The 134,353-nt window shown below is 42.5% G+C and overlaps 1 protein-coding gene across 4 annotated transcripts; it reads left to right on the top strand.

Moving 5' to 3' along the window:
* Nucleotides 1-20,050: 20,050 nt before the first annotated feature.
* UBE4B (ubiquitination factor E4B) lies at nucleotides 20,051-132,170 on the top strand. 4 transcript variants are annotated; one of them, XM_082352867.1, is made up of 29 exons: nucleotides 20,051-20,784; nucleotides 49,996-50,182; nucleotides 58,551-58,686; nucleotides 65,174-65,261; nucleotides 66,327-66,471; nucleotides 68,169-68,397; nucleotides 68,862-69,278; nucleotides 69,996-70,139; nucleotides 76,641-76,782; nucleotides 78,071-78,171; nucleotides 79,159-79,273; nucleotides 82,824-82,907; nucleotides 85,499-85,555; nucleotides 86,125-86,241; nucleotides 86,340-86,438; nucleotides 86,808-86,921; nucleotides 88,760-88,958; nucleotides 92,205-92,343; nucleotides 100,310-100,409; nucleotides 101,667-101,794; nucleotides 105,842-105,940; nucleotides 106,650-106,885; nucleotides 112,842-112,968; nucleotides 114,637-114,781; nucleotides 118,853-118,987; nucleotides 121,415-121,606; nucleotides 129,159-129,333; nucleotides 130,303-130,449; nucleotides 130,786-132,170. In XM_082352867.1, exons 1-29 carry the CDS (start codon nucleotides 20,761-20,763, stop codon nucleotides 130,845-130,847), a joined length of 4,083 nt encoding a protein of 1,360 aa, XP_082208993.1. In that variant the 5' UTR covers nucleotides 20,051-20,760; the 3' UTR covers nucleotides 130,848-132,170. The 4 variants fall into 4 exon arrangements, with proteins under 4 accessions (XP_082208993.1, XP_082208995.1, XP_082208996.1 ...); XM_082352869.1 differs by lacking the exons at nucleotides 68,862-69,278; nucleotides 69,996-70,139 and adding an exon at nucleotides 36,146-36,399 and having other exon boundaries at nucleotides 20,052-20,784; XM_082352868.1 differs by lacking the exons at nucleotides 20,051-20,784; nucleotides 49,996-50,182 and adding an exon at nucleotides 63,257-63,331 and having other exon boundaries at nucleotides 58,567-58,686.
* The last annotated feature ends 2,183 nt before the right edge of the window (nucleotides 132,171-134,353 follow it).

Raw genomic sequence — 134,353 nt, 5'->3', positions numbered from 1 at the left:
GCATAGGTAAGCAGGAAGCATTCTAGGCAAAAGTTGGAGGGATATTTGAAGAACTGAAAAGATTGCTATAGCTGCAACTTAGGGTGTATTGGGTGGGGTGGGGAGGGGAGAGATGGCAGGGGAAAACTGACATGACAGTCAGGGGCCCTACCATGAAGAATCTTGAATGCTAGGGTAAAGAGGTGAGATTTTTGTCCCCAAGGTAATAGGAAGATGGTGATGGGTATTAAGCAGATATGCACAATTAGGTTGGCTCAAAGGAAGTAACTGAATGCAGAGGGAAGAAAGATTGTGGCTGGGGGATGCAAATCAGGAGGCAGTTTGGAAAGCCCGGTGGAAATCACAGTGTGAGGTGACATTATTCGGGATCACCTGGAGCCCAGGTCTCAAATACGGGAAAAGGACTCCTGGGACTGGAGAGAAGTAACCAATTATTAAGGAGGCAGAATCTATAGTCCAAGGTGATGGATGAGATCTAGGGATGCTGGCAGGGGGAAGAATCAAGGGAGGTGCTCTCTTTTGTTTCAGGCTGCTATAGGAAGGGTGAGGCCCATCAGAAAGAAGGTAACACAAGCAGAAGAAGGAAGTGGAGTCAGAACTTCAGATTCTGAGATGCCTGTGCCGGGTGAAATCCAGGCTGCCAGGAGACAATGGATAGATGGGTCTGGAGACACGCACAAGTTGTTGAGCATATAAACTACACATATGGATGAGACTGTCTGGGACATTATGTTTAAAGTGAGAAGAGAGAAACCCGAGGTACAAACCCCACAGCCCCAGGACCAGAGGGGCTGGAAAAACAGGGAGGCATCAGGGAAGCAAAGGAATGAAACATTCAGGCTTGAGGGAGTGTTCAGTGCTCTCTGAGATGCCCAAGTTATCCATAAGGCGAGGTGCAGGATTTTGCCATCTTGGTGAGGATGGTTTAGAAGCACATCTGGTACTGAAGCAGCATGCGAAGCGTTTTGGAACCAGCAGAGGCGAAGGGGTACAGACAGTGAGAAGCAGAAGGGACGTGGTGGTAGTTTCAGGGAGTCTTGGAGGGGAGCAACTTGGCGAGATGGATGGAATTTATGGACCATAGAGTCTATGCCAGATGATAAGGCAAGTCAGGGAAGGACTCATGGCCACTGAGTACTCACCACGTGCTAGGCTGTAAGCTGGGCTTTAGGGATTCCGTGGACAACAGCAGAGGAAAGGTCTGCGCCTGTAGGAGCTTACCATCTGCTGGTGATGACAGAAATCTATAGGAAGTTAAAGTCTGAGTATCAGATATAGCTCTTGTTTTAAGTGTAGATGAAAAATGTGGCCTGCCATATCAGTAAACCAAGGATGTTGCAGCCATCAAGCCACCAGCCACTGCGACAGCTTCCAACTTTGCACCCTGAGGGAACCCAGGATGGAGAAAAATAGGATACTGGCCTTAGATAGCTAAAGTGCATATCAAAGGAATTATTTCAATGGGCCCAGACTCTTGCATCTTCCCATACATAGAAAAGTGCTAAATTCACTAACTTGAGATGTCTGTTTTGTTTTTTAATATTTATTTTATTTATTTTATGTATTTTTATTTATTTTTTGACTGCGTTGGGTCTCAGTTGCAGCACTCGAGCTCTTCTTTGTGGCACGTGGGCTTCTCTCTAGTTGTGGTGCACCGGCTCTGGAGTGTGTGGGCTCTGTAGTTTGAGGCATGCGGGCTGAGTAGTTGCAGCGCACGGGCTTAGTTGCTCCGCAGCATGTGGGATCTTCCCGGACCAGGTCTCAAACCTGCGTCCCCTGCACTGGAAGGCGGATTCTTTACCACTGGACCACCAGGGAAGTGCCTGTTTTTTTCTTTAACAGTAATCTTTTGATGTTCTGACTACCCGGTTTTTGTTGCAAAAACTCCTATATATTCCGGCTCCTGCCTTACCTCTTTGGAGCTATCTGAGACGCTGGCTCCTGGGCTTAAGTCCTCAGTTAAGTCTGCTGAATAAAACATAATTCTCAGCTTTTAGGTTGTGCTTTTTTTTTTTCTGTCGACATAAATAACAGAAGCCAAGTTATTAGTTTGACCTTAGAAGTGGTGACTTCGGAGTCAAATGAAGTCAGAAGACAGTTGTTGATCCAATTACATATCGTGATCCCACCAAAAAGAAAGAACACGAGATTGTTTCAGGATAGAATCAGGCAGTATGTGGATTGGCTGAGGTTGCAGACCCAGTCAGATTTGAGAATTATGTAGTGAGTAACCCAAATTGGAGGCTGTGGGCTGTGAGACCACCGCTTTTTAGAAATCTCCTAACATAACAGCATTGCTTTGGGGCAATTTGAAACAATAGGCTCTGGTGGGAAGGCAAAGTTTTATCAGCATTTATTAATTTATCCAAATATGGGGGGACTTCTCTGGCGGCCCAGTGGGTTAGGACTCGGCACTTTCACTGCCGTGGCCCTGGGTTCAGTCCCTGGTCTGGGAACTAAGATCCCACAAGCGGTGCAGTGAGGCCAAAAAACAAAACAAAACAAAACAGAAGAAAACAAACATGAAGGACCTGCTTTCCCCAGGACCATGCTAATTCCTGGAATTTAGCAGTGAAAAAAGTGAAAAATTGTTCCCTTCATGAACCAAAGGGAGGAGATAGATAATATATATGTTAAACATACAGTGGTAAGTGCTATCAAAAAAAAAAAATTAGGGAAGGGGAATAGAGAAAACAGGATGTTGCTGGTGCCCTTTTAAGCAAGATGGTTAAGAAAATCTCAGGAAAGTGTGATATTTAGTCAGAGTCATAAAACAAGGAAATAAGCTTTGTGGAGAGCTGGAGGGCAAGAGAACCAGTGCAAAGGGCCTGAAGTGAAAGGATGTCTGACGTTCTGGAGGTGCCAGGAGGCAGAGGGAGCAGGACTGAGAGTGGGAGGAGATGAGGTTGGCCTTTCGCAGAGCCAGGGGACTTTGAGCAATCTTATCTGCTAGACCGCCGCTCAGCAGTACCTGGAACTATCCAGTTCAGGGTATAGAGCATTTACTTATTTATGTGTCTATTCAGTCCTTCGAACCCAGTTATGAGACTCTCAGGTCCCAGGAAAAGAGCATCACTTCTAGCGAAGCCGTGAACCCTTCTACCTCCACCTGCAGGCTCACCAGCTCCAGAATGGCTGGCTCTCCTCCATTCCTCCCTTATATGACTTGACTTAAAGCCGCAACAAGTAATAAGCAGTAGTTCTCTGCCTTTTTTTTTTTTTTTTTTTTTAATTTTCTTTGGCTGCGTTGGGTCTTCGTTGCTGCCCGCAGGCCTTTTCTAGTTGCGGTGAGCAGGGGCTACTCTTCCTTGCAGTGCTCGGGCTTCTCATCGCGGTGGCTTCTTTCGTTTCGGAGCACAGGCTCTGGGTGCGTGGGCTTCAGTAGTTGTGGCATGCAGGCTCAGTAGTTGTGGCACGCGGGCTTAGTTGCTCCGCAGCATGTGGGATCTTCCCAGACCAGGGCTCCAACCCGTGTGCCCTGCATTGGCAGGCGGATTCTTAACCACTGCACCACCGGGGAAGACCCTAGTTCTCTGCCTTTCTCCTTGTTTTCTCCTTCTCCTTCCTCTCACCTTATGACTAGGAAGCATTTCTTTTTAAAAAACATTCCCCACTTAGGCAACCTACCAAATCAAGATAGGAGTGGTTTTAGTTTGAACCTTCATCCCATTACCCCTGCAGATGTCTGTTTCTTCAGGCATTTTATTAAAAGTTTTAAGCGTTAGAAATTAAAATTCTTCTCGTTCTCCAAGGAAAAGACTGGTATACAGCTTCCTATGGTGCTGTTTTGGCTCCAGTTATGAAGAGTTCAGAAACTAGCCTCCACGACGGAGTTTTTGTTTCAATCAGGAGACGTCCACCGGGGGAGAGCTATGCGGATTTTTCTGGGCGGCTCTGGGAGCAGCTGTTACGCGTCCCTGGGAAGAAGGGGCGAGTAGCCGAGTCCGCGCGGAGCGCGCTGCGCGCGCTGCAGGAGCCTGATGTGTGGGAGGGTGACGCGCTGAGGCTGTTTGTTCCCCAAAGTTATTGCTGGCCATCCTGTGAGAACAGCAATGAAATAGATGGAACAGAATAAAATAGGGGATTCCTCCGGACGCGAGCTCTGCCAGCCTGGGAAGCAGAGGAAGCCTTCTGGAAAGACAGGAGCTTTCCAGGGAATGGCGCGCGTTTCACGGCTGGCACCGTCTGCGCCACCCAAACACGGGGAAGGGGACGGACAGCCCGGGAAAGAGGGGGAACCCCCCCACCCCGCCTCACCGCCACCACCCCCCCCGCCACGCCCTGCCTCAGATTTGAAGTTAAGGGAAGTTGGGGTGGAGTGACCCCTCTTGGGTAGCCCCGGATGCTGCGAAGGCTGCGGAGGAGCACGGGGACCCGACGCGCCCCCTTCTGGACGAGCCTTGCATCCTCTTCTCGCGGGGCCCTCTGGGGAAGGAGGGAGGGCCCTTGCTCTTTTTCTTTTCTTTTTCTTTTCTTTTCTTTTCCTTTCTTTTTCTTTTCTTTTCTCTCCTTTTCTTTCTTTTTTTAGTTTTTAGTGTTTTAAAAAAATTATGGTAAACTATACATAACATAAAATTTACCATTTTAACCATTTTTAAGAGTGCAGTTCAGTGGCATGAAGTACAGTCACATTGTTGTACAGCCATCACCACCATGCATCTCCAGAATTTTTTCATTTTCCCAAAGTGAAACTCTGTCCGCATGAAACAACACTCCATTCCTCTTCCTCCCAGCCGGTGGCAACCTCCATTCTACCTTCTGTTTCTATGAATTTGACTATTCACCTGTGTGGAATCATATATTTGTCCTTTTGAGTGTGGCAAATTTTACGCAGCATACGTCTTCAAGGTTCATCCATGCTGTAGCCTGTGTTAGAATTTCCTTCCCTTTAAAGGCTAATACTCCATTGTATTGTATGGATGGACCACATTTTGTGTATCCATTCATCTGGCAATGGACATTTGAGTTGCTTCCACCTTTTGGCTATTGTGAATAATGCTGCTGTGGACACAGGTGTACAAATATCCATTCGAGTCTCTGCTTTCAATTCTTTCGAGTATATACACAAGTGGAATTTCTGGGTCACGTGGTAATCCTGTGTTTAACTTTTTGAGGAACTGCCAACCGTGTACCACAGCAACTGTGCCATTTCACCAACAGTGCACAAGTGTTCCAATTTCTCCGCATTCTTACGAACATGTGTTTTCTGGCTTTTCGATAATAGCCATCCTAATGGGTGCATTTTTTTAAATTGTGGTAATTTACACATAACAAAGTTTACCACTTGAGCTATTTTAAAATGTACAATTCAGTGGCAGTAAGTACAGTCACAGTGTTGTATAACTATCACCACTGTCTAATTCTGGAACTTTTTTATTACCTCAGATGGAAACCCCTTACCCATTAGCAGGCAACCCCTTCCCCACAGCCCCTGGAAGCCATTAATCTACTTTCTATCCCTATGCAATGGCCTATTCTGGATTTTTTATATAAATCGAGTTGTACAGTAAGTGGCCTTCTGTGTTCCCATGACAGTTCCCTCAAGTTCAATAACTTGCTGGAATGACTCACAGAGCTTTACTTCCTGTTACTGGTTTATCATAAAGGATACAATTCAGGGACAGCCAAAGGAAGAGATGCATAAGGCAAGGGTGGGGGGACATGGAATTTCCATGTCCTCTCTGGGTCCTCCACCCTCCCAGCATCTCGACGTGTTCACCAATTTGGAAGCTCTCGTGAGCCTCATTGTTCAAGGGTTTTTATAGAGCTCAATCTCCAGTCCCCCTTCTTCTCCCAGAGGCTGGTAGGCCAGACAGAGGGTTCCCTTGGTCTTTCTGGTGACCAGCCCCCATTCTGAGGCTATCTGGAGGGGGGAACACCCTAAGTTGCCTCATTAGGACAAACTCAAGCGTGATCTACAGTCGCCCCTTATGAATGACAAAGACACACTCCTATCACTCAGGAAACTCCAAGAGGTTTTGGACCTCTGTGCCAGGAATCAAAGACAAAGACCAAATATATATTTTTAATTATGCCTCACTGCTTTAATTTCAGTTTGGAAAGACATTTTGGCATGGTTCTGTAAAAACAAGTGAGAAAACATAATACGCGAAGGATCCCTCTGTCATTTTAAAATGCAAGAGGCCATCTTCATGGTGATTTACTATAGTTAACTATTAGACGCATTTTATCACAATTGCTTGGATTGAATTCAATTCAGCAGACATTTGGAGAGGTTCACCAAGTAGTACTAGGTCCTGAAAATATGAAACAAAAGTCATAAAAAGTCAATGATAAATTCCATATAAATGATTCTAACATTAAGCAGTGAATTGTAACAAAAAAAAAAATTTTTTTTTTAAGTTCATACCCAAAGCAGTAGTTCATTATAAGGATAAATTTTGCATAAGTGTAGTGAATAGTTTCTTGAATTGTTTGATAACCCAATTAAGAAAGGGAGGGACTTCCCTGGTGTCTCAGTGGTTAAGAACCCACCTGCCAATGCAGGGGACGTGGGTTCGAGCCCTGGTCTGGGAAGATCCCACATGCCGCGGAGCAACTAAGCCCATGCACCACAACTACTGAGCCTGCGCTCTAGAGCCCACGAGGCACAACTAGTGAGCCCACACACCACAACTACTTAAGCCCACGCACCTAGAGTCTGTGCTCCGCAAAAAGAGAAGCCACTGCAATGAGAAGCCCGTGCTCCGCAACGAAGAGTAGCCCGCGCTCGCCACAACTGGAGAAAGCCCGCTTGCTTGCAGCAACAAAGCCATAATTAATTAATTAATTAATTAATTAATTAATTTTAAAAAAAGAAAGGAAGTGAGTCCAGACATAGAAAGGACTTGTGGTTGCCCTGAGGGAAGGGGGTGGAGGAGGGATGGATTGGGAGTTTGGGATTAGCAGATTACAAACTATTATATATAGAACGGATAAGCAACAAGGTTCTACTATATAGCATGGGGAACTATATGCAATATCCTGTGATAAACCATAATGAAAAAAATATGAAAAAGAATGTATGTATTTATAACTGAATCACTTTGCTGTACAGCAGAAATTAACACAACATTGTAAATCAACTATACTTGAATAAAATAAATGTTAAAAAAAGAAAGGGAATGAGTCAAAAGATTTAAATTTCTGACTAGTTTACATAAAATACTGACACTGATGGAGTTAATATGAAACATAACACACCATGATGAAGGCAAAACCAAACTGGTGATTGTGAGTCCTCAATTCAGAGTGTTACTGTTAATCACAGCATAAGAAAATTTATGATGCTCTGAAATCTCCCAGTTCATCTCTGAAACTTCATAGAAATAGCCCCAAGGGACTTCCCTGGCAGTCCAGTGGTTAAGACTCTGGGCTTCCACTGCCGGGGGCGTGGGTTTGATCCCTGATCAGGGAAATAAGATCCCGCAGGCCAAAGAAAACGAAATAGCCCCAAGTTTAAAAACAGTCCTAAAATTTACATATCCTTACCAATAGTGTAATATCCTTACTATAATGAGTTGTGAAGCTAAAAGAAACTTTCCTAAGCTATCAGTAATAAAAAGTAGATTTAGGTCAACCACGATAGAGGAAAGATTAGTTTACTTTTTAAAATCTCTCTAAAAAATTATATTATGAAATTATCATATGAAGAGACAATGAGTACGTTGCAGATAAAATTTATTTAGGGGCAATTAATCAAACTGTTATTTTTCTGATTTTTAAAATTCACATTTGAGACTAATTTTGTATTCTTTTTCTTTAAGAAGACCTCCCAAATTGCTATGTTTTAGGTACTACAAAACCTAGATCCATCCCTGGTACTGGTATTATCTAAAATAGCAACTTAGGACTATTTATTTAGTCACTTATTTCTCAGGAGAAGCTGCTATTTATCTCTCTTTTTTTTTAAAGTAAGCGGTACCTTATTTTATTTTATTTTATTTATTTATTTATTTATTTTTGGCTGTGTTGGGTCTTCGTTTCTGTGCGAGGGCTTTCTCAAGTTGTGGCAAGCAGAGGCCACTCTTCATCGCGGTGCGCGGGCCTCTCACTATCGCGGCCCCTCTTGTTGCGGAGCACAGGCTCCAGACGCACAGGCTCATTAGTTGTGGCTCATGGGCCTAGTTGTTCCACGGCATATGGGATCCTCCCAGACCAGGGCTCGAACCCGTGTCCCCTGCATTGGCAGGCAGATTCTCAACCACTGCGCCACCAGGGAAGCCCTTTTCTTTTTTTTTTTTGGCCATGCCACACAACATGTGGGATCTTAGTTCCCCGACCAGGGATCGATCCCACGGCCCTGCATTGAAAGAGCCGATTGTTAACCAGTGGACTGCTGGGGAAGTCTCTGTCATTTAGCTTTCTAACTAGAGGGGTGGATAATGGGATTTTTATTTTGCTCAGGGGCATTCAATTTGGTTCTGCTGAAGTTAACAACACCCCAGCTCTAGAAGTGAAACATGACCCAGACTAAATCAATTAGTGCTTTGGTTACATGTTGTCCAAGTGGTCTAATGTGAGAGGGTTTCAGGATTCTAGCTGGGAAGGATGGGAAAAGACAATTTCTTCCTTACAAGGCTTGGATGAGGAAGTATAACCCATCCTGGGGGCCACCAGCACACCGTGAAGGAAGCCCTCCAGAGGAGCATGCAGCTACTGCAGAAAACAGAGAGAGAATCAAGAACCTTGGGTTCACTGTCAAGTCTCTGGAACAAGCCTGACCTGAAAATCTGCTTCTGGACTTTGCAGTTACGTAAATCAATAAATTCCATTTATGGGTGGAGCCAAATTCTGGACTCTTTGCTTCAGTTTATTTATTTATTTATTTAGGCCACCCTGTGCGGCTTGTAGAATCTTAGTTCCCAGACCAGGGATTGAACCCCGGCCACTGCAGTGAAAGCGCCGAGTCCTAACCACTGGACTCCCAGGGAATTCCCATTTTCCTCAGTTTATATTACTTACCCAGATACTGATAATGATAAAAATACACATATATTCTCAATACAGAAACATGGTGAGGAACACAAATATGACCAAATAAATAAATGAAATCCATCAATCCAGGACTTCCACTCTGTATGTCATGTTTATTTTTATTTATTTTTAAATTTTTAACATTTTTTTTGTTTTTTAAAATTTATTTATTTTATTTATTTATTATTATTTTTGGCTGTGTTGGGTCTTTGTTGCTGCGCGCGGGCTTTCTCTAGTTGCGGCGAGTGGGGGCTACTCTTCGTTGCGGTGCGCAGGCTTCTCGTTGCAGTGGCTTCTCTTGCTGAGGAGCACGGGCTCTAGGCACCCAGGCTTCAGTAGTTGTGGCGCACGGGCTTAGTTGCTCCGCGGCATGTGGGATCTTCCCGGACCAGGGATCGGGGATCGAACCCATGTGCCCTGCATTGGCAGGCAGATTCTTAACCACTGCACCACAGGGAAGTCTCCCAACTCCCTTTTTTAAACAAAAATTTAAAAAATCTTTTTCTGAACCCCTTGAATCTGGTGTGACTGACTTACTCCCGTGTGAGGTGGTTTCTTCCATCATGTTCCTTTCTTATGCTCACTGACACATTTATCAATTCTTTTCTAAGAGTAGAGAGAGAGGAGGACAGTAGGAGACTTATGATGAAAATATAGCCAAGAGGTAGGTAGTTTTCTCCAGATAATACTTTTCACTTAATGAGGAAATATAGAAAATGAGTTCGTGAGTAGTTCGTCTGATTAAAAACATAATAAATCTTATTTTTATTCAAATGCAACTGTTCATTAGGTTTTAAAAATTAAAGGAAGCTCTTCTAATATTACATTTTAAGTACATATAACATTAATAGAATTTTTTTAACAAAAAGAGATGGAGTCAGTTCATTTGGCTATAAAATGAAAGTGGGGTCAAGATGTTCCTGCTTTTCAGGGGATTATAAAAATGAATTATCATGTTTTAAAATGTGGGGAAATACTGACATTAGTTGAGATCATTGGAAGGAAGGCTGTTGGGTAGATTTCCTTCAGAATACCTGCCTGCTTCAGTGAGTCAGAGCAATGTCCTCCAAACAAGTAATAATCTCTTTATCCTTTGGGCTCCTCTGTGCTTTCCTGGAATTTCTTTTTTTTTTTTTTTGGCTGTGCTGCATGGCTTGCAGGATCTTAGTTCCCCAACCAGGGATAAAACACAGGCCCTCTGCACTGAAACTGCAGAGTCCTAACCACTGGACCGCGAGGGAATTCCCCCTTGGAATTTCTTTTATGGCACTTTACACTTTCTACAATGTATTACAGTTGTATACGTGTTTGGGGGTTTGTTTTTTGTTTTTAATTTTTAATTTTTTTTATTTTATTGAAGTAGAGTTGATTTATAATGTTGTGTTAGTTTCAGGTGTACAGCACAGTGATTCAGCTATACATATATATATATTCTTCTTCATATTCTTCTCCCTTATAGGTTATTACAAAATATTGAGTATAGTTCCCTGTGCTATAAATAGGTCCTTGTTGGTTATCTATTTCATATATGGTAGTGTGTATGTGTTAATCCCAACCTCCTAATTTATCTCTCCTGCCTTTCCCCTTTGGTAACCATAAATTTGTTTTCTATGTCTGTGGGTCTACTTCTGTTTTGTAAATAAGTTCATTTGTACAATAACTTTTTTTTTTTAGATTCCACATATAAGCAATATCATGATATTTTTCTTTCTCTGTCTGACTTACTTCACTTAGTATGATAATCTCTAGGTCCATCCATGTTGCTGCAAATGGCATTATTTCATTCTTTTCTTATGGCTGAGTAATATTCCATTGTATATATATATATACCACATCTTCTTTAGCCATTCATCTATTGATGGACATTTAGGTTGCTTCCATGGCTTGGCTATTGTAAATAGTGCTGCAATGAACATTGGGCTACATGTATCTTTTCGAATTAGAGTTTTCTCTGGATATACGCCCAGGAAAGTTGTGTGTCTGTTTTCTCTCTCTCCTTGACTGTAAGGTATCTTATGGGTAGGAGAATACTTAGCATGTCTTATTCACCAGTTTGTCTTGGTAGCTTGTATAGTGCTTTGCCCATGATGGGCTTTTTTCTTTCTTTCTTTTTTCTACTTTTTTTTTTTGTGCTTGTGGGATCTCAGTTCCCTCACCAGAGATTGAACCTGGGCCACAGCATTGAAAGCCCGTAATCCTAACCATTAGGCCACCAGGGAACTCCCCCATCATGGGCTTTCAATAAGTGGTTACCAAATGCATGAATAGATGACAGACTGAGTCAGCAGTACTGGTTTTCTTTCCTGGATTTGGTGACCACATCTGCTGAGTGTATCAAACAACCCCAGACATTAGGCATAACAATGTAATCCTATAAAAATCAAATTCTACTCCAAGCAAGCAGAATTCTGAATCCTAAGCCCAAGTAAGAGTCAGAATACATAAATTTCAGATAGTTAACTTTTAGAGACATTAAATCAGTCACAGGCATTACCTGTGATTCTAGCCAGAAACAACATCTAATGATTAACATGGCCTCATAAAGCAGTAGGCATTCTTTGGCAGGCATGCTGTATCATTTTAGGCAAGAAGAAGGTTAAAAATCTAGAAAATTGCTAACATCAAATCAACAGAAATAGCAAACAAGATTTATGTAAGAAAAAATTTTGCTATTATTTTCCTTTCAAGAGGAAATACACTTTTCCAATTTATAAGATAAGAATATGCTTCTTAGAAGGTAAAGGATTTAAAGAAGACATCAATAGTATACAGAATCTACTTTTCCCTAAATATTCAAAAATTTCCCTCTCAACTGATAATTCCCATTAACATACAAGATATACTACTATTTCTCCCAATATGAAAAACAAAACAGTTTTACCCACTTCTCCCTCCAACTACTGTCCCATTTCTTTGCTCTCTTTTGCCATAAAACTTCTTGAGAGTGTTGCCTATTTTTGCATTCTTTCTTATACATACCTAGATCAGTTTCCTGCCCCATCAATCCACCAAAACTGCTCTGAAGGTCACCGAAGAGCTGCTTGTTGCTAAATTCAATGGACAATCTCCATCTTCATCTTAAGTCATCTGTTGACAGCATTTGAAACAGTTGATCATTTCCTCTTTCTTTCAACACTTTGTTCACTTGACTTTGGTCACAGACACCACCGTCTCCTGGTTTTCCTCCAACTGCAGGCCAGTCATTGTCAGTCTCCGTTGCTGATTCCTTTCCTCCTCCTTGCTTCTTCTAATCACTCATCCCATCTCATGACTTTAAATTTCATCCATGCACCAAAGATGCTCAACTGATGTCTCTAGTCTGGACCTCTCTCCTAAACTCCAGAGCTATATGTGCAGCCATCTACTTGACATCTTTACTTCAAAGTCTAGTAGATATCTTAGACTTACTATGCATGAAACTGAACTCCTTATCTTCCCCTCAAAGTCTGCTCCACCCATAGTCCTCCCCATCTCAATGGATCGCAACTTCTCCCTCTACCAACACTTGGAGTCATCCTTGACTTCTCTCATTTTTTTCATTCTCACCCTCCACTCCCAAATTCTGTTTGCTATTTCTTCAGAATATAACCAGAAGCCCACCACTTCTCCCTACCTTGCTTGCTGCCATCTTGTCGAGCCCTCAGCACCTCTCACCTGGATCACTGAGCCAAGAGGTCAGAACCCGACTGGTCTCTGTGCTTCTACTCTTATTCCCCACTGTCTGTCTTCAACGCAGCATCGAGAGAGTGATCCTTTTAAAAACATCGGAGAGATTCGCTCACTCCTCTGTTCAGAACGCTCCAACAGCTCCCATCTTAGAGTACAAAGCCACAGACATCACCTTCTACTTTCCCCAACACTCATCCTGCTTCAGCCACACTGGCCACCTGCCAGGCCTATTCCGGACTCAGGACCTTCTATACCCTCTGCTCCGCATGCTCGCCCACGGATATCCACTTGGCTCACTTCCTCTGTCCCTTCAGGTCTTACTTCAAATGCTACTTGCTGAGTTAGGTCTTCTCTGACCACTCTATCTATCTATCTATCTATCTATCTATCTATCTATCTATCTATTTATTTATTTGGCTGTACCAGGTCTTAGTTGCAGCACACGGGATCTTCAGTTGTGGCACACGAACTCTTAGTTGAGGCGTGTGGGATTTAGTTCTCTGACCAGGGATCGAACCTGGGACCCCTGCATTGGGAGCGCAGAGTCTTAACCACTGGACCACCAGGGAAGTCCCTTTATTTATTTATATATTTTAATTTATTTATCTATTTATAATAATTAATTTATTTATTTATTATTTATAATAATTAATTAATTAATTTTTATTTTAATTAATTTATTTATTTTTGGTGGCACTGGGTCTTTGTTGCTGCATGGGGCTTCCTCTAGTTGGGGCGAGTGGGGGCTACTCTTCGTTGCGGTACACAGGCATCTCATTGTGGTGGCTTCTCTTGCTGCGGAGCACCGGCTCTAGGCACCCGGGCTTCAGTATTTGCAGCACGTGGGCTCAGTAGTTTGGCGCGCGGGCTTAGTTGCTCTGCGGCATGTGGGATCTTCCCAGACCAGGGCTCGAACCCGTGTCCCCTGCATTGGCAGGCGGATTCTTTTTTTTTTTTTTTTTTTTTTTTTGGCAGGCGGATTCTTAACCACTGTGCCACCAGGGAAGTCCCCTTTACTTATTTTTTTAATTAATTTTTTAATTGGAGTATAGTTGATTTCCAGTGTTGTGTTAGTTTCTGCTGTACAGCAAAGTGAATCAGCCATATGTATACATATAACCACTCTCTTCTAGACTCCATTCCCATATAGGTCATTACAGAGCACTGAATAAATTTCCCTGTGCTATACAGTAGGTTCTTATTAGTTATTTTTTATATATAGTAGTGTGTATATGTCAATCCCAATCTCCCAGTTTATCCCCCCCACTCCTTTCCTCCTTGGTAACCATAAGTTTGTTTTCTACACCTGTGACTGAATTTCTGTTTTGTATATAGATTCATTTGTATGACCACCCTCTTTAAAACGGAAACACTGATCTCCAGCATTATTCTCCTTCTTGGACTTACTTTAATCTACTGCACTTATCATGTTGGCAGAGAGAAGAAGACTCAGCACTGAGCCTGCAGCTCTACAATATTTAAAACTTGGGTGAAGGAGGCAGCAAATGAACCTGAGGAAGAGTTTCCAGTGAGGCAAGAGGAAACCCAAGGGAGTGTGGCCTCAGTGAAAGGCAATATAGGGGAAAGTGTTTCAAAAGTGCTCAACTGTACTGAATGCTGCTGAGAAGGCTGATAAATACTGGATACAAAAAATGGAACTGGTCTTGGCTAGATGGAGATCATTGGTGATCTCAACAAGAGAATTTTCTCAGAATGGCACAGACAGAGGATAGACTGGACTGAGGAATAAGGGAAAGAGTGGAAATAATATGCAAAATGTCTTTTGAGATGTTTTGCTGTCAAGGGAAGCAAATAAAGGAGGCATAGCCCAAAGGAGATGTAGGGTCAAGGTAGGGGTTTTTTTGTTTTGTTTTGTTTTTGTGCTTTTTTTTTTAAATTAATTTATTTATTTTTGGCTGTGTTGGGTCTTCGTTTCTGTGCGAGGGCTTTCTCTAGTTGCGGCAAGCGGGGGCCACTCTTCATCGCGATGCGCGGGCCTCTCACTATCGCGGCCTCTCTTGTTGCGGAGCACAGGCTCCAGACGCGCAGGCTCAGTAGTTGTGGCTCACGGGCCTAGTTGCTCCGCGGCATGTGGGATCTTCCCAGACCAGGGCTCGAACCCGTGTCCCCTGCATTGGCAGGCAGATTCTCAACCACTGCGCCACCAGGGAAGCCCAAGGTAGGGGTTTTTAAAGTTAGTGTTCCTAGAGCAGAAATGTGTCCAGTGGGGAGGAAGAAAATGATGGTGCAAAAGAAAAAGGATAAATCCTGGACCAAAGTCCTTAAGAAGGTGGGAGGGGAAGGAATCCAGAATCCAGGTGCAGGGGTTGACCTCTGATGGCAGTAGAGAAAACAGAATATATTGTACTTACAGATGTAGGTAGCTTTGTAGATCCAAAGGAAGATCATCAAGAAGCTTGGTAGATCTAGCTTTGTAGATCATCAGGAAGACAAATTTTGGTCCAGTGAGCTCTCTATATCCTGGCACTTGCATACAAAGCTATCCTAAAAGATTATAAGTTCTAGAATTTACCATCACAAATGCCTTTTAATTGACTAGGAGGCTATTTTTTACTTTTTCTAAAGAATATTTTATTTATTTATTTTTAGCTGCGTTGGGTCTTCATTGCTGCTCGTGGGCTTTCTCTAGTTGCTGAGAGCGGGGGCTACTCTTCATTGTGGTGCGTGGGCTTCTCATTGCGGTGGCTTCTCCTGTTGTGGAGCACGGGCTCTAGGCATGCGGGCTTCAGTAGCTGTGGTACACGGGCTCAGCAGTTGTGGATCGTGGGCTCTAGAGCGCAGGCTCAGTAGTTGTGGCGCACGGGCTTAGTTGTTCTGTGGCATTTGGGATCTTCCCGGACCAGGGCTCGAACCCATGTCCCCTGCATTGGCAGGCAGATTCTTAACCACTGTGCCAACAGGGAAGTCCCTATTTTTACTTTCTTTCTTTTTTTTTTTTTAAATTAATTAATTATTTATTTATTTTTGGCTGTGTTGGGTCTTCGTTTCTGTGCAAGGGCTTTCTCTAGTTGTGGCAAGCGGGGGCCACTCTTCATCGCGGTGCGCGGGCCTCTCACTGTCATGGCCTCTCCCGTTGCGGAGCACAAGCTCCAGACGCGCAGGCTCAGTAGTTGTGGCTCACGGGCCCAGCTGCTCCACGGCATGTGGGATCTTCCTGAACCGGGGCACGAACCCGTGTCCCCTGCATTGGCAGGCAGATTCCTAACCACTGCGCCACCAGGGAAGCCCCCTATTTTTACTTTCAAGTGAAAAAACCCCACAAAAACCCCTTTCCCCTTATAAAATAACAAAATCTGCCCAAAGTATACTTTTATTTTCAGTCACATGTTTCAGTTTGTTCTCCTCCTTTATCTGTTACTAGCATTAAAAGGTACTTTTGCTAACTTCTAGGTAATTCTGAGAACTAATTTGTCTTGGGCCTTGATGCTTGGTAGTTCCCAAATGAGGCAGACAGATTATTTTGCATGATCTAAAGGGGGTAATATAATGCCCCCTTTAGAAGATGGAAGATGGAAGAAACTGAGCAAAACAGTGAGATAACTATCATGAACACCTCTGAGATAGATACTCCTATTTACGATTTTGTGGGAAAGCTTCCCCTAAGGGAAGTGGTAGGAACTCCAGCACTTGAGCAGTTTAAAACACAACTGTAAAAGGCACTAAAAAACATATTAGAGGGATTCATCCTGTAAGAGACCCTGGGAAATACAGTACATGGCTAAAGGGAGTTCACTTCTAATTTTTGTGATTTTACAAAATTCATTATATTTGCAGAAAGAGTACTTTGGAGTTGAAGAAAAAGAAAGGGAGTGGAGTTGTCACACAAATGGTAAAAAATCCCTGTATTTCTTAGTCTTAAAATAGTGAGACAGCTTTAAAAGTGAATTCTATGTCAGAAAATCCAAATGTCATAAATCATAAAAGGTTAAAGCTAGATTGGACATGGAATCTATGGTGAATAAAATACTGTGGCATTTTCACAATATCACTACTCAGCAAACAAGCATACAATCAGTACTTTATCTTACATTTTTCGAATACTCATTTTGTTCTAGATATTGTGTTCTTGTGATATATAGACAGAGATATTTCTGTGATAGGGAAAGAATTCAGGGAAGCAAGACTTCTAATCATTTTCCCATTTGACTTGGGGCAGGCCATTTAATATTCACCGTTTCACTTTCTCCAGCCACAAAATGGGAAGGATATTTCCTATAATATTTGAATATTGTTACGGATGGAATGTTTGTGTCCCCCGCAAATTCATGTGTTGACACCCTCCCCCATGTGATGGTATTACTTTGCAGAGATAATTAGGAATAGATGAGGTCATAAGGGTGAGGCACTCATGGATGAGATCAGTGCCCTTATGAGAGTTTCTAGAGAGCTTGCTTGCTCTCTGTTCACAGTCATGTGAGGATACCAGGAGAAGCTAGTACAAGCCACCTGGAAGAGGGAGTTCACCAGATTTGACCATGCTGGCACCCTGACCTCAGACTTTGAGCCTCCAGAACTAAGAAATAAATTTCTGTTGCTTATAAGCCACTCAGTCTATGGTATTCTGTTATAGCAGCACAAACTGACTAAGAGAAATAATAAATGATTCAATATGCCTTGTAAAAGTGAATGTATTACATCAAAAGCACAAATGACAAAAGAAAAAAATAAACTGGACTACATCAAAATAAAAAAATTTGTGCTGCAAATGATACTATCAAGAAAGTGAAATAACCCACAGAATGGGAAAGATATTTATAAATTACATGTTTGTTAAGGGACTAATATCCAGAGTATATACAGAACTCTTACAACTCAACAATAAAAAGACAAATAACCAATTAAAAAATGAACAAAGGATTTGGACAGATATTTGTCCAAAGATATACAAATAACTAATAAATACATGAAAAGATGCTCAACATTGTTAGCCCTCAGAGGAATGAAAACACAAAACTGCAGTGAGATACCACTTCACGTCTACTAGTGTGACTATTCTAAAAAAGAGATACTAACAAATGTTGGTGAGGATTGGAGAAAATGGAACCCTCATACGTTGCTGGTGGAATGTACAATGGTGCAGCGCTTTGGAAAACAGTTTTTCAGTTGCTTGAAAAGTTAAACACACAACCCAGAAATTCTCCTCCTAGGTATATATCCAAGAGAAATTAAAACAAATGTCCACACAAAAACTTACACATAAATATTGATAGCAGCATTATTCATAATAACCAAATGGTGGAAACAACCCAAATGTCCATTAACTGATGAATGAATAAACAAAATGTGGTCTATCCATACAATGGAATATTATTCGGCATTAAAGAAATGAAGTACTGATATATACTGCAACATGGATAAACCTTGAAAACATATGCTAAATAAAAGCAGCTGGACACAAAAAGCCCCATAGAGTAGGATTCCATTGGTAGAGACAGAAAGTAGATTAGTGGTTGCCCAGAGGGAGAGGAGGGGAGAATGGGGAGTGACTGTTAATAGGTACAGGGTTTCTTTCTGGGGTGATGAAATGTTCTGGAATTAGTGATGATGGTTGATAACTGTGAATATTCTACAACCATCGTACACTTTAAATGGATGAATTGTATGGAATACGAATTATATGGCAATGACCACGTTTAAAAAAGTAAATGGGGGCTTCCCTGGTGGCGCAGTGGTTGAGGGTCTGCCTGCCAACGCAGGGGACACGGGTTCGAGCCCTGGCTTGGGAAGATCCCACATGCCGCGGAGCAACTAAGCCCGTGAGCCACAACTACTGAGCCTGCGCGTCTGGAGCCTGTGCTCCGCAACGGGAGAGGCCGCGACAATGAGAGGCCCGCGCACCGCGATGAAGAGTGGCCCCCGCTCTCCGCAACTGGAGAAAGCCCTTGCACAGAAACGAAGACCCAACACAGCCAAAAATAAATAAATAAATTTATTAAAAAAAAAAATTAATGTACTGATATCAATGTCACCAGGCATCTAAATTCTGGCTTACACAGAATTCCTTTCCTGGAGAGCAGATAATATGTAAAGCCAGCAGTGGTCTAATTTTACTTACAAATTCCTTACATATCTGGTTGTCAGGTTACTATTTTAAGTAAGTAGCAGGAAAAAAAATTGTGACTTTTAATTCTGGAATGCAGTCTGTAATATTATGGTTAAGTAAACCATCCCATACATTACATTCTTCGTAGGTGGCAAAATCTGGAATTTCATGACACTGTTAAACGTTGACCACTGTTTAGACTTGTATATTATAAAATATTTGCATTCTTCAGAGAACAGATTGGTGGTTGCCAGAGGGGGATGGTGCGTGGGCAAAATGGTGAAGGTGGTCAAAAGGTACAGACTCAGTTGTAAGAAGTCTTGTGGGTGTAATGTACAGCATTGGGACTACAATCAACAATACTGTATCATATATTTGAAAGTTGCTAAGCGAATAACTCTTTAAAGTGCTCATTCCAAAAAAAAAAAAAAAACAAGTATGTGTGGTGATGGGTGTTAACATATTGTGGTAATCATTTCCCAATATATACGTATGTCAAATCATTATACTGTACACGTTAAAACTAATATGTTTTGATTACACACATTTCAATTAAAAATTTTTTTGTGTTCTTGTCCAGGTGAGGACGATGGTTTCTTTTCCTTGGCTCCACAAGTGTTCCTTGTGTTTGTGTATGCACTTCAAAGTTTTCTGGGTCTCAAACCCATTTATACTTTCAAATTTGGAACACACTTAAAAAAAAAAATCAGAAATGATCTCTCTAAAAGAACAAAGTGAAATGAAATGAAGTTCTACTTGTGTTAAAGTTTTCTTCCAAATGGGCTTTCCTTGCGGAGGAGGAAGAGTCTACGTAAAAAGGTTTTGCAGAATGTGAGCGGTCAGGCTGGTAGAGAACGCTCATCCCAGAAAGGAGACGTTTTCCGTTTCTTTTAGTTCGTTTGGGCGGCATCGTGGAGAGTCGAGAGGCGTTTGTGAGCCGCTAAAGAGAAAAGCCTGGGAACAACGGAGGCGCTGTGGGCCCGGGTCGCTGGGCGGGAGTCCCCTTCTGGCCAATCTTCCCGTTGTCTGCAGGCGCCGTGCCCCGCGGCCTCCGCCATCGCCCGCCCGCGTGGCCCTCCCGGGAACCTACCTGGGCCGGGCCCGCGCACCGCCCCCCCCCGCGCCGTCACCATGGCACCTCTCCGCCCCGCCCCCCGCGCTCGGCCGGCCCGCCCGCGGCCCCGCTCGCCCCTCCCCCCGCCCCGCGCGGCTGCCGGGGAGAGGGTGGGGCGGAGGCGGGAGGAGACACAGGAGAGAGGAAATCGGCGGCGCGACGCCCGCGGCCCATTGGCTGCCTCGTCCTGGGGCCAGAAGCCCCGCCTGTCTGACGGGGTCACGTGATCCCTTTCAAAGATGGCCGCCCTGTTGTTTTGATGAATAATACTTGGTGGGGCGAGGGGGTAAGAGTAGGGGTGGAGGGGTAGGAGGATTTACTCTTCCAGCCAGAGCATCGCGAGTCCGGTCCTCCCCCTCCCCCTTGCCCAGGCTCCGGCGTGGAGGCGGGGCGTGGCCGGCCTGCTTTGGGAGGGGAGGAGCTTCCCTCCTCAGTGCTGGGCTCTGCCTGGGCGGCTCTGGGGTCGCCTTGCCTCGGGGCACCCACTCTGCAGTTGAACACTTCCCGCCAGGGGGAAAGGGCTGGAAGGAGAGCACGATCTGCTGGAGGAAGCGCAGCTGCCGCGCCACCACGAAGACACAGTAGGCTCCGGGCACGAGGAGAGCTGGAGACCGAGCTCCCTAGTCTGGGTAACCTGGGAAGCAGAGGGTAAAAAGTGGCGCCTTACGATAACCCTGTAGCAGCAGCAGTGGCGGTCAAAGGAGGCTGCTCGTGGCGTAAGCAGCTGTAGGAGTCTCTGGGGCAATTGGAGTGACCGACGCCAAGGCATTTCACTGCCCCTCGTGTTCTTATTTTTTAACCTCTGACTATGCAGTTCTGAAACCTCCCCCATTCGGGGGACCAGACAGCCCGATAGACACCTTCCACTCTCCTCCCGCCCTGGTCTCAAAGAACAGAAGATCTCTCCTTAACGCCTTTCACCATTAAGAGGAAAGCGATGGAGGAGCTGAGCGCTGACGAGGTGAGGAGGTTGGGGGACACCTTGGGAGATTAGTTGGCAACTCTTTGGCGCTTTGGATAGGGTTGATACTGCGCCAGTGGTGCCTGGGCTTTGGGCAGGAATGGAGATGACATTTTCTAAGAATTAAATGAGTCCCTGAGAGGGTCTCCGGTTGTATTCTCTTGTATTCCTTTGCCTTCTTTTTCCATCCTGAACTCCATTTGTCTCTTTTCGAGTCTTCTTTTAGGGTCTAAAGAAGATGAGAGCATACTGAGGCTTTCATTCTTTTCTTCAGGGTATTTAAGCAAGAAGGGCTAGATTTACATCAAGTTTGTGTGTGTGTGTGTGTGTGTGTGTGTGTGTGTGTGTGTCTACGCGCGCGCTCGCGCTCGTGCTCGCGCATGTGCGTGTGCGCGCGCGCGCCTTACTGCAGAGATCTGAAGAATAATTTTGGGAGGAATCAGAATGTATAGGTGTATGTTTTTAAAGGATTTGAAATCCCAAGTATGTGTGGCATTTCATTGTATAAGTTAATTAAACATTACATATGTGTTTGGGGGTGGTCTACAGACAGATTCTTTGATATTTAACAAAATATGTATCTTCTCCATAGCTTCGTGAATTACAGTTAAATTCTAGCAACTTAACAGACCACTAATGGCTTCTGGCATACTTCTCTTTCATTATGCCTTTTTTCTAGTTTTTGGCCCTTTCAAACTTGTGTTTTGCTGTAACAGACACTGAACAGGAAGCAAATGACTTTGAAAATTCCCCCTATCATTTCTGAAAGGAGTCTTACAGATCCCCTTCTTGATGTTTTCAAGATTATTTAATAATAGTAATAAAAAGTGGCATGTAGGGTACAAGGATTTTCCTGTGACTCTGTTGACTTTGCCCTTCTTTTTTTTTTTACAAATTGGGAGCTTCCCTTTCAGGACCCCTGCTGGCCTCACTCTCTTCCACCTACCATTTCTTCCACAGTTCATGTAAAACTTCCCTACAGTATTATGAAAGTAGTCATCCATCAGGTTGGTTGTACTGTAAAACTTCCATGCTTCAGTTTTAGCTGCAGAGTAGTCAATATATTTACCTAGGGACTAAAATTCTCCAGAGAAGAGGCAGGCAGGTGGTGGGTTAAGGGTCACATAGGAAAGGAAGCAAATAATTTTGTTGGTTTTGATACCTGGCTTTTTGGAAAGTCAGGATTGCCCATTCTTTGTTACTGACTTTGTTTTCTAAATACATCAGTAGTGTAATCTTAAATTAGAAGAATATTGAACAATTTCTTTCATTCAGGTAGGAACTATCAAGAGATCCTTGTAGAGGCACTTTGTTTTGTGTAGTTTTTTTAAAGTGCACCCCCTTTTTTCTTTAACATTAATGCTAGTGGATCAATTTCTCTTAAGGCAAAGAGTTTTTTAGTAAGTCTTTTACCTCCAGAAATTACTTTTTTTCTTGACATTCTCTAAATTGTTCCTGGTTTAGAAGTTTTTACATACTTGAGTTTTCACTAAGAAAACCATTAAAGCATACAGACCAGTTAAGGAACTGTATAATCCGAACTGTAGCTCTTCACTTTATCCAGTCCTTGAGGAAGGTACTAACTTTTTTTTTTTTTTTTTTTTTACCATATATGGAACAAGTGTAATCATTGTGGAGGAGATAGACATTTTTCAAGGTCAACAAAATATTAAAATAAATGTGAAAAATTAAATTCACTAATATAAGATCAATATAAGATTATGTTCAACAAATTAGTTGGCCTGAACACAAAGGGACAGTTCAATAACTGGTAATTTTACTCTCAGCATAATCTAAAACAAATATTTTATGGGGAAAAAGCTTAAGTTTTTTTTAATCCATTTCCTTTAATTCTGGGATTAGGTGAACAGTTCTCAACAGAGACATTTCCAAAAGTTTTGCCTTATTGTTACTCTGTTGGTGGAAACTTGTGTCACAGATACGGTAGTTGACATTTATTTGGTTAGAAAATAATACATTTATATTTATAACTCAAACATGCATCTCAGGGTGTAAACAGTCAAGACATTGATCTTTCAATCTAAATTAGGAAATTAGGTAAGACAGAGTTTCATATTTTAGCAAAATGAAAATATATGAGAGTGCAGTCCATGAAAAATAGAGGCTGCTATAACCAGGGTAGTAGCTTTAGAAGATTTTACATTATGGGTACTTTTTGGTCCCTCTTATAGATCACCCTGAATTCTTGTACTTTTCTTCTCTTGTGCTTTCTAAGTAGAGTATTTCTTTAACTTCATTGCTGTTTATATAGCACATTACAATGAGTCCTTTGCGGTATAGAGCAGATCCATGACTAAGTTTATTCTCTTCAGGAACCTGCATTTCAAGGCGTCATTATTTACATTACATTCATTCTGTACCCTGCTCATGTGTTGTTTTTTTTATACCAAAATGATGCTCTGAGTAGGGCAGGTATTTTAAACTGGTTTTCAACTGTGGTGATGATGTGTTTTCATTGAAATGATTTTCTTTTTTTTTTGCAAAATCTGTATGACCTAGTTCATCTTTAAGAGGGCTGGCTGGGATTCAGGGTGTGGTCAAGGTTTTAGAAATTGTCTTTCCCAAATGCAGAATATGTGAGTTGTCTTCCTTCCCAAATGCAGAATATATGACCTTGGACATTTTAGCAGTGTTTTTTCAGTGGAAAGGGACCGACATTTATTAACAGTCTTAGAACCCTGCTCTGTGCCAGGCATTTTACAACCATTGTCTCATTTGATAAAACAGCGCAGTCCAGCAGTTCCTTAAATTTTCCTTGTTTTATAGGTGAAGCAACTGAGAATTAGGTTAAGTCCATAGTGCCCTGGCTTAGAAGTGGCAGAATTGGAATTCAAACCCAGGGTTCCTGATCTAAAAGCTCTTTTTACCGTATTTTACTGCCCAACAACTGGCAATAAATTCACCACAGCTTCTATATAAATATCCTACTAACATGCTTGATCTGCATAGTTTTTCTGTAAAAGTGTTGTTTTTTATGAATTCATTCATGATGTGATCAAGTTTATAGTCTTTTTGGTGCTGACTCTCATCACACCCCTCCAAAATCATTCACTCAGCAAACATTTTTTAAAAAGATGCTGGTACTTTGTGACCACCTAGAGGGGTGGGATAGGGAGGGTGGGAGGGAGACGCAAGAGGGAGGAGATATGGGGATATATGTATATGTATAGCTGATTCACTTTGTTATACAGCAGAAACTAACACACCATTGTAAAGCAATTAAACTCCAATAAAGATGTTAAAAAAAAAAAAAAGATGCTGTGCATCTCCAGCAATGTGTTAGGTAGGTTAGGAGAAACACAGTCTTTTTCTTAAAGAAATTATTTAACTGGGGTTAGGGGATGTGTAGAGATAGAGATAGCTAGGAGTCCAGCAATTACAATACAGGGTGCTAAGAGCTGTTGTGGACCTACACACAAGACAGTAAGAAAAACAAGCAGGGAGCCTCGGTGGCTTAGCGTCTTAGGGAAAACTTTCAAGAAAAAACGATGCTTATGCTGAGCAGTAGTTGTCAGGCGAAGGGCTCTTGAAACCGGCTGTGAAACTGGGGAGCCCAGGAAACCACAAGAAGTAGTGGGACTGGAGACAGGATTTGTCTGGGGGAGTGGCCGCAGGCAGACAGGCACCAGGTCTCAGACGGTTTTCAGAAATGCTTAGGAGTTTGAACTTTCTCAGTAAGACTATCAGAAGCCTTTGAGGGATTTTAAGGGATTAGAAAGATAACTGGCAAGGGTGTCGAAGGTGGATAGGAAGAAGGTGGCTGCTGTTGCTATGGGGAACAAGGCAGTGGAGTCTGAAGCCAGGCCTTGGCAATGGGAACGGAGGAGAGCAGACATCAGAAATATTGAGGATCTAAGTTAACCCACTTCTGATGATAAGTTTGATGTGAAGGATGTGGAGGTAGGGGAGGAAAGAAAAAGACGACTCCTTGGTTTCTAGTTTGGGAGGAGGATGGATTGGAGGAGAGAGAAGGAATTCCAGACAAGGAGCAGATTTTGGGGAAAGCAGATTAGTTCCTTTGGACCACTGAAAGATGAGCTGACATAGAGATGCCAGCCCTGGCCTTTCTGCTCTTAACATCTCCATCTCTGACCTTTTCTTTCTTTGTAACAGGCCTCAGGACCTAAGCTCACTTTTTTCAAGTAGATCATTGCTAACACTCACTTGATACCCAGGATTCTCCTTCCTCAAGCCTGGAAGGAGAGTGGGATGTTGCCTCCCAGGTTCCTTCTCTACTCCTTTTTGTTCATTTTAGCCAAGAAACAGAGAATGATAATGATAATAGCTGATATTTATGAAGCTCTTAATATGTGCTAAGCACTTAACTTGCTCAGCAAGGTTGGTATTAATAGCCCCGTTTTACAGATTAAAAAGTTGAGGCTGGGGCTTCCCTGGTGGCGCAGTGGTTGAGAATCTGCCTGCCAATGCAGGGGACATGGGTTCGAGCCCTGGTCTGGGAAGATCCCACATGCTGCGGAGCAACTAGGCCCGTGAGCCACAACTACTGAGCCTGCACATCTGGAGCCTGTGCTCTGCAACAAGAGAGGCCGCGACAGTGAGAGGCCCGTGCACCGTGATGAAGAGTGGCCCCCGCTTGCCACAACTAGAGAAAGCCCTCGCACAGAAACGAAGACCCAACGCAGCCAAAAAATAATAATAAATAAATAAATAAATAAATAAATAAATAAAATTAAAAAAAAAAAAAGTTGAGGCTGATAGAAATTAACTTGCCAAAAGGTGCACAACGAGGAAGTGGTAGAACCTGGATTCTAATCCACAGTCTGATCCCAGAGTTCTTAATCCCTTTGCTAAACTACCTCCAAAATAGGAATAATGTGAGCCAGATGTAATGGTTACGGCATTTTTATTGTCCCTTTTGAGGTGGGAAGCGGAAGCCCTCGTTATTGCTAAGAGTGGAGCTCATCAAATAGCCCTCTACTCTTTTAGGGGAAAAAGAAAGACTTTTGACAAGGGGTCCTTGGGCCTTCAGGCCTGTGCTTGGCACAGAATGCATTTTCTCAGAAGGTACTTGTGGTGTGTCCAGGTGGAGAGAGCTTCCTGTAGCAGCTCATTCAGTGGTACTTGCTGTTTACTTGCTGCATGTCAGACACCGCACGAGCCTTGCTTGCATGGAGCTCCATTCTAGTGGGAGGAGACGTGATAAACAAATACATACACATAAGATGTCATTTGGTGACAGTACCACGGAGAAAAATAAAATAGGCTATAAAGGGATGGAGAGCAATGCGAGGAGTGTGTGCAGTTTTAGGAGGACTTCTGGAAGGAAATTTAAAGGATGACAGGGAGCCATCTGGGGGGAAGAGTGTTTTCAGTAACAGGGAACACCAGGAACCAGGGGCGTATCCCCCATCTGCGCTAGGAGCAGCAAGGAGGCCCAGTGTGTTTGGAGCCGGCTAAGCAAGGGTACAGTGGCCAGAGATGAAGTCTTTCATTCACTCAGCAAACATTTACTGAGTTCTTGTAACTGGGTTTCAGTCAATTCTGAGGTGCCCCACCCTTTTTTTTTTATACTTCACATTTTCACATCTTTGAAATTGGGATGCTTCTTGGTGTAATCACGGTTGGCCACGTGGCAGTTGTGAAAGTTGTCATTTCCTGTTTATGTGTAAACCTGGTTATACCTGTTCATGTTGTTGCACCTTCAATTAAATGCTGTGCATGATAAATATAGTTGCCATTTTAAATGCCTCCCCCCAAATTACACTTTGCTTAGCAGTGAAAGCATATGTTACTTTGTATGCAGAGAGAAATGGAAACAGCAGTGGGGTCTCAATTTGATATTAGTAAAGAAAACAAAGAAAATGTTGGTGAAAGAATGACCACAATTTCATATTTTATTGCAAAGCAGCAACCAAGTGCATTAGGGAGCCGTAGAAAGGCAGAAATCCACAAGTCTCTGAAGCTGTGTCACATTTTGAAATTGAACATACAGTTAGAAGGACTGCCTTTTACACCCAGGCAATGCAGTGGAAGGTCAGAGACACTCCACCTTCTCAGAAAGAAATTTCAAAGCAATGAGAGGCTGGTGTAACTGATTACTACTCTGGCCTGGTCTGTTGTTAAGGTATTTTGTTGTGGTTTAATGGACAGTAGTTTTTTTTCTTGATGGTGCAAAAAACAACGGTGCAGTTTACAGTCAGTGACATTTTGTATTTGATGACATACGGTATATGCCCAGCTTTGTTTTAGATCATGAGGATATATGAATGAACAATACAGGCAGAAATCCTTGCCTTCATGGGGCTTACATTCTGATTTATGTGTTTTTTTTTAAAATTTATTAATTAATTAGTTTTTTTGGCTGTGCCGGGTCTTAGTTGTGGCATGTGGGATCTACTTCCCTGACCAGGCATCGAACCCGGGCCCCCTGCATTCGGAGCGTGGAGTCTTAACCACTGGACCACCAGGGAAGTCCCTGATTTATGTTTTAAAAGAATCACTGTGGCTGCTGTGAAGAGAATAGATAAAGGGGGAAAGAGTGAAAATGGAGAGAAAGGTTAGGAGGCCAGTGCAGGAGTCCCAGGACCAGGGTTTGTGGTGGCGAAGGTGAGAAAAGGTCAGATAGAGGATGGTCAGATATTTTGTGGGTAGAGCCAATAGGATTGGGTGATGGGATGAATGTGGAGTCAAGAATGGCCATCTGAGCTGGGATGTCATCGAGTAGACCGTTGTAACAGTTGAAATAGCGTGACACGAAATAGCTGCTTAAACCAGATAGATGTTTATTTCTCTCTAAATAGAAGTCTGGGTAGGAGGCTGGGGCTGCTGTGGCAGCTCTGTGCTCATTAGGGGCCCAGGCGCCTTCTGTCCTGTTGTACCAACTCTCCTAACATATGGCATCCATCTTTTGGTCCACGTCTGTTTGCACTGTAGCCAGAGGAACGAGAGGAGAGGGGAAGGAGGAGTCACGCTCCTCTTTAATGGCACAGCTTGGAAGTTGCACAGATCACTCACTTCTGCTCACCTCCCATTGGCCAGAACCTAAGTCACGTGGCCACGGCTCCTTGCTGGGAAGCTGAGGACTGCAGTTCTTACTGGGTAGCCGTATGCTCAGCTAAAAGTTTTCTCACGTTAGAAGGGGAGTACAGTCAAGGCCATTCTGTTCAAACCCTTCTTCTGAAACCTAAAACACACGCTCTGCTTTCCTAAAGAGGCAACATTCAGTTGAGTCCAGAATCTCTGGGTGATATACCATCCATGAACCTTTAGATTAAAATGCAAGTTATCAGCTGCTTTCCCCTCCCCACGCCCCCGCTCCACCATGTGCTCTGGTGGAGTAGGATAGAATCATGGAAATAACTACCATTTCGAAAAGGGAAGAATGGGGAGTACAGATCCCGCATTGGTCCACAGCCATTGTCAGCTCCTGCCAGGCTGTGGTAGGGGGTCTCCCTGCCTTGGCAGTGGTGGGAGTTCCTGACACAGTCCTTTGGGGCCAGGTCACTGGAGAATATCCCCTTCCTGGGGCCGAACAGTGTCTTCAGCTTGTTTCTTTCAGGAGACTGAAGGAGTTGGCTTTTTCAACCCTACTTGATCCCCAAATTACCAGACTCTGAGCAAACTTAGACTACACTGTGGACGTGCCTTAGGCAGACCTGTTTTCCCTTTTATCTCTGCAGGCAAATTGGCAAACTGCAGCTTGAGTCTGTCTCATTCTTGCGGAACTTCTTGCTTAAAGTGGCAAGAAGCCAATAGGCACCCAAATTCCGAATTGTTCAACCAGTTCCCCTAGAATTGTAGGCCGTGTAGGCATGCAGGCTATTTTCTGAGGTGTCACAGGTTTTACCAAACGTTTTATTGTGGCGTAACAAGGGTTACCAGCCTTCCATCCTGCAATATCTGTGCCCGTACTGAGCCCTAAGCCACTGCCACGTATTTATAGTCTGTTTAGGTTGATTACTTCCAGGTTCCAAATTCTATATATTAGTTAAGATATTGGTTTGATTGCTGCAGCAGAGAGATCCAAAATAAAAATGGTTTAAATACGATAGAAGCTTATTTTTCTTTTAAGTAAAAATCTGGGTAGGTGGTTGAGAGCCGGTTTAATAACTCCATGATGACTAGGGAGCCAGTTCTGTTTAGTGCTCTGTTACCCTCTGTATGAGGCATCTACCTTGTAGTCCAAGATGGCTGCTCCAGTGCCTACACGCACATCTGCATTCCAGTCCTCAGGGACCAAAGGGGAGGACATGTTCCTGTCCGTCAAGGGCATGATCAGAGGTGTCACACATCATTGCTTACATCTCCTTGGTCAGAACTTAGTCACGTGGCCATAACCAAATGCAAGGCTGGCTGAATGTATAGGAGGAGGAGACAACTAGCTGCCTCTACCACAGTGATGCCAAGAGTTTTAGCCTACACAGCTTGAAAAATGGAGTTGTCCTGTACTGAGGTGGGGAACACTGAAAGAGGAGATTAGAGGGAGAAATTAAGCTATCTGTTTTGATCATATTCTTGTTATATTGCTTATTATTTGTCCACTTGGAGATGTTAAGTAGGTTGTTGGATATATGTTGGGCTTGCAGTTCAGGAAGAAGGCTGGGGTTGGGGATACCAATCAGGACGTTGTCAGTATATTTAAAATCACGAGAATGGACAGATGACCTAGGGAGTGAGCCTAGAGAGAAGAGTGGAGGTCAGAGGACTGAGCCTTGAGCCTCTCCAGCATTTAGAGACAGGGAGGTAAAGAAGACCCAGAGGGCTTCCCTGGTGGCGCAGTGGTTAAGAATCCGCCTGCCAATGCAGGGGACACGGGTTCGAGCCCTGGTCCGGGAAGATCCCACATGCCGCGGAGCAACTAAGCCCGTGCGCCACAGCTACTAAGCCTGCGCTCTAGAGCCCGCGAGCCACAACTGCTGAGCCTGTGTGCCACAACTACTGAAGCCCATGTGCCTAGAGCCTGTGCTCCACAATAAGAGAAGCCACCCCAATGAGAAGCCCCTGCTCGCCATAACTAGAGAAAGCCCGGGCGCAGCAACAAAGACCCAACACAGCCAAAAATAAAATAAATAAAAATAAAATAAATTAATAATAAAAAAAAAAAGAGGACCCAGAAAAGAACTGACAAGGGATAGCCACTGAGATAGAAGGAAAGACAAGAGAGCCTGGAGTTCTGGTGTCCAGGAGAAGAAAGTGTTTCATGACGGAGGGGCATGTTCAGCTCTGTTGAATGCCAGTAAAGTAAATTAAAGGAAGACCAAGACTCAACGATGGGATTTGGCAACGTGGAGGTCATTAGTGACCTTGACAAGACCAATTTCATTGCTGAATAGGTTCAAGACAGAATAAGATAGAACGGGATGGGAGAGTACATAGCTCAGGAGTGAGGTATCAACTCCAGGGGTATACTGGGGAGCCATCCGTAGACTGTGAAGCCATGGGTTTAAAAAGTGGGAAGAAGATACTTGGCGAACATATCTATCTATCTATCTGTCTATCTATCTATCTATTTATTTATGTATGGCTGCGTTGGGTCTTTGTTGCTGCGTGCAGGCTTTCTCTAGTTGCGGCGAGCGGGGGCTACTCTTCGTTTCAGTGCGTGGGCTTCTCATTGCAGTGGCTTCTCTTGTCGCGGAGCACGGGCTCTAGGCGTGTGGGCTCAGTAGTTGTGGCTCACGGGCTCTAGAGCGCAGGCTCAGTAGTTGTGGCGCCCGGACTTAGTTGCTCCGCGGCATGTGGGATCTTCCCGGACCAGGGCTCGAACCTGTGTCCCCCACATTGGCAGGCGGATTCTTAACCACTGTGCCACCAGGGAAGTCCCAGAACATATCCTTTTAAATTTTATCTTTTACCATTTCCTATTATGATCACTAATTCCTTTATTCATTCAGTAAATATTTATTCAGTCTTTACTCTGTTCCTTTCTTTCCCGAGGTAGGAAGTAAAGGTGTGGAGGTAGATTTGTATATTATTCCTAGCAGGGTGTTTGGGGCCTGAAGAGTTCCAAGTGTAAATTTTGAACCATAATCTGGGCACACTGAATCATACTACAGTTAATCTTTAAAACATTTAAGAAAGAGTGGCAAATAGGTATACGATAAAATATTAATTTTGTTTGTGTAGTTTCAGCAAATATATGTGGGATGTTTACTCTCTGCTGGGTATTGAGGGGTACATGTGTGAGATACCATCTCAAATATGAGTAAGAGCTGGTCTTCACCTTCAGCGAGCTCGTACTGCAATGGGGAGACAGGAACACAGCCAAATCCAACTAGAGTTGAAGGGCTGAAATAGATATTTAAGTAAAGGAGTACAGTTGATGGAGCAGTGAATTCTGACTGGGAAAATCTGGGAAGGGCTCTGGGAAGATTTGAGTTAGTCTGTAAAGATGATTAGAATTCTTGACATTTAGAAAAATCTGTGGTGAGGATAAATGTTTCAATTATTTCTTACTCTGGGCAAACTCTGTTACATTCACTCTTTTGAAATTGATTGTAAAATCTTTAGAAGCACTGAAGAAAAATTGGAGATGGTGAAAAAATCTCTGATATTGGTGGGTGTTTGTGGCTCTGAAAGGTTTTGCCATGTGATTATCAAGCACAGCCAACTGTGTAACCCCAGACGCTGCTAAACCAGTAAGAATCAGCAGAAGCTGAAGGAGGAGTTGAGGAGAAATAGGAAGAACAGAAAAGGTGTTTCATTAAAATCGCTCCTCCTATCCTGATATTAATCACACTGGTTGGAATTGTCTGTTCGTTTGGTGTATCTCCTACTGCAGCATAAGCCCTGATTATTCTTGTTTTCACTGTTTTTTATCTATCTCTTAGCACGGGGCTTGACACAGGGTGCCCCGCGGTAAATATTTGCTGAGTTCACGAAGTGACTACAAGGCGTCTTTCCGTGACTCCCAGTTCTTGTGCTGCAATAGTGTTTTGTTTTTGCTGTTGCTACATAAAATTACATCAGTTAGGTTAAGGTAGGCACTGGAAAGAAACCTTATTGTCAGAGCTGTAATTCAGAGTCAGATGTACCTGGGTTTTAGGTGGACCAACCAATCGGATGACCCAGGGCAGAGTACTTCCTGAGCCTCGGTTTCCTCACTTGTAAAATGAGGGTCTGCATACCTATCTGTGGCATTGTTCTTCATATTAATTGCAGTGGTACATAAAGTGCTGAGTGCAGTGCCCTGGCAGAGTATGTAGGGACATATTAGCTCTCGTATGTCCCTTCCTGGTACATATTAGCTCTCTTTTCCAGAGGAAGATTAAGTTTTACATGGTTAGAATTTTAGTTGGTGCTCATATAGCACCTAACGCGCCCTTTGCACATAACAATGCTGAGAGCATAAAAGGAGGTCTCTCACTTGTTAAGGTAGCAAATAGGCTGAGGCTTGTGTGTTATCACTTGTCACACCTCCTCCTCCTTTTTCCTAAAATCTGGAGTGATCAGGTGGCCTGCATGTACTAAGGGGGTGAAGGAGGAGCGAGGAAGTTTGAAAGGAAGGGAACTGTGCAGACAGGAGACCTGAGGAGTCCCAGGAGAAACATGCTGCATATCAGGACCAAAAACCAAAACACGGGGTGATTCAGTCTGCTCAAGTCAGATGACGGACGTGTTTTGTCTTCTGAAGGGACTGTCCCCTCCTGCAGGGTTGGGGAAGGGGAATCTCTGAATGGGATGACACCGTGTGAACTGCTTACCAGCTGCCGTATCTTTAGCATCATTTGAAAACAGTAGTCAGGCTGGGCAAAGAGGTCTCTTTTGGGTCCTAGTATTGAGAATGTCTGGCCTTGACTTAATTAACTTTCTAATTAAACATTGTGAAATGTATTCAGTGCACATTGTTTCTTTGTTCCCTGTCAGTGTTTGGTATAGATTCTAGATGTGTAATAGTGTCATGGTAATTAGTTAAATTTTCTGCCTAGATGAGGTGGCCCTTTTCTTTTATGGGTCTTTTTGGGAGCTGAACTCCTTAGGTTTCCAAACAAATCATCATGCACATCTGTCATCCGCCAGGCACTCTTCTAGGGTCATATTAGGTCAGGGTCTTTGGTCAGACCTCTGTCGATACTTGTCACCAGGGCTGGCTTCGCGGACATGTGACCTGCAGTCAGAAGTGCCCCACACTTGGTCGAATGCTCTACTGTTGCTGTCTTGAAATTTTTAATACATTTGAGCAAGAGGCCCTGCATTTTTATTAGGCACCAGGCCCCACAGATTCTGTAGCTGGTCCTGCTTTGTCACTGACTTTCTCTGTACAGGTGGATATATGTCTGGAGAGTGTTTGGTTAGAACCAAGGTTTTAGAAAATGGTATGAAAGCTCATCAAAGACTGATGTTCAGGTTTTAATGGAAAAAATATTGATATATGTCTGACTCTAATGCCCTGTCATTAATAGAATTTCTTGAAATTTTTAACAAGTTTCTACTTATACACAATATTGAATTTTTGGATAACTCATTTAACTTCATCAGATAGATTCACTTTTTTTTTTTAAATCAATATTTTTACATAGAGGCATTTACTTCCATATTATCTTTTTCATGTTGCATATCTTATTTTTCCAATTTCAATAAAACCTCTTTTGTATTTTATCAAATACATTGATCATATTGTTATAGTATAAACACTTGTTTTCATGAATTATGAATTGTTGCATTTAAAACTATAACTCGTGTTTTAAAATTAAAAATTTTTTAAATTAAAAAGTGTTATCCAACAGCTAGTTTTCTATATTATTAGTGCTTATCTGTAAATACTTCTTTGTGCTGGCCAATCAGGTATTATGATTGACCCAAAATAATCATATACAGATTTCTCATTTTCAAAAATAATAAAGTATATTTAATGTTAGAGATGGAAAAATTTTGTATATATGAATGTCCTGGTGGGAAAAACTTATTTCTGAGAGGGAAATGAAAATTGGTGGAAAATTAAAAAATATCTAGCAACCTTTATAATCTACTGAGTAGAACTTTTTATGTGTGATTTAATTTACCCATAAAATTATCCTGTTTAGGCTATCGAGGGATATGAATATTTAGAAAAAAGCAGGTAGTAAAGTTTTTTTTTTTTTGGCCACGCCGTGTGCATGCGGGATTTTAGTTCCCCAACCAGGGATCGAACCCGTGTCCCCTGCAGTGCAAGTGCGGAGTCTTAACCACTGGACCGCCAGGGAAGTCCCTTTTATTTTTTTTTAATTAATTAGTTAATTAAAAAAAATTTCTGAGGCATGATGAAGGAAAAATTTTAAATGCTAAAAAGCAATAGCAAAACCCTTTTACCTTACTGTATATAGATATGCCAGAGGAGTTTACACTTTGGTTTCAGCAATAATTATTTTGTGGGCCAGTTAAAAAATGTTAACATTCAATCTACACAGAGAAAGAAATGTATAGCCCCTTTGAGCTTTGAACATCAGTTATGTAGAGTAGATGTTTAGAGTGTCATTTACGACATTTTTGTTTTAGGATGCTACCGTATGACAGCATATATATGTTTATGTTTGGTGAACATTAATTAATTAATTAGCTTTCCACTTTTATGTTAGTTAACCTTTTAGTTATGATAAATACAGACCAGGCATCATTTCCGTGGAGTTTCATCACAGGAGTGCCCAATTTTTTTTTCCTTCAAGGCCAACTTGGGGCAGATGGGTTGGTCATCTGCAAGGGCTTTTGTGTGTTTGTTCTTTTTTACTTTGTATAAATGTCCTCACACTCAAATAGTTTGGTGGTTTCTTGTCTAGGGAAATGCGGATAAAGCAGTCTTTTGCCTTGAGGTGTTATGATTAGAATGGCTTGTGAGTGGGAGAATTTTAGTGAATGCCAAGTGGAAAATATGCTTGTGAAAGTGTCCCATTAGACACCTCTTAGTCTTTTTTTTTTTTTTTTAATAGAATTTTATTTTCAAGTTGTTTTTCTCGTTTATATTCAATTTCCACTCAGTCCTTTTTTTTTAAAAATTATTTATTTATTTATTTATTTATTTATTTATGGCTGAGTTGGGTCTTCGTTTCTGCGCAAGGGCTCTCTCTAGTTGTGGCGAGCGGGGGCCACTCTTCATCGCGGTGCGCGGGCCTCTCACTGTCGCGGCCTCTCTTGTTGCGGAGCACAGGCTCCAGACGCGCAGGCTCAGCAACTGTGGCTCACGGGCCTAGTCGCTCCGTGGCATGTGGGATCTTCCCAGACCAGGGCTCGAACCCGTGTCCCCTGCATTAGCAGGCAGATTCTCAACCACTGCGCCACCAGGGAAGCCCCTTTTTTTTTTTAATGGTAAGTTTTTTTAAAGTAAATTTGTTTATTTATTTATTTATTTTTGGCTGCATTGGGTCTTCGTTGCTGTGTGTGGGCTTTCTCTAGTTGTGGCAAGCGGGGGCCACTCTTTGTTGCGGTGCGCGGGCTTCTCATTGTGGTGGCTTCTCTTGTTGCGGAGCGCGGGCTCTAGGCACGTGGGCTTCGGTAGTTGCGGCACGCAGGCTCAGTAGCTGTGGCTCTAGAGCGGGCTCTAGAGCGCAGGCTCAGTAGTTGTGGTGCAGGGGCTTAGTTGTTCCATGGCATGTGGGATCTTCCTGGACCAGGGCTCGAACCCGCGTCCCCTGCGTTGGCAGGCGGATTCTCAACCGCTGCGCCACCAGGGAAGTCCCTCTTTGTCTTTCTTGATGTTAATGTGGACAGGTAACAAAGCACATTGACCCGTACTGGAACGAGATGGTTATATGAAAGTATTGCCATTTCTGTTTTTAAAAAGGGCTGAGTGGCATCTGGGATGATGCTTAACCTGTAGGAGGAACTTAAACATTAATGATCCATGTTAGGAAGGAAACCTTTATTCATATCAAGAATATGATGGTCAGGAAATGGCCAGAAGTCAGTGTTTTCTCCCTCTGAAAGAGCCCGCTTTCCCCAGCCCTGCTATATAGATGTGCTAGAATATTGGCTTTGTAGTGTTCAGAGTTGGTGTGAATGTAGAACTTTGGTAGAGATTAGAGAAAACGCACGAACCCTGCCCCAGAAGAATTTACACTTTTGTTTCAGCAATAATTATTTTGTGAGTCAATTTAAAAAACTCTTTCCACATAGCTGGGCTTCAGGAAATTCTTTAAAATGTTTAATATTGCCTGTTTCACTCGATCATTCTTAAGTGACCAGGAACCATTCTGTGAGAGAGCGTCAGAAGTAGCTGCTATTTGGTCTATAGGCTCATCTCGTCTATCTAAGGGCCACCAGGGAAGCCCTGTAAGAATCATTTTTAAAAAATCAGATCTAGTTAAAATGATCCTACCCTCAGGATGTTTCTCTGCCGTATAATGTTAGGCTCTTGATTCTAGTGGTTTCTCCTAGTTTCACAGTCAGCTAATAGATCCGATGTTTTTCACAGATCTGATGTAGCTGTGCTGTTTATTCATACCGTTTGGGTGAAACAGAGCCCTGAGCCAAAGGAAAACAGCATCTGAGCCTAAAAGGGAGGTGGACAGAACAAAAGGATGGCAGAAACTTGGAGGCTGAAGCTACAAAAAAACAATGACTGTTTACTGTGTGTCAGGTGGGCGCTTGGTTTGTTCAGAAGATATCTACCGAGTGCTCTCTGCTGTAGGCGTTGCTGTCATTGCTTGGGCTGTGGCGGTGAGCACGGTAGGCCAGGTCCCTGCTCTCCTTGTGCGGCGCTGCGGGGAGGTAGGCCATACGCCCATAAAGAGAGACCAGCCCAGGTAATGTGTTGCGTTACCTTTATCTCTGATGACTGTCTTGCAAGATGAGTGATATTTATATCATCACCTGCTTCCAAATGGGGAAACCAAGACCCAGAGAGGTAACACGGCTGGAAATGGGTACAGCTGGGATTTTGACCCAGAGCTGGCCCCAGGAGAGCTCGTCCCGTTGAAGGCTGTGAAGACGGGGCCTGGAGCAGCAATCGCTCACCCACTGCGCTCAGTCTCTTGTTTTACTTTCTCATTTTTTTCCCCCTTGTTTTACTTTCAAGCGGAATGCTTTTTAAAAAAAATTGCTCTAATATCAAATGTTGATGAAGAGTCTAGAATAAGTATTGTTATAAGCCATTAATTATTTTAATTTGAAGTAATACTATTAATTAATATTTTCAGTATTACAGGGTGACTCAAGAAAGTACGTTGGATAATCAGGCAGGTTATGCCTTTGGTTCTTAGCCCTCGGCCTCTGGCGGAACGTGCTGAGGCACATATCTAACACATACCCAGGGTTCTCCATACTATTGATCAGATGCAGAAAATATTGACGTCAGTCATTTTTGTTGGACTTTATAAAACTCCATGTAATGAAAAACCATGTAATCACTGCCTGGCATTGGAGAATATTAAGGGTCAAACCTTTTTTCTCCCTGAGACAAAACAGTTTATAGTCTCTTTTCTAATGACAATAAAATCATTTCTTTGTCATGAGCCAGACTGTGGGGTTAGGCTAGTTACGTAGGTGTGAGTGTCCTATGGTAAAGCAGCCAGGGTAGTAGAGTTCAAAAGACAGTTTGAAAATTGTGTATTTTGCCAGTGACTGCTGGAACTTGGCCTCTGTAAGAATTTTGTGCTTTATTTTTGAGAGATTTACTCAACTAGAAAAGTACTCATGGAGGAAGTCAGATAACTTACCTTGTCTGCATTCCTTTCGCAGGGAAGGGAAGGGGAGCCTGGCAGGCAGCTGAGTGGATGTGGGCAAAGACAGGCGCTGGAATAGAGGGGGCACCGGCCCCGGGGCGCCGAACGCAGGGCAGCCAGACGGATAGCGAGTGACCACGAAATGGTCGTGTCCAAACCAGGACTCTTCCGAGAGTGAAAGGGGCTCCGTTAAAATTAGACAGGAGCACCTGGAGTGCCCTGCTGGGATCCATGGTCCCCCTGCTGTATGCGACACGTTTGGGCTGGGGAGGAGTGTTTGGGAAAAGCACTGATGCTTTAAGGTTTTGATTTGGGAGTCAGTCGTGAACATGGTCATCTTATCCTTTGGAGAGGAAATGCAGCAGAGAAAGCAGGCTTCTTGTAGCTTTGAGTAAACATTTATTGAGTTGGCTGGGTAATCTGGAAAGTGAAGCAGAAGATGATTGGAAAACAGATTGCAGAGGTGACATTGCTGGTCTACTGTCGTCTCTCTCTACTGTGCTTTGTGTGTCCTGTGGCAGGTTTCAGCTGATTGGAGGGCTTGGTCCTTTATTTGGAGTAGGGGATCTGGGCTTGTTGAACTGTTAAATTCATGTGTTACAACTTACGGTGCACAGTCACAGGAATGCGACCAGCTGTCTGTTCCTTTCTTCTGATACCTCCCTTTTATGACTTGCTATTAAAGGAAGAGTAGAGAACTGCAAATTCTACAATTAAATGTACCTTAGGTTCATTGTATTATGAGGCAAAAATAAAAATAGGAAACAGAAGGTAGAAGCAAAATCTTTGTTCAGAATCTCACCATCCAGGGATACCTGTAGTTTACATTTTGGTGTATATACTTTCTTCCACTATTTTTTTCTAGGTTAGGTATTTTCCCCCCACAACTAAATCTTCTAACATATGATTTTTTTTTTGTCCGTCTAGAGTCATAGATTTTTGGAAATTGATTATAGAAAATTTTCTAACCTACTCTCTTCGTTTAAAATTATTTTTTTCTAATTATAAATTCAGTAGTATAGATTCACTGAATTCTGCATGATTCATTGTCGAAGACTTCCATAATCAGGAATAAAGGGAAAAGCAAGAATTACCTGTAAACCTGTTATCCAGAGAGAACCATTGTTAATTTGGCGGGGGGGGGGGGAGAATTACCTTCCCGGATTTTCTCAGTGTGTATATACTTCGCATACTCTGCTGTTTCCTACCTTTGTACCTCTGCTCTATCTGGCGTCCTCCCTCTTGAACATTACAAGTTTTGATTAAAAAAATGTCCAGTTCACTCTGGTTCGAAAAACAAGATGCCACCTCTAGTCCTGCATTCCCCTCTTGCTGTCACTTGATCCCTTGGCTCTACTTTCACAGACTAGGCTCTTACAAGGGTAGATCTCTTATCCCCACTCATTTTTCAGTCCCCCCTCCTTCCCTGTGCTTTTTGGGGAGGCTTTTTCCTTCATCTTTCCACTTAGATTGCTCTTGCTAAGACCACCTGATTGACAAATCCCTTGGCACTTTTCAGAATGTGTTATTTAACCTCTCTTTGGATTTTGACCATGGTGACCACTTCTTTTTTTCAAAGTCTCTTCCTTTGGATATCATGGGGATACAGCTTTTCTTGATTTCTTTCTTTTCTGTCTCCATCACAGACTGCTCTTTCCTGTATACCTTAAATGATGATGTTTCTCAGGATTCTACTCTCGAATCCCTTCATTCCCTACCTTCAAGGTATATCTGTTGAATGAATGAATGCCTGCACGAATGAATACCCTTTTACTGGGCCTTCACTTATTTATTCTCCAGGTACTTATTTAGTGCTCCTGTGGTCCATGCTCGATTCTGCAGTCCTCAGGAGATGGATGTGAACTAGATAGCAAATTTCTGCTCTGGTACCTAGAGTTATCTACCATGTAAATAGTGGTACTGATGACTTGCAAGTTCATATCTCCTGCCTGCGATCTGGACCCAAATCTCCAGCTGCCCCAGCCTGGCGGACAGTGAGGGTGCGTGTCTTCTCAGCAGCTACACTTCTACACATGGCTCTGCTTTGGGGTATCACTGGAGGGCCACTAAAACTTGCTTCAGCTCAGTGCTCACCAGGAGTTCTGTTGAGGGCACATGTTTATGGGGGATCGAGTGAAGGATACGCAGCCCATTCATTCCCTGAGAGAGTGATTTTTAATCTGTTTTGAGTCAGGGACCTCTTTACAAATCTTATGAAAACTGGAGATCCTCGTGACCCTCAGGTTTTGAATCCCTGCCCTTAGTACTCTAAAGTCGATCCGAAAATCAAGCCACGCCACAAAGGTGAGGCAAGGCCCTCCTTCCTCATTTGGGCCACTCTAAAATTGATTGCTTCCTCTGAATCATATTTTGGCATTAGCGTCTGCCGATACTGAATATGTGATGTGTTGTCACTCACATACTGTGTTGGTAAACTACATGCGTAATGTGTACTAATCTCCCTTCTGGCTTTATCTGATTCTTTCTGTCATCATCTTATTTCTGTCCTAGTTTCCTTATCTATCAATATTTGATTTTAACTTAATTTGGTTAAGTTAAATTAAAAATGTATTTTATGTGTTTTTTTGTTAATCATTTTTCAATCCTTGTTAGAACAAGGAAATGATAACCATAAATAAAACAAATGTCAGCTGCCTATAGGGCATTTCTGTTTGGATATTCTTACAGGCATCTCATACCCAGTAGTCTAATCATAACTCATCTTCTCTTCTTAAAAACTCCTCCCTCTGTATTCTCAGTTTTAGGAATTTTACCATCCACTTAGGTATCCTGGCCCGAAATCTAGACTCTCCACCCTTCCTCACATCTCACTTCCAAAATAATGACCGAGTTCTGTTGATTATACACATTAAATATCCCTGGAACTGTCCCTTGCAGCGTCCCCCTTGCCCAGGCTCGCTTTGTCCTGCCTGAGTCCATTCTCTGCATGGTAACTAGAGTGATGTGTTTTAAAAGATAAATCTGACCCAGTCACTCCTTCAAAATCTCTTCCTTGCCGTCATGAAAAAGTTCAGTCTTCGGATGGTATTCAGAGCTCACCATGGGCTTGCCCCAGCCTGTCTTTCCTGCCTTGTGTCTTGCTTTGGCCATTCACACGCATCCTTAACAAGCAACCCAGAATTCCCTAAACACTGTGTGTTCTCACAGAACCTCCCCACCTTTGCCAGTGCTCCTCTGTGTCCCTTTGCTTGCTGAGTCCTGCCTGTCCTGAGGAAGAAACTCTAGTCAGGTAACGTGCACAGCGTGTTTGTTATGTTGTAGAATTTGTATGTTGCTTGATTTTCAAAATTACTCTTTGGGCTGATTCAGAAATGACTTACTATAGTTAGCGAAAGTGATTTTGAGTCCTGAAAACCTAATAGTGAAAAAAGCCAGGTGTTATTCTGTGCACGAACTATTGATCATGTCTTTGGGGAATTGAGTATTTATAAACATGTACACAGTAAGTAATACAGCAGCTTATCCAGCTTAAGCAAAAAATGGGATTTATTTTAAGGATAACAGGGGTCCTCCTTCTGAACCCAGGGACAGAAAGATAGCTGGGTCACGGGAAGGAACTGGAACCTGGAATCCGAACGCTGCCAGGGCTTCCTTTGTCTTGGGTTCGTGCTTCATTGTAATCGCCCCTTGTACACACTGTGCATTGCCTTCCCTCTGTCTCACTGTCTCATACTCATGGGCAACCCTGGCTGCTCCAACTTCATGCCTACTGTGTGCAGCTGAACACAGCTAGAGAAAGGCCAAGCCGGGTGGGCTGGTAGGTGTAATTTTTTCTCTCAAGTTTTTATTCTGAAAATGTTCAAATCTGCAGAAAGATCGATCGAGTCACCTGGATGGAATCATCATGTGTTAGCGCTGCCTTTTTCCGTATTCACTTAGTATGTAAGTGTGTGTGTGTGTGTGTGTGTGTGTGTGTGTGTGTGTGTGTGTGCATGTAAACATACATACGTAAACCTACATGTTGGTTTTGACTGAACTGTTTGAAAGTACAGAGAACCATAAAGCAGAGATGGGGGACAGGAGGTGGCCAGGGAAGGCCTCACTGAGAAGGTAGCATTTGAGCGAAGACCTGAGGAGGGGATACTGGGCAGTTGTCTTAGAGAGGAATGTGCTAGGGAGAAAGAGGCAGCAGTACAGGAAGTGACCCCCAACGCCTGGACAGTGTGTTGCTGAAGAAAAAAGAGCCTCTGCTGCACTAGACTGTTTTACTGTCAAGATATCCCCTGCCCCTTCCTGGCCGAAGGTTATGCTTCTCAGCCCCACTGGCTGTAGGCGTGGCCATGTGACTTGTTTGGGCCAATGAGATGTGAGCAGAAATGAATAGGTCCCTTCTGGGCCTGTACCCAGTGTGCACGCCCCTCTCCCTTTGCCTTGACAAGTGGGAGTGTTCCCTGTAGAGGCTACTTTGTCATCCTGGGTCCTTGGAGTGAGGACAATTTGGAGCAGAGCAGCACTTGCATCTGAATGTTTTCAGATTTTATAGACATAGTAGGAAATAATAATAGTTTCATTCTCTTCGTCAGAAATTGTGTGAAAGGAGAAGGAAGATGGGCAAAAATAGAAATTTATTATGAATCATTGCCATTTTCATTTGCACTAATACCTATTGTAATGTAAGTATACCCAAATGGAATCACAGTGTGTGCCCTTTTGCAACCTGCTTTTTCAATTCAATTAAAAAAAATACTGTGGTAAAATACATATAACATAAAAATATACCTTTTAAGAGCAGGAGATATCGAAGTGAATAGGAAACACATTGTTTTCTTTAAAAGATACGGCATGACTAAGCTCCGTATGTATGTATGTATTATATATGTATGTGTGTATGTGTAACCTCCCTATGAAGTGATAATGGATGCCCCAAACATCCATTATCAAAGGAGAAGAGGGGACTTCCCAGGTGGCGCAGGGGTTAAGAATCCGCCTGCCGGGCTTCTCTGGTGGCGCAGTGGTTGAGAATCTGCCTGCCAATGCAGGGGACACGGGTTCGAGCCCTGGTCTGGGAAGATCCCACATGCCGCGGAGCGACTAGGCCCGTGAGCCACAGTTACTGAGCCTGCGCGTCTGAAGCCTGTGCTCCGCAACAAGAGAGGCCGCGATAGTGAGAGGCCCGCACACCGCGGTGAAGAGTGGCCCCCGCTCGCCGCAACTAGAGAAAGCCCTCGCACAGAAACGAAGACCCAACACAGCCATAAATAATAAATAAATAAATAAATTTATTAAAAAAAAAAAAAAAAGAATCCGCCTGCCAATGCAGGGGACACGGGTTCAAGCCCTGGTCCGGGAAGATCCCACATGCCGTGGAGCAACTAAGCCCGTGTGCCACAACTACTGAGCCTGCGCTCTAGAGCCCACAAGCCACAACTACTGAGCCCACGTGCCACAACTACTGAAGCCCGCGTGCCTAGAGCCCGTGCTTCGCAATAAGAGAAGCCCCCGCAGTGAGAAGCCCGTGCACCGCAACAAAGAGTAGCCCCCGCTCGCTGCAACTAGAGAAAGCCCGCGCACAGCAAAGAAGACCCAAGGCAGCCAAAAATAAATACATAAAATAAATTTATTAAAAAAAAAAAAGGAGAAGAGTTGCACTCTTCTCCTTTGTGTCTTTTCTACTCTCATTATATCTTGTGCAGACCTTATTTTGCTGTATCATAATTGTTGATTTTCTTCTATGTCTTTCTCCAGTGGTTCTGGAAATCCTTAAGGATAGAGCTTATGACCCCAGTGTTGTCTTACTTTTAGTGCCTGCTACCGTGGCTGGTGCAAAGTAGACAAAAAAACCACCAAAGGACTGAATTTGGGGGGCAAGATTATGTTCATAAAGTGTCATTTTTTTCCTGTTTAATTTATCGATACTCTATATATTTTAAACCAGAAAATGGAAATATTCTTTGTTTCAGAATACACAGTCATCAAAGAGGGAGTTTACTAATATTCTAATGTTGTTAGAATATAAATACAGTATCTGAAATACCAACATTCTATGCATACATTCCTTTATTCGTAACTGATAATGGACAAGCACCGTGTCATCAGGGAGGTAAGGCTGCCTCCATCTGCAAGACGCTGCAGCTTCAGAGGGGGTTTTCTTCTGTAAAAGATCAGTGGGGTTTGGGTAAGATTGTACCCTCTGGAGTTAGACTGGCTACTCTTTGGCTTTCTAGCTGTGTGACCTTGAGCTGTGTGACCTTGAGCAAGTCGCTTAGCCTCTCTGAGTTCAGCTTTCTCATCTGTAAAATGGGAAAATAAATGTACCGTCTCTTTGGATTATGAACTAAGTTTATATACGTGAAGCCCTTAGAGCCAGCATGTGACACATGATAAGGGTTTGGTTCGTGTTAATGATGTTAATGTTAATTATTCTTTTGTCTTAGAGTTTGCAGCAGCCTCCCAAAGTATCAATCATTGTCAGTGACTAACCTAGAAAACTTTATTATCTGAGTGCCATATTCACTTCCTCTTTGCAGGAGAGGAGATGATAGGATTGTATTGAGAAGTAAGGAGACATTTACTTGTGTTCAGTTGAAATCTTTGACTTAAATTCTTAAGTCACTTCTTGCTATAATGTTAGGATTTAAAGAAAAAGCACTTTTTCATATTTTTGGCCTCATGTATATAGGGTGACAGTGGTAGACTGAGTTTAATATATTCTTTTTAAATGGGGGGGATTTAAGTGACAAGACTTTTGGAGCTTTAAGTGAAAATTAATTTAAAATTGTGAATTTTAAAAAGGAAACTTGTGAATTTTAGATCACAGAGCTGTGGTGTTCAGATTTGAATGTATTTACTTTGAGATATATTGTTGGGCTTAGATATAGGCATATTGTGAAATTGTCATAGTATTTTATAACTTTTAGGTGTGACCAGCTATTAAAAAAGAAAATAAAACCTACAATAATAATCAAAACAGGAGATATCTCTAGAAGGACACCATCCCAAAGAGTAAATATTTGAAAGTGTTTTTCTTTATGTTGGAATTTAATATTTTAGAATTTAATAATTTGGAAAAGTAAAATGCTTTTGTAGAATGACTGTTTACTAAATTTAAAACAAGGTCTTTTGGATTTATTTTTCCCCACACAAACGCTAAAAATAGGAGGAGCAATTTGGCCCATCCTGTCTTAGCTTCTGCCTCATGTCACCACAATGGCCCTAGCTGTTTTGAACAGAGGCTGTTTTGAATTTATTTTTAGTTAGTCAGAAACGTGAGGGTAGGAAATGCTGCATCAAGATAAAACAGTTCCAGGGAAACCTCTGTTTTATTTATTTTTTATCCTTTTAAAATTCTATTATTATTTTTTCGGCTGCGCCGCGTGGCTTGCAGGATCTTAGTTCCCCGACCAAGGATTGAACCCGTGCCCCCTGCAGTGGAACCCAGGCCCCCACAGCAGTGAAAGCGCTGAGTCCTAACCACTGGACCGTCAGGGAATTCCCGGGAAACCCCTATTTTAATGTCGTTTGTGAAATAAGAACTGAAACAGTCAAGACAAGAAAAACTCTAGGAATGAGATTTCATGATCAGTATGTTTGGGTTTGAGTTGTGGTTAGGACGTAAGTTGAGGAATTGGAAGTTCCTTTTTTATGCTCTTGGTTTTTTTCTCTCTGTGACATCTAGGAAGACAGTTCTTTTAAAAAGGACTTCCGCTTAACTTAAAAGACATTCTACCAGTCTTACCTGCTTATGTATAGAGTAGGCAAAGAGAAAAACGTTTAATAATATTTTGGTGTGTCGGGACTATTTTTAGTTTGTGTCTCATACGTTCTGCTTGTGATGAAAGTGAGGTCACGTCTCTTAGTCAAATTAATTAGGTAGGCCTTCATACCTGCGATTGCTCAAAGCCATTCTCTTGGGATTCTCCAGTCCAGAAATTCCCAGGGTCCTCAGGCTGCTAAGCTGGTTCAAAGCCACCACCATGGTGGAAAGTGGTCAGTCCACTGAAGGGCACTGTCTTCTACTGAGAGCATTGCAGCGGGGCCGCCCAGAGCACTGCCCCATCCATGGCTGTTTCTTCCCTTCCCAGCAGGTTTTTAAGATGGGGGGGTCAGGACAGGTTCTGCCAGTCTCCTCCTACCAGCTCATGTTATGCGTGGACCTGTCTCTTTTCCTTACTCCACTCCTCCATCTCTCTTCCTGGTCCACAGTATATTTCACAAGGTCTTGATTCTTCTTCTTTTTTTTTAAACCTGTGTTTGTGGAGTGGTGGTGGGGAGGGATTGGGGAGTACCAGCACGGTGGAAATCTTTCTTCTTGGAAAATTTCCTTCAAGCCCGTATTGCAGTGAGTCAGGACATTTATTCTATGTTTATATCACTGAGGAGGACATCTGAATGTAACATCTCAGGCTTAACTTGGCACCCAGATTTGAAGTGGCTTCATATTTTTTTCAAAAGCAATGTGTGTGCTTTTTCAAAGGTAATATTATCATTCCCTAAACAGTAAATTTTATGTGCAATGCATTTTCTGATAGTTTTCATTTATTCTTTAATTCATTCAGCAAATATTTAAAGAGCACCTACTATGTGCCAGGCACTCTTCTAGGCACGGATGAGCCATCAGAGAAAAAACTGAGAAAAGCCCGGGCCTGAAGAAACTTAGAGTAGGGGGATGGTGAACACGCAACACACAAAGAAACATCACAGGGCTTCCCTGGTGGCGCACTGGTTAAGAATCCACCTGCCAATGCAGGGGGCACGGGTTCGAGCCCTGGTCCAGGAAGATCCCACGTGCTGCGGAGCAACTAAGCCCCTGTGCCACGACTACTGAGCCTGCGCTCTAGAGCCCGTGAGCCACAACTACTGAGCCCTGAGCCACAACTACTGAGCCCGCATGTCACAACTACTGAAGCCCATGTGCCTAGAGCCCGTGCTCCACAAAAAGAGAAGTCACTGCAATGAGAAGCCCGCGCGCCTCAACGAAGAGTAGCCCCCGCTCACCGCAACTAGAGAAAGCCCAGCAACGCACAGCAACGAAGACCCAATGCAGCTAAAAAATAAATAAATTAATTAATTAAAAAAAAAAAAGAATCATCACATATGTAGTAGGTCAGGTAAGAGCTGTGAACATAAAATGAATTAGAGAACAGGGCAAAGTGGTAGCTTTCTCACAATTCTCTGAGGAAGGCACTGTTTATGCCCATTGTACAGATTTGGAACTGGAAGCCCAGAGAGATTAGGCGACTTGTTGTGAGCCTACCTAGGTACTGAGTTAGTAGTAAAGGTTGCATTTGAATTTCAAGTCAAGCACGGGTAAGTTTAGCTGCCTCTAAAGTAATGAAACTTAACTTCTAGCATATCCCCAAATGCTGGTTTCCTTGAAAATTTAAAGTCTCTTCTGTTGTACTGGTGTGTATATACAAACACATTTAAAAATGAAAATACTGCCTTAATTTCAGTATCAGGTGGTAAGCACAGTGTCTGTGTAAGGTATTTTAATTTACACTAAATTTTTAAAAATGGAGAATCCTCATAAAGACTGTAGCATTTCCAGTGGGCCTTGAGGGATAAGTAGGATTTATTTTTAAAAATTATATCCTGTTTGAAACATGTAAAAGACTATATTTAACGTATAAGTTATGAAGAGTAATATGATGAACACCCATGAACTCACTACCCATAGTTGTAAGTGTACAACCCAATGAATTGTCACAGAGTGGACACACCTGTGAAATGAGCATCTCATTAAAAAAGACAAAAGACCATTACTGGTGCCGGAGACGCCCGCTCACGCCTCCCCCAGCCATTCTCCCTGTACCCCCACACCCCCTGCCAAAGGTAACCACTATCCTGACTAATGTTACAGTTTAGTTTTTCTTGTTTTTGAAATTTATCAAAATGGAATCATGCAGTCTTTGCTTCTTCATGTCTGGCTTTTTTTTTTTTTTTTTTTTTTTTGGCTGTGTTGGGTCTTCGTTGCTGCACGCGGGCTTTCTCTAGTTGCGGTGAGCGGGGTCTACTCTTCCTTGCAGTGCACGGGCTTCTCATTGCAGTGGCTTCTTTTGTTGTGGAGCACAGGTTGTAGGCGCGCAGGCTTCAGCAGTTGTGGCACATGGGCTCGGTAGTTGTGGCTCGTGGGCTCTAGAGCGCAGGCTCAGTAGTTGTGGCGCATGGGCTTAGTTGCTCCGTGGCATGTGGGATCTTCCCGGGCCAGGGCTCGAACGCGTGTTGCCTGCATTGCCAGGCGGATTCTTCACCACTGCGCCACCAGGGAAGCCTCGTGATTTGTGTTTTTAAAGAATTACTGTGATTGCTGTGTGGAGAATGGGTTGCAGAGGAATCTAGGTGATACATGCTTTCTTACTATTTAAGATTTTATTCTATACTTAGATTAAAAAAAACATCTCCGTAGCTCTTGGCAACCAGCATTCTACTTTCTGCCTCTATGGATTTGACTAGTCTAGGTGCCTCGTGTAAGTGGAATCATACAGTATTTGTCTTTTTGTGACTACCTTATTTCACTTAGCATAAAGTGCTCGGGGCTCATCGTGTTGCAGTCAGAATTTCCTTTTTAAGGTTGAATAATACTCCATTTATGTTTAGAGCACATTTTATTTATCCATTTATCTATTGATAGACATCTGGCTTGCTTCCACCTTTTGGCTTTTGGAAATAATTTTACTAGAACATGGGTAAACAAATACATGTTCGAGTCCCTGCTTTCAGGTCTTTTGGGTATATACCTATGAATGGAATTACTGGATCAAATGGTAATTCTATGTTTAATTTCTTAAGGAACTGCCATACTGTTTTCCATAGTGGCTGCACCATTTTACATTCCCACCAACAGTGTACAAGGGTTCCAGTTTCTCTACACCCTTGCTAATAGTTGTTATTTTATGGGTTTTTGTTTGTTTTTTTGATAGTAGCCATCCTAATGGGTGTGAGGTATTAGCTCATTGTGGTTTTGATTTGCATTTCAGAAGTCTAAAGCTTTGAAAGTGTTTAAAGAAAGGCGGATGGGGCCTCACCAGGCCAGAGTGGACCCAGGCATATCCATTAGGAAGCTTTTGCAGAGGTCCTGGTGAGAGAGGGTGGTGGCCTGGCGAGGGTGGTGGCAGAGGGGCTGAGCGGGGAGGGTGGACTCCAGTGGAAGAAACAGGACTTGGTGGTAAGTTGTCTGCGTTTGAGGAGGTGAAGGGCAGCAGAGAAGCTGGGAACACAGACCCTGGGTCTCTGGCTTGGTAATTGCGCTGGGAAGAGGTTGGGGGTGGTGTTTCTGGTCCCCCTCTCCCCCCACCGCCCCAGTGAAGTGTTCCTGAGAGAATGACTTTGTTAGCTTCTTTCAGTGAGGTGTTTTTTTTTTTTTTAAAGACACATATTCTTTTATTTCTGTTAAACTGAATATACAATTATTGTTCCCTAGGCAGCCAACTTTTACTTATAACTACAATTTAATTTCACGTTAACAAAACACAGACAGTGAAAAGACAACTTTGTGTAGATCTAATCACAACAGTAAATAATGTATACAAGTTTTTTTTTTGTGACCAAACAACTTAAGGATTTTGTATAAATTCATCGATAGATGTATTTACAGCAGGGGGACAGGGAGGGGCTTCTGAACTTTGGGGTCAAGAATCAGGATGTTCTTGTTGTCTGAACAATAGAAGGAGCAGATTTCCAACAATGTTAGAATGACAGATAGATTCTTAGTTCAGACGAGGTCCGTCCCAGTTAGCATTTGTCGTAATTTAACTTTTTCATTTAACTTATTCGTATTGGAAAGAGTGTGAGCCGCCTAGTTGGTTTGCTTCTTTGATGCCTACTTAGGGCCAGAAGCCTTATCGTAATTGTTACGTATGCCCACTGCCTGGGAGGGCAGGTGCTCAGAGTTTATTGCCTGGTTATGAATTAATGGCTGTCAAAATGTGGGGAAAACATTTCTGTGATCCACTGGGATTTTGTGGTACATATCTGTAATCAGTTGATAACTCTGAGATGTCATTATAAGGAAGAAGTTGTTGATTATATTTTTATTGAGATTAAGTAAGAAAAATCTAATCATTTTGTTCTTGAAAGTGAGAGTAAAATTTGTCCTAGTATAACTTTTGTTACTTTCACTGTTTTAGTGACTTAAATTTATTTTGTATCCTACCTACTTAATATGACCAGATTTATATAGTTTTATTACAATAACAACAAGCTTTAGTGTGTTCAAAAGTGTTGTATGCTTATTATAAATTCACAGTGTCACTCAAGAAGATTCAATAAACAGAGGTGGTAAGGTGATTAAGATGCAGGTTTTAGGGACTTCCCTGGTGGTCCAGTGATTAGGACTCCGAGCTCTCACTGCCGAGGGCCTGGGTTCAGTCCCTGATCAGGGAACTAAGATCCCACAAGCTGTGTGGTGTGGCCAAAAAAAAAAAAAAAAAAAAGATTCAGTTTCTAAAATGTGAGGTGGTAGCTTATGAAAATACTGGTACACAGAGTTATCACTTGTCTCGAATGAGTACTTTTTTCTCAAGGCATATTTAGTTGTTCAGCTCTGGTATGCTTATTGATAGATAACATTAATGTTGTTATTCTTTGGCAGAATTGTGTTTCTGCTGTTTAGTTATCAAATGCCCTTTTGCTCTCATTGTAGATCCGACGGAGGCGCCTTGCACGACTTGCTGGTGGACAGACCTCCCAGCCAACCACCCCGCTCACCTCTCCCCAGAGGGAGAACCCTCCGGGGCCTCCTATAGCGGCATCAGCCCCAGGCCCGTCCCAGAGTCTTGGTCTCAATGTCCACAACATGACCCCAGCTACCTCCCCCATAGGTGCATCAGGTAAGCCTTACCTTCACACCTGGACACATTTATAGTTCCCACAACTGTAAGCTTGCTATTACCCTTACAGTTGTGACGTTTCCACAACAACATACAATGAATTGAACAACAGGGTAAAATGAACTGAACAATTGCTGACTTGAACAGCAACTTTTAAAAATCCTGCAAGCAGTAAAGATTAAGATCATTAGAGTGTGTTTTGCTAATGTCTGTTCATTTTGATAGTGATCTGTTGAAGCTACTTGTTTTCCTTTCTATAACTTTCATCTTTTTTTTCAAACAGGGTCAGGTCTTTATCTCTGATGGCAAGGAGATTAAGACTAAATTTGGTTCTGCTGACTTCATGAGTTTGGTTGATGCTTTTTTTTTAAGATAAAATAATCTGAAAATGCAAGATTGAACTAATGGTCAAAATGACAAGCCTCTGATTATGGATTTCCTTGTCTTCATTCTGCATTGCCATAGAACTCTCTAAAATTTCAGGGTATAAAAGTTCACCTGATGTGATGTTTTCTATCTGTCTCATTGACAATTGTTTAACTATCGTAAAGGTTTATTTCTTTATAATTAATGAGCTCATAGTTGATATCCAGGACTATCTTTGGTGGGAAATGCTGATATTGACTCATACTGTATGTTTGAAAATCTGTCTTTTCACTAAGTGAACTTTTCTATCAAACATAATCATTATTACCATTATAATTATTTTAATAATTAAGATTTTAATTAGGGAAATGCAGATGCGAAGAGACCTGCGTTGATCATCATATCACCTAATAATGAAATATATGATTGTCAGCTCTGCAGTCATTTCATGCACTCTCCCTTTGTCACCTTGGAATAATCTGTCTTCATGGTCTAGGATAACTTGTCAGTTTAAAGTATCTGCAGAGTTTGTTACTGTAACTCTTGTTAGGCATCATTGTAGGCTTCTCCCCATGCAAATATAAATGCGTCTACATAAATCTGTTAATTATACATATGTTCCCATATCTCTTCCCTCTTGCATCTCCCTCCCTCCCACATATGTATAACTGATTCACTTTGTTATAAAGCAGAAATCAACACACCACTGTAAAACAATTATACTCCAATAAAGATGTTAAAAAAAAAAAATCTGTTAATTATAAAAGTGAGAGAGGTTCAGGCCAAAACACCCGTTAGTAGTAAACTACGCCTGTGCCTGAAACGTTTCCTGTGTACACTGCTTGGAGAAGGCGTGATGGTCTTCTAACAGGAGGTGGGTTCAGGATTCCAACTGGGTTTTCTTCTTTTCCTTGGAAGCTGTGCTACCAGCAGGGCTGCTTGTCTCACCATGATCAGACCCCACCCGGAATGCTGGAAGTTGTCCAGGGAAGAGCTAGTGGCATGGGGAGGGGCTTAAAATTTCACTACATCAGCAAAGGTCAGGCAGGAGACCCAGAACTCTGCCTGCTCCTGGCAAGCTCCTCCACCCTCCCAGCCACAGCACGGCGTCTCTTTGGGACCACCAGGAATAATCTCGGCATGCCCCTTATCCCCGCTCATGTCAGCCACCTGGTCTCCCACGTCCTCATCCCTCATCTCACAGGCTCTAATCATTACCTGGTGTGTTACATGCACCTTTCCCACCCCACCTCGCCACCTCCTCAAATTCTGAAATCCTCCTGCTCTGTCACCAGCAGAATTCTGCTCTGTGAACATCCCTTCCCCTTGGGGCTCTCGCTGGATTTGTGCTCCTCCTCTGTCGCGTTCTCATTTCTTCTTCTAGACCATTCTTCCTCCACCCTAAAAACACATCGGTTTCAATCTTGTGTCACCAAATGGTATTCCCCACTCCTCTAGCTTGTTGTGGCTTATCCTCTGACCCGCCACCCACAGTTCTGTCCACTGTCTGTCTCTCCAATACCATTTCTGTCTTAATTCATGATGATGTCAGTAGCCACATGGATGACGCTTCCAGCACTCCGACCTCTCCGTTTCTTGAGCTCCTCTCCTTCAGCGACCTTTTCTTCCACCTGACTCCACCCACTCACTGCCATGGTCAGGCTCTAGATCTTTCAATCTCAGTGATTTTCTGATCACCACCTTCAGCTTTCTAGCTCAGCCCTCTGTGCCCAAGTCCTGAGGGTTCCCTCAGGGCTACAGTCCATTGACCCATCACTTTCTTTGCTTTTTCCTCCCCTCGTATTCTCACTTCCCTCCTCACCCTGTGGAAATTCCATCGTCAGTCACTACTGTCACTCCCTCTCTGGCCTCTCTCTCTCGCTTTGTCTTACTCGCTTGGTTAAACCATGATCCTCGTTTTAAATCCCATTCCCCTCCTATTCTTGGTCTCTTGCCGTGGAATAAGGCTAGAGAAAAACCATACTAGCTGTCTCATCTCAGACTCATGATCACAAACTCAAGTGGACCCTTAATACGAGCAGGTAGTTATACCGTATTTCCTGGTTCACTCTCCCACAGTCTATTTCATAACCTTCTCTTCCACTCTGTGACACCTCATTCTCCATGTACACTCTCAGCTGGTGGCCTGCCTGCCTATTTCGTGGAGAAAACAGATGCAGGCAGAAGGGAACTTACCTCCTTAAGCTTCGATCATGCCTCCACCCACCTACTCGAATGTGTGGCCAGTTCTTGTTAGGCTTGAACTGTCCCTGCCCTAACTGCAGGCTGCACCGCGGGTCCCACCTCCTCTCACCTACCCAGAGCCGTTGCTCCAGCAGTGCCTGTCTCTCTCCTGCTTCATCTGGTTTTCCATCTCAAGTGGAAACCTTTTATTTTTTCTTTTAACAGCCATTGTACATGCTGTTCCTTCTCCCCTCTTGGGAGTAAATAGAAAGGAACTCTCTCGATCTCATATACCCTGCTGGCTTCCACCCCACATCTCTGCACCCCTTCACAACAGAACTCCTAGAAAGAGTTGCCTGTCCTCAGTCTCCTCCTTCTGTCCTTGTACCTCTGCTGAGTCCAATCCCGTCAGGTGAGGCCTCCCGTGGTCTGCTCTGAGTCACTGTCTGATCTGACTTGTCAGCCCCACGCAACGTGGCTTTGGCCTTATTCTCCTTGAAGTGCTTTCTCCGTTCGGCCCCAGAGCATCACGCTCCTGGGGTTCATCCTGTGTCCATCTGTTCCTTCTTAGCTCTTTGTGTGAGTCTTTTTCGTTTCCCTGGCTTCGAAGTGTCAGGGTTCCAGGACTCAGTTAACCTCTTGTCCTCTCCATCTATACCTATTCTCTTACTGATTTTATCCAGCTTCCTGGGTTTAATTAATATTTCTAATCTGATGATGCCTAAGTTTATGTCTCCAGCTCAGGCCTGTTCTTTGAACCTCAGACTCATACATCATCTAATACACATCTCACAGGTAACACGTCCAAAATCGAGTTCCTGATATTTCCTTACATCTTATCTTTTCCTAGGACCCCTTCTCAATAAATGACAACTTTTTTTTTTTTCTAGCTACTTAAGCCTAAAACATTCTCTCTTCTTTTTACCTCATATTCTAGATCGGGGGTCAGCACACTCTTTCTCTAAAGGGCCAGATAGTAAATATTTTTGGCTCTGCAGGCTGTGCCGTCTCTGTCACAAATATTCTTCTCCGCCCCATAGCACAGAAGCAGCCATAGGCAATACGTAAACTAATGATCATTGCTGTGTTCCAATAAAACTCTGTTTACAAAAATAGGTAAGTGTGGCCTGTGGACTGAAGCTTGCCGACCCCAGCTCGAGGTCTGTCGGCAAAATTTAGAACCAGACCCCATTCTCACCATCGCTTCTCATCTCACCACCTCTCCAGGTTCAAGGCACTAGCATATCTTGCCTGGATTCCTGGAGTGGGCTCCAGACTGGTCCCTCCACGCCTACCCTCGCTTCACCTCAGTCTGTTCTCGGTGTAGAGCCATACTGCATCCCACTAAAGCATAAGTACAGCATATTGTGTGAGAGCAGCGTTATTTTTTACAGCAAGCAGGATAGTTACCGTCACAAACCAACAGACTCGGGCGGCCCTGGATGGTTAGCTCTTGGCAGCGCCCCTCTATGCTGTTCAGTCCCGATTATGTTTCTCATGTAATCATCATTATTCATCATCATAAATAGGTAGATGTTATTAGCCATGCTCTTGGCAGGTTGGATAAACAGATTTTCAGGGATCTATTAAATAAACAAGTTTAAACAAAACAAAATAGAAAACGAATCCCTCGTAAGACAGGTCACATCATTTTCTGTTGGCTCCTGGCCTCGCTCAGAATGAAAGAGTCCTCACCTGGACGCGGGGCCACGTGTGACCTGGCCCTGCCCTGGCCCTGCCCTCCTCCCTCACTGCCCTCCTCGCTCCCTCTGCTCCAGCCATACTGGCTTCCCCTCTGTTCCTGGAACATGCCAGGCATGGTACCTAGTGGGGGCCTTTGTATTTGCTATTTCTTCGCCCAGAATGCTCCTACCCTAAAATCCACATGGCTTTTTCGTTCAGCTCTTCAGTTGTTTATCCAAGTGTCACTTTCTCAAAAAGGCTTTCTCTGGCCGCCTTGTCTAAAAGTGCAACCTCTATCTGACATAGACACTTTTTCTTCGAGCTCCTGTCACCAGCTGACATAGCATGTATATTACTTGTATATCCTGGTTTCTCTGCTTCCTCTGCTAGAGTATAAGCTCCGCGGGGCAGGGACTTGTGTCCGTTTTATTCACTGCTGCGTGCCCAGTGCCTTAACAGTGCATGCCACGTGGTGGGCACCGAATAATGATCTGTTGAATCAGTAAGTGGATTGCAAGAGCAAATGACCAAAACAACGTAGGCACGTGTAGTTCAAACAAAAGAAATCTCAGGAGGTTGTGATAGCTTTCCATGAAAACAATGTGAAACGTCATGAGGAGGAGGACGGCTTATGCTTGCCTCCTTTGGTCCTAGATGGTAAAAATAGGGCCAGTGGGTAGCTTCATTATCCGCTGAGCATGAAGGGACGACTTCTGTTCCAGAATGACGTGCTTTCTAACAGAGACAAATACTGGGTGGGCTGCCACCCATGGGAAGGAGGTCCTCATCCGGGAGTGACTTGGCAGTCACCTGGCAGCCTTCTTAATTGAGATGCTTTCAGTTACAAGTAACTAAAGCAAGGGTTGGGAAGCTGTAGTGAGTCCTACAAGTTGTTTCTCCCATCTAGTCCCAGCTTCTTTTTTTTTTTTTTTTAATTTAATTTGTTTATTTATTGGCTGCGTTGGGTCTTCGTTGCTGTGTGCGGGCTTTCTCTAGTTGCGGTGAGCGGCTACGCTTCGTTGTGGTGCGAGGGCTTCTCATTGCGGTGGCTTCTCTTGTTGGGGAGCATGGGCTCCAGGAGCGCGGGCTTCAGTAGTTGTGGCACACGGGCTCTAGAGCGCAGGCTCAGTAGTTGTGGCACATGGGCTTAGTTGCTCCGCAGCATGTGGGATCTTTCCGGACCAGGGCTCGAACCCGTGTCCTCTGCATTGGCAGGTGGATTCTTAACCACTTTGCCACCAAGGGAGTCCCCAAAGTGATATTTTGTACTGTTGTTTTGATTTGATTTTAGTTACAGTATTTAATTTATATCGATTCTAGATAAAGTCAAAGAGACCCTCCGTTTTAAGTTTAAGAAAGAAGTGGGGGGCTCCCCTGGGGACACAGTGGCTGGAGTCTGCCTGCCAACGCAGAGGACATGGGTTCGAGCCCTGGTCTGGGAAGATCCCACATGCCGTGGAGCAACTAAGCCCGTGCGCCACAACTGCTGAGCCTGCGTGCCACAACTGCTGAGGCCCGCACGCCTAGAGCCCGCGCTCCGCAACGGGAGAAGCCGCTGCAATGAGAGGCCCGCGCACCGCAACGAAAGAGTAGCCCTCGCTTGTTGCACCTAGAGAAAGCCCATGTGCATCAATGAAGACCCAACACAGCCAAATAAATAAATAAAAAGAAAGAAGTGGGGTCCCTCCTAGATTCTAGATGGTTTGTAGAGATTGGGGAACACTGGTAGACATAATAAATTCTGGGGAGAATTGCCCCACTTGAGCCTTGTGAAGATCATATGGAGGGTTGAGGAAAAAAAGAATTCAGATGATATTCTTGCTGTCTTATAAAAATATTGCAAATACAGTATATTATACTATATGATATACTCTGGCACTCTATTACTATAGGGTTATTGTATACATAGTATAGCATAGCACCCTATGTTACAAGTATAGTTACTTAAACAACTTATTGTAATTATCAATTTAATTTTAGAACTGGTTTTTATAAGGTGGAGATTTAAAAGCTGCTAAATTGATATCCCATAAAAATTGTTGAACTTTATTATTTTATTAAAATTTGTCAGTCCTTTCAGTGTGGTAGGTAAAATTATATTCTCTTCAGGACATTGTTGATGCTCTGTTATTTAGTCCTTCAACAAATATTTATTGAGGACTTATTTTGGGTTACACTGGAATTAATGATTTAAAGTTTTACTGTCTTCTCTAAGCTTGTTTCAAAATTCTCACTACTACATCAAAATTCTCAGATGCTTTTGGTATTTTACTTGAATCTACTTATGAATAGTAAAAATTTAGTTTCTCTTTCCCTCCTGAGTCCTGCAAAAGTTTTAATAAACAGGTCTGGGACTTCCCTGGTGGTGCAGTGGTTAAGAATCCGCCTACCAATGCTAGGGTCACAGGTTCGATCCCTGGTCCGGGAAGATCCCACATGCCGCAGAGCAACTAAGCCCGTGCGCCACAACTACTGAGCCTGCTCTCTAGAGCCAGTGAGCCACAACTACAGATCCTGCACCACAACTACTGAAGCCCGTGTGCCCTAGAACCCGCGCACCGCAACTACTAAGCCTGCGTGCTGCAACTACTGAAGCCCACACACTCTAGGGCCCGTGCTCTGCAACAAGAGAAGCCACAGCAATGAGGAGCCCACGCACCGCAACGAAGAGTAGCCCCCGCTCGCAGCAACTAGAGAAAGCCCACGCGCAGCAATGAAGACCCAACACAGCCAAAAAAAATTAAAAATTAAAAAAACAAACAAACAAACAAAAAAACAGGTCCATGTTAAAACCTGCTGTCAGGGCTTTCCTGGTGGCACAGTGGTTGAGGGTCTGCCTGCCAATGCAGGGGACACAGGTTCGAGCCCTGGTCTGGGAAGATCCCACATGCCACGGAGCAACTAGGCCCATGAGCCACAATTACTGAGTCTGCGCGTCTGGAGCCTGTGCTCCGCAACAAGAGAGGCCGTGATAGTGAGAGGCCCACGCACCGCAATGAAGAGCGGCCCCACAACTAGAGAAAGCCCTAGCACAGGAACAAAGACCTAACACAGCCAAAAATAAATAAATAAATAAATAAACAAAGTAAATAATGGGTTTAAAAAAAAAAAAAAAGAAAGATTTTAAATTAAAAAAAAAAAAAAACCTGTCAGGCATGGATAAAGTCTTTAACGAAGAGGGAATTGAAAGGGTGGCAAGTGGACTTTCTTGGGATGCTGGGAGGGTTAAAGTTTCATCCACTTGATAGTTGTTTCAGCTACAAGTGATAACTCAAGTTGTTTTGTTTTGCTTTTAAAATATATGAGCCATTTTCCTTTCAGCAACATAGGTATATATTTTTTAAGTACTTGAAAATGCCTGGGTAAACTTTTTTTTTTTTTTGTAGAAAGATATTCATAGAGTTAAAGTAATTTTTAAAATTCTGTGAAAAAGATGGTTTTGAAGACATTACTAGAAACACTGTGTTCCTGTGTGCCTGGCGGTGGTTCACTACACTGTGGGCTCTGTGAGGGCAAGGATGATGTCAGGATTTTTGTTTTCCCCAAACTATCACAAGATAAGATCTTCAGTTAATAAATGGATTGATCTGTATTTAAGGTCATGGCTTAGATGGATCTATTCGACATCTTATTATGAAAATTTTAAGCATACAGCGAAGTAGAAAGAATTTTGCAGTGAATGCTTATATACCCATCACCTAGATTTTACCATTAACATTTTACTGTATTTGTTTTATCACACATCTCTCCATCTATCTGTCTCTCTATCCATTCACTAAGGTATCTTATTTTTGGTATATTTCAAGGATATTTCTGGACTGTCTTGGAAGCTGATTTGTACTCAGGGACCATAGTTTGAATTAGTGAAAGAGAAGGTGATGAGTTAGTTTTAGATATCAGATGTAGCTCTGTAACTGACCTCAAGTGATATCTGTTGATAAATTATGATTTCTTGCTAACATTCCTATGATTTTAATGTTCCTTCAACCTTCAGTGTAATATTCTGATAGAAATTCCTCGGTTGCCAACTGTCATGATTGTGTGAATGCCGATTCTGTGTGTTTACTGTTGCCGTTACAAATAGCTTTGACCTTATCTCACATGAGACTTCACCTTGCATGTCTCTTCTGGTTAGGAGTAGCCCATCGAAGCCAGAGCAGTGAAGGAGTCAGTTCTCTCAGCAGCTCGCCCTCCAATAGCCTTGAAACACAATCTCAGTCTCTCTCACGTTCCCAGAGCATGGATATCGATGGAGTCTCTTGTGAAAAAAGGTAATGTAAGCCAGTTTTCCAGTAAGCTGCTTTGTTGATGGAAAGGGAAAGATCCATTCACTTTAATCTCTAGTCCAGTGGTCTCAAATGCCAGCCCAGAGATCCATGCCAGTCCTTAGCAAATCAGAGCTAAATATAGTAAATTGAAAGGTCTTTGTTTTATTCTGAAATGTTCTGTATACCTTTTTTTGTTTTTGGTGTTGGAATGTCTTTTATGAAATAATGGTATAGGTGGTTAAAAAAAAATTTTTTTTAATGTCTTTAGTTTGTAAATGCAAAGTTGGCAAGCATAGGTCGGCCCCTAAAAATCTCTGCAAAGATTTGCTGCTTGGTGAAATTTTAAAAGTTTGGAAGGGTATAGGCACGTAAGCCCCATATTCTCGGAGCTCCGTGAGGATCAGGGTGTCTTGGAGCAGAGCCTTCCGGTGTTGAAGGTGTACTGTGACTGGATAACAGAGTCGCTGAAGGGTTGATTACTCCTTGGGCAGCCAGACCTCCAGGGCCTGGCTCCTTTGCCCTCAAGCAGCCCCCTCTGTTTATGTCAGTGGGCCAGACAGATACCATTGTCTGTGTGTGTTAGGATACTGGGGTGTCGTGCACTTGGTGGGTTGGGGTGAGGGGCCAGGTCAGAGATTACCCCGCATTAGGCAAGAATTCAGAAAGGACTACGCTCCCAGGAAGAAGATCAAGTAGAAAAAACCAACCCCATAGCGTAAAAACAATTGTGTTCTTATTACCTTTGCTCTGAGTGGATGAATTTTTAAAAATCAAGTCAACTCTGCAATTTCTTGGCCAGTGGGTAACTTTCACATGGGTTTAGAACCTAAATTTACACTACTGTGGTAGTCTGAAAAACCTCAGGCTAAGACTGTCATATGCAATGGACTCTTTAGTGTCTTTAGGCATCTAGCAGATATAAACATAAGTCATCCAAGTCTTTAGAGAATGTCCTTAGAAAAATTTCCAGGAAATATGAACTCATGGTCAAAAATTAAAGCACGCTAGAAAAAAGCCACCATGAGTAAGAGTCTATAGAATCAATAAAAACAGAATTATTCACCTAGAGGTTTTTGGGTTTTGGAATTATCAAATACAGAATGTAAAATGTATATGTTTAAATAAATTTAAAAGGGTATTGAAAACATGAATAAGGTGTAAATAACTATAAAAACAACCAAGCACATTTGAAAAAGAACCAAACAGAATTTCTAGAAATGAAAAGATAATAATAAACAGTGGATTAAAATAACTAAAGAGAAATTAACAAATGGAATGATAGAGCTGAAGAACTTACCCAGAGTGCACCACAAAGAGAAAAAGAACTGAAAAATATGAAGGGTATTTAGAAACACAGAGGACACAGGTCCAATATATATCTAATAGAAATGTCAAAAGGAGAGAATAGGCAGACTGGGAGATTCCCCACCCCTCTCCTTATTCCATGTTTTTTCCTCTGCTGGTTTGGAAGCCATTATCAAAAAGATAAATGGCGGAGGATTTTTCTGGAGTTGATAAATGTTATGAATCCTCAGATTCAGGAAGCCCAACAACTCACGAGCAGATTAAACAAAGAGAAATTCATATCTAGACATTTTATAGTAAAATTGCAGAACACCAAAGACAAAGACGTTTAAAGCAGCCAGAGAGAAATGAGAGATTATCTACAAAAGAACAATAGTTAGATAGATGTCTCAGTGATGGAGGCCAGAGGATGGTGGAAATAGCGTTAAGTGCTGAGAGAAAGTAACTGTCAGCTGGGAATTATGTGCCCTTGTGGAACTATCTTTTAAGAGCAAGGGTGAAATAAAGACATTTATAGATTTAAAAAACAAACTAGAACAACCTGATAGTCTGTCACCAGAAGACCCCAACTTTTAACAGATGCACTTTAAGATGAAGGAAAATGATCTCAGGACTATAATGTCTGAGATGCAAGAAGGAAAGATGAGTCAAGAAAATATTAAATATTTGGTAACCCTAAACACTGATGGTGTAACACAGTAATAACAGTTTATGAACTAGTATAGGGGGAGAGAAGTAAATTATCAGGTAGATCTAACATACTGAACAGCAATAGCAGGTAAGCCAGAAGGGGAGTGATTGTATACTTGGGAGAGGGGTAAAGATAGTGGCCAACTTTTAGATTTTGATTTAAAAATACTTGATAAAGTTTCAAGGGTAACCACTGAAAGAATAGAAAGAGTTTATTTTCAAACCAGCAAAGGGAAAATATGGAATTGGGGTGGGTAGGGAGGGAATTTAAGTCAATTCAAAGAAAGGGAAGAAAGAAACGCAGATTTTAAAAAAGAGGCAAACAGCACAAAATAAGATGGTAAAAAGAAATGAAAATATGTCAGTAATCACAGTAAATCACAGTGAAACGTCAGGTTGGATTAAAAACAAAATAGAACACAGCTTTATTCTTGTTTACTGAAGGCATACCTGAAACATTAGGTTAGAGAAAGTTTGAAAATAAAAGAAAGGGAAAAAATATACCGGGCAAATACTAAGCAAAAGAAAATAGAGGAAAGTATATTAATAAATTAGACTTTGTCACAAAGTATTACTAGAAATAAGCACTGTACAGTGATAAGTGTTTAGTTTACCAGTAGGATATAACAGTTTCCAAAGTATATGCACTTAGTAATATAATAGCAACACGAAATAAGGCAAATCTTGATAGAACTAGAGGAAATTGACACAGACATAATCATAATGGGAGGTTTTTAACATGTCTTCTTCAGCCATCAATAGAGCAAAGAGAATAAACATCAGTAAGCATATGGACAAATTAAACAACACAGCTAACAAGTTTGATCTAATTGAAAGATACAGAACTTTGCACTCTGCAGTTGGAGAATACACATTCTTTTCTAATAATACCCATTGACCCAAAGGTTTCAGGAGTCAGAATCATACAGATCATGTTTTCTGACATTAGCTTAGATAATTATATAAGGTAAAAAAATCTTTTAAAAACCCATCATGAATTTGGAAATTTTAAAAACAGATCATGCTTCTAAATACAAGTCAAAGAAGAAATCATAATGGAAATTTGGAAGTATCTACAACTGAACAATAACAAATATTACATATCATCATTTGTGTGTTGCAGCTAATGTGCTTCTTAAAGAGAATATAAAGCTATATATAATATATTAAAAATGAAAAATGGAAAGAGAATATAAATAAATATTGGGAATAAAACCCCTTTACTTGGAATACTTTTCCTCTGGATATGTGCATGGCTAACCACCTTCATATTTTTGCCCAGATAGCATTTCAGTGAGGTCACCCCGTTTAAAAGGGGGAAAGCCCTGCCCTCTCAATTGCCTTTTCCCTGCTCTTTTTTCTTTAATTTTTCCATAGCATTTATCATATACTATATGCTTTGTTTATTGTTTATTATCTTTCTCCCTTTAACTAGAATGGAAGCTCCATGATGCAGGGATTTTTTTGTCTCTTTGTTTGTTGGCATGTCAGACACCTGGAGCAATGCCTGCATAGAATGGGCACTCAGTAGTACTTGTTACTGAAAAAGAGAATTCTGTGAAAAATGTAAATATGCAGGATGCACATAAATTTGAAAATTTGGATGAAAATCAAATTCCTAGAAAAACACATTCTCCCAAAATTGACTCAAGAAAAAAGAGAGAACCTGAATAATCAAAAAAACGTGAAATAAATTGAATCAGTATTTTAAAATTTTCCAAAGAAAGCACATTTCTCATATGATTTTATAGGTAATTCCAGCATTCCAACTTTACACACATTTTTCAGGTAATTGTTAAACTTACCAAATCAGTTTACGAGGCTAATATGACCTTAATGTACAAAACCAGACAAGAATAATGTAAAAGAAGAAAATTAATTACATGGTAATCATACTTATGAACATATTTGCAAAAGTCTGAAGATACTGGCAAATCAAATACTGCAACACATAAAAAGAAAACAAAACCTCTATCGGGCTAGATGCCAGGATAGCAGTTACTGTGGGCTAGCGTAGTAGTGATTGAAAGGGTCATGAGGGGGGACTTTTGGGGTGCTGGTAATGTTCTGTTGCTTGATCTGGGTGCCGGTTACACTAGTATGTTTCCTTTGTGAAACTGTTCAGCCAAACACATCATGTATGCACATTTCTGTATATTTCAACTAAAAGATTAGTTAAAAAAAATAATATAACATGACCAACTCGGGTTTATCTTAAGAATGCAAAGGTGCTTTAACATTAGAAAATCTATAAATATTATTCACCACATTATATATTAAATAGAAAAGCCATATAATCTTGGAAGTTGCAAAGGTCTGATACAATTCAACATTGATTCATGGTAAAAATCTTAGCAAACAGGAGACAGAAAGTTGCATCCTTAAATTGTAGGGCAGAGACAGAGTTCACCAAATATTCCACAGGGTTCCCTGCATTTCCAGTCTCCTTTGCCATTAGATTGGGGCCAATTAACTAGTTCTGTCCAGTAGACTTGTGAATGGAAGTGACATGTATCACTTTTAGGTGAAGGCAGTTGAGCCGATGTTCCTCCTCCATCCCTCTCTTCTCTTGCTCCAGTGACCTTGGAGGCTGTATATTGCAGACGGCGTAGATTAAAGATGGAGTAAGGTTGCTTCACTCATCAAACTTTGCGTAAGCAAGAAACAAACCCTTATAGTGGGAAGCCTCTAAGATTGTAGAGTGTATGTGTTACCACAGCATAGCCTCTTATTCTCACTAATATAAAGGACATCTACCAAAAAACCACAGCAGCTCTCATACTCAGTGGTAAGAAATTAGAAGCATTCTCTTTAAAATCAGGAATAAAAACAAGAATGAGTGCTGTTTCTGCTTCTGTTCAACATGGGATCCTACCCACTGCAGTAAAGCAAGTTAGGATTGGAGTGAAAGAAACAAAACAGTTATTATTTGGAGATAAAATGATTGCCTTATAAGCCCAGTGTATAAGTAAACAAGTAGCTTATAAGAGGTCTGTGTCTAATGTCAGTTACATTACTATGTACTCGCAGCAAATTAGAAAACTTAATTTTTAAAAAGGCCCATTCACAATTTTATTTAAAAATATTTGGTGCCGGGCTTCCCTGGCGGTGCAGTGGTTAAGAATCCGCCTCCCAATGCAAGGGACATGGGTTCGAGCCCTGGTCTGGGAAGATCCCACATGCTGCGGAACAACTAAGCCCGTGCGCCACAACTACTGAGCCTGGGCTCTAGAGCCCGTGAGCCACAACTACTGAAGCAAGCCCGTGTGCCTAGAGCCCATGCTCCACAACAAGAGAAGCCACCGCAATGAGAAGGCCGCGCACCACAACGAAGAGTAGCCCCCCCTTGTCACAACTAGAGAAAGCCCGCACGCAGCAGCAAAGACCCAACACAGCCAAAAAAAAAAAAAAAATATATATATATATATATATAGTGCCTAAGGATAAATTTAGCAAAAGAAGTGAAAGACTTAGGGAGAAAATTATCAAAGTTTATTGAAAGAAGACCTTAAATACTTGGAGAGAGGTACCTTGTCCATGGATAGATCAGTAACATAATGTCGTCTTTTCTTCCCAATTTGATCTATAGCGTCAGTGAAATTCTAGTCAAAATCCCAACAGGATTTTTAAGGAACCTGTCAAGCTGATTCTTAAGTATGTGTGGAAGAGCAAAGGGCCAAGAATGGCCAAGACTCTCTTGAAGTAGAAGAACAAGGTAGAGGCATTGACCTAGCAGATAGCAAGGTTTATTGTTAAGTCGTAGTAAGTACAATACAGTGGTATTGGCTCAGGGACAGACAGATTGTCTAATAGCACAGCAGTGAGTATCCAGGAGACCCGCACGCATATGACAGTTGGACATATGACGTAGGTGATTTCATATTGGTGTTGAAAAGGATGGTCTTTTCAATAAATGGTGCTGGGACAGTTATTTAATGTGGGGGAAATAATATATGTACTTCACCAGATTTTGTAATCAGGCTCTGATTGATTGTATATCATTTAGAAATAGTATGTATAGAAAATCTGCTCTTCATTTTTGTTTTTGAATGTGAGCCTAAGAAAATGACAACTTGAGGAAAATATTTCCGACAATATTATTATTATTTTTGAAAGTGAGCCTAAGGAAATGACAACTTGGGAAAAATATTTTCAACAAGAATGATAGAATGTTTATATCCTAATATATGAAGAGCTCTTAAAAATTAATGGGAAAAAAGATGAACCTTTATTATTTTGCTTTCCTGACTGATCTTGATTGATATTTTAAAACTTTTCCCCAGGGAATTCCCTGGCGATCCCATGGTTAGGACTTGGTGCTTTCAGTGCTGAGGGCCTGGGTTCAATCCCTGGTTGGGGAACTAAGGTCCGTTAAGCCATGCGGCACGGCCAAAAAAAAAACCCCCCAAAAAACAAAAACTTTTCCTCAACCAGCAGCTATGACATTGGGTGGATTTATCAAAGGTAAAAGACTGATTGTCTTTTATACTTAAAGCATGTCCCAGGTGGATGTGGATTCGGGTATTGAAAATATGGAAGTTGATGAAAATGACCGAAGAGAAAAAAGGAGCCTCAGCGATAAGGTTGGTAAGAGATGAAGCCCTTGCTTCTGTTTTTAGTTACAGGTAATATAAATAAGCACTGCTTCATGTCTTGTATCTGTAAAGTCTATGAGAGAATGCCACCCCAAACCAGCAGATCCTATTTAAGGTGATTGGGTTTTTTTCTTTTTTTCTTTTTCTTTTTTCAGGAAAAGTGGGTCACCTTGATCACCCTTATTAATGGAAGTATAACTCAGTCCTTTTATGTGATAAAAATCCTTCAGTTATCTTTGTTTCAGGTCCATGTTTTTATCAGTAAATGTTAGCAATTAATTTAGAGCTAATTTGAATTTTTTCTGTCGGTCTTTAATTGCTTAAGCAAGTAGGTCATCACATCTTTGGTTGTATTCTGAGGGAAATGACTGGGAATTGAAGCAAGAATGTGAGGAAACAGGAGGCTTTTATATTTTGTTATCATCTGAGATTTAGTTCCCTATATTTAGAAAAAAGGATTTTTTGGGTTTTTGGTGTGTGTCATGGTGTAGAACTGGTAGAAATAATTGCATCAGTTTCTGTTCAGTAAATTATTGGTGTTCGGCAACATTATTAGAAGTTGGACTGTAGCCTCCTAGTGGTGCAGTGCTTTATTTTGTATAGGTTTTGAATGTTTACAAAGTTCTTTCATATATGATACTTTCTGTAATGGAAAGTAGTGAAAAACATTGAATTCTGGAAAAATTTCTAGAGAAAAATTGGTTGTGTACCTAGAATGTCAACCTGGTCTTTTAGCATTCAGAAAAGTAAATAAATGGGATATATGTACATCCTTTATCACTGTCTTCCTTGGCAATTCCTGGTAACAATCCTGCTGTTTTATACTCCCCCCCCCCATAGACTTGTGTTGTAAGCTCATGAGACCTACATGTTGTAACCTTGAAGTCATAGTAGCAAGTTTATTTTTCCCTAAATCAGTGGGTAAATAGTTTTATGCATTTCTAAAATATCCTCATTTGTAAATAAATTAAATCAGAATTAGGTATTTCTATTAAAGTCTAACTCACACCTCCTACTACTTGAAATTAACCCTCAAATCTTCTTCCTCACAAGGAGCCTTCATCAGGTTCTGAAGTGTCTGAAGAACAGGCCTTACAGCTGGTCTGTAAGATCTTCCGTGTCTCCTGGAAGGACCGGGACAGAGATGTCATCTTTCTTTCTTCTCTTTCTGCACAATTTAAGCAGAACCCAAAAGAAGGTAGGAATCAAGCTCAGCTGTCTTATTTCAGAGCCCTTAATAGAAAACCAGAATGAAAAATCTTTTGTCTTTCCCTCCTATCCACGTTCATTGTCTTGCTTTGCAGTTGTATGTTTGATTACAGGGATACTTCTTGATGAGGACACTGCTCTTTGGCTACTTTCCACTTATCTTATTGATAAATTGTTTTTTTTACTTTTATGATTTCTCTAAAAGAAAACTGTATAAATAAGTTAATGGTCTCTACTGTCCCAGGGTTGAAGTTTTTTCCTTTGCAATAAGAAGGTGCTTAGAGAGAGCATTAGCGCCTCTTATACTCTGGGCGGGAGTATACTGGGTAGTCTCCGGGGATCCTGAGAGAGGCGCTCTGGATGACCTATACCTGCTGTAAGTGCCCCCCGTGTCATATGGAGACAGTGGAGTAAATCTGCTTGATTAAACTGCTTAGCAAGATAGCACATGTTGATATTTTGCAGTGTTTACAGGGTTCTATTTTAAGAGGCTACACTAAACCACACTTACAGCAAAGTAATAAAATATCTTAGCAAGATACCAGCATTACAGGGCACACTCACTTTTCTCTACAGCAGTCATTTCGAGAACAGAAGAGGGAGGGGAAGTGCGCCGGAGTGTTCTTCTACGTATCACTAGTATATAACCTCCCTGCTGGCAGGAATTTTTGTCTCTTTTGCTCACTGATGTATTCCCAGTGCCTGCACTTAATAATCCCTCAGTAGATATATTTTAAATGAGTGAATGAACATCAAGGAGATTGCATTTCCTTTTCTCTGCTGCCTGTCTTCCATGACAAACACACACACACACACACACACACACGAGTCCTCTGTGTTCCTGGTGGATGGATAGTTTACTTCTGACTTCACTGAGATCTTCTTAACTCTGGTTATAGAGATGAGCTTAGCAACCATGAGTTTCAGAACCCTGCCACTTGTAATTATTGTAACTGTTAAGATTCTCAAATCTGTCCAGTACATATATAAGTGGTAATTTTTAATAACAAATCAGATAAGATTTACATGGGTTAGACATTTTATTTATTTAGTAATATTTAAAATATATCTAAAGGCCTACAGTAAAGCAGATGGGAGCTGCAAAGAATAAGAAGGAAGCTAGAAGACAGAGTGTGCTCCAGAAAGGCAGGTGGTGACTAAATATCAGACCCTTCCTAAAATACTTTGTACTTAATAGTTTAACTGTATATAAACATATATAGGTGAAGAAATATTAACCCAGTTGCATTTGTAGCGTAATAAACTAACCTCTGTAGTTGGGAGTAGCTTCTTTTTATAGTTAATATATATCAGCAGTGACTCTCATCAACTGGGCTCCAGTTCTTTTTTGCTTTTTTTCTAATAAGCTTTCTGTTTTGGAATAATTTTAGATTTACAGAAAGTTCTAGAGATAGTGCAGGGAGTTCCTATATACACTTCACTCAGTTTTCCCTAATGTTAACATCTTACATAACCATAGTATATTTGTCAGAACTAAGATATTACTGTTAACTAAACTCCAGACCTTACTTGGATTTCACCAGATTTTCTACTGACGTCCTTCTACTGTTCCAGAATCCAACCCAAGATACCACATCGAACTTCTCTGGTTCACTTTGGCTTATTCAAGGACCGTGTGTATGAAGAACCATGTGTAACCTCTTCTTTATTCTGCCTTTCCAACAGTGTTCTCTGATTTTAAGGACTTGATTGGCCAGATTTTAATGGAAGTGCTAATGATGTCCACTCAGACTAGAGATGAAAACCCATTTGCCAGTCTGACAGCCACATCCCAGCCAATTGCAGCAGCAGCTCGGTCACCAGACAGAAATCTCATGCTAAATACCGGCTCCAATCCAGGAACAAGCCCCATGTTCTGCAGCGTGGGTTCCTTCGGTGCCAGCTCTTTATCTAGGTCGGTGTGGTTCTTTTTGCACATCTCATTGGTGGTAAAATAGCCAGGAAGTATGTAAGAGAAGGGAATGTTCATCTGGGGGCCTGTCATGCAGGTTATGACATGTATTGTGTTTGGGGGATGGATTGACTCATTGAGGAGATACTGTCTCTTCCAGATGGGTCTCTTTGGCTTTCCATGGTTAGGCTATTGGTAAATTAAATTTTAGGAACAAATGGCTGTGTATAGTGTGTTATTCTTTGGAAAGAAGGCTTTCTCATATTATAAGTATAGCCTCTAAATCAGTACGGCAGTCTGATTACAGTTATATAGATGAGTCTCTAAAAGATCTGTATACTTGAACACTTAGAGATATGAAGTGAAATTATACTATTCTTTAAAAACATGATATTTTCCATTTTAGTTATTTATCTCAAGCTTTTCTTCAATTTTCTCTCCTTTCCTCCCTTTCTCAACTCGTTTAGCCTCTATGAGACTAGCCCAGCTCCCAGCACGCGTGTCTGGAGCGCTGTGCCAATGATGAGTCTGCCTCTGGCGCCCCCCTCCCGGGCAGCCAGCCAGGCGTCCGCTCCTCCCGCTTCCCTCAGTCCTCACGGCGCAGCTGCGGGGACACCTGCGGGAAGCCAGCCCTCGTCTCCGCGGTACCGGCCCTACACTGTCACCCACCCCTGGGGGTCGTCATCTTCTCCTGCCCCGCGGTCCTCGGGCAGCTCCGTCCTGTCCAGCTCCCCAGGCCTGCCCATGCCAGCTAGTAGCCCTCAAGCCGTGCCCGCCAGCTCCTCCCGACAGAGACCCACCGGCGCGGGGCCACCTTTACTGTCCGCCTCACCCGGTGCGGGTGCCGTGAGCAGACGGCCCTCCTCCCTAAGGAGCTCTCCTAGGTATCTATGCAGCAGGAGAGTCGGGTGCGTGTTTGCAGTGCAGGGAGAGGAGATTAACACGGTTTGGAAGAACTGTCGTGTGGCACTGACCTCAGTTACCTGTGTTTCTCTGTTTGGGGTCATTAACCCGCGTGTCTCACTGGTTCGGTAGGCTCGTGCCCCGAGTCCACGCCCAGCCAGGCTTCAGTCACATCAGAAAGTATAGGTTGCTTGATGGTGAGACCCTTTCTTCCCTTCTTCTCCCTCACTCTTCCTCCTTCCTGTACAAAATAAAAAGAAGTCACTTCGTTTTTGAAATCGAGTGCACATGTCACGCCTCATGACAAATGAATTTCAGAGACTGTGGGCAGCTTGTATTTGAGAGTTGGGGCTCACAGGACCACTTTTCCACTTTTCGTACTGTTGCTAATCATAGTTGAAATACAGTCAGACCAAGGGGTTGAGGGAGCAGATCCCTTACCTCTGGCAAGTGGTTATGCCTTGACACTTTGTCTTCAGCCCCTTAGAAAGAAGTAGTATCATGACTCCATTAATCCGCGCCCTCCACCCCTCAAGTGTTCCTATGCCTTTATATAATTTAGGTGAATTATTTTTCTGCATGTCAGTAGACAAAACTTGTAGCGTAAGATTTCATTAAAAGGCCAGCAGCTGTAAAAGCTTTCCTCCTCTCTGTTTTCCTTTGTTCCCTGATGACTTTTTTTGCTTTTGTTACGGTAGTATGTACGACAGTCCTTTCTCCTTCCTCTTCCTCGCACTTTCTGGGGACAGTAGTGATGAAGATGGAGAAGAAGATGATGATGATGGTGATGATGAAGGTGGTGGTGGTGGTGATGAGTTTTCTTGTGTCCAGTTTGGGTCCAGGTATCAGAGGAATGGAGTCTTACCCCTGCATGTGCCTAGGTGCTTAGGAACTAACTTTTATAAGTCCTAATTAGAGGTGTGCTTTGAATCCAAACAGGATAGGGTCACATGACTCCAGGTGGCCTGGAGAGTCAAGATGTGAGAAACTTTGCATGTACTAAAGCATTAGGACCTTCTCATGGGGTGAAGTGGTACACAGAAAAAATTTCATAGTTGTTGCCTGGCAAGTTTGGAGAAAAACTTACATGTAATCATTTGTCAAGAACATGAACAGGATCAGTCATCATTAAGATTAAAGATTAAAGATCAGTCATCATTAAGTTCGCCCACCCTAGGATCTAAAATGAGAGGCCCTCCATTTATCTGTTGGAAGAGTATTCTTATGAGCTGCCAGGTGTGAACAGCATCTCCTCTGGGAGGCATGTTTTCCTATGTACAGTTGCATGGATTGCTGCTATTTAGGAATGGCAGAGAGGCTGGAACTTGTGTCTGTGTGTGTGTGTGTGTGTGTGTGTGTGTGTGTGTGTGTCCCTCTCCAGCTCACTCCGGGCAATCCGTTGAAGAGCATATGGGGTCATACTGTCTGGTATAACTGTGATGCTGCTTTCACTTCTTCTTTTTTTTTTTTCTTTTAATAAATTTTTAAAATTTTATTTATTTATTTATTGTTGGCTGTGTTGGGTCTTCATTGCTGCGTGCGGGCTTTCTCTAGTTGCGGCGAGCGGGAGCTACTCTTCATTGCCACTCACGGACTTCTCATTGTGGTAGCTTCTCTTGTTGCGGAGCATGGGCTCTAGGCGTGCAGGCTTCAGTAGTTGTGGCACGCAGGCTCAGTAGTTGTGGCTCACGGGCTCTAGGGCACAGGCTCAGTAGTTGTGGCACACGAGCTTAGTTGCTCTGCAGCATGGGGGATCTTCCCGGACCAGGGCTCGAACCCGTGTCTCCTGCATTGGCAGGCGGATTCTTAACCACTGCACCACCAGGGAAGTCCCGCTGCTTTCACTTCTAATCTTAAATTTTGCTAATCATTCACCTCCTTGGCCTTGGTAAAGCCAGACCGTATTTGTTTAGATGGCCCGTGGAATGGCAGCAGAGGCTAAAAGCATAGCTCATGATGTTGCTGAATGTTCACCCCTGAAACCCGAGTGAAAAAGACCGCTTGGGTCTTCTAGGTGACTTTGAGCAAGAAAATATAATAGCATCTTCTTTCTAACCCTCCCACTCATTGTCTTACAATTTTGCTCTTAAATTGAAGTTTCCTCTGGACTGAGTTGATACTTGTGCCCAGCAGTGTTCAAAAATAGCTCCAGGCTATAAATAGAGACAGCCGTAGGAGCGAGGTACACTGCATTCAATTCGTCGGTGTTCAGAAGAATCATTAGAGGGTATATAAAGAGAGAGAGGAGTGTTGGTGCAATGTTGAATATTGATTCAGGAAGGTCGATATTTGTATCAGGTTGAACGTTGTATCACTGTTTCTCAAGTAAATTTCCCAAAGATAGAAGTGTCTTTTTCATGTAGATAAAGTCCTAATCCATGACTATAGTAATGCAGCAGACATCCTTGTCAGGAATCAATTTCTATACGTGATAAAAGTGCTTCATTATCTGTTTTACTCTGAGCTATCTGTGGGAGAAACGCTGTCTCTCCCTGGCCTGTTTAATTCCAGCTTCCTCTAACAGAGATACCAGAATTGTATGCTGCTTTCACTGACTCCGCTCTAGACTTCTAACATCCCGACCTTGTCTCAGATCTAGACTCGATAAGGAGAAATAAATCTTAGCGATTATGTACTCATAGCTGCGAATCGTTATGAGCATCACCTGCCAGGTACTGTGTCAGCACTCAGCCTACGTTTATCTAATCTTCACAGCAGCGCCCCTAGTTACTGCGAGGAAACGTGGGTACAGGGAGGTTCGTCACACAACTAGGACAGGCAGAGCCTGAGTCCAGAACTCACATGCCTCCCACCATACCCAGCTGCCTCTGGCTTCTCCATCTTTGCCCAGTGGGACTTGTGTTGTTCTCATTCCTTACCATTTGTTTCGCTGCCCGGAGTTTACACATCTACTCAGTTCCTTGGCAAGAAAGTGCCAACATTTTACTCCTTAATTACAAAATTCCACTCCAGTCGGTTGGCAGGTCCTTTGCTGGCTGTTAAAATGAAATCTGATCTGTCCAGGTTTTAGAAATTATAGATTCTGAATAGATATCAAAAAGAATATAGAAGGACAGGGCGTATTCATATATAACTGATTGAACAAATAGAGAGGAACTTGAGAATGCACGTAGTGTCAGAACCAAGAAGAAGTAGCGGAAAAATCTTATTAATTTGAACAGTCAGTGAAGAGTTTTTTCTTTCCCCTTTTCTAATTGATCTTCTCAGAATTTTATTTACTTTGAAGTAAGCACTTTTAACACCCACTTCTCGCCTGGTAAGATCAATGCTGTAGAAGCAGCAGTCAAGGGGGCTTGTTTCTGTCTCCCTTTTTGCTTGCCCAGTGGAATCGATGGGTTGTACATCTTTTGTGAAGTAGTTAGGACATACATTCCTATGTTAATTATTTATAGTGGTGATAATAAGGGTTAATTTAAGAAAGGCAAAAACATTCCTTCTAGAATGTTTCGTAGTGCTCTGTGAAAAAAGCTATAAGAATTATAAGGAACTACTTCCTGCAGGAATGGAAATGAGTGAAGTGAGGGTTATCTTTGTAATAAAGATAACAAAGGAATTATTCTGAGGAAACGTTTTCTGATTGTTTCCTAGGAAGTTGATGACTAGAAAGAAATTTTTCTTTCGTTTATTGGGTTCTTCTTTTCACTGCTTAGATATTTTAGTGAAGGAGATCAAATCTTGAAAGTCATGAGCCTATGTGGATAGAGAAAGAGAAAACTAGCAAATAGTGGAAAACATTGACATTTCGCCTCTTATTTCTGCTGATCATCACTATTTGGAGATGAAGCAACGGAGGTGGTCGAAAGGAAATCTTTCTACCATGTCTGTCCCCCAAACCCTCCAGTGATTTCCCTTCTCCCACAGAGTAAGACCCAAAGCCTCTCACCCTGGCCTGCAAGACCGTGCATCCCACATGTACACACACACACACACACACACACACATACACACTCACACACACACACACACACACACACACACACTCTTCCTGCCCCTCTCTGTCACCCATACTCTGCCTTTCTTTTCCTTCATAGCACTTACAGCACTTCTATACTATTATTTTTTTTTTAATTGTCTCCTCTCTGTAATGTAGTTGCCATATAACAAGGTCTTGATCTGTTTGATTCAGTGTATGACCCCCAGAACCTTCAACAGTGCAGACATTTGTTCAGGGAATTTACATGGCTTGACCCTGCCCAGCTCTGCCTTTGCCTTGCATCGAGAAAATATACCATTCCAAAGTCTGCATCTAAAAAAGTAATAAAATAGGGTGATTATTCCCACGATAGAAGAAAAGAAACTGCGATGGAATCCTTTTAAGAAACAAGTTTTCTTGGTACATTTAAAATGGGACTCAATTTGCACAGATGTGATGCATGTATAAATCCCCAGAAATATTTTCATTGTGTTTTCAGAAGGATTCAGCTGTATTTCCAATATGTGAAGTAATTACATTATTCAGTTGGATTGTTGATGTAGTTATCAGAAAATGGTTCACATATTCTCCCAAGGGAGGTATAATTTTATAGATACTCTTAGGACTTAAACATGATATATTTCCAATGTCATATTCCATATGTTACAGTTGTAAAAGCATCATGAATTTCGTAACAACTTCTTTAGGAAAAAAATGAAATACTATTTTAAAACATTTTAAAATGTCCATTGATAGCATAAATTTAATGCATATAAACTATACACCCCTTGCTCCTTCAGTATCACATTCAAAATTTGAGTTCAGCTCTTTGAGTTCAAACCTAGAAATCCTTATAAACCAGTTTTGACCACTGACAATCATGCACAGCCCTGGTGACACTGGCCGCTTTGCATGCCTGTGCTCATGATCTACTTCGGCACCCTTAGGACTGATCTTATAATTTGGAAGCATATTGACAAACACTAGGGTTTATTCTATGTTTTCTGTTTAGTTAAACTTATGTTTCTTTTTTTCTTTCTTTCTCTTCTCTTGAAAGTCACTTGGAAGTGTTGTTTGGTGCCTGACAGATGATCACAACATACATCAACGTCTTTTATCTTTGAAACTTCTCTTATACATTCTGAGTGTCTCTCATTGCCTTGCCTGGCAGTCTCGTACACACCCTGTCACTTTTCATGCCTTTGCGAAATGTTCGTGAGGGCATTTCGGTTGACTTTGAGGTGTTCAGATCTGAGTTAAAATGAAAGGGGGCGTCTTGGCTGAGAATGGAGCCCAGTGTCAGTGCATCAGCAGCCACCAGCTAGGCGCGTTGACTTCCCACAGTCGTTCACAGGCACAGCATCAGACTGACTCCTTGCAACTGGCAAGGACCTATTGGCATCAAATATCAGATGCTTTCCATTTCAGAGGTGTAACAATGTGAGAAAGAGGGGCTTATTATCAAGGAAATGTATAGTTTAAATGCTTCATCTTAAACATGAGGACGATCTATTTTCATTGTCATCTGTGAGAGCTTCTCAAAGGGAATTTAACCTTAACCGTGTATAGTTATAAGCCTGTGTTAGCAAATTTCATCTTTGGGAAGTGCAGTGAATATAGTCCCTGAGTCACTAAACTCAGATGGAAGAGGGAGGGATAGCAGATAGCTTGAGAGCGAGATCGTGGCAGGTAAAGCCAAATATCTTTTTCCCCTTTCTCCTTCTGGGGATTCACCACACTTCTTATATTTATGGGTGGGTTTTTCTGTTTTGTTCTTACGTTGTTTTTTTTTTTCCTTTGCTTTATTACAGTCCTCATCTTTCTGTTGTCAGGCCAATTAACAGATAACAGATCTTACCATACCATGAAATGTAGCCCAAAATTTAAGTGGTGTGAAGACACAAGGATTGTTTTTGGTTTTTTGAGGTTTCCCACCCTGGGCTGCCCATCTTTGTCTCTGGTGAGGCACTTTGTGGGTGGCTCCGTTACCTGCCCAGTCAGGAGGGCGTTGGCTGTCTTGTGCTTTTGACTGCTTCTCGGCCTCCCCTCCTCCCCTCCCTTCTCTCAGACCTAGGTAGTAAGTAAGTTGTAAGAATTCAGATTTACGAGACTCTGGCCTGAGAGCCTTGGATTTAAATCCTTGGCATTGTTTTCATCTTTTTAAATTGAAATACTCTAATATCATACTTTGATTCCAAGGTCAATTATATATATTCTTCTAAAATTCTAAGGTCAGTTATGTATATATTCCAAAATTACTTATGTGTATCTATGCATCTATCTGCATAACATATCATTAATATCTTAATTCTTCTTTTAGTTTCTAGCTCCTATCTGCCCCAGGCTGAAGTAGGGATGGGTATCTCAAGTTCCTGATATTCTTCCCCACCTTTATCATCTTTCACATGTAAATTTTTTTTTTTTTGCTAAGTTTATATTTTTTCATTTGTCTTCATTTCAAAATTCCTGACCTCTTCCTATGCCATGATTAATCTTTTTGTATCTTTTATGTCTATCAAATTTGTGAGTTAAACATCAGATTTGGTATTTGACCTATTGATGGTTGTTAATCTAAACTTTGATTTCCTAACACCTAACCCTTGTGATAATGGTCTCAGGGAATAGTTGTTACTAATAATAACAGTGCCTCATGTTGTATCCTGCTTATATTTTACAAAGCACCTCCACATGATTTTATTGAACCCTCACTGCAGATGAGATGAAGTTCTGGGTTCAGGTAACAAGTAAGCAGTAGGGATGGGAATAGAATGCAAGTTTGGATACTCCTAGTGCAAGGTTTTTGTTTTGTTTTCACTATACTACTTTGTCCCTTTTGCCAAACATTTTGGAAAATTTGTGTTTGTAACATATTTTTCATGTCTTCTTCTAACTGGACGGTTTTCCTAAGCCCTCGTCCTGTTGCCTAATGCTGGATGAAGGCTTTTAAGATCTGTGCTAGAAGTTAGGAAGAGGGGTATTTTGTTAGTCCCTTGTAACTTCACTCCTAAAGACTTCGATTATGTAATAGCATAGGCCGGCTTTAACCTCCAAGCCTGCTTAATTGCAGCTGGCCAGTTGGATTTACATACGTGTGGTATCCCTTCAAGTGCCCAGCGCTCAGTAGCAATTCTTAGTCCTCCTGGTTTTGTAAGGTGCTGTTCCCAAGAAGATAAGATGTTGAGTTTCTGGACAGACTTTCTTCTTAGGTCAATAAAACGTTTACTAAAAATTGCTATTGTTGGACTTGGAGCAGGTGAAACAAGCAGTCCGCTCCAGCCTCGGCTGCATGGGTGTCTGTGCTTTGTTCTGGGCGCGGGGACCCTAACGGGCTTTCTGCAGAAGTGCGAACTCTATCAAACGTGATTTATTGAGAACAGATAAAAATCATCCATTCTTCTTTTCTCCAAAGCTTGGGAGCCTCTGGTGGGGCAAGTACTTGGGATTCCTACAGCGACCATTTCACCATTGAGACGTGCAAAGAGACAGATATGCTGAACTACCTCATCGAGTGTTTTGACCGAGTTGGAATAGAGGAAAAAAAAGCACCGAAGGTAACATGAAATGGACTCATTTTAAAACCCCCACAAAAACCTGGTTATGTGGTGGATAAATAATTGGTTTTTGACCCCCTAATGAGCATTCATTCACTTATTCAATCAGTAAAGTGGTTATTGAGCATCTACTATGGGTCAGGTGCTGTGTTAGAAGCTGGGGGTGGATCAGTGAACCGGACAGACGAGGATCCCAGTCCTCATGGAACTCACATCCTAGTGGAGGGAAGAAGTGACAGGGCCAAGTGCCACTGCCACCAGCGACTTACACGGCCCTGAGGATTTCTCTCCTAGTCTGTCGTAATCATAATAACCAACGTTTATGGAGCGCCTAGACTGCCAGACACTTGGCTAGGTCTCCTTCTCACAGTTGTTCATTAGTCCAGTGTAGTCCTGTGTGGTATAAGTATTATTTTTTTCCATTGTGTTAATAAGCAAATGAACCTCAGAGAGATCAAGTACATACTAACCTTGGTCTTTCCTAAAAGCCAAGTGGCGTGAAGTGAACTTTCAAAAAGCGGGGGATACCTGTAATTGTCCAGCATCACATAAATAATAAATTGCAAAACTGGATTTGAACTCAGCAAGCTACACTTTTTCTTCTATTTCATGCTGAGTTACTTTACTTTATTATTATCTCATTTCATTCCTATTTCATTTTCTTTTTTTTTTTTTTTAATTTTTATTGGAGTATAGTTGATTTACAATGTTGTGTTAGTTTCAGGTACACAGCAAAGTGAATCAGTTATACATATACAAATACCCACTCTTTTTTTTTAAGATTCTTTTCCCATATAGGCCGTTGCAGAGTACTAAGTAGAGTTCCCTGTGCTATACAGTAGGTCCTTATTAGTTATCTATTTTATATATAGTAGTGTGTATATGTCAATCCCCATCTCCCAATTTATCCCCCCCCACCCTAATTTCATTTTCTAGTTCTGGTTTTCCATTGGAAACTAATCCAGTTGTCAACCTGTTAGTTTCATATTTGTGAAGGGCCTCTTGGGGTTTGCTGCATTTAACCTTAGCAAAAGCAAAGAGAGTGGGCATATCTCTGAAATCCCCACGTGGTCACCTGAAGCTTCAGCTTCTCTCTTCTCTAATTGTAGATTTTAACGGAGGCAGTATACTTGGATGATACAGTTACTCTAGTTTGTTCATCATCAGTAAAGGAAGAGAAAAGGATGCCATTTCCTGCAGATTGATCTCTTCTGACTCGTGTCAGTTTTCAACTGTATGGGATTATTTTGTTTGTCTTTGTAGACCTAACCTCTACCTTTCTTTGCAGATGTGCAGCCAGCCAGCAGTCAGCCAGCTTCTGAGCAACATCCGCTCACAGTGCATATCCCATACTGCGTTAGTACTACAAGGGTCCCTCACACAACCAAGGTATGAAAAACCAATGTGTGCTTGCTGTTAGCAGGGAGAGGGCCCTCTCCATCAGGCTGCCCAGCCATTCTGCATCGCGTTGGATAACTCACTTCCTCACCCATGAAATGAGTGGTTGACTAGATGGTTTCTGAGGTCCCTTTCTTTCTCTAAAATACTATGAAAATAAAACACTGTGTGCTTTATTGAGATAGACTGTGGTTGAAATATGTTGACATCAGGGCAGGAAATTAGTAATGCAGTTTAAAAGCAGCTGCTTGAAAGCAGTATAGATACTTGAAAAAAATGTGCAGATCATCACTTTCCATGTATCATATAATCAATTTCTGTTATTCAATAATAAAGAATAGTGGTGGAATAGGTAATATGGGAATCACCCAAAGTGTACTACATTATTAATTTTTGTTCAGAGGGTCCCATAAAGGTTTCAAGTTTAATAAAAGAGTATTTCTGTATTTCATTTCTCTTATGAAAAAAAATCTAAAGGAAAAATGACAAAGTTCAAGATTTATTCATTCTGGATGATCTTACCATAACCATTTTTAAATCTGTCAGGAAAAAAAAAAAGGAAAATGATGCACATGTACTAAAACTTAAACACTGTTCCATGGTTAAAATTAATAAGAGCTTAAAAAAGTCTTCAGCCACTGCTTATCTTTTTTTCCCCCATTGGATGAGGCATAAATAAATAAGTAAAAGAGACATATAATACTTTGGTTTTTCTAATGCTTTATTTTTCAAGGGCTGTATGGAGGAAAAGATGGATTCTTTAAAACTTTCTATAGTTTCTCAATGAAAAGCCCCAAAAGTGATTATCTTAACAATGAGAAGGGTGATCTTTTGCCTAAAATGATTGACTATTGTGTGGATTATTTGGGAAATTTGAAGCTTGACCTGTGATTGTCAGCCTCATGACATTCTGTATGTTCTGTTGTTACACGGTGACAAGTTGATTCATCAGAGCCCTTGACTTTCATGGGTCTGCAGGTCCCTGCAGCAGCCATCCTTCCTGGTGCCGTACATGCTGTGTAGGAATCTTCCATACGGCTTCATTCAAGAACTGGTGAGAACCACTCACCAGGATGAAGAAGTGTTCAAGCAGGTAAGGTTTTGTGCGTTTGCTACTGAAACTTCTGGATTAGGAGCTTCTCTGCCGAGGTAGATTTCTAAAGACACGATATTATTGAAAACTTTGGTTCCTGAATTTGAACATGCACATGTAATTTGCTCAGAGAGAGCTACCCGAGGTTCCTTTCTTGAGGAAATCAGATTGACAGCTGCATTGTTCAAATCATGTGTACGTTTCAACTAATCAGTCAAGCATCAGGTATTTTAAACATGGTCTGTGCTAAGTGCTTTGGGAGAGTAGAAGAAATATAAGGCCCTGTCTTTGATTTTAAGAAGCTTTTAACACACTACCAAGAGATAGCATAAGACGTGATATACATTTGCCGGATAAGTAGTGTTGAAAATTAGTTCTCTGAGTTTACAAAAAGGAGATTAATAAATCAAAGACCAAATTAGCTCAGCGGCAGCTTGCACGTCACATAAAACCATTGTCTTCTCGCCACTAGACCGGGAATGAAGTCTCAAATCTTACTGATTACTTCATTCATTAAGTATCCATACATTTTTGATATCCCATTGTGTAAAGGCAAGTGAAAATGCAGATATGTAATATTTAATAATAAAGTTTAATAATAATAATAACAACTAAAAAAGTTAGTCTTGAAGATTTCTTCCAAGGTAAAACCTTGGCATGAATTTTGATTACTGTTCTGTGGCCTGTGTTGTAAAGTAAGCACTTTGCCACAGCAACTTTAACACAGCTGTTTCCCATGATGAAAGGATGCTTATGACATTTTCTTACAATTTGTTGAATGATAATCTCTTTTTTTGTTTCTAGAAAGAATAATAGAGGCACTAGCTACAAATGATGATTCCTTTTAATCTGTTTTTTTAAAAACTCTTTGTTTGTTTGTTTATTTATGGCTGCTTTGTGTCTTTGTTGCTACGCACGGACTTTCTCTAGTTTTGGTGAACAGGGGCTACTCTTCATTGCGGTGCGCAGGCTTCTCATTGCAGTGGCTTCTCTTGTTGCGGAGCACAGGCACCAGGCACGCGGGCTTCAGTAGTTGCAGCACACGGGCTTCAATAGTTGCAGCACGCAGGCTCAGTAGTTGTGGCTCACGGGCTCTAGAGCGCAGGCTCAGTAGTTGTGGCGCATGGGCTTAGTTGCTCCGCGGCATGTGGGATCTTCCTGGACCAGGGCTCGAACCCGAGTCCCCTGCATTGGCAGGCGGATTCTTAACCACTGCGCCACCAGGGAAATCCCTAATCTGTTTTTATACCTAATATTATTTTTAACTATTCATATTGAGGCCTTTGAATTCTCAGGAAGTGTATTTTCGGCAGTTTTCAAAATATTAGTAAAAGAAGCATCCAGGAGTGAAAATCCCAGTCAGTGCTATGTATTCTGTATTTGGAATTTATCAACTGCTCATCTTAGATGATGGTCTTACTGACTTATAGGAATATTTTAGGCATTATAGTGAGCTTTTCTTCTCCAGAAAATTAAGTAAACTCTGATGAAAATACATAACTGTCTTGGAAGGTTTAAGTGATATACTATATTATATGTGTAGTATACATAAAGTAGAATACTTATACTCAAAAAGACATCACTTGAGGAACCAGAGTAGCTTTACCTGTATAAAAGCCTGGTGATCAGCTAAAGAAGTATGTTATGCCTATTTTATTCATAAAGAAACTTACATAGAGGCTATGAAATGACCTCTATGTGTTTTTAAAATTGAGATGAAATTAACATAATATAAAATTAACCATTTTATAATTCAGTGGCATTAGTACATTCACAGTGTTGTGCAACCACAACAGATCTGTTTATTTTTTTTTTATTTTTTTATTTTTATTTTTTTTGATCTGTTTATTTTTAATCACAGAATTCTGATCCCTTGTCTTTTCTTATGTGTCACCATGTTTCCTCAAGAGAAATGATGAGTACAGTGGAGTTGCTGAACTGAAAAACAGCATTTTACCTTTTGTCTTAAGAATGTGGCAGATTTGAATTATTAAATCTTTTGACTGAAATTTCAGTCTTCCTTTAATTAAAGTTTGAGATGTTCATAGATAAATAAACAGCAATAAATAGTAGCTAGAATTTAGAATTGGAGATGAACACTTGGAGCAATTTTATCAGTGCTGGGAGGTATTTGAAAATAAAATTATTTTAAAAACGTAAGTCACACAAACAGTATAATGTTTGATATTTGAAAAGTATTATGTTTAGTAATATTTTGTCTGCTTATTATAATTTAAACCCTACTTGCAAAAGAGGATAACTCTAAAGAAGTTTTACTTTATAGCGTTCCTGAAAAAAATGCCTAAGAGATTTTTCTAGATGATCAATTGTGAAATTTATTTTTTGGTGATTCTGGAACTACTGTTTTTCCCTCAATTGCAGTTTGGGCATTTCCCACCCCTACACCTAAGCATTTCCTCTCCATTTTTAGCTAGCTTACGAAAGCACGTTACTTCTACCCTGATTGCTTGAGTCGCGAGAACTAGAAGGATCTCTTCAAGAGCTGTGTTGATATCTCAAGACACTCCAATACACTTTGTCATGCAGGGCACCTTTTTAATACTGTGCTCCTTACATGACAAAGGTGCTCCCTACAATGGGATGAAATTAGTAGGAAAGAGAATTTTTCAGGTTTTCTAGTAGCTTTTTAGAACACTCCCTTTTGCAACTTGTTGGCGTTCAGACTGTCAGCTGTTGTTTACAACATTTTCAGCTTAATGTTATTAGTCTTGAATCCCAACCCACTCCCTAAATGTGCTGCTCGGTGAGTGCACTGTGAAATTTAAACATGAGCTGTGCTGAGCAGATTCTGCAGTGTTCCTGTGCCCTGATATTAATGGTGAGCTTGTAAACGTAAATTTGAGTGCCCTTAGGCTCTGACATCAGGTTGTTGTATTAATCACACCTTATATGGAGGTAAGGCACCCTGATGAAGTTTTCTTTTTCAATTTCAACATTTACCAGCCATCTCTTTGTGCTACATCATTAAGATGATAATAATATCCATTATTGGTCTATTTTTTTTTGTTCTCTTCAAAGTAAACAAGGAAAGGTGGAAAGAATTAAATGTAGGTGTAGGGGTGGCAACAAAAAATTTCTTAAAATGTTGATAGAATTGAGCAGATATTGGAACATTTAGTCTAGTTTCTTTACAGATTATAGGTGCTTGGTAATCAGAAACATATTCGTTGCTGTGATGTGCAGGTTAGATTAATTTATTTGATTAGAGCAAGGAGCCCTGGACAGTCCTACAGCAGGCTCCACATTTGTGAGTTTCTGTTGAATCACGGGGAGTCTTGTCAGAGTTTTAGGGTTCACCAAAACCTATTACTTCTGGAGAATTCAGCTGCCTTACTTTACGGTCAGCCTTGTGAAAGGACAAAGCAACACCCTGTGGCTGGATTCTAGGCTCCCGTGTGTGCAAAACAGCTTTTCCTTGGGCAAGCAGTGCAAATGCCTGGACTTGCAGATTCGGCACTTTATTTGACATGCTTCCTGTTTTTAAATTTTCTTTAACTTATATTTCTGATTTTTTTTTTTTTTCTTGTAGATCTTTATCCCCATTTTACAAGGCCTGGCTCTTGCTGCCAAAGAGTGCTCCCTCGATAGTGACTACTTTAAATACCCCCTCATGGTAAAACTTTGTTCTTTTCCTTGTAACACATTCAGTAGATGTTTTTCTTCCAGATGATTTTAACATACACTTTTCTTTCAGGTCCATGATCGACCTTGTTTTCAAACTTAAAACATGAAATCATTGTGTTGGCCATGCAGAGTGTTTGGTGTGCAGTGAGATGCATCAGTGAAGACAGTTAGCAGCGCGGTACATATTTCACCATCCGAGCCCTAGACAGGAGTCAGTGATGCAGTCATTAAAATGTACTTTGCCTTACTCTATAGCTTATGAAAACAATAATCATTGGTGGTCTACTTCTTGATTGTCCTAGCAATGAGCATACCATATTTGGGGTGAAATTTTGTTAATTAAAAAAAACAAAAAAACAAAAAAAAGAACTGTGACAAATGCAAATAAAGAAGGCAGAGTTAGATTAAGAAAAGGAATACAATCTTGTCTTTATGTAGTGACTTTGCACAGAAAATTGCACAGTGCTTCTCTTGTTCATCTTCCCCATTTCCTGAGGCTGTAAACTTCACTTCAGGCTTTACTTGGAAAACACAAATTTGCTCAGCTCCTCCAGGCACTTAGAGGAAGCATAAATTGTGGACAGAACTTTTGGCTAGATTCTCACCAAGGGTCTTCAGAGCTGTGAAAATATTGGAACCAGAAAGAAAATAAGAGGCTGTTTTCTTCTCTGACCTTGCTTCTTTAAAATTTTGGGAGAAAAATACTTTGAAGTATTACTGAATATTTTTCATTCTGAAAGTATGAAGGAAAAATATCAAAACATGAAATTAGTTGACTGTGTATAAATACAACCTTGTGTAAATTGAAGCCTTGGTTAAATTGATATGTTTTGCTGCCCATGTTCCTTTTACTCATTCTGCTAACTTGATTCCATCTTACCATTAATTCATTGCTTCCTGAGCGCCTCGAGTGTGACATACACAGAGGACCCAGGAGCTCATGAGATAAAGTGCCTCTCCTCAAGGCAAAAATCAAGACCACAATGATACAGTCAGATAATTACAATCAGTGCAAACACAGAGGTGTATTTATCTGTTTCAGAAAATCAAAACTGAGCTAAAAGGCTAAATATTAAACATTAAAACACTAATTAATGTTTTAAACATTAAAACATTAAAGCCAGGTAAATAGAAGGTGAAGCAGGAAGGCTTAGTTTTAAAAATAATTTTGAATGAATTTATGTCAGGGTTCTTGCTAGTGCACATGTTATTCCGGTTCCTAATGAAATTCTATTAATCCTTATGCATTGTTCTGTCTTTGGCACATAAAAGGAAGTGGAAAAATCTGATTATTTGAGTTCAGTGATGAAATCTCTTAGTGTACCTTAATTATCACTGTATTATATAAATATTCCCTCCTGGAATTGTTGGCTTTTCTCTTGTGGTTTGAATTAGCTTGATGATTCAGTAAGGAGCTTTTAGTGTCAGATATCAACAAAGTGTTCTTCTGGGTCAAAAGACAAAGGCCTCCATTATGATAGACAATAGTTTTATTTTGTACCATTATTGATGCTTGTGCAGCAAAGGGAGTGCAGTGAGAGAAAGGGCAATAATTTAAGGCAGGAAGAGGAAGACCGTTGGAGCTAAAATCAGAAAGAAGCATGATTATCCTCTAGGTCAGTGGATCCCAACTTTGCCATACCTTGGAATCACCTGGGGATCTTTAGAAAGTACCTCTGCCTGGCTCTCCAACGCTGTGACTTAATTCGTTGAGGGTGTGGTGAGGGCGTGGCCTGGCATTGGGCTTTCAGAGGCTGCCCAGGTGATCGTAAGGTGCAGCTGAGTTTGGGAGCCCTGGTGCTGAGCAGGGAGAATATTTCCTTCTCAGTGGCTCTCTGAGCCTCAGCGGCTTCTCAGATGTGTCAGTGCCTAAATGCATGGACTCAAAAGCTTCCAGCAGCTGTTTTAGCAACTCCCATAGCAACATCCAAATCACAGAGGAAATTAAATTCACTGTTAAAGTAGTGTTTGACTGTATTACCATGGCCATGGTAAACTCTGTTTATGTGCCTAAGAACTATATTTCCTGATTGTCTTAACTTGAGAACGATTGGAGCTCCAAAGGAAAACATTGAGGTTCTCAAAAAACCAGGGATCTTGAAACCAAGGGATACTTTAAAATATATTTTGAATTTGGTCGCTTATTAAATTTTAATTATTTATAGTCCTGTTTAATACTGGCAAGACTAGCCATCTAAAGTTTATGAACCATATCTTTTTGGTATAGAAAGATGTTAAATGAAAAAATCATTTATTGTAAGAATACACTCATTTACCTCTGTTGTGTATATGTACAAAAATATGTCTAGAAAGCTCTTAGCCAAAATATCAATAGAGGTTATCTCTGAGGGGAAAGTTTATGAGTGACTTTTAGTTTCATTTTATATTTCTGTTTTATCTGAAGTTTTTTTACAATGCACATGTACTAGTTTATTCATCAGAAAAGCAGTGAAGCTATTAGTGCTTTGTTGGGAATGCATACGTATTTATAGCAGCATTAAAGCTATGTCTTGATGTTACACATGGTGGTCAGTTTAGGATGAAATACATTTAAATGACCCTTTCTGATCTCGTTTCTAGGCTTTAGGTGAGCTCTGTGAAACCAAGTTTGGAAAGACACACCCTGTGTGCAATTTGGTAAGTGCCACCCTAATGGACTTGTACATTTTCAGTGAACATGTAACACAGAAGATATTCCTTAAGTAACAGTATCTGAAAAATGTCTCTTGGAGGACGTTGAGATGCAGATGTGAGTAATACATGTTGGGTGGCTCTCAACTGTTACATTGTCGTCACCTACATTATTTCCGGGATGACATTAATTCACTTTCTTTTGTGATTTTCGGGGGATAAGTATTGTACAGCTAGCATAACAGGTCCTGTTGGAAACGTTTCCTTGAGTCCTTTGGTAGTATAGGAATAGTTCATTTGCATGATATCAAATACTATCATGAAACATAGAAATTAAAAGTATATCTTGTAAAAATGTAGAGGAGCTGGAGGGCTTTCCTCCATCTGAAATGAGAAAAAGCGGACAGGGATCCTAGCGTATTTGTGACCTTGTGCTTTTGGATGTTAAGTGTCAGCCACTTTGCTGCTGGTTAAGAGCCAGCTGCACAGGTCGGCTGCTGAGAATTCTTCTTGTCTCGTTTTTACCTCCCTTGCTGATTTAGCAGCTTGACTCGCCTCTTCTGTTTTTTGCCTAGGTTGCTTCTTTGCCTTTGTGGTTGCCTAAATCCTTAAGCCCTGGCTCCGGGCGGGAGCTGCAGAGACTCTCGTATTTGGGGGCTTTCTTTAGCTTCTCAGTCTTTGCAGAAGATGATGTAAGTACAGCGGCCCTTTGCACTTTGCCGCTCTTATGTTCAGATTCTTCCCCAAATGTACATTATACGTTGATTGAATTTTTGCTTTCTCTTTCCAGGCAAAAGTGGTTGAAAAATATTTCTCAGGGCCTGCCATTACCCTGGAAAACACTCGTGTGGTGAGCCAATCACTGCAGCATTACTTGGAGCTGGGAAGGGTAGGTGTTGAGAAAATGAATCCAGAGGATGAATGTGTTTTCAGTTCTGAAAGTTAAAAGCAGCACAATTAGAGGCTCATTGTAGTGTGATTAAGGTAATTTGGCCCCTATCCTGGAAAGGAAATAGCAAAGGCTATTTTATTAAAACTATAACTACTCCCCTCTTCCACTCCACATTCTGCTTTCATGCTGATCATCTTGATACAGTTGAATACGGACTTTTCTTCTATCCTTGTAGTCAGGTTCTTCTAAAATGAGTGGACGTGGGAGAGGAGAAAAAGTGGGAAGGAGTTTAGCTTTTTGTAAAGTCAAAAAGGAATAATTTTTTAAAGCTTTAATTTTTTTCTTCCCTTATAAAATAAATTTCAGCAAGAGCTTTTCAAGATTCTGCATAGTATTTTGTTAAACGGAGAAACCCGTGAGGCTGCTCTCGGTTACATGGCAGCTGTCGTCAATGCCAATATGAAGAAAGCACAGATGCAGGTAGGATTCCTGAAGACTGCTTTTACTTATTCATTAAATTCATTCATCTAACTCATATTTATTAAGAACCTACCAGACATTGTGCTAGGAAATGGAGATACAGTGTTGAACAAAATAGACAAGCTTCCTGCCTTTGTGGAGCTTATGTTCCATAGGGTAGATGAGTAGACATGTAAATGTATAATTCTAGAATCGATGAAGCCAGTGAAGCAAGGTAGAGGACTTGAAAGTAACCGTGGAGGCACCAGAAGGAAGGCATGGGAGTGTCCAAGGAGGAGACATTTGATCAGAGACCTGACTGATAATAAGAAAGAGCCAGCCATCACAAGGCTGAGAAAAGAGCTTTCTAGATACGTGTGAAGCACGAAGGTGGGAATGAACCAGCTTTGGTACGAGCCCCACGTGCAGGCTTTCGTGGCTGGAGGATAGTGAACAGGGAGGAAACCGACGGGTCATGGGCTGGAGAGGTGGGCAGAGGCTCCTTCAGGTTGAGCTGATGTTGTAAGAAGTGTCATGAGGAGCCACGGGAGGGTTTTCGGGAAGGAAATCACCAAGTCTGCTGTGTGGAGGATGGGCTAATGGGAGGAGGGCGTACAGGGGCCAACCCGAGGAGACCAGGTACAAGGTGCAGTGTTCCTGATGAGGGAGGCTGGTGGCTGGGACCACTTTACCGGCATGGAGAAGTTAAAAGGGCATCCTTGCTGTATTATTATTATTATTAATAAATTTATTTATTTATTTTTGGCTGCGTTGGGTCTTCATCGCTGTGCGCGGGCTTTTCTCTAGTTGCAGCGAGCGGGGGCTGCTCTTCGTTGCGGTTCGTGGGCTTCTCATTGCAGTGGCTTCTCTTGTTGCGGAGCACGGGCTCCAGAGCGCAGGCTCAGTAGTCGTGGTGCACGGGCTTAGTTGCTCCGTGACATGTGGGATCTTCCTGGACCAGGACTCAAACCCGTGTCCCCTGCATTGGCAGGCGGATTCTCAACCACTGCGCCACCAGGGAAGCTCCCTTGCTATATTATTAATGAGCGATGTGACATTTCTACTCAGAAGAAAAAGCAGAGAGAAGAGCATGGACCTGGTATTAGACTGCCTGGATTTCCAACTGGGGTTCCACTGTTTGCCAGCAGTGGGACCTAGACAGTTGCTTCTCTATGCCTCCATTTCCTCGTTGCCAAGTGGGGATAATAATAGTACCTGACTCGTGGACTTAGTGTTTGTAAAGCTGTGAGAATTATGCCCAGTACGTGGTGAGCACCCCACCGATGTTAACTATCTTTATTAGAATTGTGGTCTTTTTTTTTTTTTTTTGGCTGTGCCACACGGCTTACAGGATCCCCAACCAGGGATCGAACCCAGGCCCTGGGCAGTGAAAGCACGGCGTCCCAACCACTGGACCTCCAGGGAGTTCTTAAAGCAGGATTATGCTATCGCTGTCGTCCAGAGAAGCTGTTAGTCAAGTGGTAACAGTGAAACGAGTTGTTCTGATGCTTTTGTGGGGAAATAAAGAAGAGAAAGGAAATAGTATTTATTGCATTTCTGCTTACTGATTTTGAGGATCTTAGGCAAATCACTTAAATTCTCTGAGCCTTAGTTTCCTCCTCTGAAAAATGTGAATAACAGTATCATTCAATTCTAAGGGCTATTGTGGAGATGCAGTGAGAGAAAACCCTTCACGTACGGTTAACACTCAACAAATCGCACCTGCCAGTAGAGTGACGATGGTGATGCTCTAGGTATCCCCTCGCTGACTTCAGGATGAAAGTTTGCTCTCCTTTCTTGTACACTTGTGCCAAAATTTCTGTTCAGATCATGATTTTAAATACTTTTCTCTTTCACAGACGGATGATAGATTGGTATCTACAGACGGATTGATGCTGAATTTCCTTTGGGTGCTGCAGCAGCTAAGCACAAAAATCAAGTTAGAGACGGTCGACCCCACGTACATATTCCACCCGAGGTGTCGGATTACTCTTCCCAGCGATGAGACGAGAGTGAATGCCACGATGGAGGACGTGAATGACTGGCTGACTGAACTTTGTGAGTGACATGTTCATTGTTAGGTCGTTAAAAGCTGCCCTTCTTTTATTATTTTTTTTTGGCTGCGCCGCGTGGCACCTGGGATCTTAGTTCCCAGACCAGGGATCGAACCCACGCCCCCTGCATTGGAAGCGTGGAGTTGTAACCACTGGACCACCGGGGAAGCGGTTCTTCTATTTTCTTTTAATTACAAGAAGTAGAATAGATACGCATTCTAACAGAAGGATCCATCTGGACTCAGCATCATCCCACAGTTTGAATCTGACACCAGCTACCGCGTCCCTGTCTGTCACCTCCCAGCGTCCCACCCCCATCCCTGGGGCTCCCTCTTGCCCTTGTTCCTGTTCTCCATCATCAGTGCCAGTTTTCATTGGCTCCTCTCCCCCTAAAGCTGCTACATCAGACTGTTATGGGATTATCAGGAAGAGAACTTTAATAAACATCTTAATAGCAACTCTACTGTCTTACTCGTTAAATATAAGGAGACTGAGGCTCCAGAAGGTGCCCAGCTCACCTAGCCTGTCAATCAGCAAGTTGCAGCTGCTGCTCAGGCGTGCTGAGCCGAGCCCAGGGCTCTCTCTGCTCCACCACACTCCCTGATCTGGGTCCATCCTTCCAGGTGTTTAGTTCGGTTCCACTTTTTCTTACTTGTCAGTAGTGAGGGAAGCAATCTAATTCTTTAGGGAATTTCTGTTTCTCTCAGGTGACCTGATTTCTGATAAGCCAGGCAAACTCCAGAATTAGGATCTGGGCTCCTGGGGTCGGCCAGCCAGGGTTGGGGGTAGTTAGAGGGTTTGTGGAGAAGGTCAAGGGGGTCCCCTAAAGAACAGGCTGCCCAGAGGACGGCTGGAGCTAGGGAAGATGCTTTCTGAAGAAGGCCCCTTCCAGAGGGAGGGCCTGTAGGAGAGAGGAAGAAGAGAGCCTGCCCTGCTTGACCACAGCTGCTTTCCTGGCTAAACACGGTCGTGACAGAGAGGTCCTGAGGGGCAGAGGGAGAGAATGCAAAGGAGTATAGATGGAGAAGACAGAAGAGAAGGAAAGACACAGGCAAAGGGAAGCTTGTGACGAATAAAATGTATCTGAGAGACCGGTGATCAGGAAAACAGAAAAGTAGAAATGCAAGAGAAATGGGTACATATTTTGTGTTGCAAAATACTGGGTTTGAAAGTGATTCCTGAGTGAAGAAAAAAAATGACTTTCTGCTTTTCCATTTCTTTGTTTTGGTACAATCCCTAAGAATCTGTCAATACTGGGAACGCTATTCATTCACCGCACTGAGCCACATCCAGCTTATGTGGAGGGGTGGCTCTCAGCTGCCCCAGGTGAGAAGTTAGAGTTTACAGAGTCTAGGAAAAAAAAAAAATTTATTTTGTTTGGATGCTAATGACTCCTCACAAATTGTTACTACCTCTCTAGAAAGCACATTTATGAGCTAGAGATATGCAATAAAAATTAATACAGTAAAAAAGTTCTTTTTTGGATTAGCCAACATCAAATAGATATGTAGAACAAATGGGAGGAAATGTACTGTTCTGGGTTTAAATATATATGTGTATACAATAGAAATGATAGCAATGACTTAGTTATTATGTAAATTTTATATATGCCGATTAAAATTCTCATGAAATCTCTCATAGATCTTGATAAATTGATGGGATAAAAATACGAATATTTTGAAGGTGTTAAGATTATGGATCTTTTTCTCTATATTATAAAGCATGTTATTAAAGCAACTATACTTCAATTTAAAAAATTTTAAAAAACATGTTACTTAATGACAAACATAAAAACTGTATGACATTTAGTTTTAAACATTATAAAATTATTCATGGAGTAATGTAGAGATTCCATCCTTCCCTGGCACGAAAAAGCCGAACAGAGGATTTGACCCAGCCATAAAAGAGAGAGAAATTTTTAATGATTTAAGAAATGTAGAGTATCATCAGAGACAATATATATATATCTTAATATATAAACATACTTTTTATAGAGGGAGACAAAATGAATATGTAAAATAAAAGAATGGTAGAAAATATGTGTCACATAATTGATAAAATCATATTCAAAATGCAGAACTGTTATAAATGTGTAAGACCAAAACTAAATTCTACCAAGAAACAGTTATCTTTTGTTTGGGGGAAAAAAATATAAGCAGTATATGTCAAATAAAATATACTTGTAGGGAAAAATATACATATTTGTAGGAATTAGATACAAATTGAAAGAAATTCAAGTTAACATTCTGTAACTATAAATTATTCAAAAACAGAGTGATAAGATAGAATATAAGTTTGTAAATAAATAGATGGCATTTTATCAATTAATTTAGTCTATCTAAAGTGAATTCTGGTGATTCATAACAAAAAACTGTAATACTGTCTTTCTCAATAATTCCACTTCCCAGAATATGCTCCCAAAGCTGGCAAGGGAGAGGGGGTGAGGGAGTAACTTGTTGTACATAGATCCTCCCAGCACTGTTTTCTAATAGAGAAAAATTAGAAACAAAAAATATGTCCAACAGTAGGGAAATGGCTATGGAATCCGTAGCTTATTTACATAATCTAATACCATTTTGAGGTTTAACGATGATGTTTGAATAATAGAAATGATTCTATAAAATACACCAGGAAGACACATCACCGAAGATTGTTGGTGTACATCTGTATAAACATTTAATTAGATGGGGCAGAGTACCTGATCATAAATGGAGCTCAGAGGAATTCTGTTTTTCTTATAACATTACCTAAGCCTAATTTTTTTAATAAGTTTGTTTATTTATTTATTTATTTTGGCTGCGTTGGGTCTTCACTGCTGTGCATGGGCTTTCTCTAGTTGCGACGAGTGAGGGCTACTCTTCATTGCAGTGCGCGGGCTTCTCACTGCAGTGGCTTCTCTTGTTGCGGAGCACGGGCTCTAGGCGCGCAGGCTTCAGTAGTTGCGGCACGTGGGCTCAGTAGTTGTGGCTCACGGTCTCTAGAGCACAGGCTCAGTAGTTGTGGCACACGAGCTTAGTTGCTCCACGGCATGTGGGATCTTCCTGGACCAGGGATCGAACACGTGTCCCCTGCCTTGGCAGGCGGATTCTTAACCACTGCACCACCAGGGAAGTCCCATTAAGTCTAATTTTTTAAAAGTGTCCTTAAACTTCTTGAAAATTCAATTGTAATTTTGTCTTCTTAATTGTGCTTTTCCTCTGATATAGTCATGTGATAGATTTTATTTCAGGGACTTTGTTCTTTTTCCTAGATGGAGATCAATCTCCGTTTTCTGAGCCGAAATTCCCTACAGAATGCTTCTTTCTTACCCTGCACGCTCACCATCTCTCAATTCTGCCGGGTTGCCGACGCTACATCCGCAGGCTCCGGGCCATCCGGGAGCTCAACAGGTATGTGCGTGATGCCATGTCCTGAGGTTGCCTGAGTCACCACTTGTTCTCACAAGCAGGCAGTTCCCTCGTGACCAGTAGATTTGAATGTGAGGGGTACATATGGTACAGTATACCATCTGCCTCTGCTACTACATCCATGTTCCTTGATTGGCCAGAGTTCTTTGCATGGTGAAGTGACCCAAACTTTGTTTTCTAGAGTTCTCAACCCTTGGTATGTGGTTGAGACTTCCATTAACTTTTTCCACTGGGCACCATATTATCAGGAGGCACTTTAAAGGATTTCTTGGGTTCCAGACATACCCCTCTTTCCCTGGACTGTGAAACAGTAACTGTGGTTTCCCTTAATAAACAAGATCATTTACTCCCACCAACATGTAATTCACTTTTTTTGCACATTTTCCTGTGGCATAAGAAGTCTAAAAGGGCCAGATAGTAGCCTCAGTTTCCTATTCATTAGCACCATTGTTGTTTTTCTTAATCTAAGCATTTCTCCCCATGTACCAGCACCTGCAAACAAAGGTCACAGGAATAGGAGGCAAACATTTTTTTGAACAGGTCATCTGGAATAATAATGGAGTAGCCACTTACACCATTTGGTCCAGGAGTGGTGTAGTCTGGGTATGATAGAAAGTGTGTCATATCTCTATCTGCCTTGAATTAAAATAGAATAAATCACTTAATAATTCTAATAATTGCCTGGTAGATTTCTTAATATTGTTTTTTCTACATGTAATCATATTGTCTGTAAATGATGACAGTTTTCTTTCTTTCTCATAATTTTCTTTTTCATGCCTTACTGCCCTGGCTACAATTTCTACTGCAGTCTTGAGTAGAAGTATTGATAACTTTATTAAAATTTCTTTCTTATTCCAGTTAATGGGGGGAAGTTTTTTAGACATCCTCTATTATCAGATTAAGTAAATTCCCTTTTAGATGATTATTTTCTACAAGTTTTTTGTTCTCAACAGGAGTTGAATTTTATTAAAATCTTTTTCCATCTCTGTTGAGGAGATCAGATTTTTTTTCCCCTTTATTCTATTAATATGGTTGAATTACATCAATTGGCTTTCTGATATCAAACCAATCTTACATTCTTTTTTTTTAATATTATTATTGTATTTATTTTATTCTTGGCTGCACTGAGTCTTAGTTGCGGCACGTGGGATCTTTGTTGAGGCATGCAGGATATTTTGTTGCAGTTCCTGGGCTTCCCTCTAGTTGTGGCGTGCAGGTTTTCTCTCTGTAGTTGTGGCGCGTAGGCTCCAGAGTGTGTGGGCTCTCTAGTTCAGGCGTGCAGGCTCAGTAGTTGTGGCACACAGGCTTAGTTGCCCCGTGGCATGTGGGATCTTAGTTCCCTGACCAGGTATCGAACCCGCGTCCCCTACATTGGAAGGTGGATTCTTTACCACTGGACCACCAGGGAAGTTCCCTTATATTCTTGAAATAAACTCAACTCTATATTATTGCTTTTAAATCTCACTGGATATTCAATTTGCTAATATTCTGTTTAGGAGTTTTGAGTCTATATTCAAAAGAAAGATTGACCTATGATTTTCATTTCTTGTTAAGTCCTTCTCAGATTTTGTTATCAACATTATTCTTGCCACATACAATGAGTTGTGGAGTGTTCCCTCTTTTTATATTTTTTGAGGAGTTTATTGTGTAAGAATTATTTTATTTCTTCCTTAAATGTTTGGAAACATTGATGAAGTTGTCTGGGCTTAGAGTTTTCTATGTGGGAAGTTTTTAAAATTATGTATTTTATTGTTAACAGATATAGGCCTGTTTAGATTTTCATTTCATCTTGTGCCAGTTTTCCCATGGTACGTAAAGTTTCAAAACTTTTCGGTGTAAAGTTGTTCATAGTATCCTCTTTTTATCACTTTTGTGTCTGTAAGGCCTTTATTATTTCCTTTTAGTTTAATTTGCTTTTTGTTGATGTTTCTATTGCTTTTTGAGGTTGATATTTAAATCATTCATTTTCAGCCCTTTCTTATATATTCATTTAAGGCTGTTTAGTTTCCCTCTAAGTATGGCTTTAGCTGCATCCCTCATTTTTAGTATGTCATCTTTTTTACTGAGGTATAATAGACATATAACATTATGTTGGTTTCAGGTGTACAACATAATGATTTGGTGTTTGCATATATTGCAAAATGATCACCACAGTAAGTCTAATTAACATCTGTCACCATACATAGTAACATTTTTTTCTTGTGATGAGAACTTTTAAGATCTCTCTCAGCAACTTTCAAATACACAGTACAGTATTATTAACTATAGTCACCATGTTGTATATTACATCCCCATGACTTATTTATTTTATAACTGGTAGTTTGTGTACCTTTTGACTCCCTTGACCTATTTTGTCCACCCCACTCCCCCACCTCTGACAGCCACCAGTCTTGTTCTCTGTGTCTTTGAACTTGGTATTTTGGGTTTTTGTTTGGTTTTTTAGGATTCCATACATAAGTGAGATTATATGGTATTTTTCTCTGTCCGACTTATTTCACTTAGCATAATGCCCTCAAGGTCCATCCATGTTGTTACCAGTGGCAAAATTTCGTTCTTTTTTATGGCCGAATAATACTCCTCTGTGTGTGTGTGTGACATTTCTTTTTCCATTCATCTGTTGGTGGACACTTAGATTGTTTCTCTATCTTGGTTATTGTAAATAATGTTGCAGTGAACATGGGAGTGCATATATCTTTTCATTTTTGTTTTCGTGGGCTAAATACCCAGAAGTGGAATTGCTGGATTATATGGTAGTTCTAATTTTAATTTTTTGAGGAACATCCATGCTGTTTTCCATAGTGGTTGTACCAGTTTACATTCCTACCAACAGTACACAGGGGTTCCCTTTTCTCTACATTCTTACCAACACTTATTTCTTATCTTTTTGATAGTGGCCATTCTAACAGGTATGAGGTGATATCTCATTGTGGTTTTGATTTGCATTTCCTTGATAGTGATCTTGAGCACCTTTTGGTATGTCATATTTATTGTTCAGTTCAAAATATATTCCAATTTTTATTATTTCTTACTTGACGTGTGGATTATATAAAGAGGGGGTGCTTAAATTCCAGATTCTTGGGAGGATTTGTTCATTTATCTTTTGTTACTGATTTCTAGCTAAATTCCGTTGTCAGAAGACATATTCTGATTAATGTTCTTTGAACTTTATTGTGATTTGCTTTGTGGCCAACATTTAAATTAATAAATGTTCCATAGTGGAAATGAACGCACAGGAGTTCCCCGGCGGTCCGGCGTTCAGGACTCTGCACTCTCACTGCCGAGGACCTCAGTTCAACCCCTAGTCAGGGAACTAAAATCCCACGAGCCATGCAGCCAAAAAAAAAAAAAAGAAGAAGAAAAGAAAAGAATCTGCTTTCTTTGTTGCTTATTGCAGTATTTCACATATATCGATTAAGTTTGTTTATCTTTTGTTCAAATTTTCCTTATGTCTGCTGATTTTATCAGCTTATAATATCAGTTATTGAGAGGCTTATAAAAATTTCCGACTCTGATTTGTCTGTTCCTTCATCCTGGAATGGATGCCATCCTGTGGTCCCATCATTTCCACTGACTTCAGAGGGTACATTTCAATGGCACCATCTGCCATCTTCACTCCCAGCCTGCAGTGAGGGTTGGTGCCTTTCAGAGATGTTGGTGTTCCCCCCTCACCCGTGTATTTTTCAGTGCTGTGATACAAGAAATATCTTCCAGGGCTTCCCTGGTGGCGCAGTGGTTAAGAATCTGCCCGCCAATGCAGGGGACCCGGGTTCAAGCCCTGGTCCAGGAAGATCCCACATGCTGCGGAGCAACTAAGCCCGTAGTCCGTGGTAACTAAGCCCGTGTGCCACAACTACCGAGCCTGCACTCTACAGCCTGCGAGCCACAACTACTGAGCCCGGGCGCCTAGAGCCCGTGCTCCACAACAAGAGAAGCCACTGCAATGAGAAGCCCGCGCACCGCAACAAAGAGTAGCCCCCGCTCGCCGCAACTAGAGAAAGCCCGCGTGCAGCAATGAAGACCCAACTCAGCCAAAAATAAATAAATAAAATAAATAAAATTTAAAAATAAAAAAACTAATTAAATAAAAGTACATCTGGCTGAAGTCAGATTTAAAAAAAAAAAAAGTATCTTCCAGGACACAGTTGGGGTATGTGTGTGTTTTGAGAGGGTGGTTTTCTGAGCTAGTCATATATGGTAAATCTATATTAATATTCCCAGCGTCTTATATTTTGGATTCCTTCCTCTGAATTTATATCAAGGAATTCCTAACAACTCAACTTCAATTCTAGGTTTTAGTCAACCAGGTGGGCACACAGTTAGAGCCCCTCCCAGATACTCAGCATAAGGTTGAATCCAGAGGCTCTGGCCGTTGTATTCATGTCAGTGCATTTATCCCCACTTAGGAGTATGTTAGCATGTTCCTCTCTTGGTGATCAAGCATCTTCAGAGTCTGTTCCACACATACTGCCACATTTCTTCACTACAGATGTAGTAGGTAGAACAGTGGTGCGGCAAAGATGTTCATGTCCTAGTCCCCAGAGCTTGTGAATGTGTTACCTTACATGGTAAAAGAGACTTCGCAGATGTGATTAATTGTAGGACCTTGAGATGGAGAGGTTTTCCTAGATTATCTGGGTGGACCCAATGTATCACAAGGGTCCTTTTAAGAGGGAGGCAAGGGCTTCCCTGGTGGCGCAGTGGTTGAGAATCTGCCTGCTAATGCAGGGGACACGGGTTCGAGCCCTGGTCTGGGAAGATCCCACATGCCGCGGAGCAACTAAGCCCATGAGTCACAATTACTGAGCCTGCGCGTCTGGAGCCCGTGCTCCGCAACAAGAGAGGCTGCGATGGTGAGAGGCCCGCGCACCGTGATAAAGAGTGGCTCCCGCTTGCCACAACTAGAGAAAGCCCTCGCACAGAAATGAAGACCCAACACAGCCATAAATAAATAAAGAAACAAATTAATTAAAAAAAAAAAAAAGAGGGAGGCAAGAAGGTCAGAGTGAGAAAGGAAATGTGATGACAGAAGCAGACATCAGAGTGATGTGGGTCCACAAGCCAAGGAATGCGGGCTCCCTCTAGAAGCTGGAAAGGGCAAGGAAACACTCTCCCTAGAGCCTCCAGAAGGAATGCACCCCCTGCTGACCCATTTTAGATTTCTGACCTCCGGAACTCTAAGACTATAATTGTGTTGCTGCAAGCCAGTAAGTTTGTGATGATTTGTTACAGCAGCAGTAGGAAGCTAATATAACATATTAGCAAATCTTGGTCTTTCTTTTTTCTTCAAATGTGTGCTTTTCCTGCATGAGGCTTTGTAATTGGCCCATAAGGGTGATTGATCTCACTCCAGTTACGGTTCTGGAAGCAATGACGTATGATGGGTTGGGACCTAAGGGAAATTGGCGTCATCCTGCAATCTGACCACCTCAGCTACAATCACTGCAGGAGCTGCTTCTACTGTCAGACGAGGCTCAGGGCATTTAGGGATTTGGGTACTTAGGTTCTCCCGAACTCCTCCATTTGAATTCTTGGAGTCCCAGTCTTTGCTCTGACATTCAGATAAGAGATCCAGTGAGGTTATGGATTCAGTCTATGTTATAATTTGGTGCTTTATAGGACCAGACTCTGCTTCTTTATGGTCGTCTTAGAAACTTCCTGACTCATTGGCTTGTTCTTGAAGCGAGATTTTAAAATCTGGAGCCTGTCATTTTCTTCTGTGAGCTCTCCAGCATAGTTACAAGTAGCCACACCATCTCTTCACTCCAGGAGGTCACTGGTGATCGTTTATGCAGCTGTTTTTCCACTGAGAACCTGGGCTACCAGTTTTATGCCCTCACATGCTAACTGAATCTTCACTGCTTTCTTTTTTTTTGTAAATATTTTATTTATTTATTTATTTATTTATTTATTTATTTATTTATTTATTTAGGCTGCACCGGGTCTTAGTTGCGGCACACGGGATCTTAGTTGCGGCATGCGGGATCTAGTTCCCCAACCAGGGATCAAACCCAGACCCCATGCACTGGGAGCGTGGAGTCTTACCCACTGGACCACTGGAAGTCCCCTTCACCACTTCCAAACCAGCCCAGTTGAAGAACTAATCCCAAAGGCCCATTTTTCTGGAGGGCCTGTTACCTGTAACCTCTTCTTGCCAATAAGCATATAGTCATTATGTTAGTTTCCTTTTGCTGCTGCAACAGATTACCACGACCTTGGTGAGTTAAAATAGCAAAAATTATTACCTTAGGGTTCTGGTGGTCAGAAGTCCTAAAATCAAGGCTGCATGCCTTCTGAGGCTCTAGGGAAGAATCTCTTTCTTTGCCTGTTCCAGCTGCTGGAGACCCCCTGCATTCCTTGGTTCACGGCCCCCTTCCTCTCTTCAAAATCAGCAGCATCTCATCTTCAGCTCTCCCTCTCTCTGACCTCTGCTTCACTTGTCACAACTCTTTCTCTTACTCTGACTCCCTCTTTCTCTTAGAAGGACCCTGAGATGACACTGGGCCCACCCAGACATATGGGCCCGTCTTGGGCTCCATGCTCTTAATCACATCTGCAAGTTTCCTTTTGCCATGTAAGGTAACATATTCACAGGTTCTGGGGATTAAGATGTGACATCTTCCTGTATGCGGGTGGGGCGGAGCATTATTCTGTCTACCATTATTCACGTTCCAATTGTAGACAGAGGAATCCACTTTATCTGAGGTAAGCAGAAAGAGGATAATTAAAGGCTACTATTTGGTTTATTGAATCATTGGCACGCCTGGAAAAGAGGACTCCCAGAGCTCTCCTTCGAACCTGGCCTGGCAGGAAGGAGCTGCTTCAGGGTTCAGCCTCTGCTAGTGCCTCAAGCAAAACCCCTCCACGCTGTGCTTCCAGAAGAACCATGTGGCTGTCACTTCACTATATTCACTTCTGCCTTCAGTGAGGGCTCACCTCTTGGTGGAAGCTAGGTCATGTGCAGAAATGCTGGCAGCAAGGGAATCTAGGAAATGTAGTTTTTGTTTTTGTTTAATTAATTTATTTAATTCATTTATCTTTGGCTGTGTTGGGTCTTCGTTGCTGCGCACAGGCGTTCTCTAGTTGCGGCGAGCGGGGGCTACTCTTCGTTGTGGTGCGCGGGCTTCTCACTGCGGTGGCTTCTCTTGTTGCAGAGCACGGGCTCTAGGTGCGTGGGCTTCAGTAGCTGTGGCACGCAGGCTCAGTAGTTGTGGCTCGCGGGCTCTAGAGAGCAGGCTCGGTAGTTGTGGCACACGGGATTAGTTGCTCTGCGGCATGTGGGATCTTCCTGGACCAGGGCTCGAACCCATGTCCCCTGCATTGGTAGGCGGATTCTTAACCGCTGCACCACCAGGGAAGTCGCTAGGAAGTGTACTTTTAAAGAATTTATTGCCCCCTAGTTTCCTACACAATGTTTTGATAGATAGAAAGGGTTGACATAGTGTTAAGTGAGCCAGTCTTTAAAATATGCAGCATATTACATGATCAGGGAAGGCTTTACCTCTCTGACAGGTGATATTTGAGGAGATACCTGAAGGGAGTGAAGGAGCAAGTCGCAAAGGTAACCTCAGAGAAGAGCATTCCAAGCAGAAGGAAAAGTGCCCTTAGTAAAGTAGCCTTTTGTTTTGGGTAATTGAGTAGGCATAGTAACCTTGCATTTTCTCCCTCCCAGAAAAACAGGGAACAATGTATTTCCTTCCAAAAGTAATGATTACTGTATTTCATCAAATCTAAAATGCCATCCACTTTAAGACATCGTTATGTTGGGAACCAGTAAGAAAGAAAAATGCTGCCAATTTAGCCATAACTTGCCACTGAGTTTGGTGATGCTGACATGGGGGGAGAGAGGGGACATGTGTCTGAGAGTCAGTGACATGGGGAAAATGAATAGATAAGGTGGGTGATGGATCTGTGTGTCTTCTTTCATTTGACTGTTAGTCTTTACTTTCAGAACTGTGGAAGATTTGAAAAACAATGAAAGCCAATGGAAAGACTCCCCACTGGCAGCTAGACACCGTGAAATGCTGAAGCGCTGCAAAACTCAGCTTAAGGTTTGTATCATTAATTGGGATAATTATAGACCAGCCTCATAATAGTAATTTTCCCACCAGAATATGCGCCTTGAATGAGCAGTTTAATGTCCTCAGTTTTTCTCATTATTCTCTTCCCCCCAAGATAAAAATGGTACATTTAAAAACTTGTGGATAGTTTCTGTGTGTATTTAAATATCAGGACAGAAAATGCCTACGCCTATGCCAATGACAATATGAATTCTTAATGGATTTTATCATCCTCAGTTGAACATCACCTCCCTTTCCTTGCCTTGTGCAAGATCCTCCCCATCTGCTGACCCTCACCCCCACACCTCAAAACACACACAACTCCAGTTTGTCCAGCCACGCATTTTCATGATGTTTGACAAAGTGGATTTGTGGTAGTGGAAAGATCTCTTTCCTTTGCCTCTCATTCTTCGTTTAATTGAAAATGATCCATCATATAGAACCTAACTGCAGACGGGAAGATTTCTGCTTATGAGACATAGCTGAAAACAAGTGCTAGCTAAGGTTGTGCAAGGGAAGCACAGACAGCAAATTTATGCATTTTTCATTTATGCATTTTTATGTTCAAATTACAAAGCTGAATGTTAGCTGGTCGTGTTTTTTGTTGATTAGTAGGATGATGTGTAGACGTTTTACCTGACTTAGATTTCTGGTACAAGTTAAGATTTCAGTTTTATTTACCTATACAGTAGACCTCTTTGAGATGCAGAAAAAGCTGGGGGCTCTTTTCTGGGGTCTATAGACCCCCTAAGCACTCCAGAGATAGGTTTCAAGAAGCCTATAAACTGTGTATATGCAATGTGTGCTCACGTGTGTGTTTAAACTCACAGCGATACTCTGAGGGGGGTATTATATCCTTGGTGGGCAAGCATTTTGCCCAAGAGCAGCTTTTCAGTGCTGACCTGGAACTGAGATGCGGATTTGTCTGGCTCTTCTCAGTAACCATCCCTGACTTCCAAAGGGCCTCCCCCATCAGGTTATTTGAATATGACAGTGACCACCTAACCTTTCTCAGCACTAACTGTGTGCTAGGTTCTGTGCCCAGTGATTCGCATGGCATGCCTTTTCTTTCTCTTAGAACAGGGAAAGCTCTTGAGACATGACCAGCATCTTACAGGCAGTTAGCAATGAAGCTCTTGAAGCCCTAGAGCCTAGGTTTCCCACCTCCTTGCCGATTCCCTGCCCAATCACACTGCAGGTACTTAGCCGCCAACTAATCTGTGGGCGGGGACATACCTGCTTCCGCAGAAACTGGTACGATGCAAGGCCTGTGCTGACGCCGGTCTGCTTGACGAGGGCTTCCTGAGGAGATGTCTGCATTTCTACGGCCTTCTCATTCAGCTGCTGCTCCGCATCCTGGACCCCGCGTACCCCGCGTGAGTGTGCTCCGCCCTCTGCACCCCGGCTCCACGCACCAGGCTGTGCTGTCTTTATTGTTCCTCAAAGCCGATACCTGAAACCAAGACCCTTACGTTATTAAGAATTCATTTCCACGTTGTACTTATATAGAAAGTAGTAATTTTTTGTTTTTTTTTTTGGAATGGTCAGAATGGCAGATTTCATTATTATTATTTTTTATTATTATTTATTTATTTATTTTTGCTGTGTTGGGTCTTCGTTTCCGCGTGAGGGCTTTCTCTAGTTGCGGCGAGCGGGGGCCACTCTTCATCGCGGTGCACGGGCCTCTCACTGTTGCGGCCTCTCTTGTTGCGGAGCGCAGGCTCCAGACGCGCAGGCTCAGTAGCTATGGCTCACGGGCCCAGTTGCTCCGCGGCATGTGGGATCTTCCCAGACCAGGGCTCGAACCCGTGTCCCCTGCATTGGCAGGCAGACTCTCAACCACTGCGCCACCAGGGAAGCCCCGAAAGTAGTAATATTAATAAATATTTTCGGGAACTCGCCTAGCAGTCCAGTGGTTAAGGCTCCACACTCCCAATGCAGGGAGCGTGGGTTCGACCCCTGGTTGGGAAACTAAGATCCCCACATGCCGCATGGCGCAGCCTGGGGAAAAAAGTAAATAAGTAAGTAAGTATTTTCCTTAGAATTAGTTACAGTAATAAGGGACTGTCAACACCTATTAAATTAATTTTGACATAGTGCTTTTTAAAAACTGGCTATAAAATCTTCGGGGGTGGGGCTTCCCTGGTGGCGCAGTGGTTGAGAATCTGCCTGCCAATGCAGGGGACACGGGTTCGAGCCCTGGTCTGGGAAGATCCCACGTGCCGTGGAGCAACTAGGCCCGTGAGCCACGACTACTGAGCCTGCACGTCCGGAGCCTGTGCTCCTCAACAAGAGAGGCCACGACAGTGAGAGGCCCGCGCACCGCGATGAAGAGTGGCCCCCACTTGCCGCAACTAGACAAAGCCCTCGCACAGAAATGAAGACCCAACACAGCCAAAAATAAATGAATAAATAAATAAATAAACAAACAAACTCCAATCTCTTTAAAAAAAAAATCTTCGGGGTTTTTTTTTGTTCTGCGGTTTTTTTGTTTTTGCTTTTATTTATTTATTTATTTTTATTTACTTATTTATTTATTTATGGCTGCATTGGGTCTGCGTTGCTGTACCCGGGCTTTCTCTAGTTGCGGCGAGCAGGGGCTACTCTTTGTTGCAGTGCGCAGGCTTCTCACTGTGGTGGCTTCTCTTGTTGCGGAGCACAGGCTCTAGGCGCGCGGGCTTCAGTAGTTGTGGCTCACGGGCTTAATTGCTCCGCGGCATGTGGGATCGTCCTGGACCAGAGCTTGAACCCGTGTCCCCTGCATTGGCAGGCGAATTCTTATCCACTGCACCACCAGGGAAGCCTCGCTTTTATTTATTTTTTTAAATTGAAGTAGAGTTGATTTACAGTGTTGTGCCAGTCTCTGCTGTACAGCAAAGTGACTCAGTTACTCATATATAGACATTCTTTTTTTTTATAATATTCTTTTCCATTATGGTTTATCACAGGATAGTGAATATAGTTCCCTGTGTTTATACAGTAGGACCTTGTTGTTTATCCATCCTATATATAATAGTTTACATCTGCTAATCCCACACTCCCAATCCTTCCTTCCCCCACCCCCCTCCCCCTTGGCAACCACTAGTCTGTTGTCTATGCCTGTGAGTCTGTTTCTGTTTTGTAGATAGATTCATTTGTGCCATATTTTAGATTCCACATATGAGTGATACCATATGGTATTTGTCTTTCTCTTTCTGACTTCCTTCACTTAGCATGATAATCTCTAGTTGCATCCATGTTGCTGCAAATGGCATTATTTCGTTCTTTTTTATGGCTAAGTAGTATTCCATTGTGTATATATGTACCACATCTTCTTTATCCATTCATCTGTCAATGAACATTTAGGTTGTTTCCATGACTTGACTATTGTGAATAGTGCTGCTGTGAACATAGGGGTGCATGTATCTTTTTGAGTTATAGTTTTGTCCAGGTATATGCCCAGGAGTGGGATTGCTGGATCATATGGTGATTCTATTTTTAGTTTTTTGAGGAATCTTCATACTGTTCTCCACAGTGGCTGCACCAACTTACATTCCCACCAACAGCATAGGAGAGTTCCCTTTTTTTTACACCCTCTCCAGCATTTGTTATTTGTAGACTTTTTAATGATGGCCATTCTGACCTGTGTGAGGTGATAACTCATTGTAGTTTTGATTTGCGTTTCTCTAATAATTAGCAGTGATGAACATCTTTTCATGTGCCTACTGGCCATCTGTATGTCTTCTTTGGAGAAGTGTCTATTAAGGTCTTCTGCCCATTTGTCAATTGTGTTGTTTGATTTTTTTTGTTGTTGAGTTGTATGAGTTTGTATATTTTGGAGATTAAGCCCTTGTCTGTCACATCATTTGCAGATACTTTTCTCCCATTCCATAGGTTGTCTTTTCATTTGTCTTTTTTTATGGTTTCCTTTGCTATGCAAAAGCTTGTAAATTTGATTAGGTCCCATTTGTTTATTTTTGTTTTTATTTCTATTGCCTTGGGAGACTGACCTAAGAAAACATTGGTATGATTTATATCAGAGAATGCTTTGCCTATGCTCTCTTCTAGGATTTTATGGTGTCATGTCTTATGTTTAGGTCTTTAAGACATTTTGTGTTTATTTTTGTGCATGGAGTGAGGGTGTGTTCTAATTTCATTGATTTACATGCAGCTCTCCAACTTTCCCAGTACCACTTGCTGAAGAGACTGTTTCCCATTTTATATTCTTGGAACATTGGCTATAAAATCTTTGATTGAAAGAAAAGGAAATTGGAAGCTAAACGCTGGAGTTAACAGGATATTAGGTCCCCCTAGACACTGGGTCCAGGCAGATCCCTAGCCAATTCAGAGAATGAGCTGAGAACATTCTTGATCTCTTTATCATCACCTGGACAGCTCCTCCAGGCAGCCATTATTGTTTTTTTTTTTTTTTTAATTAATTTATTTATTTATTTATTTTTGGCTGTGTTGGGTCTTCGTTTCTGTACGAGGGCTTTCTCTAGTTGCGGCAAGCGGGCGCCACTCTTCATCGCGGTGCGCGGGCCTCTCACTATCGCGGCCTCTCTTGTTGCGGAGCACAGGCTCCAGACGCGCAGGCTCAGTAGTTGTGGCTCACGGGCTTAGTTGCTCCGCGTCATGTGGGATCTTCCCAGACCAGGGCTCGAACCCGTGTCCCCTGCATTGGCAGGCAGATTCTCAACCACTGCACCACCAGGGAAACCCTGCATGTTTCTTTGATGACCAGGCAAAAACTGTTACAGCTTGGCTGGGAAGTTCTGATTCATCCACCATATTCACCAGACATTGCACCTTTGGATTTGAATTTATTTCGGTCTTTACAAAATTCTCTTAATGGAAAAAACTTCAATTCCCTGGAAGACTGTAAAAGGCACCTGGAACAGTTCTTTGCTCAAAGAGATAAAAAGTTTTGGGAAGATGGAATTATGAAGTTGCCTGAAAAATGGCAGAAGGTAGTGGATCAAAAGGGTGAAGACGTTGTTCAATAAAGTTCTTGGTGAAAATGAAAAATGTGTCTTTTATTTTTACTTTAAAACCGGAGGCACTTTTTGGCCGACCCAATAGTATTTAAAGTACATGTGTAGCTCTGTTGTCTCAAACAGTTTGGGTTCCATAAGATGACCAAACATGACCCTTTTATTTCCTTCACATTTATTGCATTAATCTTAATGCAATAAATAAAAATCAAGAAATCAAGAAAAGGAAAAACAAAAACGTTTCACGTCCACCCTAGCCTATCCCTGTCTTCATTATTCCCTGTTCATTTCTGGTTGTAGTTTCTTTGCCTGTGCACTTTTTACATAGTTGTATTATAGAATGAGAGCTTTTTCCAGATGAAACACTTACTTGTAATGGTAGTGTAATATTCCTTGTAGTTTGATGTGTCATGATTTCATTTTGTAACCTGTACTTTTTCTCTTTGACAGTGTCACACTGCCTTTAAGTTCAGATGTCCCCAAGGTATTTGCAGCATTGCCTGAGTTTTATGTAGAAGATGTTGCTGAATTTTTATTTTTTATTGTACAGTAAGTCCCATTCACGTATTACATAGTTCTAATATGTGTTTATATTTAATATGTACATTATATTATGAACCTCCATCTTATGCCACTGCTTTAACCGAATGCTGCCTGGAGACTGGAAAAATAAATCCGGCTGTGGCATCCAGCCAATTCCAATAATAACTCAAGACAGAGGAGGATTAACAGTGCTGGTAATACTGTGCTCTGTGAAAAGTGAGTCGAATTGTGTGTCTGAGAAACAAGGAGGAAACCGTTTATAAATATCTGAGTGAACATTCAAAAGCCAGAAATACCCACCTCTATATTTTGTAGCAAAATTTTTCTCAATTGTAAAATTAGAGAATGCTTACAAAGAAATAGGTTGAGTTTATAACCAATGTTTGAACTTTGAAAAAATGAAAACAACTCCATCAAAATATTTTTTAAAGTCTTTTTGGTCATGAAGATCTTTTGTAAAATTCACCTACGATTTAATCATACCTTTGGTTTATTTTCTAAAACATAAGATAATATAACATGCTATGGCCAATAGACGCAATGGGTTTTAAATCTACCTATTTGTAATGGGAATAGTCACCTTAAACTCAGCAAGTTAAGGGGAACTCCGTGTCCTGGCTGCTAGACCTATTCGTCCCCTTCCTTGCCTAATGACACCAGCATCCACCCGTGTTTTCTCAGAGCTTTACTAGCTGTTCCTCTCACCTCTCTTCAGATACTCTCCTCAGGTGCTTTATGAGCCCTGTACTCAGGATATTGTGATGTTCCTCGTTGTGATGTTGTGTAACCAGAACTACATCCGAAATCCGTATCTGGTGGCCAAACTCGTAGAAGTCATGTTTATGACTAACCCTGCTGTTCAGCCACGGACCCAGAAGTTTTTTGAAATGATTGAGAACCATCCTCTCTCCACCAAGCTGTTGGTCCCTTCCCTGATGAAGTTTTATACAGGTAGGTTCCTGTTGTGTACAGGTGGGCAAGGTCGTCTAAAGCCAGTGGATGAAGTTGTTCCAAACCTGTTACCTAATATTCTGACATCAGCTTCTAAGTATGACCCACTCATACACTGCCAGCAGAGCATAAACTGTTGGTTATTTTTCCCCTGAGTTGTGGAAATATTACACTGACCACTCTACATACTAGTCCCTGATGATTCAGTGGGATCCATTGAAAGTCAGATGGGTAACACTGAGATCAAGTTGGTGTTTTTATCTGAAACTACCTGGGTCATTTTAGCTTTTAACTTACAACATTAGTTTTGCAACACTGTCCTGTAACCCAGAGTTTCAAAACTGGGTAAAACCGGGAGCTTGTTAAAAATGCTTATTCTTGAAGACCCCACTCAAAAACCAACAGAATCAGGATCTCTGAGAGTCTTCACTCATTGACTAATTCTGTACATTCATCCAGTGCCTACTATTTGCCAGGCACTGTTCTAGGTGCTGGGTGACACTGGTGAGCAAGACTGAGAATGTATCAGACACTTTGCAAGGAGGTCTTCCTCTTCTGGTTGAATTGTATTCCAAATTTTCATTTTTAATTTGGCTTTTGAACTGCAAATGTGTATTCATAAAGCCTGTTACTTAGGGGACCATTCACCTGTTCTCTACCAAAGGCACAGGATTGTACAAATGGAACATTTTCCCTCCAGTTTGTATATTTCTCAGGAAAGGAAGTGTGTTGTCTGTCTTCTTTTTATTTATTTATTTATTTATTTATTTATTTATTTATTTATTGGCTGTGTTGGGTGCTCGTTGCTGCACGTGGGCTTTCTCTAGTTGCGGCGAGCGGGGGCTACTCTTCATTGCAGTGCGTGGGCTTCTCATGGTGGTGGCTTCTCTTGTTGCGGAGCACAGGCTCTAGGTGCACGGCCTTCAGTAGTTGTGGCATGCGGGCTCAGTAGTTGTGGCTTGTGGGCTCAGTAGTTGTGGCTCACGGGCTCTAGAACGCAGGCTCAGTAGTTGTGGCACATGGGCTTAGTTGCTCCGTGGCATGTGGGATCTTCCCGGACCAGGGCTCGAACCTGTGTCCCCCGCATTGGCAGGTGGATTCTTAACCACTGCGCCATCAGGGAAGCCCCTGTCTGTCTTCTTATCTTCTATGGAACCTAGCACGTTCTGGGCGCCCATTTAGCAGAATGTACTCACCATGCTCTTGGAAGAAACACCAGCCTCCCAGAGCACAGTCCATTGCTGTTCACGGCGGCAGCAGCGGTTTGGGGATTCCTCTGTGTTCAGTGACAACCATCCCTTCCCTGTAGACCAAGACCTGTTCCTGCTCATTTTGGGCTGGTGCTGGCATCTCTCTCTGTGTGCTTCTCAGGCTCAAGAACCTGTCTACCTCCTTTCCCCTTTGTCACTATTATCTTATGTCACCTACTGGGAGTTTCTCTCCTTCCCCAAGCCTGCCTGTATCCTCTTAAACCTAAACAAGTATGCAGGCCTCTTGAAGTTTTGTTAACATGCTCACCTTGGCAGCAGCAGAGAACACTCCTGGGTAAAAGGCCCCCACTTGGCTCTCCTGTCCTCCTCTTACCTCTTAGCCCTGGTAGGAGAGGACCATGGGCCATTCAGGTACAAGTGGTGCATCACCCGTGTACAGGACGGGACCTTGTATGGTCCCTTGCACCTGTCAGGCTTAGCTGAATTGAAGGTAATTCTGCATTTCTTAAAATAATGATGAGGTACATCTTTTCACCTATTAAATTTATTTTTAAAATGGGAATACCTAGTGCTAATATGGTTGTAGGGAAATAAACGAACCTGCAAAAGTCTGTTTCATCTCCTCTGTAGCTCGTGTGTAGAATTAGTGCTATGAAACTCTCTGAGAATGTAAGTTGGTAAAGCCTTTCTGGAAGGCAAATTGGCAGTCCACACCAAAGCCTTCTATCTTCCATATCAGTCAAGGCCCAGTTAGGATAACCTGCCAGTTAGTTTAATAGAGAGAATTTAACATAAGGAACTGGTGAAATAGGTAGTGGAAGACAGAAAAGGCAAATAAGGAACACTGGGGTGATACAGATTGTCGGTGCAGGGAGAGGCCATCATCTGTCCCTAGGGCTGGGGGAACCAAGGGAAAAGGCTGGGGTTACCAAGGGAAAAGGCTGGGGTTATGGGATTCTAGTGCCTCAAATGAGTGCTTGGACAGAACTGGGACCCAGGCCTGAGGAAGCATGCTGGCCAGCTAGTGCTGGTGTCTCTGAGGGCATGTGGGATTCCTGGTCCTGCGAGTGTGGAACAAAGCTGGAAACGAGCCAGCTGCTGCTGCTGGGCTGGAGAGTCCATGATGGGAGCAGCAAGCCAGCAGAGGTCCAAGTCCCTTCTTCAGTTTTCCAGCTCCCCTGCAGCGCCCCCTGTTGGCGAGCCTAACAGGGGGCCAGCTGGCAAAGGGAAACTTGGAGTCCCAGCGTCAGTATCACAAAGCCAAGTGTAAAGGGTGGATTTGGGGGGACCTCCCTGGTGGCCCAGTGGTTAAGACTCCGTCCTCCCAATGCAGGAGCCTGGGTTCGATCCCTGGTCAGGGAACTAGATCCCACGTGCATGCCTCACCTAAGAGTTCACATGCCGCAACTAAGGAGCCAAGTGCCGCAACTAAGACCCGGCGCGACCAAAGAAATAAATAAATAAATGTCTTTTTTTTAGAAAAAAAAAAAATGGGTGGATTTGGGGCTGAGAGACAGCAACTAAATAATGAGTACACCCTCTTACATGTAAACTTCATTCCTAGTAATCGATTCTGTGGGAATAAATATAAATGTCTGTAAATGTTTATAACAACATTCACTGTGTTAGTATTTATAATGCGATACAGTGAGAGTATTAAAAACAACCTAAATTCCTGCCAGTTGTGGGTCAGTTAAGTAAATTATAGTTTATCCATACGGTGCGTCTATGTGAACCATGAAAAATAGTGTGTTATTTATAGTACGTGGTTAAGTAATAAAAAGTAAAGAAAATGCCATGTAGTGGAACAATATGTCAAGTATGACCACGTTTTGGTACACATATATATATTACAGAAAAAAGTATGGGAGAATATACGCCAAAATATTAACAGTGAATTGGTTATTTATGAATGGTAGAATTGTGGGTAGTTTTTTGGTTTTTTTTTAAATTATCTGAACATCTTAATTATTCTACAGTAAACATGCATTGTTAGTATTAAAAAAAAAAATTTAGTTAAGTGCATTTTGTACTCAGATAGTGCCCTGGGCCTGTCACTGTGGCTTTGGGATAAAGAACAGGGCTGGGCCTCTTGCCTGTGAGACCAGTGCTGGGCCTGGGGGGCCCCCCACCGGCAAAATTCCAGGAGCTGGTGGGTGGGTGTTGTTTCTCCTTTCCCCCTTGCCACCAAGCAGTGTGCCCTCTGGCCCTGGACCACCTCTGTGGTGGTCCATGGGTATTAGATGATACCCATGCTAATAATAGCCCCTGCTTATTGAACATTTGCTAATCCTTTCACTTAATCCGCACAGCAGTCCTCAAGATGGGTGCTATAAATATCTCCACTGTACGAATGAGGAAACTGCAGCTTAGAAAGGTCAAGAAGCTTGCCGAAGGGAAACAGCCAGGGAGCGGCGGCAGCCTCAGCAGCTGGGCACTAGCACAGGTGCTCCTCCAGCTACCGCGGGCCCTGCGCCAAGGGAGCCCTGCCGCGGGCGTGGTGGACACTCCCCACGTGTCCATCAAATCCATGTTAAGTCCTGCTGACTGAGGCCCCGGCTCCTGAGCACGGCTGACTCTCAGGCATGAATCAGAGATTGCTCTCTGGAACAGGCTCTCTTTTACACCCCAGAGAGGGTGTTCTAGCTTAGACGATACTTAAGATCAAATGTTTGTTCCAAAAATAAAACTGAGTTTCAAAAATAAGAGTATTTTATTTGTACCACAGCAGTCAGTGCCTTAAGGACCAGCTCTCAAAACTTGGCTACTCAGAACCAGGAAGAACACTGATAACCAAGACTTACCTTCAAGACTGTTCTCTTCCCCACGCTGATCTGAATCAGCAAAGCCAGCGTTAGCCCAAGTAGATTCGATCACTAATTCAACAAATACGTACGGAGCTCCTACTGCGGGTCAGCTTTGGTGTTGCTGCCAGGGCCTAGCGGTGAGGACCCCATATCCCCGCCCTCACCAGTCAGGCACCCTAGCTGGGAGACAGACACTGAACCCATAAATGAGGTAATTCCAGAGAGTGAGTGTGAGAGGAAGGCCTGGTGCTGCTTTAAGAAGCATAGTCAGGGGAGGTGTCTGAGGAGATGACTCTGGAGTAATGTTGAAAATGAGACCCGAGAGGGAACCATAAGCAGATCTCAGCCACAGCGTGCAGGCAGTGAGGACAGCAAGTGTAAAGGCCCTGAGGCCCGGGCAGCCTAGTGAATCAAGCAAGAAGACTCATGACGGGGGAGCAACTACCAGGGAGAGTTCATTGCAGGCCTCTTAGAACTAGGACTTGAGAATTAGAACTTGGGCTGATGCAGTTTTGAGGGAACATTAGGAATGAATTTTTTTTTAATGTTGGGAGAGATGTATATTGATGGGTAGTAAGTTAACGGTCATTACTTAGCCTCTGCTATGTTCAGGGTACAGTGCAGGTGTTAAGAGCCATTTAGAGCATTGACGAGGCTCTTTGTCAGCCCCCGGTGTTCTTCTCCTGTGGACTCTGCTAAATCAGCCCTCCACGCTTTAGTTCACACTTTTATACAGTTAATAAAATGACACTTAGTTCAGCTTAAAGAAAGGTTGACCTAGTGAATATACGTAAGTGCTTTTAGATCTTTGTACCATAGGTCTTAGCTTATTCCTTTTATCTTGAAATAACTATTTTCCTTTTTAATCCCAAGAAAGTGTTCATTGGCAAATATAGAAAATAGCAAAAAGAAAATAAAAATCATTGATAATCTCTGCACTCAGAGAGAATCTGTTAACATTTTGCTCGGTATCTTTCCAGTCAATTTGTATATCATGTGTGTGAGTGTGTGTGTATTTTTTAATATGATTGGACCCAAACTGTATATTTTGTTTGGTAGCCTGTGGTTTTCACTTAATATATCACAAATACCTTTTTGTGTTCTCTGTTGGGCACTTGGATTATTTATATTTTTTTCATATAAATAGTACTTTAATGAGTATCCTTGGAGATCAGTCTTTGAACATGTGTTTTCTTGAATAGAATTGGTGGGTCAGAAAGATGGGCATACTGATGGCTTGTGATACATTTTGTCAAATTGTCTGTTCATCCCCACCAGCATTTATAGGGTGCCTTTTATCTTTTCCTTGAGTCTTACTGTCTTTACCTGACAGTTTTCCCTGTTTTTAAGATTTGTCATGAATTCAGGAATTTCTCATGCTTAAGCTGTTTGTCTTTTGGATAACTAAGTTTGATCTTTGTTCCATGTAAAAAGATACATGGATGATGGTAATTGGTAAATGAATGATGAGTACATAGAGATTTACTATGCTTTTCTCTACTTTTAAAACATCAATTATATAAAAGTAGTTAAAATAATAGTCACATTTAGTAGGTATGTGGCCCTTAATAAAACTTAACCCAATTTTTTTCCTGCTCAGGGATACTCATTTAAAGTTCTATGGAATTTCTATAAATTAGTAAGAAAATTGGGGGAGTTATGAGAATTCAGATTCTGGTCATGGGTGTTGACAAGCTATTTTCCCAGCCCAGTTCCTTTTGTTATTGTGTCATTGCCAGACCTTCGTTATGAAACTTTAGTCTTCAAAACCACCTCATAATTTCTCTTCTGCCTTCCATGTGAGATATAGACAAAATTTTGTCACATCTCTGATTTTGCAGATTTGTATTGTTCATTCAATGACATTGTAGCAGCAATAACTGCTTTTAGAAAGGAAAGAAAGTACATATGCTTCAGTCCCTTGTCTTTCTTCTTTAGATGTTGAGCATACCGGAGCCACCAGCGAGTTCTATGACAAGTTCACCATTCGCTATCATATTAGCACCATTTTTAAAAGCCTTTGGCAAAATATAGCTCACCATGGCACCTTTATGGAGGAGTTCAAGTGAGTATTGGGCCCCTAATGTCACAGCTTGCTGTCTTGCAAATCACAGGTAGAGTGGCCACTTAAAAACTTTCACAGCTGGGTTCTTGTTGACTGTTTGCTTGGTCTCAGCCTCCCTTAAGTTTTCCAGATGGTACTGCTAAATGTAAGTAGGGTTATCTAAATCTCTGTGCTTGCCAGACAGTGCTGAAGTTTAGATTTTTCAAGATACTGTGGGCATGGTACACCTAGAGAAAGAATCTATAACTATTCTGAAATGATGTGTTGTGTTTTTTGGTGTTTCCTGATTACAGTATTAAATGAATTTGCAGAATGCCTGAAGTGGGATCTTATGGTGCTCTTGAATATGATATCAAGGTTTAGAGTTAGAAATGTAAGGAGAACTTCAGATTCAGAAGCAGATAGGGTAAGGCTGTCACTTGAAGTGACGTTCTTTGTAGTGAGGCCCTAGACCTTGATTAAGGGCTTTTCATTACCAACCTGAAATTTCGGTGACTACTTAAAACCTGGACATTAGTAATTCCATCTAAGTTACTTTCAAAAGAAAGGTGCTTCAAAAAAGAAAGGTAGGTGAAAATATTGAACTCTTGAATTATTCTTCAGAAGAAATTTTATCCCATCTCCTTGGATCTTTTGCAACCCATGTTAAGTCTTTGATCAAGCCTAGCTGTCACTTGTTTACTGAGTTACTAGTCAACAGTATAAGTATGACCAGTGGAGTAGCCATTTGCTAGACACCTTTCTGCAGAGTAATCTCTTTAAGTTAGTTATCGCCATGAACTGCTCTTGTCATCAGAATTACATTCCAACAAAAGAAGCTTGGCATGAGCTTAGGAGACCAGGCAGGCCCACGGCTTGATCTGCACGGTGCTAATTAGGAGTGTTCATCCTGAACTTCTCATGTTCCTGAAATCCAGGCCTCTGCCCTTGTTCACAGGAACTTCTCTTCCCCCAACCCCCGGCATGGGCTCACTGCCCTCTGGTCACCCAGCAGTAGATCCTGAAGTGTAGCTCCTCTTGTCTCTACTAATCTGGCAGGTACAGAGTCTTAACAGGTGGGCCAAGCCATCTCAGCTCACCAGCAAGTCCCTCCATTATAATAGGATATGCAGGACAGTTCCAGAGATTGGAAGCTTCTGTTTCTGTAAAGTATGTTAATATCCTACTTTATCAGTATTACAGCTTCCAATTTTTCTTCAATGCGTCTTTCTTTATAATAAAGAAGAACTGTATCGGGAGTTCTCTTACCTCTTATATGTGGGTATTTGTGCTTTCCTTATATGTTGGGGAGTTTAAGCATATTTTCTTTTCTAGTCTGGAAGAGTGTTTTCTCTACTTAAAATTATTGAGGGAATGAGCCGGGGAGTGCTGGTAAATCCGCTCTCTGGAGGGGGAAAAAAAAAATCAGCATTTGCTGATCGTCCAGGGTGTAAATACCGCCACTGTTGCCAAATTTGAGCTACCAAGGGAATTTGCTCGCAGAACTCTAGAATGTCAGGACTCGGCTCTCGGGAACCGTGCAGGGTGGCTGTAGCACATCGGTGGAATGAGCTTATCAATTAATATAGAAGAATAACAAGGTCTCAGGAGATGTGGGGCTGCAGCACCGGAGCTGCGCCTCCGCTCCAGGGAAATGTGTGACCATGTACCGTGTAATTGCCTTTTTAGTTCCGGGAAGCAGTTTGTCCGCTATATAAACATGCTGATAAACGACACGACATTTTTGCTCGATGAAAGCCTGGAGTCTCTGAAGCGGATCCACGAAGTGCAAGAAGAGATGAAGAACAAAGAACAGTGGGACCAGCTGCCCCGGGTGAGGACACGGTCCAGGTGCTGGGACAGCGTCGCAGGGAAGCAGGCTTGGCCCCGGGCAGAGCCCTGCTTTGGGGGCTGCATCTGGGTCTGAAGGCTTAGGTCCGACAGACCTGTCGGTACTTGTTACCATCCCACCTGTGGGCTTCTGTGAAGTTAGAGCCCGGGTTTGGGGTAGGAGAACCCTTAAACACTTGACCTAAAGCTAAGAAATGAGGTGAGAAGTCTTTGTCCTGAAAACTCTCTCTGCCTTTTTAACTTTAAAGGGCTGTTTTGGAGAAGAGCTTTTATTGTTCGAATATGTTAAGATTTAGGAAAGTAACTAGGAAATAAATCTCTAGAACTCTGTCTGCTAGTCAAGAATTTGGTTTGTTCGTATGATCTTCTTTGGACCTCTGTGTGTGTGACTAACTCAGGAGGGCTCTGATGGGGTGTTTTTCCTCTCAGTACATCTTGGTTTTTATGTCCAGTTATAAACAGAAAAGAGGTCTGTTTTGCCAGGTTCCATGAGAAATTCCTGCTGTGCCAGTGACAGCACACTGCCCTCTCCTGATATTGATTGCCACCATTTAGATGATTCCCCGGTCGGTTATTAGGCCCTTCGCAGCTATTGGTGACTTCATATATTGGTTAGTTCTGCTCCTGGTTTTGTTAGGTTCAAAATCAGAACTGCTTTCCAGAAAGTAGGGAGGACCACTTTTTCTTTACTCGCAGCAGCATTCTCGAGATGAAGATAGGACTGAGGTTGTTCTAAAGCTGTGGAGTCAAAGCTCTCTTAAACGTAGAATGTCGAAGCACACTTAGGGAAGGTTTTCATTCCAAGTATTCCTGCAGCTTTGATGAGAATTTTACGTCTTACTCTAGCCAACATGCTTCAGCTACAAACTTAACCCTTCTGGGGGGCTTTGCGCAGAGTCCGTGGATGCTGGATTTCTCCGGTGTCCATGCCACCACGCTCCTTGAGCCCCTCTGATTGCATTCATGAGGTAACGCAGTGGTCGTCATCTTTTCCCTCGGCACTGTACTGGCACCCTCTAGATGGCGTTCATCCTACCCACCAGCCTCATACGCATTTCTAAACACACCTTAAACTGTTTTGCTCCTGTGCCTCCAAAACCCTCCTCCTGCCGCTCTCCGTTTCCCACGGGGCGGCGTCACCCCCAGGCCTGAGGCTCCCCAGGGTGGCTCTAAGACATCTTCCCATGCTTACCCCTTGTCACAGTCTGTCAGCTCGAATCTGGTCCAGTCCCCCGGCCTTTGCAGAACGTGCCGGGGAAACAGGTCAGCTCTAGTTGCAAGAGCCCCAGCTTCGGGGTCCAGGGGACCTGGGTTTGAGAACTGGCACTGCCACACATTAAAAGTTCTTCCTCGCTGTCTCCTAGCCCGTAAATCAGAGATAGTTCTTGCCTTGTGGGAAAGTTGTGAGGAGAGACGGATGGTGAGGACATAGTTCATGACCAGCCCAGAGAAAGTGTTCAGGATGTGTAGCTCCTATTGCTTTATTTGCCTTGAGACACTTCTGTCCAAAATGCTGTACATTCTACTCTTATGTATTAAAATCTTACTCATTCTTTGAGGGAGGTCTTGTCCAAATACTCCCTCACGGCTGGCCTTCCCCATCAGTGGAGCTGCACAGTCTCACCTTTCTCCCCACTCCTGTAACGCCCTCTTTATGTCACTCATGATGCTGATGTTGGACCAGCTTACGTTGTCGATGTTGGGATACGGGTCTGTGACACATTACCTCGTCCAGAGTCGGTGCTTATAATAATAGCATTTGTTTATGAGGCGACTGAGCAGATACTATTGATTTTTCTGGGTCAATGGATGGAAAAGGGCATAAATAATCCCTAAAAAAATGCTCCTTCAGAATCAGGTCTGCTTGACTTTGGAGTCACTTCCTGCCTCCTGCCTCCCCAGTGTGCAGCTCTCAGGCTTCTCTTCTCTCTCCACACTTGCTCCCTAGGTCGTGTGTTTCTCGGTGAGGACGCTGGTTGGAGTTTTGCTATAAGAGTAATTTTTTGTTATGAGAGACGGTCCCGGACACTGCGGGACCTTTAGCATCTCTAGCTCGTGCCCATTTAATGCCAGTGATGTTTCCCTCCTACCCTGAGTCACCATGCAACCGGAAACATTCCCACACGTGGCCTGATGCCCCCAGTTGAAAATCACTGCTAGCTGATCTCATCTATTCCAAGGCTTTAGCTGTCTGTATTCTGACGATTCCAAAATGTGCCTCCCCAGCTTGGCTCACTCCTGATTCAGGCTTACATAACCAGCTGTTGACCTGCCCCTGCCCAGTGGTCTAATAGGATCTCAAACCTGACTTGTCCAAAACTGAGCCCTCGATGTCGTCCCCCAGATCCCCTCTCCAGACTGCCCCGTCTCAGAGAGCGCCGACCGCATTCTGCTGCTTGCTCTGGCGCAGCACCTTCTGGACTCTTCCTTGATTCCTCTCTCTCCCAGCAAAGGCCCCTAGGCTCTGTCCTAAAGTATGTTTGTTATCTGACCTCTTCCCCCACCTCCAGCTCACTACCGTCTCTTAACCTGCATTACTGGAGTAGCCCCCCATTTGGTTTCAGCCTCCGCCCTTGCTCATGTGCATTCCAGCAGGAAGGTGTTAAAATCTCAGTCAGCCTCTCATCCCTGCTCTGCTCAGAGCCCTTCCAGGCTTCCCGAATTCTCACACTCGGGCTTGGAGGGCACTGCAGTCTCGGCCCCGCCCTTCCCCTTCGCTCACGCTACCCGCTACCCTGCCCCCACTCGCCTCCTTGATCTTCCGCAGAACAGCAGGGCCTTTGCACTTGCTGTTCCCTGTGCCCGGAGTGCTTTTCCCCTGGGTCTTGCTGACTCACTTCCTTCAGATACCTGCTTAAATGTTACCTCCTCAGAGAGGCCTTCCCTGACCACCCTTTCCAGACTGGCACCCCAGCCCCCGCACACTCTTCCTCCCCCCCTCCCCGCCCTGCTTTATTTTTTCTTCATCATTGTCAGATTTATGCTGTATCTGTTTGGGTGGGTGTCTGTTTATTGCTTATCTCCCTAACTGGCGTCTAAATTCCATGAGGTAGGGAGCCTTCTTGGTCACGTTCTGTGCTTCATCTCCAGGACCTAAAGGAGGCCTGGCCTGTGCAAGGGGCTGGATCACACTGATTGATGAATGAACGTGACACCCAGACACACACTGAGGTGGTTCTCACCTTGCTCTTCCTCCATCCTCCCTGCTTCAGCCTTTCGTTCCTGACCAAAGGGCGGTGGGCAGGTCACCCAGCACCGGTGCAGGATCTCCACCGGGCACTTACCCAGGGGGCCCTCGTGTGGCTACATCAGCTATTCTAGCTGTTTCCCCTCCCCCGAGGTAAAGTAAACAGGCCTCTGAGCAGATGTAGGAATTTAAGCCCGTACTGATGTTTCTGCATTTTGGTCTGTCACAGAGCCTTCAGTAGTTTCCACCTTATTTTACCCATGAGTCAAATACACCTTATTATCTTGTTTCCCAGCCTATGGCAGAGTAGAAGGAGGAGGATGGCGCCAGAGGCAGCATGCTGACAATTGTAGAGGTTGACAGCCTAACCGGTGTGGAGAGACAGAATTCAAAAGCTGAGCAATCTACAGGCCCTTGGTGTTGTGGCGAAACCTATAGGCCTCAGTGTGATAGCGCAGCACGCCTGTGGTTTTCAAAATAACGATGACTACGCAGACGTTGTTAGTAAGGACGGTGAATATCTTTTATTAGCACGTGTATCAGGCTGGACGTAAGAATCACTTATTGCGTCCTGCGTAGAAGTTGATGGTGAGTTCTTTTATCATTGAGGAGACTGAGTCTCATGTAACTTAAGTCATGTGCCAAGGTCCCCTTATTCAAAGCCCTAAAGACATCTGATGGCGAAAGGAATAAACCTCAGTCATCTGGAAGGTTTGCTGTACAGGTTGTGGTATCGTTGCCTAAGTCTGTTGGCTGTGTCACGCACTTCCCCAGTCATGAGCTGGCTGTGCTTTTCCTTCTCACTTGGCGCGTGCTGAGCTGCTGGCTGTACTGAGACGTGTCTGGCATCTGTTCACTGTTGCCCAGGACCAGCAGCAGGCCCGCCAGTCCCAGCTCGCTCAGGATGAACGCGTTTCACGCTCGTATCTTGCCCTGGCGACAGAAACCGTGGACATGTTCCATATCCTCACCAAGCAGGTCCAGAAGCCGTTCCTCAGACCTGTGAGTAGAACCTTGGGGGTATTTGTTTTGTCTGTTGGATTCCACTTTCAGAGTCTATCACTTATAACTAAATAGAGTAGTTGTTGAAATCCTGGGTGTTTCAGCACCACAGTCACCGATCGGTGAAATTCTGTTACTGATTTTGTTCCCAGTTATGCTAATTGATACACACAACATTCTGTCCATAGTCTGAAGTCTGTAAAAGGTCACTTCCAAGATAACTTATATCATTTTCTGCTGAGACAGCACATTGGATTATTAATGTTGAAGCTGTGACGTATTTTTATCATCGTCGACTCCAGTATTTTATTTATAGGAAAAGTATAAGGTAACATCAATTGCAAATGAGACTATAGTAAGTAGAAATAATTGATAGTGTATAAGATCTTTGGTTCTCTTCGGTGTAGGTTTGTTACACTCAGGAAGCCAAAGGTTAACGAGAGCCATAATTAGGGTTTATGATAGGTCAAAGGTAGCCAGATTGTTTGGCCTTGACTTGATTGATGAGACCGGGATCCTGTTTCTGAAATCGAAACTGAGGGGCATGAATGAAGATCTCTGCTTCGCTTCAACAACCCCCCACAACACACACACGCACACACACACACGTGCACGCAAACACACACACAGAGTTTAGCAGTCTTATGGTGGGGCCGGGGCAAGGATAGTGAGGAAGGCAAGAAAGGGGCCTGAGATTTGGAAGTTACTTGCCCATATGGAGACAAGTTTACAGTGGGATATAATTTTACTACACGTTTCCTCCAGTTTCCCTGTTTACTCTCACCTCCATCATTATCACCACACCCTGTCCTACGTGCAACTCAAGAGATGAGCCCCCTCCTCTGTCCCCTTTACATTTCATGTCTCTTCATAAATAGATTTCAGTGCAAGAGCAGCAGAGCATGAAGCAAAACAGTGCATCACTGAAAGCGTAAGAACACTGCAGCTCATTTAGATAAGCTCCTTCAGATACTTGCTTCCCTTAAAGGTTTGCAAATGGACTTCTTTAAACTTTTTCTATAAAGGCCAGACAGTAAATAGTTTAGGCGTTGTAGGCCACATGGCCTCTATTGCAGCTGCTAGCTTTGCTGTTGCTGTGTTCCAGTAAAACTCCATGAAGTGAGGCATCAAGCCAGATATGTCTTGCAGCTAGCAGTTTGCCAATCCCTGCTCTAAGTCATGTTTTATTTGATGTTCAACTACTCCGATGGCAGTGCTCTTTGATTGTTCAGAAGGTCAGAAACTATAAAAATTACTTGAGACTAAATTATCATAAAGCCTATTTTTAGTTCTAAATTCTTCATTTTTTTTAAAGGAAATTATTGAAAACTAAGTCTATTATTTTCATGTCAATTAAAATTAATGTTTTTCAAGACCTACTCTTTGATCTGAGCTCTCCATACACATGGGTCATAGTCTTCTGCCCCCAGTCTTTGCCTGTGCCTGCTTTGGTCTTTCCTTTTCCTTTGCTGCACTGTTTTCACCTTCTCGGCTGGTTAACACAAAACTCTCCCACTTCAGGAAAAAAAAATTACCAGTTATATCCTATTCATATCCCTCCTTTACCTCACAGTTTCTTAACAATTAAATACAGGAGTACTTTACTTTGTGCAAAAGCAGGTCCTTTAGAAGCCAAATTTAAGTTGAATTTGTATAAATCCAGTCATGAAATTTAATGAAAACCTTGTTACTTAAAGAGAAGCTTTCACAGCTCATTTTATATGGCCGGTGTTTAATACTCTATAAGCCAGGTTTTCCTATTTCAGGTTTGCTTAAAGCAATGTGTGCCCACCTGTAGTAGGTACTGTGTCATCCTGTGGGGTTATAACATATTATTTCATAATTAGTTTTTAGTTGTTTCATTTGAGTTTGTTTTGTCTTACTGGCTAGATTTAAAACTATTCAAGACATAAATTTTATCTTCTACCTCTTTTATATTTCTTCACTCTTTGCATCTGATAAATAAGAATGGTGCATATTGCCTGAACTGTCAGGGACTTGAAATTTATAGAAAAATAATGCATAAAATGATGGCTGAAAGAGCATACTCCAGAAACTTTAGTGACACGTGTGATGATGATGGACTTATGAATAGTTTCCCTCTTTTACCTATTTCTCAACAAATTCGAAGTGATTCTTGTTTTTATAATTAAAGCATGAATTTAACGAAAATGTTGCCTTTTTGGTATTTATAAATATTCCATCAGCATGCAACATTCTGTGAAGTATTAGAATTACTGGATTAGAAGTGGAGAGTAAAGAAAAGTTTGAATGGAATGTCCTTCGTCAGCGTATGATATAGCACATATAAGGGCTTCTTTGAAGACTGAGCCTGCCAATTCCTGTTCCTCCACTGAAATGGGAGTTTTGGATCCTTCTTGCTTGTCTCAACAGCATGAATTGTCCTATTATCCTGTGATTTCCTAGGAACTCGGACCCCGATTGGCTGCAATGCTGAACTTTAATCTTCAGCAACTCTGTGGTCCTAAGTGCCGTGACCTGAAAGTTGAAAACCCTGAGAAATATGGCTTTGAACCAAAGAAGCTGTTGGACCAACTGACAGATATTTACTTGCAGCTGGACTGTGCCCGGTTCGCTAAAGCCATTGCTGACGACCAGGTCAGTGCCCAAGGGAACAGTTTCAGAGGGAGCCTGGAGTTCAGGCTCCTGAAGTGGGTGACTTGAGTTTGCTTCCCTGTGGATTTCCCGGCAGACCCTGCGCGATTACATATCCATCTGCTCTTGGATTTTCCCCACTTGAAATCAAGGAAGGTGATACTTTTCAAAATGTAGTTTGAGAAGTTTTTAGTATGTAAATAGAAATAATGGCCACAGTGACAAGGGGAACTTGTCTGGTGTACATGGATGTGACTCAGTTGTTTTCCTTTGGGCGTAAAGAGCAGATTTGGCTCTCAGATCCGTTTCCAGTTGAGTTTGTACCCATCTTGCTAAGGGCCTCACTCGACAAATCAGTTACATTCCCAGAAAGAGCCTGGTTTTCTCAGGGAATCCAAATCTTCTTCCCAAGAAGGAGATTTAATAACAGCTTCAGTGCTGCCGTTATTTCTGTGGTTCCAGGTTTCAAACCGTGTATGTTATCTTTACATTCTTCCCTCCTTTATTCCTTGTGTCCCTCTGATCGTATCCATTTTGTGGTTTTCATTTCCACAGCTACCAATTTAGTCCAAGCGACCCCTGCCCAGCCTCAATTTTTAATTTTTCAGTATCTCATAAAGGGCTTCCCCTCCCTCCACGTTCCTCTGTCCTGCAGCATCTTCAGCGTCATAATAACTGATGTTTATTAACCACACGTCAAGTTTTAGCCACTTTTCATGTTTTCACTTGTACTCCTCACGAAATCCTACGATTTAGGCTTAGTTGGATTCCTTGCTTTACAAGGAGGCACACAGAGGTTAAAGAGCTGGGCAGTTGATGAGTCCCACCTGGCAGTCTGGCCCTGAGCCCGTGTTCTCAGCTTCTCTGCTCTCCACTTAAAATGCCCCCAAAGTGCCATGTCTGTTTCAGTCTCTGCATCTTTGTTCACATTATTTATCCAAGTATTAACTCACATCTCAGGATAACCATCACTGGGCATTCCCGAAGGTTCTTTACTTATATATCTCATCCAAAGGTCAAAATAGGGGAATTGTAGGTACTTTTTTTTTTCAATAACAGCTTTATTGAGACATAATTCTCATACCTAGGTACTTTTGGATAAAGCAAGAGAGGTGGTCTTGACAAAGCACCTGCAATGGAAAAAACCACACACGTCTAAAGCAGTTTTTCCATAAAAAGTCATGGTAAAAGAGCCGGTTAGGTGTTTGCAGTTACTTTGGGTAGATGCTAAAATGATTCTCTAGCCTATGACTGTATAATGCTGCACATGTTGAGAAACGGAAGATAAGCGGTAGCCTTAAGAGGGACAGGAAATGGAAACGCTCCCCAGGCAAGGTCAGGTCGTCTGCCTCGGGCAGCAGGCCGGCTGGAGCTGGGCCTCTGCAGCCCAGCCAGAGGTCGGGTGTGAAGGGTCCCCGGGGACTCTTCCGCTTTCACAGTCAGGGGCTCGGAAGGGTCGTTTAGCCTGCTCCCTCTTCTCCTGGTAGGTCTTGCTGTGGCTGCCGCGTCGCAAGCGGTTATAACACGTAACATAAAGTTTGCATAAACATAAAGGTGTGGATGAGCCCAGCACACCCAGTGAGACGGTGGAAACCAAGTGGGTGACAAAGGAATGTTTCCGAGTGCTTCCAGCTGCCTTTCCTTGGTGACCAACAAAACGTCCACACTGCCTGGTAATGCCTATGGATTGTGGTGGTGGCACAGGTGGTGGCCTGTGGTGGCACATGGCTTGAGTCACAGACAGCGGTTTCTGCACAGTGGCACATGGGTCTTCTCGAATGTCTAAATAGCCCTGTTCTTCCAGACCCGTGAAGCAGGCACACAAGTGCCAGTGGCACAGTGGAGAGAAAAACACTTTTTAAGTGGATTTTTTGCTTCCTTGTACAGTGTGGCGTTTGTCTTGATTGTTGGACACTTTCCATTTATATGGGCTGTAAGCTGATGAGGGGCCTGCCCACTGGATTGTTTCAGAAGAGGGTCTGGTGGGGCTGGGGGCGGAAGGATGGATGGAAGACTAGAAAGCTCCAGGGAGGTGGTAGAATTTCGTTTTCTCCCTTGGGAGCAGTGCTCTTGGTTCACTCTAGTTCCGTCTGGTATGTCTTGTTTTCCTGGGAAGACAGAGGAGGAAAAAAACAGCAGCCGAGCAAGGGAAGAAGCTGAGAGCCTTCTCTCCTGTGTACCGAGAGCGGGCGGAAGACAGGTGCCCGGGAGAGGTGACAGAAGGCCCCAGCGCGAGGAGCCCTGAGCCTTACACTCACAGGCCTGAGGAGAGAGCCCCTCGTCAGAGAGGGAGTGCGACGGGACGGTTGTCCCTGGAGCCCAGAGAGCCCAGGAGAGAGAGAGGTCTTAGCCTGACACAGTGAGCTGCACTGAGGGCCAAGTCTACCTGTGGTTTCCGGGCAGATGGACGGCAGATCTGTTGTTCATGGAGCGCTGTCTGTTAACACCACGTTCCATTAAACAACAATAGTAGTAAAGAGCCCATGTAATGGGGACTTCCTGGCGGTCCAGTGATTAAGACTTTGCCTTCCAGTGCAGGGGGTGTGGGTTCGATCCCTGGTAAGGGAACTAAGATCCCACATGGCTCCTGGCCAAAAAACCAAAACATAAAACAGAAGCAATATTGTAACAAATTCAATAAAGACTTTTAAAAAATGGTCCACATCAAAAAAAGAAAAAGAAAAAAATAATCTTGGGATTTCCCTGGCGGTCCAGCGGTAAAGAATCCGCCTTCCAATGCAGGGGCCGCAGGTTCAATCCCTGGTTGGGGATCCAAGATCCCACATGCCACAGGGCAGCTAAGCTCGTGCGCCGCAACTACTGAACTCGAGCGCCTCAATGAGAGAGCCTGCGTGCCACAAACTACAGAGTCCTTGCGCTCTGGAACCCGCGCACCACAACTAGAGAGAAGCCCATACACTGCAGTGAAAGATCCCGCATGCCTCAGTGAAAGATCCCGCGTTCCTCAACGAAGATCCCTCATGCTGCAACTAAGACCCAACGCAGCCATAAAAATTTAAAAAAAAAAAAAAAAAAAAGAGCCCATGTGAAATCTCACTTCTCCTATGCAGCGTTCTTTTTTTTTTTGGGCTGCGTTGGGTCTTCGTTGCTGCACATGGGCTTTCTCTAGTTGCGGCAAGCGGGGGCTACTCTTCATTGCAGTGCGCGGGCTTCTCATTGCAGTGGCTTCTCTTGTTGCCGAGCACGGGCTCTAGGCGCGCGGGCTTCAGTAGTTGTGGCACGTGGGCTCAGTAGTTGTGGCTCGTGGGCTCTAGAGCACAGGCTCAGTAGTTGTGGCACATGGGCTTAGTTGCTCCACAGCATTTGGGATCTTCCCAGACCAGGGCTCGAACCCATGTCCCCTGCATTGGCAGGTGGATTCTTAACCACTGCGCCACCAGGGAAGTCCCACAGCCTTCCTTTTTTTTTTTTTTGAGGTGAAATTCACATAACATAAAATTAACCATGTTGAAGTGTGTGATTCGGTGGCATTTAGTACATTCACAGTCTTGTACAACCATCACCTCTTATCACCCCCACAAGGAAGTCCCATACCCATTAAGCAGTCACTGTCCCTTCCTCCTCCCCCCAGCTCCTGGCAACCACTAAACTGCTTTCTGTCTTTATTTTACCTATTTTTACATTTATCTATTAGCCTAGTCTGAATATTTCATGTAAATGGAATCATACAGTGTATAACCTTTTGTGTCTGGCTTCTTTCACGTAGCATGCTTTCGAGGTTCATCCATGTTATAGCATGTATCAGTACCTGATTCCTTCTAATGGCTTAATGTTTCATTATATGGCTATACCATGGTTTCTTTATTCATTCATCCATTGATGGACGTTTGAATTGTTTCCACCTTTTGGCTGTTATAAATAGTATCCTGTGAACGTTCATGTAAAAGTGTTTGAATACCTATTTTCAATTCTTTGGGATATACTTAGGAGTAGAATTTCTGAGTCATATGGTAATTCTATGTTTAACATTCCCACCAGCAGTGTACGAGGGTTCTGATTTCTCCACATCCTCGCCAACACTTGCTATTTTCTGTTTTGTATTTTTATTTTTAAATAGCCACCCTAGTGGGAGTAAAGTGGTATTTCACTGTGGTTTTGATTTACATTTCCCTAATGACAAATGCTGTTGAACATCTTTTCGTGTACTTGCTGGCCATTTGTATATCTTTTTTGAAGAAATGTCTGTTCGATCCTTCATCCTTTTTTTTTTTTTGGCTGCACCAAGCAGCTTTGTGGAATTTTAGTTCCCTGACCAGGGATTCAACCCAGGCCCTCAGTAGTGAAAGCATGAGTCCTAACCACTGGACCACCAGAGAAGTCCCCTTCATCCATTTTTTATTTTATTTTATTTTATTTTTTATTTATTTATTTTTGGCTGCATTAGGTCTTCATTGCTGCACGCGGGCTTTCTTTAGTTGCGTCGAGTGGGGGCTACTTTTTGTTGCGGTGCGTGGCCTTCTCATTGCGGTGGCTTCTCTTGTTGCGGAGCACGGGCTCTAGGCTCACGGGCTGCAGTAGTTGTGGTGCACGGGCTTATTAGATGCTCCACAGCATGTGGGAATCTTCCTGGACCAGGGCTCAAACCCGTGTCCTCTGCATTGGCAGGTTGATTCTTAACCACTGCGCCACCAGGGAAGCACCTATCCATTTTTTAAATTGGATTCTTTCTGTTTTGTTATTTATATATTCTGTGTGAGTTCTTTATATATTCTGGATACTAGACCTTTATCAGATATATGATTTGCAGATATTTTTATGTTTAATTTCTGTAGCCATTCTGTAAGATCCTTGAGGTCAAGAACAACACCTTGGGACTTCCCTGGTGGTCCAGTAGTTAAGAATCAGCCTGGGCTTCCCTGGTGGGGCAGTGGTTAAGAATCTGCCTGCCAATGCAGGGGACATGGGTTCGAGCCCTGGTCCGGGAAGATCCCACATGCCGCGGAGCAACTAAGCCCAGGCGCCACAACTACTGAGCCCGCATTCTAGAGCCCACGAGCCACAACTACTGAGCCCGTGTGCTCTAGAGCTCGCACGCTGCAACTGCTGAGCCCACGCGCCGCAACTACTGAAGCCCGCGCGCCTGGAGCCCATGCTCCACAACAAGAGGGAAGCCACCGCAATAAGTCCACTGGCTGCAAAAAAGAATAGCCCCCACTCGCCACAACTAGAGAAAGCCCGCGCACAGCAACAAAGACCCAGCACAGCCAAAAAAAAAAACAACATCTTTGCTTCCTCTCTGACCCCATCCACACTGAACTTGAAGCAGCAACTCAGTAATCTGTATTTGGTCGATTCATTGACACCGCTGCCCTTTGAAACCGAGTGCCATGTCCCCTTATCATAAGTACCCTTTGATTTCTTTTTTTTTTTTTTTTTGGCTGTGCTGGGTCTTGGTTGCTACTCACAGGCTTTCTCTAGTTGCGGCGAGCGGGGGCTACTCTTTGTTGTGGTGCGCGGGTTTCTCATTGCGGTGGCTTCTCTTGTTGCAGAGCATGGGCTCTAGGCACGCAGGCTTCAGTAGTTGCGGCTTGCGGGCTCTAGAGCACAGGCTCAGTAGTTGTGGCACACGGGCTTAGTTGCTCCGCGGCATGTGGGATCTTCCCGGACCAGGGATCAAACCCGTGTCCCCTGCATTGGCAGGCGGATTCTTAACCACTGCGCCACCAGGGAAGTCCCTACCCTTTGACTTCCGATAATGCTCACTCCACTGTTCTATCTTAGAAGTTGACTTAACAGCAGGCAGAAGTCAGTTGGTTAAAAACTCAATCATCTTTTGAGAAATAGAGTGGGTGATATTTTCGAGAATAGTAAATGGGCTAAGAATGACTACTTATTTACACAGAGAAGTTCAAGGTGCATCGTCTCAGTAGTGTGGATAGCAGCACCCACCCTGTGCGTTTTTGCCCTTCCAACATCTCACCATAACCCTTTGGCCATTTATGCCCTGTGCCTCTTCCCAAAGGGACGGGGACTGCAGCTTACCTGGCTCATAATAAGTAGACACCAAATAAAGTATCTGTTGACCTAATGTAGTAATTTAGTTTCAGAAAGCTATAACCGAGGCTCTCTGAACTTTTCAAATTATTTTAAAGGACTATTGCCAGGCCCAAGCGCCCTGCTGGCTTTTTGTCCTCTCCTCTCTTTTCCCCGGAGTTGCATGGATTAAATAGGGGTGTGGCTGTGTGTGGAGAGAGAAAGTGAGCATGTGCACTTATTTACAAACTGAAGTTAAAAAAGGACAGAAGGGGGCTTCCCTGGTGGCGCAGTGGTTGAGAATCTGCCTGCCAGTGCAGGGGACACGGGTTCGAGCCCTGGTCTGGGAAGATCCCACATGCCGCGGAGCAACTAAGCCCGTGTGCCACAACTACTGAGCGTGCGCGTCTGGAGCCTGTGCTCCGCAACAAGAGAGGCCGCGATAGTGAGAGGCCCGCGCACCGCGATGAAGAGTGGCCCCCACTTGCCGCAGTTAGAGAAAGCCCTCGCACAGAAACGAAGACCCAACACAGCCATAAATAAATTAATTAATTAAATTTAAAAAAAAAAAGAAGAAAGATTGAGGACTTTCAATCCGGCCTTCTAAGGGAACACAAGTACTGAGATGAGTTCATCCCATGATGTTCATGTGAATCCTCGTTTAGAAATCACGGGTCACAGATTATGGTCCCATCATTCAGAGTTTCAGATTTAGTCATTCCCCTCCTCCATTTGCATCACTGTCACTAAAGTGACAAGCGGCCACTGTTTTTGCCCTAAATGCAAAATACGATATACTTTGATATTTTGAAATGGCAGTGATTTATATGAATTAGGCACCTGTGGGGTAGGTGTTACTACCCCCATTTTACACCTGAGGAAACTGGGACTCAGGAAAGTTAGAGCTTTGCCTAAGACCACACAGCAGGTAGATGGTAAAGCCAGGATTGAAGCCCAGGTTTGCCTGGGTCTGTGGTGGGCGCTTGCCCTGTAGACCAGCCCTCCCACTCTCACAGGCATAAACCCTGTCGCTCCCATCGGTAGAGCCCCTGACATTTAACAGCATTGAACTAAGAGATCTTAAATAAGGATTGACAGGGAATGGGAGAACGCGCTTGTTGATTATGAACTATATTGGGTTGTTTTCACCATGTTTACCTTTAGGGAAAAGAACTGAAATTTCCACCTCCTCTCATAGGCTGCTAGGGCTCAGTGCCTGGCAAGGACTGAAGTAGACGTTCAGTCCTTCTCTTTTTAATATTTCCTTCTCTTTTTAATATTTAAATTTTAAGAGAAATGCATGTTTGCTATAAAAGTAATTGAATATTTTTAAAATTCCCCTCATTTGCCTCAATTCTGAAGCCCTTTCCAGAGGCCTTGTATAGTTTGGCGTGTATTAGCCCAATCTTTATGTATTTATAGCCATGTCAAAGTATTTATATATGTACATTATAATTTTAGGGCTCTTTTAGAAAACATATGATGCTTTGGGTATTTTCTGCAGCTTGCTTTTTTCCACTTAAAATATATTTACGTCTCACAGTGTCTTCCTCATTTTCAGAGATCCTACAGCAAAGAATTGTTTGAAGAAGTTATTTCGAAGATGCGGAAGGCAGGGATCAAATCCACAATAGCGATAGAGAAGTTTAAACTTCTGGCTGAGAAGGTGGAGGAGATCGTGGCCAAGAACGCGCGTGCAGAAATCGACTACAGTGACGCCCCAGACGAGTTCAGAGGCGAGTGGGCCAGCTTTTTTCATGTGGAATTCTTTGGTTTGAGTTAACTTGAAACATGTAATATTAGAAGAGGACGTTCTGTGCTCTCATTGCTTTTTTTTTTTTTTTTTTTTTTTCAATTTATTTTATTTATTTTATTTTTGGCTGCCTTGGGTCTTCATTGCTGTGCGTGGGCTTTCTCTAGTTACGGCGAGCGGGGGCTACTCTTCGTTGTGGTGCATGGGCTTCTCATTGTGGTGGCTTCTCTTGTTGTGGAGCACGGGCTCTAGGCATGCAGGCTTCAGTAGTTGTGGCACATGGGCTCAGTAGTTGTGGCTCGCGGGCTGTAGAGCACAGGCTCAGTAGTTGTGGTGCACGGGCTTAGTTGCTCCGCGGCATGTGGGATCTTCCCAGACCAAGGCTCGAACCCGTGTCCCCTGCATTGGCAGGCAGATTCTTAACCACTGTGCCACCAGGGAAGCCCCTCTCATTGCTTTTTGAGACACTTGGTCAGAAATTGAAATTCTATTTATCTACCTTTAGTTCATATTATAAATTACAAGAGAAAAAAGTCCTTAGCCTGATTTCAAACCAGATAACAACCCTGAAGATTCTATGGTCAACCTTGCCTTTGCAAGTGGGAACTCATGTTTTCAAAGAATTCTGAGAAGTCCTAAGAGGAAGGGTTGATTCTAGCCTGCCATCTTCACCATACAGCCCGGGAGGGCCTGCCACTGTGTCTGTCCTGCTGTCTTTTTTGTCTATTCTTTCCTCCCAGCAGTAGCTGACAAAATGGTGCTTCCCCTCTACGGAAGGCAAAGTATATGCCTTTATCTAATGCTGATTTCCTTCTAAACTTGGGGGCCTGGTAGGGGCCATTTAGTTGCTGTTTCTATGGTTATATTTTTCACTGATAGGAGGGACTTTGTTTTCTTTTTCAGTTTTAGGCTCTATTGTTACATCAGAGTTTGCTTTGCTTTGTCTCTGTAGACCCTCTGATGGACACCCTGATGACTGACCCCGTGCGGCTGCCCTCTGGCACCATCATGGACCGCTCCATCATCCTGCGGCACTTGCTAAACTCCCCCACGGACCCCTTCAACCGACAGACGCTGACAGAGAGCATGCTGGAACCAGGTAGAGGAGGGCCTGGCTCGAACTGCAGTGCCTACACCTGTACTGAGCAGTGAGGCCAAAATCGTGTATCAGAGAGTCGTCAAAAGGGGGAAATTTAACAAATCCAGACACCGCATGGTTTCTGACACTTAATGGGCAAGACACAAAACATTCTTTGCTCTTTTTCACTACAGAATTCCAGTTCTTACTTTTCATGTCCTATTTCTTCTTCAGCCTGAATTCAGTTCAGTGAGGGAATGAATGGCCTTTTCTTTCCTTTTATACAGAACTACAAGCATCATGTCTCAGGAAGAGCCCTCCCATCTGGGGTATTAATTCTTTCCTTTCTTTTCTCAGTGCCAGAACTGAAAGAACAGATTCATGCCTGGATGAGAGAGAAACAGAACAATGATCATTAAACCATCCCCCTTGCCCACCCTCTGCGAGAAACAGCCAAGGCCGGCGAGGCAGGCCGGAGCAGCGTCGGCGGTGCAAATGCTGTTCACGTGTTGGAGGCCAGAAGTGGCAAAATACACCAAGAGCCCACCCAGAGTGACCAAACAGTGGAGACCCGAAAGGACATGAATAAGAAGAGGAGCCCAATTCCTGTACATATATTTAAGTGACAGACGTGGTCAAAAGCTTGAGGGATACGTTTTATGATTGCTTGTGTAATAGAGCACGTCCTTCATGTGTCACAATTTGGGGCTTTTGCTGCGGAAGTCTGTTAGTGATCGATGACGAATGGGTCTGGGCAGCATCCCCTTCATGTTTTTTTTTTTTTCCTAAATCCAGTATCCATTGATTTTGATTGTGATTAGAGAACCTTGGACATTTTGCTGCTAAGAATCTTCCCCCCCCCCCACCGCCCCCCACCGGCCCCATCCTGATCCTACTTGCACTGCTGTGGATTTTTTTTAAGAGAAGCAAAAACAAAAATAAACTCTTTTCCCTGGCCCTCCAAACATATATTCTGTGAGATAACTGTGCCTGCAACAAAGTGTTAATCCTGGGATCGTATTTTTATATCATATTCACATATTTGTTTTTTTAATTGGTGTTAGATGACATGATTAATAAAAAAGGCAAGATATTTTCAGAATTTGAATTTCAGTTTTTTTTTTTTTATTATTTTGAAATGTCCCTTAAAATTTTTTTTTATTCTAAACAAAATGAAGAGAATCCTGTTGCTCTGGTCTTGGTAGTAAGTCCACGATTAGGAATCCGAGGAACAGCTGCAGCAAAGAAAGCGTTTAAGTGTATCAGGATTTCGCATCTTACGGTTTGGGAGGGGGTTGGGTTTTTTTTAATGCTATGTGACAGTTGGAAACCTTTATAGTTATCTGCAAGGGTAAATAAATTCCTCAACCCTTGAGTCTGTGAGTTCAAGGCAGGGGTCGTTTGTATGATGTGTCCTGTGGGGCTTGGCCTTACCAAAGCAAAAAAGGGGTGCAAGAAATGTGGAAGTACGTCTGCTTGTAAAAACACACACGAAGAAAAACACACCCACACACACGCACATAAACATAAGATTTTTTGTATTACTGCTCCCCACTTACCATACTCGGATTCTTGAATCTCCTTTGGGGTAAAAAAGGATTTGAAACCATAAAGTGTTTTGAAGAAATTAAGTCTACAAAAACATACTTTCTTTTTCTTTTCCTTTCTTCCCCGCTCCACAGACAATGTCCTCTGTTCAGTTCCTAACGCAAACTACAATAAATGGTGATACACATTCAGAAGGAATCTTCTTTGAGTCTCTTCTTTTTGTGGAAAACAAAGGGGTGGGTGAAGACCAAGAGCCAGATGTGTTCGCATGTGGTACGTGATCTTTCCTGCAGCCAATTAGGAGTTGCTGTTTTTAAAATAAACCTTTCCTATTGTGTCAGTCTTGATGCTCCAGTTGGTTCTTCTGTCACTGTTTGCTTGTTCAAGCGGTTGAGCTTTGTCATGTTCAGTCTCTTCGGTTCTCAGGTGGTTACCCTATCGCAAATATCTTTTCCCTGACCTTGAAAATTTTTGCTCAAGTTCAACCCATCTCATGAACATTATCTTAGGTACTGCAGTTGATGAAACCTTACCTACCAGCTCATATAATAAGACCAAGCGTTTCTGCAGCATTTACTGTGTGCCAACCTATGCCAAGGCCTTTACATTTACGATTTTGTTCTCTAAGATGGTACGATCATCTTTGTTTTTTTCCAGCAGGTCAGGCTGTGGGATGTGGAGAGGTTAGGTCACTTGCCCAAGGTCACCTGGCCAGTTAGTGGAAGAGCAGGTGTCCAGGCTCCAGAGTCCATGCCCTTAGCCACTACTCTTGAGCGCATTTGGACTAAATCAACTTTTTCCTTTTTCCAAAAAATATAATGTATTCCTGTTAACAATTTTAGACAATATAGGTGAAAGAAAGCCAAAATCACCTGTAATCCCACAGTGCAGATAATTGTTCATTTATTTTTTACCAAGTTTATATTCATTTATGCCTATACAGTTAATGATATTTATTGGCTTCTATTGCCAGTTTTGTTTCTCCATCTCATGAATGTGTATTGTTTCTTTCCTCTCTATCCAGAAGATAAACTCTGCAGAGGCACAGGTTCTGTCGTGTTATTTGCATGCCCCACTCTTTCCCCATGAATGTAATAAGATGCTGCTTTACCCCTTCAGATGTACTCATTGTTTTGAAAATTCAGAATTCGGAGGTTTGAAGGACCTTCTGCCGGCTAGGGCATGTCTCCTACTTGTACTGTCTCTAGGGGGAAGATATTTGCTATTTCTATTTTTAGAGTCTAAGGCTTGCTATTGTATAGAAACTTGTGACTGCCTTCATTCTGTGAATTATGGATATTAAAATAAGTTCCAAAATATTTTAAAAGTAGGTCTTGGCTACAAGGAAGATGGCCAAACAGGAAGGAGGATCTGAGAATCAGAGGAGCAGAAGAGAAATGATCCTGAAGAGAAAGATGATTAAAATAGCTTCTTAGTCGTTTTGTGACTCACTATTGTGTGGGTTTTTAAACGGAATTGATAAGAATATCTTTTGAAAAAATAGCCGAGCACGTTATTTTGTTCACATTTTGTAACCTTTGGGTTTGGTACATAAAATAGTGAATTTCAGTGTTTGTGTTGAGGTGCTAAGGGGAGATAAATAGGCCCTATCTGACTAGGTAACTTTTTTTTTTTTTTTTTTTTAATTTATTTTTGGCTGCTTTGGGTCTTCATTGCTGCGCGCAGGCTTTCTCTAGTTGGGGCGAGCGGAGGCTACTCTTTGTTGCGGTGTGCAGGCTTCTCATTGCGGTGGATTCTCTTGTTGCAGAGCACGGGCTCTAGGTGCACAGGTTTCAGTAGTTGCAGCACACAGGCTCAGTAGTTGTGGCGCACGGGCTTAGCTGCTCCGCAGCATGTGGGATCTTCCCAGCCCAGGGCTCGAACCCGTGTCCCCTGTACTGGCAGGCAGATTCCTAACCACTGCGCCACCAGGGAAGTCCTAGGTAACTTTTTGATTGAAGGAAACATCCATAGTATGAGCTTGACGTTTGGATCAGCTGGCATTGGGCTAAGGAAGTCACCCTTGGTTGATAAATAATGTGCATTTTATGAGCATTTTCTATGTACAAGCCACTCATATATTAATTCGTTAACTCCTCAACAGTTGTGTAAAGGGAATAGGGAAATGGCATATGAATCTAGGCCATCTGGGCTTCAGGCTCTGATCCCTTCACCACTCCTGCTGTGTGGCAGTTCAGTGGTCCCTCAGTATCTGCAGGAGGTTGGTTCCAGGACCTCAAGAGATACCAAAATCTGCAGATGCTCAAGTTTGTTATATAAAATGGTGTAGTGTTTGCTTATAACCTTTCCATGTACTTTAAATCATCTCTAGATTACTTATAATATCTAATGCAGTGTAAATAGTTGTAAATACAAT

Source organism: Balaenoptera borealis, assembly GCF_965194805.1.
Source record: "Balaenoptera borealis genome assembly, chromosome: 1".
NCBI classification, from domain to species: Eukaryota; Metazoa; Chordata; class Mammalia; order Artiodactyla; family Balaenopteridae; genus Balaenoptera; species Balaenoptera borealis.
Note: the sequence above shows the minus strand (reverse complement) of the source record. Positions and strands in the feature narration are given on the sequence as shown.

What these genes read in the sequence shown, in the direction of transcription:
- UBE4B (XM_082352867.1), top strand. Translation starts at nt 20,761, where the DNA reads ATGGAGGAGCTGAGCGCTGACGAG. An exon ending in TGACTGGCTGACTGAACTTT is followed by an intron (nt 88,959 to 92,204) that starts GTGAGTGACATG and finishes TCTTTTTCCTAG; the next exon opens with ATGGAGATCAATCTCCGTTT. An exon ending in AGAAGCCGTTCCTCAGACCT is followed by an intron (nt 118,988 to 121,414) that starts GTGAGTAGAACC and finishes GTGATTTCCTAG; the next exon opens with GAACTCGGACCCCGATTGGC.